The sequence below is a fragment of the Bos indicus genome, chromosome 25 (assembly GCF_029378745.1).
Source record: "Bos indicus isolate NIAB-ARS_2022 breed Sahiwal x Tharparkar chromosome 25, NIAB-ARS_B.indTharparkar_mat_pri_1.0, whole genome shotgun sequence".
Classification (NCBI taxonomy): Eukaryota; Metazoa; Chordata; class Mammalia; order Artiodactyla; family Bovidae; genus Bos; species Bos indicus.
Window position 1 is genome coordinate 21,335,591 of NC_091784.1, and position 144,179 is coordinate 21,479,769.

Here is a 144,179-nt window from a genome sequence, read left to right on the forward strand (position 1 = left end):
CTGCAGTGCAAGTGTATTTCCTGAGAAGAAGGTGAGATTTGGAAAGGCTGAAACTTCACCTGGACTTAGTTCCCTTTGCCTCTGCCCCAAATCATATCTTGGAAGACCCCACAACTTTGTCTCTCACATGCCCAAACAGCAGAGAATCTGCACAATAGGGGATGTCTTGGAGAAGACCCATGCCCTAGCAATAATCAGGCTGTATTATGACTTGGAGAAGAGATGTCAATCCAATGCCTTTATCAAATAACCTCACCTACTCTAAGAGATAAACATTAGTTCCTGATGTTTTATAGCAAGAGGTACAATTATTCCTCTTCCCTTAGGCCTGCAATTGCATTGAAACTGCCTATAATTTTCAGCGTGGAGCTATGACTCTTTGTTATGTGTATTCTGGTGCCATCAGAAGAAAGGCTTTCTTTTAATGGGTTCTTTTGGAAACATTAATGACTACAAGTTTATTTTTTTTAAGGCACGACTTTAACTGGCACAACCATCTGGGCATGGAAGGGAGCATCTGGCATGCTTGACAACCCATGGCTTCCTTGCTTGGGTGGAGATGCTGCACGCTTCATTGCTGTCTACGTTGGCATCAAAGACTCTGCCAAAATCTTGAAAGAAGTCTTGTCTAGTGCCATAAAAGCTGGTCGTTGGAGGAGTTTTTGTCACAAAATGGATGCATAATATTATGTTCTTATTTCAACACAAACATGTGGCCTTTGCAGAAAACAAATCCGCAAGCTCTTGATTGAACACTGGACAGATTTTTTACCTCTATAAGGGAAGGAAAAGCCGCCTTGTGAAATAATTTGGCTGCAGTGTTCACCACTGGTCTTACTTAGGGGACCTTATTAACCATCTGAATGAAGCACATGTTTCCATTTAGGGTGCTTCGGTTACCATGATGGATGTTGCAGAGAAACCCTGAACTCTTTGGCCAGTTACCCTGCGGGAAGACAACTCTCCAAACTGGACAAAGTTAAAAGAAAGAGTTTCTGAAAACTGGAGTTGAGAATGATAGAGCTTTATTGATTTCTTGGTGTGTTAAAATCTAAAGACATTGAAGAATTAGACAGACTCTGGTACCAATTCCAATGAGGAGGGGGGTGTTCCCCACACTAGTTCTCCAGACACCTGTTGGGTGTCCTACAATTAATTTAGTTCCAACACTCTCTACCTATAGACAGCATCCGATTCCAGAGATTAAGTGTTTGACCCTACAGGACTCCTGTCCACCCATTCACTTCACACGCCAGTGGCAAGTCCAGGGTGTTACCTGGCTTCTGACTGACTGGCTATATATCAGAGGTTCCTATGACCCTCTCCTTGGGTTCCATTTATTTGCTAGAGTGGCTCACAGAACTCAGAGAAACATTTGGGAATGTTAATCTTTTCTTTTCCAATGCATTTTTGGGGTCCAGGATTTTTGATCATTCAGGTTCCATTTAAATTCAAATTTAAAATTGATTTGGTATTGATATCAAAGACCATGCCACAATTCCAACTTTTTATTCAAGCCAAGAAATCACAGCAATCTCATTAACATGTGATTTGAAGAAGAATTGAAAATTTTTGTTTTATGTGCAGTTTTAGATCTATTCCCTCTACCACTCAAATAGACCTTGAATCTTAAAATAAGATAAAAAATGAGACCAAGGCTTTTTTTTTTTTTAAGATTACTTTTAACTTCTCTTCATGTGCAGGAAATACATTTCCAATGTAGAAAAATCTAAATGCAAAAGTTTTGGTATATGTATTTCTGTGCATTTTTTCCTGGGAAGATGGGACACAGCTTTCTCCAGCTTTTTGAAGAAGTCTGTGATGCTCATAGAGGAAAGGACTGTAGCACAGGCCAGGTTGGGTGAGCTGGCCTCAGCTCCACCTGCTTCCAATTATTCCTAATCATTGGTCAGGCTGTTGAGTTCTCAGCACTCCTTTGCATCCCAGCCAAGATACCTGTTAAAAACAAACCAGGAAGGTTAATCAGTCCCAGTCCCTGGTCCTTAAATCAATCAGTACATCATTGAAGTTATGCATAAATTTCCCAAAGGTAAACAGATTTCTATTTAAATGTTATTGCTCTCATTAGCATCAGCTGTTTTCATTATAAATGTGCTGAGATGTTCTTTTCTAATCTAGTTTATAAATTATGCTTATTACTTTGAGGTGTGGAAAAGAATTATTTTGGTTCCCAGTGTCCTTTTTCCTTTATGCCTTCATTTCCTCTGTCATCTGAGGAGCCTTCCCTGCCTTTCTCAGTGGTCCCATTGCCTGTGTCCCCTCTGATGCTCTGCTCTTTTAAATCCTGGTTCTCCTTCTGCCCAGAGCATTTCTGCTTTGACTCATTTACTGGTGGATTCTTCTTCCTTCCACACGATGACATGGGTGCCTTACAAGATTCAGTACTGACCCTTCTGCCTTAATCTTTCTATATTTGTCTCTGTAGAGAACTCAGCCACCAAGTTTCCACCATCCGTCAGCTCCATCAAGACCTATTTTTCTGCTTTCTCCACTATAACTTAGTTTCCTGAGGTGTGGTGGATACTTTTAGCTCATATGTGGTTTAATAGTTACTTATTTATGTGATACTGTTCATGATCAGGGTAAAAAGTAGAAGCACTGACAGATTTTATTTTCTTGGTCTCTAAAATCACTGCAAATGGTGACTACAGCCATGAAATTAAAAGACACTTGCTCCTTGAAAGGAAGGCCATGACAAACCTAGACAGCGTATTAAAAACCAGAGACATCACTTTGCCGACAGAGGTCCATATAGTCAAAGCTATGGTTTTTCCAGTAGTCGTGTACAGATGTGAGAGCTGGACCATTAAAGAAGGCTGAGCACTGAAGGACTGATGCTTTCAAACTGTGGTGCTGGAGAAGACTCTCGAGAGCCCCTTGGACTGCAAGGAGATCCAACCAGTTAATCCTAAAGGAAGTCAACCCTGAATATTCATTGAAAGGACTGATGCTGAAGCTAAAGCTCCAATATTTTGGCCACCTATGCGAAGAGCTGACTCTTTGGAAAAGAGCCTGATGTTGGGAAAGATTAAGGGCAAAAGGAGATGAGGGTGGCAGAGGATGAGATGGTTAGATAGCATCACGGACTCAAAGGACATGAATTTGAGCAAACTCTGGGAGATAGTGAAGGACAGGGAAGCCTGGCATACTGCAGTCCATGGGGTCACAAGGAGTCGGGCACTACTTGGCGACTGAACATGTACACAGAATACACACACACTCTATGATTATGGAAATCCATCTATGGCAGGGAATACTATTTTCCAGTTATATTAGTTATATGAGATTTTCTATTTAAAAATGCATTTTAAGTAAAAATGACTTGATTGAAAGCAGAGATCAACACACTTTCTCTGTAAAGGGTTAGATAGTAAATATGTTTCAGTTTTTTGGGCAAATATCTCCATTGCAGTCACTCATTTCTGCTGTTGTAGCTTGAAAGCAGCCACTGACAACGTGTACACAATTGTGTGGCCAGATCTGGCCTGTAGGCTTTGTTTGCTGATCCCTGATCGAAAAAAGTTTTTATGATGACTAGAACTCAGGGAGTAAGTGGATATAGTAGAAACCATAAAGCTGAAATAGAAATGCCTCAGGAGTGAGATGCTTTGGTTTAAGCTGTCACTTTGTTCGCTATGTGAACAACTACTTTGTCCATTCAGAAACCTGGAAACACGCATCCCTTTTTTTGAAGAGCTTAGTCTACACAGACAGACCAAAGGACAGAAAGTTACACTTGGCTGTTGACCTCAGAAGCGCTACTGGAGATGTGTATGTGTGTGACTGTGTATGCGTGTGTAGGAGGAGGAAGAAGAGGGGCTATGTTGATCCTGAAAAAACTGCCCTTTCTCACCCTCCCTAGACTATTCACTTGTACATGATTATATAATTTATGTCAACCTTTGCCCATTTTATAGATGAGGAAACTGAGGTTCAGAGAGGTTAAAGAGTTACTGAAGGTCACAGAGCTGGTAAGTGGAGGGAGCAGGATTTGAACCAGCCAGTCTGACTCCAAGACCCGTGTATGTAACCGCAGCGCTACCCAGGCCCCAATTACTTAAACTAAAGAATTGGTCCCTCCCTTTGGGATGATTTCATACAACGGAAACCAGATCAGTCTTTGGAAAGTCATCAACTTACACAAATGCCCTGGGTGTCCTGCTCACATTGTCACCCTGCTAAGGTGACTCTTGTAACATGGACGGGGAACTGGGTCTCTTCACCTGCACTAGAGGTGGACATAGGATTTGCTGCTGCTGCTAAGTCGCTTCAGTCGTGTCTGACTCTGTGCAACCCCATAGACGGCAGCCCACGAGGCTCCCATCCCTGGGATTCTCCAGGCAAGAACACTGGAGCGCATTGCATTTCCTTCTCCAATGCATGAAAGTGAAAAGTGAAAGTGAAGTCACTCAGTCGTGCCCGACTCTTAGCGACCCCATGGACTGCAGCTCACCAGGCTCCTCTGCCCATGGGATTTTCCAGGCAAGAGTACTGGAGTGGGTCGCCAGTGCCTTCTCTGGACATAGGACTTACCAACCAGAAACTCCAGGTTTCTGTGAGGACGGGAGGCACCTAGTCTGTCTATTTGTCAGCTGTTACTCAATGTGCTGGGGATTCCCAGGTGGTAAAGAATTTGCCTGCCAATTCAGGAGACACAAGAGACGCGGGTTCAATCCCTGTGTTGGGAAGATCCCTTGGAGGAGGAAATGGCAACCCACTCCAGTATTCTTGCCTGAAAAATTCCATGGACAGAGGAGCCTGGCTGGTTACAGTCCATTAGATCGCAGAGTCGGACACTGAGCGACTGAGCGTACATGCATCCAGTCAACGTGCTGAGGGATGCTTGCTTGCTTACAGGACAAAGCAACCACAGTGATAATAATAGTAATAATTAGTAACGAGAATGATGCTACACCTCTGTGTGAGTTGCTAGACTTTAGACACTTTGCATGGCTTGCATGTATAATTAATTAATCCTCATAACAAGGCTTTGAGGGTGTGTGTTAGTTTCCTGGGGCTGCCATAACAAATTGCTGCAAACTGGGGGCTTGCAACGACAGAAATTTACTCTCTCGTGGCTCTGGACTCTACAAGTCTGAGATGAAGGTGTCAGCGGGGCCACGTTCCCTCCAAAGGCTCCAGGGGAGGATCTATCCTTGCCTCTTTCATCTTCGTGTCTTTTAGTTTCATCACTTCAATTTCTGCCTCTGTCCTCACATGGTGCTCTTCCCTGTGAGTCTGTCTCCATGGCTCCAAATCGCTTCCTATCTTCATAAGGACAGAAGCCATTGAGTTCAGGGCCACCCTAATCCAGGAGGACCTCATATTTTTAAACAATTTTTTATTGGAATATAGTTGCTTTTCAATATTGTATTAGGTTCTACTGTACAGTAAAGTGAATCAGCTAGATATACACATATATCCCCCCTTTTTTTTTGGATTTCCTTGGTATTTAGGTCACCACAGAGCATTGAATAGAGCTTCCTGAGCTACACAGTAGGTTCTCATTAATTATCTATTTTCTACATAGTATCAATAGTGTATAAATGTCAATCTCAGTCTCCCAATTCATCTTCCCCCATCCCTCCTTGGTGTTCATATGTTTTTTCTCTACATCTGTGTCTCTATTTCTGCTTGTAAATAAGATTACCCATACTATTTTCTTCAGATTCCACATATATGCATTAATAGGCAATACTCGTTTTTCTCTTTCTGACTTACTGCACTCTGGGTGACAGTCTCTAGGTCCATCCATATCTCTACAAAGGAGGATCTTATCTTAATCACATTTCCAAAAAAAAAAAAAGGTCACATACACAGGCCCTGTGGCAGGGGGGCAGATAGGACTTCAACTCTGGGGGGATAAAATTCAACCCACAACAGGGAGGTACTATTATTATTTCCATTTCACTGCATGAGGATTCAAGGTACTGAGAGGTTAAGAATCTATCTGAGGTCACACAGCTTTATTAGCAGAGCCAGGATTTGAACTCAGATATTATGGGAGGCTGTAACCTGAACTACTGTGTCAACAACTGCTTTGCCCGCAGAGCTGCCGTGCCTGGCACTTCAGACACGCCGCGGCCCTGCTGCAGCTTCTGGTGAGAACAAACACGTACTGAGTTAGCTGAGTGCGTGGAAAGCCTTGTGGCTGTGTCGGGTGACTCCTGAGGAGCCCAAGGACAGGTGAGAGGCTGGGCTGCTGGTGGGGATTCTTGTTTATCTCAACAGGGAATCAGGCTCTCAGTGTGGCAGACTGGGCACATGACCAGCTCCTGCCGTCACCTGGGTAATTGGTTTTCTGTGTTCATTTCAATAATGAACAATATTAAAGGAGGCTAGAGATGCAGTGGAGATACAGCATTGTGGGAGGAACAAAGAGATTTTAGTGTGTTGGGTCTCAGTTGTGGGGAAGATGAGGGATACGATAATAGGGTATGAAGGCAGCAGAGATTATGCAGCAGCCTTCGTGTCATCCATCATGGCTCACGTCCGGGGTTGGTGGCAGAACAGGAGTCTTCTCAGATCCGGGCATTATCTCTGCTGTTTATTTACATCTCAAATCAGGTTGTACTGACAAGGAGTGAAAGGGCTTCCAGGGAAGAAATGTAACTACATGATATATTTCCTACAGAAAGTGCAAACACAATACTGACTATCTGGTTAAATATATCATCTCAGAAAGGATCCAACTGCTGAAAGCTTAAGTCTGCACTTTATATTTCTTGGCGTGAGATCATTACAACAGTTCCCGCTTAGCCATGGGGGATATGCCCCAAACCTCCTGTAGATGCCTGAAGCTGTGGATAGTACTCAACCCTCTATACCATGTTTTCCCCTTTACCTACATCCATAGGTATTATAAACTTTAATTTATAAGTTAGGCACTGGAAGGGGTTAACAATAATAGCTAATAATAAAAAATGATAGTAATGTACCATAATAAGAGTTTCATGAATGTGGTTTCTCTCTGTCAAAGTAGTGTACAAATTTAATGCCTTTTCCATCTTAATTAAACATGTATCCTTCATTGTTGGAGAAGGCAATGGCACCCCACTCTGGTACTCTTGCCTGGAAAATCCCATGGACGGAGGAGCCTGGTAGGCTGCAGTCCATGGGGTTGCTAAGAGTCGGGTATGACTGAGCGACTTCACTTTCACTTTTCACTTTCATGCATTGCAGAACGAAATGGCAACCCACTCCAGTATTCTTGCCTGGAGAATCCCAGGGACAGAGGAGCCTAGTTGGCTGCCGTCTATGGGGTGGCACAGAGTCGGACACGACTGAAGCGACTTAGCAGCAGCAGCAACCTTCATTGTGGCTGTAACTTTTGCAGTTTGAGGTGCGACAGCAAAAGCAGCCCTGGTTTCTTTTTCTTTCTCACAGTCTCATGGATAGAAAATCTGTTCTTACCATAGGCAAACTTAGCATATGGGTTTTTCTTTTTCCCTTATTAAGTCAAGAACTTTAACCTCTTCACTTAAAGGGAGCACTTTAAGGGTTCTCTTAGGCACATCCGTATTGCCAGCATCACCACTGTTGTGTGTTGGGGCCAGTGTTGGGTAAAATCAGGGTTCCTGGAACACAAGGGCTGAGGTACCAAGACAGGCAACCTGATAAAATAAAGGACTACCAACTGACTAACAGGGCAGCGAGTGGCATGTGCTGGGCAAAGGGATGTCACTCAGGATGGAGTTGGAAGGTGTGAGATTTCATCACACTGCTCAGAACAGCCCACTGTTTAAAATACATAGACCCTTGTTTAAAATGCATAGACTCTTTATTTCTAAAATTTCCCTTTTAGTATCTTTGACCACAGGTAACTGAACCTGCAGACAGGGCAGAGAAACTTTGGATAAGCAAGGATGACTGTATATGCCCTCCAAGATGACTGGCCTCCCCTGTTCTCTTTCTGACTGCTCTGCATGACCTCCCCCGGCCCACCGTGTCCTGAGTCTGTTTTCTACACCATTTCCTTCTTTTCTGGAAGGACAGCCTGCCTGGACTACCTCATCTTCTCTGCGGCTTTGACTCACGACTAGCTATGTGCTGATGCTTCCAAACTGTATCTTCCCACTTGTTCTTCCCTTCTCAGCTCTTTACAAACTTTATGAACAGATCCTACATTTTCATAGTTAAAACCAAGACAGTATAAACAATCAGTATAAATTCCTCCTTCCTTCTTGGTCTTGCATCTGCCTAGTTTGGTTTTTCCTAGAAGGTTATTCCTGGTCTCTTATGATTCCTTCTAGAGGGGCTCCTATACCAGAAAATAGAAATGGCAGTTTTTCCTCCTTTTTCCTTCAAATGTGCCATATTATACACATTCTGAATTTTTTTCACTTTTGATCTTTCCATGACAAGATTGAGAGAACTTCATTTTTTCTTTTCTTTTTTTTAACTTACAATTGCAGTGTTCCATTGTCTGGCTGTCCCATTATGATTTAACCAGCCTTCTACCAAAGGACATTTGAGTTGTCACCAGTCATTTGCTATGATGGTTAATTTTATGTGCAATTGGTTTGGCCATAAGGTGCCAAATATTTGGTTAAATATTATTTCTGGGTGTGTTTTTGAGGGTTTTTGTATGAGATTAACATCTGATCCAGTGGACTGAATAGGCATATCACCTTCCCCAATGTGGGTGGGTCTCAGCCAATCCACTGAATGTCTGAAGAGAATAAACGGCTGAGTAAGAAAGAATTCTCTCTCTGCCTGATTGTCTCTGAGCTGGGAATTGGTCTTCTCCTGCATTTGGTCTCAGACTCAGATTGGAACCATGCCATTGGCTCTCCTGGATCAGGACTTCTCAGCCTCCATAATCGTAAGGACCAATTCCTCAAGCCAATCTCTCTCTCAATAAATATGGAAAGATACAGAGATATATAGATTTAAGTTCCAAAGGGGATCTGGATCTCTTGTCATGGTTTTCTCTCAATACATGCATTTCTAGCACCTCTGACAGGTTAAGGAGGAATCCAGTCAGAGAGAGTATGAGGGGAAGAGGGCGGAAAACTTTCTACCCAAGCAGGGCAACAGAACCTCCTTAGGGAGAGAAATGATCCTGTCAGAGAGAAGGAGGAGAGAATGCTAGGGAAGGAAGGTAAAACCTCTGTCTGGGCCTCCTGATCTCAAAAACCATCATGGTTGTGACCTTTCTCCTGGATTTTAGTAAGAGGAACCTATGCATATAATTATTAAAGGGTACATGTCTTGACCCACTGTTACAGACTGACTTGTGTTTCCTTAAGACTCATATGTTGAAGGCCTAACCCCCCAGTGTGACTGTCTGTGGAGGTAGGGTCTTTATGGAAGTAAATAAGGTTAAATGAATCATTGTTGTTCCTGTTCAATCCCTTAGTCATGTCCAACTCTTTGTGACCCCATGGACTGCAGCAAGCCAGGCTTCCTGTCCTCAACCATTTCCTTGAGCTTGCTTAAACTCACGTCCATTGAGTCAGTGATGCCTTCCAACCATCTCATTCTCCATCATCCCTTTCTCCTCCTGCCTTCAATCTTTCCCAGCATCAGGGTCTTTTCCAACGAGTTGGCTCTTCACATCAGGTGGCCAAAGTATTGGAGCTTCAGTATCAGTCCTTCTAATGAATATTCAGGACTGATTTCCTTTAGGATGGACTGGTTTGATCTCCTTGCAGTCCAAGGGACTCTTAAGAGTCTTCTCCAACACCACAGTTCAAAAGCATCAATTCTTTGGGGCTCAGCTGTCTTTATAGTCCAACTCTCATATCCATACATGACTATGGGAAAAACCATAGCTTTGAGAATATGGACCTTTGTCGGCAAAGTGATGTCTCTGCTTTTTAAAATGCTATCTAGGTTTGTCGTAGCGTTTCTTCCAAGGGGCAAGCATCTTTCAATTTTATGGCTGCAGTTGACAGCTGCAGTGATTTTGAAGCCCAAGAAAATAGAGTCTGTCACTGTTTCCATTGTTCCCCCATCTATTTGCCATGAAGAAATGGGACTAGATGCCATGATTGTAGTTTTTTGTATGGTGAGATTTAAACCAGCTTTTTCACTCTCCTATTTCACTTTCATCAAGAGGCTCTTTAGTTTCTCTTTGCATTCTGCCATTAGGGTGGTGTCATCTGTATATCTGAGGTTATTAATATTTCTCCTGGCAATCTTGATTACAGCTTGTGCTTCATCCAGCCCAGCATTTCTCATGATGTGCTCTGCATTGAAGATAAATAAGCAAAGTGACAATATGCAGCCTTGACATACTCCTTTCCCAGTTTGCAACCAGTCCATTGTTCCACGTCTGGCTCTAACTGTGGTTTCTTGACTTGCATACAGGTTTCTCAGGAGGCAGGTTAAGAATTTTCCACAGTTGTGATCCACACAGTCAAAGGCTTTAGCATAGTCAATGAAGCAGAAGTGGATGCTTTTCTAGAATTCTCTTGCTTTTTCTATGATCCAACAGATGTTGGCAAGTTGATCTCTGGTTACTCTGCCTTTTCTAAATACAGCTTGAACATCTGGAAGTTCTCAGTTTTCACATACTGTTGAAGCCTAGCTTGGAGAATTTTGAGCCTTACTTTGCTGGTGTGTGAGATGAGTGCAATTGTGTGGTAGTTTGAACATTCTTTGGCATTTCCCTTCTTTGGGATTGGAATGAAAACTGACCTTTTCTAGTCCTGTGGCCACTGCTGAGTTTTCCAAATTTGCTGGCATATTGAGTGAAGTACTTTCACAGCATCATCTTCTAGGATTTGAAATAGCTCAACCAGAATTCCATCACCTCCTCTAGCTTTGTTCGTTCGTAGTGATGCTTCTTAAGGCCAACTTGATTTCAGTCCTGGATATCTGGCTCTAGATGAGTTATCATGTCATCATAGTTATTTGGGTCATTAAGATCTTTTTTGTATAGCTCTTCTGTGTATTCTTGCCACCTCTTCTTAATATCTTCTGCTTCTATTAGGTCCATACTGTTTCTGTCCTTTATTGTGCCCATCATTGCATGAAATGTTCCCTTGGTATTTGTAATTTTCTTGAGGATATCTCTAGACTTCCCTATTCTATTTTTTTCCTCTATTTCTTTGCATTGATCACTGAGGAAGTCTTTCTTATCTCTCCTTGCTATTATTTGGAACTCTGCATTCAGATGGGGATATTTTTCCTTTCCCCTGTTTGCTTTAGCTTCTCTTCTTTTCCCAGCTATTCATAAGCCTTCCCCAGGCAACAATTTTGCCCTTTTGCATTTCTTTTTCTTGGGAATGGTTTTGATCACCACCTCCTGTACAATGTTATTAACTTCCGTCCATAATTCTTCAGGCACTGTGTCTGTCAGTTCTAATACCTTGAATTTGTTTGTCACTTCTACTGTATAATTGTTAGGGATTTGATTTAGGTCATACCTGAATGGTCTAGTGGTTTTCCCTAGACCATGTTTCTTAAACTGAAGTCTGAATTTGGCAATAAGGAGTTCATGATCTGAGCCACAGTCAGCTCCCAGTCTTGGTTTTGCTGACTGCATAGAGCTTTTCCATCTTTGACTACAAAGGATATAATCAATCTGATTTTGTTTTGAACATCTGGTGATGTCCATGTGTAGAGTCATCTCTTATAATGTTGGAAGAGGATGTTTGCTATGACCAGTGTGTTCCCTTGGCAAAATTCTGTTAGCCTTTGCCCTGCTTCATTTTGTACTCCAAGGCCAAACTTGCCTGTTACTCTAGGTATCTCTTGACTTCCTACTTTTGCATTCCAGTCCACTATGAAGAAAAGGACATCTTTTTTTGGTGTTAGTTCTAGAAAGTCTTGTAGATCTTCATAGCACAATTCAGCTTCAGCTTCTTCGGCATTGATGGTTGGGGCATAGACTTGGATTACTGTGATACTGAATGTTTTGCCTTGGAGATGAACAGAGATCATTCTGTTGTTTCAGATTGCACCCAAGTACTGCATTTCAAAGTCTTTCATTGACTATGAGGGCTACTCCATTTTTTCTAAGGGCATCTTGCCCACAGTAGTAGATATAATGGTCATTTGATTAAATTCACCCATTCTTGTCCATTTTAGTTCACTGATTCCTAAAATGTCAGTGTTCACTCTTGCCATCCCCTGTTTGACCACTTCCAATTTACCTTGATTCATGGACCTAACATTCCAGGTTCCTATGTGATGTTGTTCTTTACAGCATCGGACTTTACTTTCACCACCAGTCACATCCACAACTGGGCATTGTTTCTGCTTTGCCTCAGCCTCATTCCTTCTGAAGCTATTTCTCTGCTCTTCTCCAGTAGCATATTGGGCACCTACTGATGTGGGGAGTTCATCTTTCAGTGTCGTATCTTTCTACTTTTTCATACTGTTCATGGGAGTTCTCAAGGTAAGAATGCTGAAGTGGTTTGCCATTCCCTTCTCTGGTGGACCACATTTTGCCAGAAATCTCCACCATGACCATCTTGGGTGGCCCTGCACGGATTGGTTCATTGTTTCATTGAGTTAGACAAGGCTGTAATCCATGTGATCAGTCTGGTTAGCTTTCTGTGATTGTGGTTTTCATTAAGCCTGCCCTCTGATGGATGAGGATAAGAGGCTTGTGGAAGCATCCCATCTGATGGGAGGGAATATAATCATAAGGATGATCTAATAGACTGATGTCCTTACAAGAAGAGGAAGAGACACCAGTGAGCTCTCTCTCTCCATGCTCACAGAGGAAGGACCACCTGAGAACACAGCAAGTTTGCAAGCCAAGAAGAGAGTTCCAACCCCAAGCCAACCCTGGCAACTTGATCTTGGACTTCTAACTTTCAGAACCATGCAAAAATAAATGTTTGTTAAGCTGCTCGGTCATGGTATTTTATTATGAAACATCAGCAGACTAATGTCCCCATATATTGTTTTTAATCGATTTTAGTTATATGAGTAAGGGATACTTCCATTCTCCTTGCAAACAAAAGTAAACATGAAAGAGTCTTTAACCAACACCTCCCATCTTGATTCTCTAGTGCAGAGGTTGGTAAACTATGGCCCACAGGCCCAATCTGACTCTGTTTTTGAAATAGTTCTATTGGAGCACACCTGTTTCATTTATATATTGTCAGTGACGGCATATCACTCCATTAGAAGAGTGGATTAGTCACAATAGAGAAAGTAAGACCTGATAAGCCTAAAATATTAACTCTGTGGCCCTTTACAAAAGGATATTGCTGACCCCTGCTCTAGACCGTGCCCACAAACAAGCACTGTTACAGTTTGTGTGAATTATTTCTGCTTATATCGTTCTGTATTATATAGCACTGTGTGTGTTAGAGCCATGGTGGGATCTTTTTCTGTATCTCTTTTTCAGACAACAATAAGCCTTGGAGATTTGTCCATGTTGGTAGACATAGGTCTGTCTACTTCATTGTTTTAACTGCTGCATAATATTCCAAAGTTTTAACTGCTGCATAATTTTCCAAAGTTTTAACATACCACAGTTTATTCCATGATTTTACTAATGGAGGCTTCCCCGGTATCTCAGTTGGTAAAGAATCTGCTTGCAATGCAGGAGACCCCGCTTCTAGTCCTGGGTCAGGAAGATCTGCTGGAGATGGGATAGGCTACCCACTCCTGTATTCTCGGGCTTCCCTGGTGGCTCAGCTGGTAAAGAATCCGCCTGCAATGTGGGAGACCTGGGTTTGATCCCTGGGTTGGGAAGATCCCCTGGAGAAGGGAACGGCAACCCACTCCAGTATTCTGGCCTGGAGAATTCCATGGACAATACAGTCCATGGGGTTGCAAGGAATTGGACACAACTGAGTGACTTTCACTTTCACTGGTTATTTCCAGTTTTTTTCACTGCAAAAAACACACCAACAACAAAACAAATACCTTGTATGACATCTCCTTATACCTATGTTTGAGTGACTCTCTGTGACTAAACCAAGACGGAGATTGCTAGGCCCTGAGGCAAACGCATTTTAAAATTTAGTCCTATTTCTCAAGTAGGTGATACATTTATGTGATTCAAAAAAATTTAAAAAATGATAACATAAGGTACACACTGCAAAGCCTCACCTCTCCCTGTTTTCTGCCATCTCCCATACCTGCTGCTGCTGCTGCTAAGTCACTTCAGTCGTGTCCGACTCTGTGTGACCCCACAGACGGCAGCCCACCAGGCTCCCCCGTCCCTGGGACTCTCCAAGCAAGAACACTGGAGTGGGTTGCCATTTCCTTCTCCAATGCATGAAAGTGAAAAGTGAAAGTGAAGTCGCCCATCCCTAATAAGGTATTAGTTTTTTATTCATCCTTTTAGAGTTTCCTGATGAAAACAGAGCAAAGGAGACTATGTACTCCTAGCACACTATATATATATTTCTTTATTTCACTATCTTTTCACTTGACAGTATATTGTGGAGTTTACAGTTATCTTCCCATAACTGTAAATCTTCTTATATAAGTATATAGAATGTGTACTCATGCCTTTTAAACACAGCATTTGGTCTGTGTAGTATTCTTTCCATTGATGTACCCTACTTAATTTTACTAGTTCCTTATAGGGGATCACTCTTTTTCATCTTTCTTTCATGATGACAACAAGAAATGCACGTTTTAAAATGTTAATAGATATAGCCCCATTGCCAGTTTAAGGGGCTGTGTTGTTTGCATGCCCACCTGGGTGCCTTTTTAAGAAGCCAAAACAGAGCAGACACTTGCTTGCAACTTAAGCTCCAGCAGTTCCAGAACACAGCATGTTTTGCCACGTGTCCTTTCTATTCTCTTTGTTGGAGCCTCCCTTTCTACACCTTGTCTGTCTAGCTGACTCTAAAACCTTCCTCTACGTTTTGCCTGGAAAATCTATGAAGCTACTAACCCCCGTGGTAGAGTCGATTATTCCCTCTCTTGGGCACTTGCCTACATCTCTATTTTTGAACATCTTATGGTTCATTTTCTTTCTTTCCCAGTCTTGTCTCCTTTCCTTCTTGATGGACTTCTTGAAGGATGAGACCACTTCTTCATTCAGGCTTCATTCCTAAAACCTAAGACAGTGCCTTTTGTGCAATAGGTGCTCAATAAAAGTTGGCTGAATGAATACATTAGCGAGTAAGTGATCAGTAAAAACACAGATGAACCAACGAAATTGAATTTGGACAATGAATTCATGGGTGTGTTTATCCACTAGTCTGCCAATCATGCAGATGAGCTTATCTGCATCTGCCGATGGAATTTCGATGGAATTTGCATGCTGGAGGGGGAGGCTGCCAGTTCACAGAGGATTCTTCTACGCATTTGTCATTCATTATAAAACATAAGCTTGCATTGGAGTTTATGCAGCACAGTGTCAGCCAATTAGAGGAGATTGTAGCTTTGGAAACAAACATCTGCTTGGTGCTGGGTAAATAATAGTTAGAGTCTGGTGTTTTACGACTATGTGATTAATTTGAATCTCATATAATTTAGTATTTGACCATGTGGGACTCACAGAGATCATGCCCATAATCCAAGTTACAGCTGCAAAAACGATATCTGGGATTTCCTGCTATTGGCTGTAGGTACTTAGAGATGATTTCTGGTTGGTGTGACAACTGGGACTACAGGAAAGAGTATGGGTCAGTGGTAGCCACCTCACATAAAGGATCATAGAGAGGGACACCTGTCTTCATATTCTATCCTGGATGTGTGTATGTGCTTAGTCGCTATAGTCGTGTCAAACTCTTGTGACCCCATGGACTGTAGCCCACCAGACTCCTCTGTCCATGGGATTTTCCAGGCAAGAATACTGGAGTGGGTTGCTATGTCCTCCTCCAGGGGATCTTCCCAACTCAGGGATCAAACCCACATCTCCTGCATTGCAGGTAGATTCTTTACCAGGGAGCCACCTGGGAAACCCTCTACCCTGGATGTTGGAGTGCTCAGTCACCTCAGTCATGTCCAACTCTTTGTGACCCCATGGACTGTAGCCCACCAGGTTACTCTGTCCATGGAATTCTCTAGGCAAGAATACTGGAGTGGGTTGCCATTTCCTTCTCCAGGGGATCTTCCCAACCCAGGGATCAAAGCCGGGTCTCCTGTACTGCAGGCAGATTCTTTACTGACTGAGCTACAAGGGAAGCCCTCTGTAATTCCATCTTGGATAACCCTCCCATAGACAATACATGGAGTACTGGGAAAACATGAATGCATTCTGTTGGCCTTTGATCATTGTTTCTCCTTTTCCCAGGGGGAAGAAAGTTAAAAGAAACATGGTAAGGAAAGTACCATCAATCAAGTTCCTTCTATGGTAGGTCCTTTTCCAGATGCTTTTCTCCTCTTTTCCTCATTTACAACTCGTAACAGCATGAGGCCAGGATTATTAATTGCTATTTTACAAATAAACAAAATGAGTTGGGGGTACTTATTCTGGGCCCTAGCTGGCAGGTGGTCATCCTGGGAGTTAAAGCTGATCTGCTCAAGCCTGTGCTTCTCCCAGGATACCACCCTGCATTCCCAGAGGATGTGGCCAATGGTGTTCGACACAGCAGTGGCTGTGCCATGGTTCTGATTCTCTGCAGGTAGTGCTGGGTGGATTGGCTGTGAACTCTGTCTGCCTTGCTTCCAAATAAGATAGTCAGACACACTGGCATCTTTGCCTGTGGGGTTCTCAAGTACATCATTCAAATGCTTTGTGTGAAAAGATGAGGGGCCTGGTGAAAAACTGGCTGTTGGTGGACTTGAGTGTGTAACAAATGATAGCCAAGTGACCGAGAATGCAGAATATTTGCCAAGCTAATAAGACTGCCTGGCTCTATAACTACCACAGAAATGAGAAAACAACTATGCCATTGGATTTCCACAGAATCATCAATGGAGCTTTGAAAAATAAGCGTGTCTGGTCACCACCCACAGATATTCTGATTCCATGGATATTTTAAACAAGCTTCCCTTGCTATTCTGATGCTTAGCCAGGTTTTGAAATCTGTGATCTAGTCAAATGGATCATTTGAGTCATCAGACCTTGAATAAAGATTGCTTTCTTTGGCTACATCTTTCCTTTATCATATTAAGTCACTCTCTCTCTCTCTGTGTCTCTCATATATTTTTTTTTCCTAGCAGTTAGAAATTCTTCAAAGCTTTTTGCCACTAAACCATCTGCTGGTGAAATCTCCCACTAGGTTTCAAATGCCAAACTGTTCCCAGTAGCAATTTTCTGTATTATTTTGGGGAAAAGAATGAATTACATTTCTTCCCTCAGAACGAAAATACTTTAAAAATAAAAATACTCATTATGAACCAATAGCAGTTGCTTATATTTTTAAAAGGATAGCTTATTAGAGACACGTTTTGTGAGTTTTCTTGAGGCTTCCCTCACAGGCTTGATTCTTGCATTGAGAACAGGAAGCGTGGATGATTCTAGTGCCAGGGTGCTCTGGCGGGTAGCGGTAATATAGAGAGAATGGAGACCAATTTGGCTCAAAGAATTACAGGATGTTTTATTGAGTTCCTGATGCCCACAAGCTTTATGGAAGTAGCCAGACGATGCTATAAGCCTCATTTGAGGGTTTATGTAGATTATACCCTTGTCACATTGTGTAATCCCCTCCCAATTCAAAACCTTTCCCCATTACTATAGAAACCCACATCCTGTGATAAGTAACAGGAGTGTTGTTAAAAGTCTTGGGAAAGATAAACCTGAAATTGTTGTATTTGCTTCCACTTGGAGATGATTTTCTTTAAGAGTCTTGTTGGTTAATCTTCTAAACCTTTGATATTCATTTATAATGGCAGATGGCCAGCTATCCACCCAGACCTCGTGATCCCCTTTCTATAGCATAACATTCTACTGGGAGAGAGCATCCCATCCGGGGACCACGTGACCCATTTCCCTGTGTGGTTGTTTCCCTGTGTGGTTCCCTGACCCATTTCAGCGTGTGGTTGTCCGATGAGTCCTGACCAATGGGATATGAGTAGAAGTGATGTGTGTCACTTTAAAAAAAAAGAAGTGGGTGCATTTTCCATTTCTCTTTATCTGTCAACTGTGCACAGATAATTTCAAAGACTTGGGGGGCAGTGGAATCATCATGTGGAAAGAGGCTGGGTCCCTGAATCACTGTATGTAAGGAAGTTGCCTGCTGACCAGAAATACCATCACTGAGCTTTCATGTGAATGAGAAGTAAGTTCTCACTATGTTGAACTTCTGGAGTTTGAGAGTTGCTCATTAATTGTACTGATCAGCTGAAAACTTGCATCTGGTTTAAGGCACTTTGACCTCCTGACCCAGAAGTGCTGATAAGAGCAGTGACTCCTTCTCATGTCCAGCATGGGACATCTGGGATCAGTAAAGAATTTTCATCTTGTGACAACCATTCTGGGTTTCCCCAGTGGCTCAGAGGTAAAGAATCTGCCTGCAATGCAGGAGCTGTGGGAGAGATGGGTTCGATCCCTGGGTTGGGAAGATCCCCTGAATAAGAAAATGGCAACCCACTCCAATATTCTTGCCTGGAGAACCCCATGGATAGAGGAGCTTGGTGGGCTCCTCTATCTTGGTGGGCTTGGGGTCCATGGGGTCACAAAGAGTTGGACACGACTTAAGAGACTTAGCATGCATGTACGGCAACCACTCTAAGAGAAAAGAGAATATTTGTTACCAGAGAGTGGTATGAATAGTAGAAAGATATCAAGGATGAAAGAAGACTGTGAAAGTGATGCACATTGGGACAGGCAGGTAGGTGAATGATTTCTGCCCTGTAAGATGGGGGAATATTTTCTACTCTTGTCCTGTTTAAGCCTCTGATAACAGACTTTGTATCTTTCCCTGCACTAACCCTACAGAGACAGTTCTGGCAATCACCAGGGAAGAGGATCACTTTGCAAATAACACATTTCAGTACCAGTAGCAATAAATATCCTTGAAAGTCTCCACAAACTAGGCAGTCGTCTAGGTAGAGCGAGGACAAAAAAAAAAAAAAAAAAATGCTGCCAAATTATATGTCTTCAGAGTGCTTACAAAGCAGTCAGGCTGACAGAACATAATAATAAGAAATATTAAGGCACAAAGGCCAAGTGTAAAATTAGTGGTAAGAAGGGAGCTGACACAGGCCTTCAGGAGGAAGCAACCACACTTGGGCTTGTGACATAACAGAGAGTCCTGGGCAAGAATCTCATTTTAGCAGCTTACATCAGGGCAAAATGCAAATAAAAATAAAATCTCTGCAGCACCGCTTGCTTTAAAATTTTTAAAATAAGTTTTAGAATTTGGGTAAGCCTATAAAATGAGTCCTTATTTATTAAATGTCATTTGACATGTAAGTAGTGACCACAATAAAAACTGCAAACCAGCATCCTAAAATTCTTCCTGCAGGATAGTCATTATGCAATTCTGTTGGAGACAAAGCCATGCTTAAAACAAAATGGAATATAAATTTTGGGGCAAAGTAGGTATTTTAAAAATTAAGAATTTGCTCAGCTTACAAGCTGACCAATCAGAATAGACTAGGCCCTTAGAGGGGACCTGGAAGCTCCCAACTGTAGGTGGTATTAACTCTTCACCTGCTGGATCATCATTAACAATCCTCACAGCTGTACCTGGGGATACTGGCCAAACATCAACCCAATACAGAATCATTATAAAAAGTGAAAACACTGCTGACAAGGAATCTCACTCTGTTCCCACCTCTCAGAGATGATTATCACTAAAAATTTAGGATATATCCTTCCAGACTTAAAAAGTTTTCTGTGCAAACATAAATAACATCATATTATGCATTCTGCTCTTTTCATCCCTCTTAAAAAAAAGAGTATATTATGAACAGTATGTTATGTGCACACATAATTACCTATGTTCTTGCTTTTTCTTTTATCTCTTAATGAGAAGTTGTGGACCTAAATCAATACCATTATTGAAGTTTTTAGGCACTCACAAACTGCAGTCTCAAACTCATGCAGCATTTTAAGTGTACATTGTTCTTTGGAGGTTGTTGGGGGAAGGCACAGCAAAGGTCCCCTCCTGCAGCTACTGTCCCCTCATTATCCTCCCTTGTTGTTTTTCTGGTCTCGCTCTCTCCATATCCTGGAGGGCTCACTCTTGTCTTGACCTCCTAAGGGAACTTTAGTATTTGGAAGGATCCACTGTGTGTTGTTAATTCCTCAGTGTCTTTTTAAAAAAATATATTAAAAAAATTTATGTTTATTTAGGTGGCAGCACCAGGTCTTCACTATGGCATGCAAATTCTTAGTTGCAGCATGTGTGGGCTAGTTCCAGAACCAGGGATCAAACTTGGGCCCCTTACATTGGAAGTGTGGAGTCTTAGCCACTAGACCACCAGGGAAGTCCCTCTCAGTCAGTGTCTTTTTTTAAAATTTAATTAATTAATTTATTTTGGCTGTGCTGGGTTTTTGTTGCTGCTCAGGCTTTTCTCTAGTTGCGGCCAGAGGGGGCTACTCTTCATTGCAATGCGCAGGTTTCTCATTGCAGTGGCTTCTCTTGTTGCGGAGCATGGGCTCTAGGGCACACGGGCTTCAGTAGTCGAGTTCCCAGGCTCTAGAGCACAGGCTCAATAGTTGTGGCGAATGGGTTTTGTGGCTCTGTGGCACCTGGGATCTTCCCAGACCAGAGATCAAATCCATGTCTCCTGCACTGGCAGGTGGACTCTTAACTACTGAGCCACAGGAAGCCCTCAGTCAGTTTCTTGTACGTTTCTCTCCCTTCATAATTTCCTGGTCCTAGTGTTCTTTCCTCGGAGAAGGCCATGGCACCCCACTCCAGTACTCTTGCTTGGAAAATCCCACGGACGGAGGAGCCTGGTAGGCTGCAGTCCATGGGGTCTCGAAGAGTCAGACACGACTGAGCGACTTCACTTTCACTTTTCACTTTCACGCATTGGAGAAGGAAATGGCAACCCACTCCAGTGTTCTTGTCTGGAGAATCCCAGGGATGGGGGAGCCTGGTGGGCTGCTGTCTATGGGGTGACACAGAGTCGGACATGACTGAGGCAACTTAGCAGTGTTCTTTCCTAGGTACCCTGTCAGACGCTGGAAAGATCCTCCTGGATCTTCTGTCCCTCTTTCTCCATAAGCTAGTCTTGTGGTTGCTCATCAGGAGCCAGATGGTTGGGAGAAGTCTTGAAATTCAAGATTGGGTTGTTTGGGTTTCTAGCTGTAAGTAATGGGAATAGATCTACCTCTATGTTCCTGAAGTATTCCGTACATCTTCCTAACATCCAGTGAACTTAAAGTTTGTTGCCCTTGAGGATTTTGTTCCACAAGGAAGAAGCTGCATCTTTCTTGTTCTCCATGGTATCATCACCACCCTGCCTGGAACATGGCAGGTGCTTAGTAAACATTTGAATAAACAGCCAGGACGAAAAGGATCCCGACTGGTTGAGAACTGAGCTGAATGCCCTCGGGCTCAGGGTCCCGATTGTCCACAGGTTGCAGTGACCTGAGAGGTGAGAGTGACAAGTCTACAACAGCTGCCTATTTCAAAGGAAAGGCCAGCAGATGTTCTGACTGCTTCTGGCTGTTGCTCGCAGGCTGTGTCAGATGGGGCTGCCAGGCAGGGCTGCCGTGTCAGGAGACCTTGGGGGAAGGAGCAGATCCCAAGCTGTAGCAGATGGTGAATGCTGTCTTTAGTCTTTAACATTTAAGGGAAAAACTGGGAATAGACACTCGGCTCAGTGGCAGTTATGATGCATTTAAATAAGTCTTGCAAATCATTTACAGAAATGCAGATGCCTCCAAAGTTCTTAATTGCTTGTGGATTTTGTAGGAACTTCCTCTAGTTCATCTTTCTATCCTCAGTGTCTAGTAGAGAGTGTGGGTGTGGAGTGAGCCCCCTGCATGCTGGAGTGGAGAGGGGGGCTGCCCACTGAAGGAATGCATATCCTGAGATGTAATGGCATTAAGTGACAGTGAATTATTGATCATCTTCCCAGGGCAGTCTGACCCCTTAAGAGCAAAAACTGCATTTTATGCTTTTTTATATCCTCCTTATATCCACCCCCAATTTATTCAGTTTCTTGTTCTATCCAAGCTAATGTTGGGCAGGTACATAGATGTCAACTACCCTATCATATTTTCCTGAAAAACAAGAATTTCTGAATAAGGGAAGTAGGACTTGGGAAGGTATCTCAGTTTGCTTCCATTCCCAATTGGAAGATGAATACCAACTTCATAAGGTTGTTGTCAACATTAAGTAAAATCACACATGTAAATGGCCCCAGTCCATGCCTGATACCTGGGTGGTAGTTATAAAATTATAGGTCTGAAGAAGCAGTACGTCATGGTGGTTTTGATCATGAATCTTGTGTTCATAGAGCCCTGGGCTTATATTGTCCCTCTGTCACTTACTAGCTTTGCTAACTTGACAACATATTTAACTTTTCTGAACCTCAGTGTCCTCAGAGAAAATGGCACTACTAACAGTGTCTAACTCACAGAGTTGGTGTAGGATTAAATGCAATAATTAAATTAAATGCAATAATTGAATTAAATGCATATAGTCAGTGCTCGAAAAAAGACAGTACTCATTAATGTCATCGTTGGTTGTTTGAAATTATATGGGAAAATTTGGGTTGGGTGAGTATATATAGAGAATTCTCACCCTCCCAGTTGTTCAAGCTAAAAAACTTGGAATTATTCTTAAATCTTCTGTTTTTCTCACTCCCCACAACCAGTCGATTAGACATTCCTGTTGGATCTATCTTTAAAATAGAGGTAGAATCTAGCATCTTCTCACCACCTCCATTTCTACCACTCCTGTCTGAGCCACCATCACCTCACTCCTGGGCACTACCCAGTAGCTGGGCTCCCTGCTTCTATCCTTACCCCCAACAGTCTTTCATCAACACAGTAGCCAGAGGGATCATGCTTAAAAACACAAGTCAGTTCCATTTCGTCTCTACTCAAAACCCTCCACTAGTTCCCCAACTCCCCCAGAACAAGAACCAAACAAGGCCCTGTAGGTCTCTCCCTATGTGATCTGCTCCCTCCTTTGCTCCTCTCTGTCCTCACCTCCCACCACTCCCTTTCTCACTCCGTTCATTCCAGCCACACTAGTTTATCTGCTGTTTCTTGAACACACCAGGCATACTCCTATTTTGAGCACTTTGCATGGGTTGTTCCTCTGTTCCTGGAATGCTCTTCTCTTAGACATTTCCATGGTTCATTCTCTCCCATTCTTCCCGTCTCTGCTCAGATGTTGTCTTCTCCACAAGGTCTTTCATGATCACCTGCCAAAATATCAACAGGCAGCCCCCCTGACAATTTCAAATTCCTCTTGTCCTGCTCTTTGCTTCTATCTTTTCTTAACACGCATCCCACCCAACATACCTTACACTTACTTACATATTATATTTACTGCTTGTTGGCAGACTTCTCCTGCTAGAATTCAAGCTCCATAAGGACAAGGATCTTTTTTTTTTGTTCATCAGTCTATCTCCAAAGCCTAGGACAGCACTGGGCACACAGTTCAGTTCAGTTCAGCCCCTCAGTCATGTCCAATTCTTTGTGACCCCATGGACTGCAGCATGCCAGGCTTCTCTGTCCATCACCAACTCCCAGAGCTTGCTCAAACTCATGTCCATTGAGTCAGTGTTGCCATCCAACCATCTCATCCTCTGTCTTCCCGTTCTCCTCCCGCCTTTAATCTTTCCCAGAATCAGAGTCTTTTCCAAAGAGTCAGTTCTTCGGATCAGGGGGCCAGAGTACTGGAGTTTCAGCTTCAGTATCAGTCCTTCCAATGAATATTCAGGACTGATTTCCTTTAGGATTGACTGGTTTGATCTTGCAGTCCGGCACACAGTAGGCATTTGATAAATGGGTGTTAAAGGAAAGATTGCACCCAAGGGAAGGAACAACTATAAAGATCTAGAGACAACTTATAAATGAGAAATCATAGGACTTCCCTGGTAGTTCAGTGGCTAAGACTCTGAGCTCCCAATGCAGAGGGCTGGGGTTTAATCTCTGGTCAGGGAACTAGATCTTGCATGCCACAGTTAGAAGATCCTGTATGCTGCAATTAAGAAACGTGATTCGTGTGCCATAACTAAGACCTGGCACAGCCAAATAAAGAAATGAAGACATGGAAACTTATATTGCCATATGTAAAATAGATGGCCAATGGGAATTTTCTGTATGTCTCAGGGAACTCAAACAGGGGTTCTGTATCAACCTAGAGGGGTGGGATGGTGTGGGAGATGGAAGGGAGCTTCAAGAGGGAGGGGACATATGTACACCCATGACTGATTCATGTTGATGTGTGACAGAAAACAACAAGATTCTGTGAAGCAATTATCCTTCAATTTAAAAATAATTAAAAAAAGAAATGAATCATAAGGTCCTCAAGGTATTTACACATTGAACTCTAACTTGAAAATCTGTTGTTTTTTTCTGTTTTTTTTTTTCTAATTTTATTTTATTTTTAAACTTTACATAATTGTATTAGTTTTGCCAAATATCAAAATGAATCCACCACAGGTATACATGTGTTCCCCATCCCGAACCCTCCTCCCTCCTCCCTCCCCATACCATCCCTCTGGGCTGTCCCAGTGCACCAGCCCCAAGCATCCAGCATCGTGCATCGAACCTGGACTGGCAACTCGTTTCCTACGTGATATTTTTCATGCTTCATTGCCATTCTCCCAAATCTTCCCACCCTCTCCCTCTCCCACAGAGTCCATAAGACTGTTCTATACATCACTGTCTCTTTTGCTGTCTCGTACACCGGGTTATTGTTACCATCTTTCTAAATTCCATATATATGCGTTAGTATACTGTATTTATGTTTTTCCTTCTGGCTTACTTCACTCTGTATAATAGGCTCCAGTTTCATCCACCTCATTAGAACTGATTCAAATGTATTCTTTTTAATGGCTGAGTAATACTCCATTGTGTATATGTACCACAGCTTTCTTATCCATTCATCTGCTGATGGACATCTAGGTTGCTTCCAAGTCTTGGCTATTATAAACAGTGCTGCGATGAACATTGGGGTACACATGTCTCTTTCCCTTCTGGTTTCCTCAGTGTGTATGCCCAGCAGTGGGGTTGCTGGATCATAAGGCAGTTCTATTTCCAGTTTTTTAAGGAATCTCCACACTGTTCTCCATAGTGGCTGTACTAGTTTGCATTCCCACCAACAGTGTAAGAGGGTTCCCTTTTCTCCACACCCTCTCCAGCATTTATTATTTGTAGACTTTTGGATCGCAGCCATTCTGACTGGTGTGAAATGGTACCTCATAGTGGTTTTGATTTGCATTTCTCTGATAATGAGTGATGTTGAGCATCTTTTCATGTGTTTGTTAGCCATCTGTATGTCTTCTTTGGAGAAATGTCTATTTAGTTCTTTGGCCCATTTTTTGATTGGGTCATTTATTTTTCTGGAGTTGAGCTGTAGGAGTTGCTTGTATATTTTTGAGATTAGTTGTTTGTTGGTTGCTTCATTTGCTATTATTTTCTCCCATTCTGAAGGCTGTCTTTTCACCTTGCTAATAGTTTCCTTTGATGTGCAGAAGCTTTTAAGGTTAATTAGGTCCCATTTGTTTATTTTTGCTTTTATTTCCAATATTCTGGGAGGTGGGTCATAGAGGATCCTGCTGTGATGTATGTCGGAGAGTATTTTGCCTGTGTTCTCCTCTAGGAGTTTTATAGTTTCTGGTCTTACGTTTAGATCTTTAATCCATTTTGAGTTTATTTTTGTGTATGGTGTTAGAGAGAAAAAACAGAGGGGAGGGAAGAGATTAAATGTTGCATCTAGAAAAAGAAAAAAAAGAAAAAAGAAAATCTGGTTTTATTTGGCAAATTATAATCCAAAGTAAAGTTTCTCAGCTGGTGCTAGTGGTAAAGCATCTGCCTGCCAATGTGGGAGACATAAGGGAGTTAGGTTTGATTCCTGGGTGGGGAAGATCCCCTGGAAGAGGAAATAGCATCCCACTCCAGTGTTCTTGTTGGGAGAATCTCATGGACAGAGGAGCACGGCAGGCCACAGCCATAGGGTTGCAAAAAGTTGGATACCACTGAGCGTCTGAACACACACAGCACATTTTGCAGATTACAATCCAGATTAAAAATTTAATGAAGAATTAAGTGATCTGGTAACAATAGACCCACAGTCTCTAAAGGACACTGCGGTCAGAGTGGAGAAATGCTTTGTCATTTGGTTTGACCTGGTATCAACGGCACCCACTTTCTTCACCTAGGTTACCTTCCTGGACCCTGGAGCTGTCTGGATTCGCTATCTTTGACTAGTTGCTCACAGCTGGAATGTCTCTGTTCCCATCTCTACGGCAGGAGTTCCATCCTGTGGGTGGGGTCTCCCCTCTGCCGGGGCTATCTATTCCTGCTTTAAGTAATTAGATAGTGGGGTGATTGACCACGGAAGATCAGTTCTCAATCACTCCTGAACACATAAAATATTTGTGAAGACATGAAATAAAAATGTTACTGTGCTGGGAACATTCATCAGCAGGGTGATGTTTATGGAGCATTGTTAATTGGATTTCTAGAATGAGATGTTCTGTTGGTTGGAGTCTATCTGATGAAACGTGGGCTGTGACAGCAGCTCCTGGCAATGACCTGGGGGTGGCTTCATGGTCAGGGAACTGGGCAGCCATCTGACCAACAGGCTGGGGAGAGGAAGGAGGATTGAAGAGGTTGCTGGGAGCTGTAGTGGTCCAAGCTTCTTATCAGTGAGCTGTAGGGAGTACTCCATCTCTCAGATTTATCAACAACTTTAATGAATGTCGTGTTTGAGATAATGACCTGTATCTGGACTTGCACAAAGCCCTGAAAATACTTCTACGAATTGTGTTTTTATCTCAAGGACTGCAGCGTGCGACGCGCAACATTACCATTGATATCATCTATTGAGAACTCTTTCCCAGGTTCTTTATTAAGGTTTAATTAAATTTTATGTGTTATCAATTAGGATTAATCTACATTTAGTCTGAATTAGAGGAAGCCAATTATAAATAACACCACTTCTCATTTATTCCTGAATACAAAATGAAGGTTTTTAAACTTCCTTTGGAGGAAAAAATACAACCCCACTGAACCAAATATACAGTTTAAAGAGTTTTATGCCCCAAAGCTAAGAATTCTATTAAAATGAAGTGAACGGATGAAAATTCCTGTAGAAAGGTGCTATAGACAGAAAATGGGAGTGGTGAAGGGAAGAAGAGGTGGCCCGAATTACAAATAAAGTTGCTGTCTGGGAGGAGTTTCAAGAAACCTGCATTTTCTATTTTCACAGACTGAAAACTCAGCAGTGGCCACAGGACTGGAAAAGGTCAGTTTTCATTCCAATCCCAAAGAAAGGCAATGCCAAAGAATGCTCAAACTGCCACACAGTTGCACTCATCTCACACGCTAGCAAAGTAATGTTCAAAGTTCTCCAAGCTAGGCCTCAACAGTATGTGAATGGAGAGCTTCCAGAAGTTCAAGCTGGATTTAGAAAAGGCAGAAGAACCAGAGATCAAATTGCCAACATCCATTGGATCACAGAAAAAGCAAGAGAATTCCAGAAAAACATTTACTTCTGCTTCATTGACTACCTAAAGCCTTTGACTGTGTGGATCTCAAGAAACTGTGGAAAATTCTTAAAGAGATGGGAATAGCAGACCATCTTACCTGTCTTTTGAGAAACTGGTATGCAGGTCAAGAAGTAACAGTTAGAATCAGAGATGGAACAACAGACTGGTTCTAAATTGGGAAAGGAGTGTGTCAAGGCTGCATATTGTCACCCTGCTTATTTAACTTATATGCAGAGTGCATAATGTGAAATGCCAGGCTGGGTGAAGCACAAGCTGGAATCAAGAATGCCAGGAGAAATATCAACAACTCCAGATATGCAGATGATACCACCCTAATGGCAGAAAACGAAGAGGAACTAAAGAATATCTTGATGAAGGTGAAAGAGGAGCATGAAAAAGCTGGTTTAAAACTCAACATTCAAAAAACTAAGATCATGGCATCTGGTCCCATCACTTCATGCAAATAGATGGAGAAACAATGGAAGCAGTGACAGATTCTTTTCTTGGGCTCCAAAATCACTGCAGATGGTGATTAGAGCCATGAAATTAAAAGATGCTTGCTCCTTGGGATGAAAGCTATGCCAAACCTAGATAGCATATTAAAAAGTAGAGACATCATTTTGCAAACAAAGGTGTGTATAGTCAAAGCTATAGTTTTTCCAGTAATCACGTATGGTTGTGAAAGTTGGACCATAAAGAAAGTTGAGTGCTGAAGAATTGATGCTTTTGAACTGTGGTGTTGGAGAATACTCTTGAGAGTCCCTTGGACTGCAAGGAGATCAAACCTGTCAATCCTAAAGGAAATCAACCCTGAATATTCATTGGAAGGACTGATGCTGAAGCTTAAGTTCCAATACTTCAGCCACCTGATGAGAAGAGCCAACTCATTGGAAAAGACCCTGATGCTGGGAAATATTGAAGGCAGGAGGAGAAGGGGACCAAAGATGAGATGGTTGGATGGCATCACTGACTCAATGGACATCAGTTTGAGCAAGCTCCAGGAGTTGGTTATGGATGGGGAAGCCTGACGTGCTGTGGTCCATGGAGTCATAAAGACTTGGACACAACTGAGCGACTGACCTGAACTGATCTCTGATGGCCTTTGCCTTCAGCTTCTTGAGACAGGATTTCGGTTCCTGGCCAAAGATTGAAGTCAGGCTGTGGCAATGAAAGCACTGTATCCTAGCCACTAGACCAGTGACCAGTGACAAGGCCTGGCCCTTCAGCTTTGTAGAATGAATTCCCACAAAGACAGAAAGTGGTGAAACAGGTAAAGTGTTTATTAGGAGGAAAAAGTGTACGGTACGTGTGGGTAGACACATGGGCAGACTTGAGAGAGAGTCTCACCCTGGTGGTAGTTTGAATCACTCATATGGATAATTGCTGCTGGGTTTCCTTTGGTGAATCATCTTGCTTTGCCTGGTTCTGAGTCTGTATTTGGTGTATCTCAGAAACCTCCCATGTGTGTGCACACATCTCCCAGCCAAGGTGGATTCTGGTGGGAAGGCCTATGCGTATGCTGACACCACTCTCTTTTTGACCTCCAAGGAGCCTCTTTGCAAGTGTATAGTTGGGAAGGTGTCCTTGATCTTGAGAATGAGAAATATATGGTCTATCTTTTGTCTGGGCAGGGCTCAGCTCCTCTCTTGCGCTTGCTGTTTTGGAGTATCTGTCCATAGGGGATAGACTCCAGCTACTCAGCCTGGAGTTTGTCCCCTGGGATCCATCTCTCTCCTGCATCAAGACAGCAGGCAATCTAAAGGATAAATCCATTTTCCCATCTCTAACCATGAGTTCGATAAAACCCTTCCCCAAGGAGGTGCAAAGGACCTGAATTGGCAGAATGATTATACTTGGTGGGACTACATCAAAAGGTTTTCCTTCTGAAACTCTGGCCAGATATAGATTTGTTAGAAAATTTATAATAAATAAGTGCCATTGGCTATGAGAACAGCAAAAGCAATGGAGAAGCAGTCAGGCTCTGGGTAGTTGAGGCAAAGAGACTTTCAGCTTTGCAGTGTTAGCCTGGAGTGGTTGCAGAAAGAAACAGAATGCACCACAGTTATTGAAACACCACTGCTCCCAGAAGAGGCCAGAACAACCGTGATTGTATTTGGTGAGGCCAGTTCAGAGTGCTTCAAATATTTCAAGTTCTCTGCTTTCTGGGCACAAGGAGGATTACACCCCACCCTTCCTTCCACCTTGAATCAGGGCATGAGACTTGCCTGGTCGATGAGATGCAAGAAGTGATGGGCATCAGTTCTGTGTAAGGGGTAGCACACCATTTGCCATGGTTTCTGCCTCCTGCTGCAGAAATCATGGAAACATGATTTAGCTAGAGCATCCACCAGCCTAAGATGGGCAGAGTCCTCCCTGCCAGCTTGCACAGGTCATGTAGCAGGAGCAAGAAGTAAACTTTTTGGTCAAACCACTGAGATGTTGAAGGTTTGGCTACTTCGGCATAACACAGTTTATTCTGCCCAATAAACTGTCTCTAAGCTTTGATTTCTTCTAAGCTTTGGTACCTACCTCATTGGGTTATTATATGGGGAAAAGAAATAATTTACAAAAAGTGTTTCACTTAATGTCTGGCACACAGTAGGTACTTAATAAATGTTAATGCTTGCTGTTATTGTTGTTGAGGTTGGGGATGCCTATATATTATGCCTAAATGACTTTGCAATACTGTGTGGGTTTCCCAGGAGGCGCTAGTGGTAAAGAACCTGTCTGCCAATACAGGAGACATAAAAGATGTGGGTTCGATCCCTGGGTCAGGAAGATCCCCTGGAGGAGAACATGGCAAGCCACTCCAGTATTCTTGCCCGGAGAATCCCATGGACAGAGGAGCCTGGCAGGCTATAGTCCACAGGGTCACAAAGAATCAGACACGACTGAAGTGATTTAGCACATGTGATACTGTGTTCAGAGTTTATTTAAACTTTTAGAATTTTGGTATCTTGCCCTCTCACCTAATCAGAAATTCCATGTGAGGCACCCTTGATTCCCTCCTATTAGAACAGTTTCCAGAGTAGACAGAGCCTTATAATGCCTGGTCCTATTGACCTTCTCTTCTCTCTGACACCACTACCTAGTAATCCTGTAATATATAGTTTAATAAAGTACAAAAATCAACCTTGTGATGATAGCCCAGGAGGCACTGGCCTTTCAGTGGGCAGCTGGAGACCTAGCCTGCACAGGCCCTCTAGTATGTCTGTGATTTCAAGGACCCCTTTCCCACAAATATCCAGCAGTTGGAAGAGTAACTTGTGATTTGTCTGACTTGGGCCTCTGTACATGTTCTGGCCTGAGTCTCATTTAAGTGTGTCCAGTCTACACACAAGGTGCAAACCAACTGACTTGAAGGGACTTGAATTCCACTGGTGACCAATAAGCAGGTGTGTGTTGTGAACTCTTCCCATGGGCTTGATGTGCTGTTGTCCCAGAAAACCTTTAGAGGTTGCCATGTAGTAGGAATGAAAACTGAGCATTCTTTGGCATTGCCTTTCTTTGGGATTGGAATGAAAACTGACCTTTTCCAGTCCTGTGGCCACTGCTGAGTTTTCCAAATTTGCTGGCATATTGAGTGCTATGCAGGTCAGGAAACTACAACAGACTGGTTCCGAATAGGAAAAGGAATTCGTCAAGGCTGTATATTGTCACCCTATTTATTTAACTTATATGCAGAGTACATCATGAGAAACGCTGGATTGGAAGAAACACAAGCTGGAATCAAGGTTGCCGGAAGAAATATCAATAACCTCAGATATGCAGATGACAGCACCCTTATGGCAGAAAGTGAGGAGGAACTCAAAAGCCTCTTGATGAAATTGAAAGTGGAGAGTGAAAAAGTTGGCTTAAAGCTCAACATTCAGAAAACGAAGATCATGGCATCCGGTCCCATCACTTCGTGGGAAATAGATGGGGAAACAGTGGAAACAGTGTCAGACTTTATTTTTCTGGGCTCCAAAATCACTACAGATGGTGACTGCAACCATGAAATTAAAAGACGCTTACTCCTTGGAAGGAAAGTTATGACCAACCTAGATAGCATATTCAAAAGCAGAGACATTACTTTGCCAACAAAGATTTGTCTAGTCAATCCTGTGGTCATGTATGGATGTGAGAGTTGGACTGTGAAGAAGGCTGAGCGCTGAAGAATTGATGCTTTTGAACTGTGGTGTTGGAGAAGACTCTTGAGAGTTCCTTGGACTGCAAGGAGATCCGACCAGTCCATTCTGAAGGAGATCAGCCCTGGGATTTCTTTGGAAGGAATGATGCAAAAGCTGAAACTCCAGTACTTTGGCCACCTCATGCAAAGAGTTGAGTCATTGGAAAAGACTCTGATGCTGGGAGGGATTGGGGGCAGGAGGAGAAGGGGACGACAGAGGATGAGATGGCTGGATGGCATCACTGACTCGATGGACGTGAGTCTGGGTGAACTCCGGGAGTTGGTGATGGACAGGGAGGCCTGGCGTGCTGCGATTCATGGGTCGCAAAGAGTCAGACATGACTGAGCAACTGATCTGATCTGATCTGATCTGATGTAGTAGGAAACCTGAGGGACATTTGGGAACAACGATAAGACTAGTTCAAGTATTGCCTGCACCCAGAATTTAAAGTGACCAATTCTTTTGTACTGATGCAAAATCCAAATTGGCCCTGTGTGTACAAACTCACTACAGTCAGGAATGTTTTGGTTGCAAGAAACAAAAAACCAGCACAGACTAAAAAGGAAAGTTATTGGCTGTCATCACTGAGATACTGTAATGAGGAAAAGTACCAGCTTCAAGTATGGCTGTATCTGCATATCCAAATGATATCATTGGCTCTCTCTCAAGCCCTACTCTGACTTACTTTCTCTGCATTGATTTGCTTTTCATCAATGTTTCACATGGTGGCAAGGACAGCATCAACACCTCTAGACTTCTGTTTCTCTTACGCCAATGACCCCAGCAAAAAAGCTGTGCCTCTATTTCAATAGTTCCAGGAAAAGTACTGAGGAGAACTCTGGGGTTAATTTTTCTAATCTACAAAGAATTTATGCAAATTGAAAAGATTTAAAAAATTCAATAAAGAAATAGGCAAAGGGTAGGAGTAGGCAATTTTCAGAAGAGGAAGTGCAGATGGCCAATAAGCAAACTAAATTATGCTCATTTTTATGGGGGAAGGAAAATGTAAATAAAACTGACAATAAGATCGTGTTAGAAATTCATCAGTTTGGCTAAAACTGAAATGATTCATAATCCATGATTTGTGATTGTGTGGGATAAACAAAGGCTCTCATATTTTGCTGGAATGAGTAAGATTGCTTTAACCATTCAAAAAAAAATCTAGAAGTAGCTGCTGAAATTTAAAATACATATACTCTTTGACCCAGCCATTTAACTTTGGATAAATAGAAATAAAAATACCATATCAGTAGCAAAATGTTTATTACACAATATCTGATACTTGCAAAAATATGGAAGCAATCTGAAAGTCCAAAATAGGGAATTATTGAATAACTAATGTTATTTGTGTTCTGGAGTTTTATGCAGCTATTAAAAATAGTATTTGGCTATACATCTATAATCTCTTTCTAAGTAAAAATAGCAAATTGATACAGTAAGACCCCATTTTTGAAAAAAACAAAAATTTATTGCAGTGACTTTTTATATATGAAGGTTTGCATGCTGCTGCTGCTGCTGCGTCACTTCAGTCGTGTCCGACTCTGTGCGACCCCATAGACGACAGCCCACCAGGCTCCCCCGTCCCTGGTATTCTCCAGGTAATAACACTGGAGTGGGTGAAGGTTTGCACGAGATGGGGAAAAATATGGAAAGATACATACTAAATAGTTGATATTAGTTACTTTGAAGGGAAGGGGTCTTGTGGGTATATATTGCTATTGTAGTTTGAAAAAAAATCATTATAGTTTATATAAAAAAAGGAAAAAGTGTTCTCATGTCCCTGAAACACATTATAACAAGGGTCAGGTACAGAGTGGCATCCTAAATCTTAGGGTGGGCATAGGGGAATATGCATGTCTCGTCAAGGCTCTTTTCATGGAAAGTTGGTTTAAAGCTCCTTCTGGCCAGTACTGGCTGTGATGTTTGCACTGCCAAGCTCTGCCACAAGGGGATGTATCTGTCATCTGTTGACCCTGATCACACTGGGCCTTCTGTCTGAAGAATGGACACATTGGATTCATGGGGGGCCTCCATCTTATATTTCAGCAAATGTGATATATGCTGTGCCTGCAATTCATAGGTTCTCTTATGAATTGAATCTGTTGAGTCTGGTTGCCAAAAGGTCTTTGTGTTCATGAGATCCAAGCCTTGTGATTTTATTTGGTTGTGTGAAGGCTCCTATTGTTAATGTTGTCCATAGATCATGCATGGAGGCCTGATATTCAAACTGAGTAATGGACTAAAGGGCAGAGGACTTTTGGCTTATTTTCCCTTTCACTTCATTGTTATTATTTATTTGTTTATTTTTGGCTGTGTTGGGTCTTAAGTGCAGCACACGTGATTTTTCTTTACATCATACGGGATCTTAGTTCTCTGACCAGGGATCCAACCTGCGACCCCTGCGTTGAAAGGTGGATTCTTAACCACCAGACAACCAGGGAAGTCCCCATTGTTATTCTTATTTCAATAATAACAACAGCATTGTGAGACATAACCAGGGAGCTGATATTATTCTTGGGGATTTATATCTGTGTCCCCATTAGTCAGCACATCCATCTAGCAAATGCTCCTGGTGTGTTAGGCATGGTGCTAGGCACGCCATTGACCTTCTGCTCTGTGTTTTCCACATTAATACTAAACAGCTATTACTATATGGAAATGAGGAAAAAAGAACAGCCTCCTAAGTAATAATTGAGTCAAAGGAGAAATAAAATATATAATCAAAGACCATTTAGAGAATAATGAGAATGTGAATAATACATATGAAAACTTATAGGATGTAGCCAGAGCTCTTAATTTGCTTTTTATTGTTGAAAATAAAAATGAGTAAAGTTAGCTTTAAAAGAAGTATGAAAATTAGCACAAAATTTTAAAGACGTGAAGAAAGATAAATCCTTTCAAGAACAAAGCAGAAATTCATGGGTTTGAAAACACACACGCTCAAGGATAAATACATCCAAGAGGTGACTCTTGGAAGAAAACCAATAATATGGATAAACCTCTGGCAAATTGACTGAAGAGGGGAAAAAACAAAATAAAATTTTAAATGATGAGGAACTCTTAAAAACCAAGATATTACAATGTACAACTCTTTGTAAAGAAATGAAAAAAACCTCAGTGCTGCAAATTCTTTAGTGAAGTATGAGTTATAAAAATTGACTCATGAAAAAGTAATAAGTCTAAAGAGAAAATAACCATATTAAAAATAAAAAAGTTAAAGTGTTACTAACTGGGAGCTCTGAAATAACCTCCTTGAACAGAAATTTTTCTAATGTGTTTTTTTTCATATTTTCCAGCGACAGATTATTCTTGCACTTGACAAATGGTTCCAGATTATAAAAAAGCATGGAAAATTCTCTAATTCATTTTATGAGGATAAAGCAACCCTGAAATCCAATCTTGAAGAAGTTAGTGGAAAAAAAGGAGAGAACAGAAGACCAAGGAACTAGATGAAAAACTATAAATAAAATAATAGCAAACAGAACTCAATAATACATTAATAGAATCATTTGCCATGACCATGTCAGATTCAGCCCCAGAATGCACAGACTTTCGTCTTTCAGATCATTTTATTTAAAAAGAAATAAAACTTTCAACTAGTTGAGGAGCCCTTTTTGTGCCTCTTCTGGACTCCATCCTCTTCCTCCTTTGCTCCCACCCTCCGTCCATCCCTCACCCCCTTTTAAACAACAGTGATAACAACTATTTTGGAGTTGGTATTTATCCTCCTAATCTGGATTTGGAGTCTCTACAACTTTTATGTGTTCACAAATATTTAGCTACATATTACTCTGCTGCTACTGCTAAGTCACTTCAGTTGTGTCCGACTCTGTGCGACCCCATAGACAGCAGCCCACCAAGCTCCCCCGTCCCTGGGATTCTCCAGGCAAGAACACTGGAGTGGGTTGCCATTTCCTTCTCCAATGCATGAAAGTGAAAAGTGAAAGGGAAGTCGCTCAGTTGTATCCGATTCTTAGCGACCCCATGGACTGCAGCCTACCAGGCTCCTCCATCCATGGGATTTTCCAGGCAAGAGTACTGGAGTGGGGTGCCATTGCCTTCTCTGACATATTACTCTATGTGTCCTCAATATCCCATAGCTGATTTTATTCTAAATGTGTCCCACCAGAACTTGCTTGGCATCACTTTCTTAAGATGGATCCATGCTGATACAAGCAGAACTTGCTCATTCATTGTATAAATGCACCATATTTTATTTTAACTATTATTTTTTGCACCTGCACATTTAGGTTATTTCCTTCTTTCGGTGGCTACTGTCAACAATAATACAGCAAACATTGTGTACCCTTCCCCACTTGCCTGTTGCAGTGGTCTCCTCTCCTGTCATCAGGGTATGAGTTCGCTTTTCCACATCCTTGCTAACCCTTGTATGGGATGAGTTTTTATTTCCGTTTTAATTTGCATCTCCCTGATTACTAGCAAGGTGCAGGTTTTTTCAATGTTCATTGATCACCAGTTATATTCTTCTCTCTGAATTATCTGTTTATATCCTTTGTCTATTTTGGGGTGGGGGGTGGGGCATGCTACAAGGCTTGTGGGATCTTAGTTCCCCCACCAAAGGTTGAACCTGGGCCTTGGCAGTGAAATTGAGTCTTAACCATTGGACTGCCAGGGGATTCCCCTTTGCCTAGAGTTAAAAAATCTTTTTCCTACTGATTTTTAGGATTTCTTTATATATTCTGGATGCTGATCCAGAACTATTTAATAACAGAAAATCCATTAATATATTATATCACAGAAATAGATTTAAAAAAATACCCCATGTGATATGTCAATAGGTACTCAAAAGACATTTTTCTCTAGAACTTGATATGTATTCCTGGTAAAAAACTCTTTGAAAATTTAAGAATAAAAGCACAAGAAAAGTACCTCTTTTAAACAAGGTGTACATCAGACTTGCTGTTGAGACATCAAATGCATTCCCATTAGAGATAAGGATGCTTACTGTTATGGGCTGAATTGTTCCCCCCACCCCCACTCCCACCCCCCACTGCTACTCAAATTCCTATGGTCAAGTTCTAACTCCTAGTACCCAGAATGTGACTGTGTTTGGAGGTACAGTCTTTAAAGAGGTGCATGCATAATTTAAAATTAGGTCACTAGGATGGGCCCTAATCCAATATGACTAATATTGTTATAAGAAGGGGACACAGAGAGATGACCATGTAAAGACAGAGGGAGAAGACAGCCATCTACAAGCCAAGGAGAGAGGCCTCGGAAGAAACCAACTCTGCCAATATCTTAGTCTTAGAATTGTAGCCTCCTGAAATGTGAGAAAATAAATGTCTGTTGTTGTTAAGGCCACCCAGTCTGTGAGACTTTGTGATGTCAGTCAGTTGAGTTCAGTTGCTCAGTTCTGTCTGACTCTTTGTGACCCCATGGACTGCAGCACGCCAGGCTTCCATGTCCAACACCAACTCCCAGAGTTACTCAAACTCATGTCCATTGAGTCAGTGAGGCCATCTAACCATCTCATCCTCTGTCATCCCCTTCTCCTCCCACCTTCAATCTTTCCCAGCATCAGGGTCTTTTCAAATGAGTCAGTTCTTCGCATCAGGTGGCCAAAGTATCAGAGTTTCAGTTTCAACATCAGTCCTTCCAATGAATATTCAAGGCTAATTTCCTTTAGGGTTGACTGGTTGGATCTCCTTGCAATCCAAGAGTCTTCTCCAACACCACAGTTCAAAGGCATCAATTCTTTGGTGCTCAGCTTTCTTTATAGTCCAACTCTCACATCCATACATGACTACTGGAAAAACCAAAGCTTTGACTAGATGGACCTTTGTTGGCAATGTAATGTCTCTGCTTTTTAATATGCTGTCTAGATTGGTCATAGCTTTTCTTCCAAGGAGCAAGCATCTTTTAATTTCATTAATTTGTGATGTCAGCCCTAGTAAACTAATACACTCACCTTTACCAATATTATGTGGGTGTGTTGTGGCATATTTGACCAATGACCAGATGGTGTAACAGAGAAATGAGACACAACTCTGAGAAAGAAAGAGACCAATGCATTATTTATGAATGATATATGATAAGAACTATAGCAGCGTCAATAGGACAGTTTGTCTGATAACAGAAGTAGTTATCAGATAAGCATCTAAAACTCAATAATCAGTAAGCAAACTATTATTAAATGTCTTATTTGCAATAGCAACAGAATATAAAATAACCAGACTGCTTGTGATGGGAGATGTGCATGAAAAAAACTATAAAAATTTACTGAGCAATACAGGTGGTTAAAATAAATAAAAAATGGTATTAATTGCTTGAATGGGAACCTAAAGCATTCAGAGATTTAAATTCCTCTAAAATTAGCTTACAGACTTTACCCCTGGAATTTACATTTTTTAGTAGCTTAATAAAATAATTCTATGGTTCAGTTAGGGCAGTTTGAGAAAGAGTCATAATGGAGGACTTGAAACGCCAGATCTGATTACTTATTATAAAGCCCTAGTAATGAAATAGGATGGCATGGCTCAAGAGTTCAGAACCAGGTAAGTGGGTCAGATATTTGAACAGTCACCCAAAACGGGAAGTGGAAAACAAATGATGCAAAGATAATCTTTTAAAAATTAAAGAGGAGTGGAAGCTGGAGTAGAGGAACAATGTAGAGCAAGTAAGGCCAGAATAGAGCAAGGGGTACAGTTATCAACCAGTCAGAGGCAACTGCAGGGCCTGATTCTGACCACCATCTTCCTCTTACATCTATTTCTGTTTGCTTTAGAGCGGGGCTGCGAGATGGTCAGGATCACCCTAATCATTGTTGCCCTTCCCTATGGCTGTGTGGAGTTTCTATGAGGGCCCCCCAGTGGAAAGATTTCAAGGAATAGAAATCATACTTGGGATGTGTTTCATCCAGCTCGGGCGGGTCAGGTCTTTATGGTTGGCTGGAACAGTAAATCATGCCTGGGCGGGGCGGGGTGTGGGGTGTGTTCCCCCAAGTAAGTCTCTGGCTCACTCTCTCAGGTGTGGCATAGGCTTTGGAGGGGACTCACCTCACCTCTCCTCTCAACCACAGAGCAGCCTGTGGAGGAGGGATGGCAGGGGTCTTACAAGGCTAACTGTGGGAGTGGGAGGAATCTGGGAAGTGGAAGGAAGTTGGTTGTCTCATTCAATGATCTGGAACAGACTCTAAGTTGTGAGTGGGATGGATAGTGTGAAAGTGGCATGAAGGAGTAGGAGGGTGAGTTATGAGGGAACGCTCCCAGTGTAACGCGTGATCTAGCATCAGCTCAGTTCAGTCGCTCAGTCGTGTCCGACTCTTCGAGACCCCATGAATCGCAGCACGCCAGGCCTCCCTGTCCATCACCAACTCCCGGAGTTCACTCAGACTCACATCAATCGAGTCAGTGATGCCATCCAGCCATCTCATCCTCTGTCGTCCCCTTCTCCTCCTGCCCCCAATCCCTCCCAGCATCAGAGTCTTTTCCAATGAGTCAACTCTAGGAATTCGCAAACGTTTACTGGAAGGGGTCAGATAGTAAATATTTTAGGCTCTGAGGATCACGTCGTTGCAATTACTCAGCTCAACTCTGCTCTCAGACTGTGAAAGCAGCCATAGGTGGTAGAGAAGCAAATGTGTGTTCCGATAAAACTTTATTTACAAAAACAAGTGGCAAGTGAGGTTTGGCCCTTGGGCTGTAGTTTGCGGATCCCTCATTTAGAACTTGAGTTTGCAGTTAAACCCATCTCCACAGCTTTGCTGTGTCTTGTACGACACTGACACATTATTTCTTGAGTTTGTTTCCTCATGTCTATTATGGGGGGAAATGATAGGTCTGGAGCAGTGGTCCCCAATCTTTTTTGGCACCAGGGACAGGTTTCACGGAAGACATTTTTTTCCATGGACTAGGGGTTATGGGGTATGGTTACAGGGTAATTCAAACTCATTACATTTCTTGAGTTCCCTGAGCAGGAGGTGGAGCTCAGAGATAGTAAGAGGCTGTAAATACAGATGAAGCTTCACTCACTCACCTACCACTCACCTCCTGCCGTGAAACCTGGTTCCTAACAGGCCATGGACTGCTACTGGTTCCCAGGATTGGGGACCCCTAGTCTATAGGATTGTTGCACATAGTTAGTGCTCAAGAAAGTCAGCTTTCTTGTCACTTTGTTGTCAGAGTCCTCATTATAAATATTGTTTTTTTGTGAGAAGAAGGCACTCAGGAAGGTCATCCCAGGACAGACACTGTCTCTCTCCTGGATTAAAAATAAAATCAGAACACCAATTCTACTTAACACTTTCGTCAGTAGACATGAGTCTTTAACATTTCTAAAACTCTGTAACATCTGTTGGCAGGTCTTTGGCTACTCTTCGCATCAAATCTGAATTCCTGAAGGATCGATGGTCATCTTTGAAACTTCAAATCAGAGGCTGAACTAGTGGTTTTCACAGAACTCACGTCAGGACTTTTTTGTTGTTTAGAAGATACAAGACATTGTCCCCATAAATAACATTCTGACTTTTCAAGTGTCCATAACACAGCCAAACCATCCTTCTGCACGTTGGCTAAATTTCTTTCTCACCAGGCAGTCATTTGTTGCCCTGGACATTTAGGAAGACATATATTTCCCTTCTACCCTCTCTGCTGCATCAGAGCATCCCCAAGTCCCTTCTCTGGGGACTACTTCTGTGGCGACGTTGTTTTGTCATTGTCAGGAGCCAACATGTGGTCTCTGAAAAGCTGGCTTTAATTTGATCAAAGGGCCTCTGGCATTAAGATGTCCAAATTATTTTATTTGATTTTTTTTCAGAGGCAATAAATCAGTGTCTCTTGAAATATGTCTTGCAGCCATCTCCTATGCGCATCCCCACGGCCTTGGTGGGGGGACACCATCATCTCACTCCTGGATTATGAGACCAGCTTCCTGACTGGTATCTATGCTTTTGCTCTTACAGTTCCTCACCACAGAGCCCCACCCATTTCTCTACACAGCAGCCAGAGTGATCTTGGAAAAATGGAGAGTAGATTATAATAAAATATTTTAATGGCTTCCCCTCAGTCTTAGAATAAAATCCAAACTCGTTATGGTGGTCTACAAGGCCCTGCCCACCTCTCTCACCTCATCGTGTTGCCTGGCCTACTTGGTTCAGTCACTTCATATTTCTCAAATACACTAAAATCCCTCCCGCCTCAGGACCAACTTCCCTCTGTGACAACACCTGTGTGAGTTTCTTCTTGCTGCTGTAACAAATGACCACAAACTTCCTGGCTTAAAACAACACACATTTCTTATCCAATAGTTCTGGAGGCCATGAGTCCAAAATAGGTCTCACAGGGTCAAGATGTGTTCCTTCTAGAGGCCCTAAGGAGAGAATCCATTTCCTTGCCTTTTCCAGAAGTAGGGGCTGCGTGCTTTCCTTGGCTCATGGGCACATCATGCTGACCTTGGCTTTCAATGTCACATCTCTTTGGGTTCTCCTGCCTCCCACTTTCCTTTATAAGGACTGTTGTTACAGTAAGCCCAGGCGAATATACAGGATAATTTGTTCACCTCACTGTCCTGGACTTAATCACATCTGCTAAGTGCCTTCTCCCATGTAAGGTAACAGATTCACAGGGTCTGGGGATTAGGACATATTGTTATATTCTGATGACCATGCTCCTTTTCCTTGTGGAGCTGATTCCTTTCCATCTCTGGCCTTAAATTTAATGCACCTCCTCAGAGAGGGCTTTCTGCCCACCCCATCTATATTGGATTCTTCAAATTTTCTCTCTCACGACACCCTGTTACTTTTCTTTGTAGCAAATTCCTCATTAACTATGTCCCTATTATTTAAGCCTCTTTTAATAGGATATTTTTTTCCTTAAAACTGAAGGCATTCTTAGCATAGGCCTTAATAACCTGCACCTGTGTCCTCCAAAGATTCTCTGGCCAGAGGGGCCCCTTACTCCCCACATATAAGCCCGATCTTGCCCTGCCCTGGCCTCAGCTGAAATCCTGGAGAAGGAGCAGGTGGATTAGATCTTGGCTTCCACCCAAATCAGTCTTGCCAACAGGCTCTCATGTCCAGAATGTTTTGGATGCCAGGAGCCCAGGCTGCTGATCCCTTTCCAGTGGGGCACTAGGTCGTGGGCAGGGGGTGAAGATTCAAATGTGGAAGGGGTTAACTCTCCCTCCTCCCCCTCACCAGTTAGAGAGCTACTGGCAGGACCTATCCTCATGTGAACCAGCAAATGGTCTGTCTGGTTGGTGTGCTTTCATGCACTAAAATTTATGATATTAATCACAGCTCAGTGAGAACAGTTTCCAGCTAAAGGCTCTCTGTTTTAGAGTGGGTTTCCCAGAACTAGACCCTGAGTTGAGGCTGTGTGTAAAAGTGATTTATTAGGAGGGGTTCTCAGGGAACACTGGTAGGAGTGGGTAAGTAGGGTGGGGACTGGCAGAGGCCAGGGAAGTGTGATGTTGTCAAACCAGGACAAATGGATGATCAGCTTGGCTCAGTCCCACAGGAGAGCCCTAAGGGAAGCAAGGGTATCCCTCACAGTAGTCCCATCAAGACAAGAGAGCAGGCAGGTTTATAAGCCTGGTAAAGAATCCGCCGGCAATGCAGCAGACCCCGGTTCTATTCCTGGGTCAGGAAGATCTGTTGGAGAAGGGATAGGCTACCCACTCCAGTATTCTTGGGTTTGCCTTGTGGCTCAGCTGGTATAGAGTCCGCCTGCAATGTGGAAGACCTGCAATGTGGGTTCGATCCCTGGGTTGGGAAGATCCCCTGGAGAAAGGAAAGGTTACTCACGCCAGTATTCTGGCCTGGAGAAGCCCATGGACTGTAGAGTCCATGGGATCTCAAAGAGTCGGACATGACTGAATGACTTTCACTTTCACCCATCACTAATTGGTTAAGTGCTTTCCTCTCAAGGGAACCTAGGCACTGCAAGCTCTTGGCACAAACAGACAAAGTGACAGCAGTCCTTGACAATGCAATGCAGGTCCTGGCTGCGGAAAAGCACACCCATACCTATGTGCAGACAGCGGTGAAGGGATCTGGGTCTGCACACCTGTGCTTATGTGCAGAAATGGCCAAGGGATCTGAGGGCACATGGGCAGGGCATTGAGAGCCCTGCTATGTTCTCCAGCTCCAAGTGGACCCTTTAGTTCTTTCAATACGTATTCATCCATCTTCCACTCTGTGCCAGACTCTGGAGATGCAGGTCGTGAAGACATGGTCCCAGCCCTCATGAAGTTTATGGTCGAGTAGGAGAGACAGACATTAAATCTGGTGAATGGCTGGGCATGGAAGGTTTCTCTGAATAAATGATGCTGAGCTTGGAGTTGAAGGAGGATGAGACTGAACCAGGCAAACAAGGGAGGAAAAAACATTATAAGCCAAGGGAGCATGTTCAAGGGTCCTGAGGCAGGAATCAGCAGGAGGAACAGAAAGAAGGCTAGTATGTTGGGAGTACCAAGAGTAAGGGGGAATGATAAGAGACGAGCCTGTGGCCTATGGATGATTCTTTCCTGCCTGATTTCCTTTCATTTCTGTCCGATATCTTCCAGACTCAGATCTGTGGCCCATTCTACAATATGCTCCCTGGAAGCTGAGGGGAAATGGGGACATAAAGAGGATGTTAGGTGGGAGAGTCTATTTTCAACTGTTCATCTTTTCCCCACTGAAGCTTATAGCTGAAATTAATACATAAATTTACAGCCGCAAGTCAGTTGTGATAAATAATCCCAGAAGTGTTCCGATTATTTACATTTTTATGGAATCTTGCCTGAGCAAACCCAGAGAGCTCACCAGGCACTTGAAGAATTATGTCTTGTTCAAAACCAATTTAATAGCAATGGAAAATAAAGCCATCTGTGGGAACTTGTAGAGCAGAGCAGTAATTTTGTGCCAGATGAGCAATATACAAAAAGCACCAAATCACACCGAGCTCGTGGGAAAGTAACAATGGCAACCTAAATGAACTGTCGGAGAACATCGGCCTCGGAGTGTCTCTTGCTTACATGCTATTTGGATGAGCGTTCTGGTCACATGGTGAGGTGAGTGCGTGCTGACTGAAGACAGGTAATATGATAAGGGAAGAAAGTTGGCTTTATGGAGGGATCAGGAGCATGGCACTGGGGCCAAAGAGTTGAGGTTTGCATGTGGGTCCTGCCGCTTACTAGTTGAGCAACATCAGGCAAGTCATTGTTCCTAACTTTCCTAATGGGATAATACATGTGTATTTCTCTCTCCTAGCCAAGCACCCTTTCCCCCACAACATTAGTTTTATCTTCTTTCCTTTTTCATGGTCTATCATTAATTTTTAAAGGCTTTATTAAGGTATGATTTACATATATTAAAATTCACCCATTTAAATGTACAGTTCGATGAGTTTTTAGCAAATTTATATAATGGTGCAATCATTAATATCTCCACAATCCAGTTTTAGGATCCTTCCATCACTCCCCACAGTTTCCTCACTCTCATTTATTTACTTATTTTAATTTATTTTTTATTGAAGGATAATTGCTTTTAGAATTTTGTTGTTTTCTGTCAAACCTCAACATGAATCAGCCATAGGTATACATATATCCACTCCCTTTTGAACCTCCCTCCCATCTCCCACCCCATCCCACCCCTTTAGATTGATACAGAGTCCCTGTTTGAGTTTCCTGAGCCATACAGCAAATTCCCATTGGCTATCTATTTTACATATGGTAATGTAAGTTTCCATGTTACCTTTTCCATACATCTCACCCTTTCCTCCCCTCTCCCCATGTCCATAAGTCTATTTTCTATGTCTGTTTCTCCATTCAGTTCAGTTCAGTTCAATCACTCAGTCGTGTCCAACTCTTCACAACCCCGTGGACCACAGCACAGCAGGCCTCCCTGTCCATCACCAACTCCCGGAGTTTACTCAAACTCATGTCCATTGAGTTGGTGATGCCATCCAACCATCTCATCCTCTGTCGTCCCCTTTCCCTCCTGCCCCCAATCCCTCCCAGCATCAGGGTCTTTTCAAATGAGTCAGTTCTTCGCATGAGGTGGCCAAAGTTTTGGAGTTTCACCTTCAACATCAGTCCTTCCAATGAACACCCAGGACTGATCTCCTTTAGGATGGACTGATTGGATCTCCTTGCAGTCCAAGGGACTCTCAAGAGTCTTCTCCAACACCACAGTTCAAAAGCATCAATTCTTCGGCGCTCAGCTTTCTTTATAGTCTAACCCTCACATCCACACAATATTACTGGAAAAACCATAGCCTTGACGAGATGGACATTTGTTGGCAAAGTAATATCTCTGTTTTTTAATATGCTGTCTAGGTTGGTTGTAACTTTCCTTCCAAGGAGTAAGCATCTTTTAATTTCATGGTTGCAGTCACCATTTGCAGTGATTTTGGAGCCCCAAAAATAAAGTCAGTCACTGTTTCCACTGTTTCCCCATCTATTTGCCATGAAGTGGATGCCATGATCTTAGTTTTCTGAATGAGTTTTAAGCCAACTTTTTCACTCTCCTCTTTCATTTTCATCAAGAGGCTCTTTAGTTCATCTTCACTATCTGCCATAAGGGTGGTGTCATCTGCTTATCTGAGGTTATTGATATTTCTCCTGGCAATCTTGATTCCAGCTTGTGCTTCATTCAGCCCAGTGTTTCTCATGATGTACTCTGCATGTAAGTTAAATAAGCCAGGTGACAATATACAGCCTTGACATACTCCTTTTCCTATTTGGAACCAGTCTGTTGTTCCATGTCCAGTTCTAACTGTTGCTTCCTGACCTGCATACAGATTTCTCAAGAGGCAGGTCAGGTGGTCTGGTATTCCCACCTCTTTTAGAATTTTCCAGTTTATTGTGATCCACACAGTCAAAGGCTTTGGTATAGTCAATAAAGCAGAAATAGATGTTTTTCTGGAACTCTCTTGCTTTTTCCATGATCCAGTGCATGTTGGCAATTTGATCTCTGGTTCCTCCATGGCCCTCCTGTAAATAAATTCTTCAGTACCATTTTTCTAGATTCTGTATATATGCGTTAGAATATGATATTTATCTTTGTCATTCTGATTCACTTCACTCTGTATAATAGGTTCTAGGTTCATCCACCTCATCAGAGCTGAATCAAATGTATTCCTTTTTATGGCCGAGTAATATTCCTTTGCATATATGTACCACAACTTCTTTTATGATTGGGTTGTTTGTTTTTCTGGCATTGAGTTGTATGAGCTGCTTGTATATTTTGGAAATTAATCCTTTGTCAGTTGTTTCATTTGCTGTTCTTTTCTCCCATTCTGAGGGTTGTCTTTTCACCTGGCTTATAGTTTCCTTTGCTGTGAAAAAGCTTTTCAGTTTAATGAGGTCCCACTTGTTTACTTTTATTCCCGTTATTCTAGGAGGTGTGTCATAGAGGATCTTGCTTTGATTTATGTCATTGAGTGTTCTGCCTATGTTTTCCTCTAAGAGTTTTATAGTTTCTGTTCTTACATTTAGGTCTTTAATCCATTTTGAGTTTATCTTTGTGTATGCTGTTAGGAAGTGTTCTAATTTCATTCTTTTACATGTAGCTGTCCAGTTTTCCCAGCACCGTTTATTGAAGAGACTGTCTTTGCCCCATTGTATATTCTTGCCTTCTTTGTTGAGAATAAGGTACCCATAGGTGCATGGGTTTATTTCTGGGCTTTCTATCTTGTTTCATTGGTCTGTGTTTATGTTTTTGTGTCTGTACCATACTGTCTTGATGACTGTAGTTTTATAGTATAATCTGAAGTCAGGAAGGTTGATTCCTTCAGCTCCATTCTTCTTTCTCAGGACTGCTTTGCCTATTTGGGGTCTTTTGTGTTTCCATATGAATTGTGAAAAGTTTTGTTCTAGTTCTGTGAAAAATGCCATTGGTAATTTGATAGGGATTGCACTGAATCTGTAGATTGCATTTGGTAGTATAGTCATTTCCACAACATTGATTCTTCCTACCCAGGAACATGGAATATCTCTCCATCTCTTTAAGTCATCTTTGATTTCTTTCATTAGTGTCTTATAATTTTTTATGTACAGTTCTTTTGTCTTCTTAGGTAAGTTTATTCCTAGATGTTTAATTCTTTTCATTGCAATGGTGAATCAGATTGATTCCTTAATTTCTCTTTCTGATTTTTCTTTGTTAGTATATACAAACACAAATGATTTCTGTGTATTGATTTTATATACTGCAACTTTGCTAAATTAACTGATTAGCTCTAGTAATTCTGATACTATCTTTAGGGTTTTCTCTGTACAGTATCCGGAGAAGGCAATGGCACCCCAGTCCAGTACTCTTGCCTGGAAAATCCCATGGATGGAGGAGCCTGGTAGGCTGTAGTCCATGGGGTTGCTAGAGTCGGACATGACTGAGCGACTTCACTTTGACTTTTCACTTTCATGCATTGGAGAAGGAAATGGCAACCCACTCCAGTGTTCTTGCCTGGAGAATCCCAAGGACGGGGGAGCCTGGTGGGCTGCCGTCTGTGGGGTCACACAGAGTTGGACATGACTGAAGCGACTTAGCAGCAGCAGCAGCATGTACAGTATCATGTCATCTGCAAACAGTGAGAGCTTTACTTCTTTCCTGATCTGGACTCCTTTTATTTCTTTTTCTTCTCTGATTGCTGTAGCTAGGACTTCCAGAACTATGTTGAATAATAGTGGTGAAAGTGGACATCCTTGTCTTGTTCCTGATTTTAGAGGGAATGCTTTCAGTTTTTCACCATTGAGAATAATGTTTGCTATATGGCCTTTACTATGTTGAGGTAGGTTCCTTCTATGCCCATTTTTGGAAGAGTTTCAATCATAAATCAGTGCTGAATTTTGTCAAAGGCTTTTTCTTCATCTATTGAGATTATCATATGGTTTTTATATTTCAATTTGTTAATATGGTGTATCACATTGATTGATTTGCATATATTGAAGAGTCCTTGCATTCCTGGAATAAACCCAACTTGATCATGGTGTATGAGCTTTTTGATGTGTTGCTGAATTGTTTGCTAAAATTCTGTTAGGATTTTTGCATCTATGTTCACCAGTGATATTGGTCTGTGGTTTTCTTTGTTTGTGTTGTCTTTGTCTGGTTTTGGTATCAGGGTGATGGTGGCCTTGTAGAATGAGTTTGAAAGTGTTCCTTCCTCTGAAATTTTTTGGAAGAGTTTTAGAAGGATAGGCATTAGCTCTTCTCTAAATATTTGATAGAATTCTCCTGTGAAGCCATCTGGTCCTGGGCTTTGTTTTTTGGGGAGATTTTTGATCACAGGTTCAATTTCAGTGCTTATAATTGGGTTGTTCATAATTTCTAATTCTTCCTGGTTCTGTCTTGGAAGATTGAGCTTTTCTAAGAATCTGTCCAGTTCTTTCAGGTTATCCATTTTATTGCCATATAGTTGTTCATAATAGTCTGTTATAATCCTTTGTATTTCTGCCTTGTCTGTTGTAACCTCTCCTTTTTCATTACTAATTTTGTTGATTTGATTCTTCTCTCTTTTTTTCTTGATGAGTCTGGCTAAAGGCTTGTCAATTTTATTTGTCTTCTCAAGGAACCAGCATTTAGTTTTATTAATCTTTACTATTGTTTCTTTCATTTCTTTTTCATTTATTTATGCTCAGATCTTTATGATTTATTTATTTCTATTAATTTTTGTTTTTTTGTTCTTCTTTTTTCAACTATTTTAGGTGTAAAGTTAGGTTGTCTATTCAATGTTTTTCTTGTTTCTTGAGGTAGGATTGTATTGCTATAAACTTCCCCTTTAGAACTGCTTTTGCTGCATCTCATAGATTTTGAGTTGTTGTATTTTCATTGTTGTTTGTTTCTAGAAATTTTTTTATTTCCCTTTTGATTTCTTCAGTAACCTGTTGGTTATTTAGAAACATGTTGTTTAATCTCCATGTGTTTGTGTCTCTTGGTTTTTTCCCTTGTAATTGATATCTAGTCTTATAGCATTGTCATCAGAGAAGATGCTTGATACAATTTCAATTTTCATAAATTTACTGAGGTTTGATTTGTGACCTAAGATGTGGTCTATCCTGGACAATGTTCCGTGTGCACTTGAGAAGCAGGTGTATTCTTCTGCATTTGGATGGAATGTCCTGAAGATATCAATGAGATCCATCTCATCCAATGTATCATTTAAGACTTTGTTTCCTCATTAACTTTCTGTTTTGATGATCTGTCCAGTGGTGTGAATGGGGTGTTAAAGTCTCCTACTATTATTGTGTTACTGTCAATTTCTCCTTTTATGTCTGTTAGTGTTTGTCTTATGTATTGAGGTGCTCCTCTGTTGGGTGCATCATCGGTTCATCAGTTCAGTCGTTCAGTCGTGTCCAACTCTTCATGACCCCATGAATTGCAGCATGCCAGGCCTCCCTGTCCATCACCAACTCCCGGAGTTCACTCAGACTCACGTCCATCGAGTCAGTGATGCCATCCAGCCATCTCATCCTCTGTCTTCCCCTTCTCCTCTTGCCCCCAATCCCTCCCAGCATCAGAGTCTTTTCCAATGAGTCAACTCTTCGCATGAGGTGGCCAAAGTACTGGAGTTTCAGCTTTAGCATCATTCCCTCCAAAGAAATCCCAGGGCTGATCTCTTTCAGAATGGACTGGTTGGATCTCCTTGCAGCCTAAGGGACTCTCAAGAGTCTTCTCCAACACCACAGTTCAAAAGCATCAATTCTTTGGTGCTCAGCCTTCTTCACAGTCCAACTCTCACATCCATACATGACTACAGGAAAAACCATAGCCTTGACTAGACGGACCTTTGTTGGCAAAGTGATGTCTCTGCTTTTGAATATGCTATCTAGGTTGGACATAACTTTCCTTCCAAGGAGTAAGCATCTTTTAATTTCATGGCTGCAGTCACCATCTGTAGTGATTTTGGAGCCCAGAAAAATAAAGTCTGACACTGTTTCCACTGTTTCCGCATCTATTTCCCATGAAGTGATGGGACCAGATGCCATGATCTTCGTTTTCTGAATGTTGAGCTTTAAGCCAACTTTTTCACTCTTTACTTTCACTTTCATCAAGAGGCTTTTTAGTTCCTCTTCACTTTCTGCCATAAGGGTGGTGTCGTCTGCATATCTGAGGTTATTGATATTTCTCCCAGCAATCTTGATTCCAGCTTGTGCTTCTTCCAGTCCAGTGCTTCTCATGATGTAGTCTGCATATAAGTTAAATAAGCAGGGTGATAATATAAAGCCTTGATGTACTCCTTTTCCTATTTGGAACCAGTCTGTTTTTCCATGTCCAGTTCTAACTGTTGCTTCCTGACCTGCATACAGATTTCTCAAGAGGCAGGTCAGGTGGTCTGGTATTCCCATCTCTTTCAGAATCTTGGGTGCATAGATATTTACAATTGTTATGTCTTCCTCTTGGATTGATCCCTTGATCATTATGTAGTGTCCTTCCTTATCTCTTGTAATATTCTTTATTTTAAGGTATATTTTGTCTGATATGAGGATTGCTACTCCAGCTTTCTTTTGCTTCCCATTTGCATGGAATATATTTTTCCATCCTTTCACTTTCAGTCTATATGTGTCTTGAGATCTGAAGTGGGTTTCTTGTAGACAGCATATATATGGGTCTTGTTTTTGTATCCATTCAGCCAGTCTGTGTCTTCTGGTTGGAGCATTTAGTCCATTCACATTTAAAGTAATTATTGATATATATGTTCCTATTGCCATTTTCTTAATTGTTTGGGGTTGATTTTGTAGGTCTTTTTTCTTCTTTTCTATTTCTTCACTATATAAGTCCCTTTCACATTTGCTGTAAAGCTGGTTTGGTGGTACTGAATTCTCTTAACTTTTGGTTGTCTGAAAAGCTTTTTATTTCTTCATCAATTTTGAATGAGATTCTTGTTGGGTACAGTAACCTTGGTTGTAGATTTTTCCTTTTCAGTACTTTAAATATATCCTGCCATTCCCTTCTGCCCTGCAGAGTTTCTGCTGGAAGATCAGTTGTTAAGCATATGGGGTTTCCCTTGTATGTTACTTGTTGCTTCTCCCTTGCTGCTTTTAATATTCTTTCTTTGTATTTAGTCTTTGTTAGTTTGATCAGTGTGTGTCTTGGTGTGTTTCTCCTTGGGTTTACTCTGTATGGGATTCTTTGTGCCTCTTGGACTTGATTGACTATTTCCTTTTCCATGTTGGGGAAATTTTCAACTATAACCTCTTCAAAAAATTTCTCATAACCTTTCTTTTTCTCTTCTTCTTCTGGGACGCCTATAATTTGAATGTTGGTGGGTTTGATATTGTCCCAGAGGTCTCTGAGACTATCTTCCATGCTTTTCATTCTTTTTACTTTATTATGCTCTTCAGAAATTATTTCCACCACTTTATCTTCCAGCTCACTGATTCATTCTTCTGCTTCAGATATTCTGCTATTGATTCCTCATGGAGTATTTTTTAATTTCAGTGATTGTGTTGTTTGTCTCTGCATGTTTATTCTTTAATTCTTCTAGGTCTTTAATTGATTCTTGCATTTTCTCCATTTTGTTTTCAAGGTTTTTGATCATCTTTACCATCATTATTCTGAATTCTTTTTCATGTAGTTTGCCTATTTCCTCTTCATTTCTTTGGACTTCTGTGTTTCTAGTTTGTTCCTTCATTTGTATAGTATTTCTCTGCATTTTAATTTTTTTTTTTAACTTACTGTGTTTGAAGTCTCCTTTTCCCAGTCTTCACGGTTGAATTCTTTCTACCTTTTGGTTTCTGCCCTCTGAAGGTTGGTCCAGTGGTTTGTGTAAGCTTCATATAGGGTGATATTTGTGCTGAGTTTTTGTTTGTTTGTTTTTCCTCTGATGGGCAAGGCTGAGTGAGGTGGTAATCCTGTCTGCTGATGATTTGGTTTGTATTTTTGTTTTGTTTGTTGTTTAGATGAGGCATCCTGCACAGGGTGCTACTGGTGGTTGGGTGATGTCAGGTCTTATATTCAAGTGATTTCCTTTGTGTGAGTTCTCACTATTTGATACTCCCTAGGGTTAATTCTCTGGTAGTCTAGGGTCTTGGAGTCAGTGCTCTCACTCCAAAGGCTCAGGGCTTGATCTCATTACATTATCCTTCTAAAAAGATGCCTTTAAAAATGCCTCCATGGAAATCCACTTAATTGCTTTTCCATCTCAGCACATTCTTTCCTCTGGCAGAATATTCGATGTAGAAGCTAAGAATGGTCTAATCCACTCTATGACAATGATTCAAGGAAGCTTCTCCAAATAATTTCTTCTTTACAACTGAAGACCTGGGGTTTCATAGAGATGTTCACTGCCATTCCAAATGGCCCTGGCATCAGGTCAAGCAGACACCTCAGCCATGGAGAAGCCATGTTGGTTATGAGTGTTGCTCTTAGGCATCCAGATTTTTCCAAAGAACCCTGACCGATGGTTATGATTCAGGAGGATGTATAAGTCCAGCTGCCTGGGTTTTCTTGAATCCCAACCAGATTTGCAGCCCCCCCACCCCAACCCCCAAAGGAATGTGAGGACCACCGACATTGGCTGCTTGCAGGAAATTTGTTGTTTCTGGCGTAAATAGTCTGATGGGGAGGAAGAAACGGGGATGCAGTCAGAGCATGAAGGGCAACATGAGGTCTGAATAGGAGCTCTGTATGGAGAGACAGAGACCAGTCTGCAAGCAAGAGCCTCATGCCCATTTACAGTCGATTCCAGCTCCCACCTCCAGTTCAAGGTAACTATGGATGTATTTTCCATTGTTCTAGAAGTTTCATGTAAATAGAATCATACGGTATGTGGTCTATGAGTTTGACTTCTTTCACTTAGCATACTCTTTTTGAGATCTGTGTCACTGCTTAGCAATGGTTTGTTTTCTTTTATTGCTAGTATGGAAACATCACATTTTGTTTAATAAGTAACTTGGATTGTGTAGTTTTTGGCTGTTATGAATTGCTGTGGACAATTGTATGGGTGTCTTTGTGTGGACACGTATTTTCATCTCTCTTGAATAGACATCTAAGAGTAGAATTGCGGGGTTGTATGGTAAGTAACTTTTTAGGAAGCTATCAAATTGTTTTCTGAAGTGGTTATACCATTTAACATTTCCACCATCAACATGAAGATTGCAGTTGCTTTGTACATTCTCACTAGCACTTGATTTGTCAGTCTTTTTTACTTGACTATTCTAAAGGGTGTGTTGTGGTTTAAATTTCCATCTCTGTCATGGCTAATGGTGTTGAGCACATTTTCATACACTGATTATCCATTGGTATATCTTTTTTGGTGAAGCGTTCATGTAAATCTTTTGCCCATTAAAAAAAATTGGATTGTCTTCTTCCTACTGAATCATAAGCATTCGTTTTTCTGGATACAAGTCCTTTTTTAGATATGTGTTTTGCAAACATTGTCTTTCAGCCTGTGGCTCACTTTTTAATTTTTCTTAGTGTTATCCTTTAAAGAGCAAAAGTTTAAAATTTTGATGAAGTATAACTTTTCAATTTTTTCTTTTATGGATTGTACTTTTAATGTCATAGCTAAGAAATGTTTGTCTAGCCCAAGGTCACAAAACTCTCTCTTATATTTTCTGCTAGAAATTTTGGCTCTTATATTTAGATTATGATCCAGTTTGAGTTAATGTTTGTGTGTAGTGTGAGGTACATTAGTACCTCACATTGCTATGCCCTCCTCCAGGGGACCTTCCTGATCCAGAGATTGAACCTGTGTCTTTTACATCTCTTGCACTGGCAGGTGGGTTCTTTTTCACAACCACCATCTGGGAAGCCCTACTAAGTGCCCAGCATTATCCTAAACACGAATTCTATAAACTCATAAATGCTTACACCAAAGCTGTAAGACACAGACTACCTCACACTAGTATGTTACATTCTAACATAAGAATATTCAATTGTTCTTGCACCACTTGTTGCAAAATTATTCTTTCCTCACTGAATTACTTTGGTCCTTTGTTGAAAATCATTTGACCATTTATGTGCAGGTTTAAACTCCAGTACTTTGCCACCTGATGCGAAGAACTGACTCATTTGAAGAGACCCTGCTTCTGGGAAAGATTGAGGGCAGGAGGAGGAGGGGATGACAGAGGATGAGGTGTTTGGATGGCGTCATTGACTCAATGGTCATGGGTTTGGGTGGACTCTGGGAGTTGGTGATGGACAGGGAGGCCTGGCATGCTGCAGTTCATGGGCTCGTGAAGAGTCAGACATGACTGAGCAACTGAACTGAACTGAACTGATTTCTTCTTTTGAGGAATAATCATTCTCCCATTTGATAAGTGTTTGTGGGACAGTAATAGAGTGGGCACAGGAACCAAGCTGGGATCCTCTAATGCTTTCTATCAAGGATTTGAACCCTGAGAAGCAAGGGTTCAACTGAACGGTGTGCAGTTACATTCAGCTTTAATGATAGTTTCCTACCCAGACTCATTCCATAAGACTCTCAATAATAAGAATGAGCAATCCATGTAGTATTTAATTTAGCCCATGTGTACGTGCTAAGTCACTTCAGTCATATCTGACTCTTTGCGACCCTATGGATTGTACCCCACCAGGCTCCTCTGTCCACGGGGATTCTCCAGGTGGGAATACTGGACTGGGTTGCTATGCTCTCCTCCAGGGGATCTTCCTGATCCGGGGATTGAACCTGTGTCTTTTACATCTCTTGCACTGGCAGGAGGGTTCTTTTTCACTACCACCATCTGGGAAGCCCTACTAAGTGCCCAGCATTATCCTAAACACTAATTCTATAAACTCATAAATGCTTACACCAAAGCTGTAAGACACAGACTACTATTGTCCTCATGTTATAGTTGGGAAAACCAAAGCAGGCAGAGTCTAAGTAACTTTGTTGTGGTTGTTTAGTCACTAAGTCACCTCTAACTCCTTGTGACTCCATGAACTGCAGCACGCCAGGCTTCCCTGTCCTTCATTATCTCCCTGAGTTTGCTCAAACTCATGTCCATTGAGTCAGTGATTCCATCCAACCATCTCATTCTCTGTTGCCCCCTTCTCCTCTTGCCCTCAATCTTTCCCAGCATCAGAGTCTTGTCCAACAAATCAGCTCTTCATATCAGGTGAAGGATTGGAGATTCAACTTCAGCATAGTCCTTCCAATGAATATTCAGGGTTGATTTCCTTTAGGATTAACAGGTTGGATCTCCTTGCTGTCCAAAAGGTACTCTCAAAAGTCTTCTCCAGCACCACAATTTGAAAGCATCAATTCCTCAGTGCTCAGCCTTCCTTATGGTTCCAACTCGCACATCCATACATGACTACTGGTAAAACCATAGCTTGGACTATATGGACCTTTGTTGGCAAAGTAATGTCTCTGCTTTTTAATATGCTGTCTAGGTTTGTCATAGCTTTTTTCCCAAGGAGCAAGAATCTTTTAATTTCATGGCCGCAGTCACCGTCTGCAGCGATTTTGGAGCCCAAGAAAATAAAATCTATCACTGTTTCCACTTTTCCCCCAATCTATTTGCCATGAAGTGATGGGACCAGATATCATGATCTTTGTTTTTAGAATGTTGAGTTTTAAGCCAGCTTTTTCACTCTCTCTTTCATCTTTATCAAGAGGCTGTTTAGTTCTTCTTCACTTTCTGCCATTAGGGTGGTATCATCTGCACATCTGAGGTTGATATTTCTCCTGGCATTCTTGATTCCAGCTTGTGCTTCATCCAACCCAGCACTTGGCATGATGTCCTCTGCATATAAGTTAAACAACAGGGTGACAGCTCTTGATGTACTCCTTTCCCAATTTTGAACCAGTCTGTTGTTCCATGTTCAGTTCTAACTGTTGCTTCTTGTCCTGCATATAGGTCTTAGGAGACAGGTAAGGTGGTCTGGTATTCACATCTCTTTAAGAATTTTCCACAGTTTGTTGTGATCCACACTGTGAAAGGCTTTGGCATAGTTGGTGAAGCAGAAGTAGATTTTTTTTTTTGTAATTCTTTTTATTTTTCTGTGGTCCAGCAGATACTGGCAATTTGATCTCTGGTTCCTCTGCCTTTTCTAAATCCAGCTTGTACATCTAGAAATGATTGGTTCTAAGTAAATTGCCCAACCTCAAAACCAGTATGTAGCAAGGCTATGATTTGAACCAGGAAATCTGATTCCAGAGACCATGCCTTTAAACATCAGGCTATCCTATCTTGGTTGAGCTTTCTCTTTCCTAACCTGTGGAGGTGTTTTTGTTCCTGCCTACTCCAAGGCCTGGGTATACTCTGGAGGCGACCTTAGAGGGTCCAATCCCCATTTCCTCCCAGTAAATCACCTGTGTCTGAATTACCTACAGTCAGTTTTTGTTTCCTCAACCAAAGCCCCTTAATAAGTCCAATTCACAAAGTCACAGCAGGGATTTAAGAAAGATGATGCAGGTCACCCACTAAGTGCAGTACTAGGACATAGCACATCAGTAGATCTCAGAGATGATGATGATGAAGATAGTGATGATGGTGGGGAAAATGATGCTAATATAAAAATATATGTCTTATCAAGCCCTAAACCTAGGGATCCAAATCCAGGAATGAAAAGCAAGAGAAAGGATATCTTACTTGCACATGGCCTTATGGCAGGGTCCATTTGGTGGCTGTATTCATTATCTATTGGTGTACAACAAATCATCCCAAAGTGTATCAGCTTAACACAACACTGACCCCACAGCATCTGTGGATCAGGAATAAGTCTCTCATGAGCCTGCAAACAGGCTACTGGCTTGGGCTTTATTATTATCTGAAGGCTAGACTGGTAGGGAATGTGTATCTGCTACCAACCTCACTTATGTGGTTGCTGGCAAGCCTCAGTTCCTTGGCATGTGGGCTTTGACATAGAATTTCATGTGACATGGCAGCTGGCTTTCCCCAGGGCAAGTGATCCAAGAGAGAGCAAGATGGAGTGCCCAAGATGGAAGCCTCAGTACTTTTATAACTTAAAAAATTTTTTTAAATTAATTTACTTTGTAATTGATGGATAATTGCTTTATAGAATTGTGCTGGTTTCTGCCAAACATCAACAGGAATCAGCCATAGGTATACAGAAATCCCCTCCCTCTTGAGTCTCCCTCCCATCTCCCTCCCCATCCCACCCCTCTAGGTTGTTCAGATTAGATCAGATCAGTCGCTCAGATGTGTCCGACTCTTTGCGACCCCATGAATCGCAGCACGCCAGGCCTCCCTGTCCATCACCAACTCCCGGAGTTCACTCAGACTCACATCCATCGAGTCAGTGATGCCATCCAGCCATCTCATCCTCTGTCGTCCCCTTCTCCTCTTGCCCCCAATCCCTCCCAGCATCAGAGTCTTTTCCAATGAGTCAACTCTTCACATGAGGTGGTCAAAGTACTGGAGTTTCAGCTTTAGCATCATTCCTTCCAAAGAAATCCCAGGGTTGATCTCCTTCAGGATGGACTGGTTGGATCTCCTTGCAGTCCAAGGGACTCTCAAGAGTCTTCTCCAACACCACAGTTCAAAAGCATCAATTCTTCAGCCCTCAGCCTTCTTCACAGTCCAACTCTCACATCCATACATGACCACAGGAAAAACCATAGCCCTGACTAGACTAACCTCTGTTGGCAGAGTAATGTCTCTGCTTTTGAATATGCTATCTAGGTTGGACATAACTTTCCTTCCAAGGAGTAAGCGTCTTTTAATTTCATGGCTGCAGTCACCATCTGTAGTGATTTTGGAGCCCAGAAAAATAAAGTCTGACACTGTTTCCACAGAGCCCCAGTTTGAGTTCTCAGAGTCATACAGCAAATTCCCATTGGCTATCTATTTTTCATATGGTAATATAAGTTTCCTTGTTATTCTCTCCATACATCCCCCCCTCTCCTTCTCCCCCTACACCCTGTCCATAAGTCTGTTCTCTGTGTCTACGTCTCCACTAAGAGTTAGTCACTCAGTTGTGCCCGACTCTGCCCATGGATTGCAGCCCACCAGGCTCCCCTGTCCATGAGATTTTTCGGGCAAGGATACTGGAGTGGGTCTCCATTTCCTTCTCCAGGGGATCTTCCCAACCCAGAGATCGAACCCGGGTCTTCCGCACTGCAGGCAGATTCTTTACCAACTGAGCTACAAGGGAAGCAGTGTCTCCACTGCTGCCCTGCAAATAATTTCATCAGTATCATCTTTCTAGATTCCATATATATATACATTAGTATAAGGTATTTGTTTTTCTCTTTCTGACTTACTTCAGTCTATATAATATGCTCTATGTTCATCCACCTCATTAGAACTAACTTGAATGCATTCCTTTCTATGGCTGACTAATACTCCATTGTATACATGTAACACAGCTTCTTTATTCATTAATCTGTCGATGGACATCTAGGTTGCTTCTGTGTTCTCTCTATTGTAAATAGTGCCGCAGTGAAGATTGGGGTACATGTGTCTTTTTCAATTTTGGTTTTCTCGGGGTGTATGCCTAGTAGAGTCTTTTTATAACTGTATCTCAGATGTGACATGGCATCACTTCTGCATTTCTGTTTGTAAGAAGTCAATTAGTAAATCCAACCCACACTCAAAGGGAAGGGATAAAAAGAGGGCATGAATATTTGGAGGGGGAACACTGGGGATTCTCTTAGAGGCTGTATATACCACCATGACAGTCTTGTGGGAACCAAAGTTAGGTGAGGATGTACCACCCAAGGAAGCCAAAAGAAAGAGCTTGAGAATGAGTTTGAGTAAAATTCCTTAGAGAGATGTCTACTCTCTTTAATCCTGAAGAATTTCTTAGAAACTTCCCATCAGTAGTCTTATTTGAGATGGATCAAGATTGGCTTTATAGCTTTTCATGGGAAGGAGAATAAACTAACCTGGATTCAGGTGCTCTTTCATTTATTGCATCATTAGACATCTACTGAACATCTACCCTGTGTCAGGCACTATGCCAGAGATACCTAAGACCTCAAGGGGTTCAAAATTCTAATGATAGAGACATGAGATAAAACAATTGTAATAGAACTATGTACAAGGTAGGGCTTCCCTGGAAGCTCAGCTGGTAAAGAATCCGCCTGCAATGAAGGAGACCATGGTTCGATTCCTGGGTCAAGAAGATCCCCTGGAGAAGGAAAAGGCTACCCACTCCAGTATTCTTGCCTGGAGAAGCCCCATGGACAGAGGAGCCTGGCAGGCTACAGTTCATGGGGTCACAAAGAGCTGGACATGACTGAGCGACTAAGCACAGCACAGCACATGTACAAGGCATGGTAGTAGCACAGGAAGGGAGATATCCAACTCTGCCTGAGAAGTTCAGTGAAAGATTCAGAAGGAATACTGAGGCTAGGCCTTGCAGCATGCATAGGCATTTGCCAGCAAAGGGGACGTGTGAAGGCGTGAGAGGAGGAGGACACACGAGGCGGTAATAGTATATACAAGGGTCTGCCACGTTCAGGGAAGTGTGAAGTTTGTTGTGGTTGAATGGAGGGTAAGAGTGGATGGGTGACAGATGAATCTGGATATTTTCAAGGGCCGTATATACCATGTGGGCTTCCAGGTGGCGCTAGCGGTAAAGAACCCGCCTGCCGATGCAGGAGATGTAAGAGAGGCAGGTTTGATTCCTGGGTCAGGAAGATCCCCTGGAGGAGGGCATGGCAACCCATGGAGAATCCCATGGACAGAGGAGCCTGGGGGGCTATTGTCCACAGGATCGCAAAGAGCTGGACCTGACTGAAGCGACTTAACGCTCATGCATGTATCTTGCAGAGGATGTTTTACTCTATCCTGGGTGGGACAGAGACACTCTGAAGGAGATTACACCCTGAGGTAGTGTTGGATTAAGATTGAAAATGCAGCTGTGATTTCCACCACAAGGTGGGTTCTTCTTCAGTAGTGTGTCTTCCCACTAACACAGCAGACTAGGTGGCTTAAACAAGAGAAATTTACCTCTCACAGTTCAGGAGACTGGAGGTCCAAGATGGAGCTGTTGACAAGTCTGGTTTCTCCAGAGGCCTGTCTCCTTGGGTTGCAGATGGCTGTCTCACTATGTCCTCACATGACCTTTTTTCTGAGATGCCCACCACGGTGTCTCTCTTTCTTGTTCAAAGGACACCAGTCATATTGAATTAGGAACCCTCACTTATGACCCCATCTATCTTAGTTACTTCTTAAATGCCCTAGCTCCAAATATAGTCACAGTGGGGGTTAAGATTTCAACATATGAATTCAGAGAGGGGGATACACAATTCAGTCCATAACAAATAGCTATCATTTTATGAACCATGTATTATCTCCTGGGCCCTGTGCTAAGTAACTCCCATGCAATCTTCCATTTCATCCCCATGCCATTGCAACCTTGGATGAGTTACTTAACCTCTCTATGCCTCAGTTTCCTCATCTGCAAAATACTTGTCTTATTGTGTTGTTATGAGTATTAAATGAATTAATATATTTAAAGCATTCAGAACACTGTCTGGTGCAGACTGTTCGTTAAACATATGAATAAACTCTCTCTAAGATATAGATAGAATTAATTTCCTCATGTTACAGACAAGAAAATCAAGACCTTGAAGGAATAGAGGTTGGCTGGCAGAACCGCTTGAATTCAGTGCTGTCCTAATCACAATGCTATCATTTTGGATCTCTAAAATGGGCTTGGGGGGGGGGTCTCAGAGCTTGATAGATTCTGATGTGTTTATCAAGGGAAGGCAGCCTGGCTAATCTCACATTTGGAGACCAAGGCTTATCAAAAAGCAACTGCTGGCCAACAGTCCTGTCTACACCAGGACTGACACCCTGATCTGCCACCATCTGCTGCCTCAAATGATGAGTAGGGACTTTTTTTTCCCCCAGGTGACAAAGTGGGAATACAGCACTGATTTATATATGGATGCATTTGGAGAAGGCAGAAATTCTAGTGGTGCTGAAGCAGAGGGTGTCTGATATGGGGGTGACATGCCACACTAGTGGTCATTGGGATTTGTATGTCTTGCCTGCCCTTTGTGTTGCAGGCCACAGGGAGATATAGGAGATTTTTAAATAGGATATCCTCATCAGTACTAGGAGAAGGCAACGGCACCCCACTCCAGTACTCTCGCCTGGAAAATCCCATGGACAGAGGAGCCTGGTGGGCTGCACTCCATGGGGTCGCTAAGAGTCGGACACACGACTGAGCGACTTCACTTTCACTTTTCACTTTCATGCATTGGAGAAGGAAATGGCAACCCCCTCCAGTGTTCTTGCCTGGAGAATCCCAGGAATGGGGGAGCCTGGTGGGCTGCCGTCTATGGGGTCGCACAGAGTCGGACACGACTGAAGCGACTTATCAGCAGCAGCAGCATCAGTATTAAGCCACAAGAATGGATTTTGGCCAACCTAGGCTAAAAAATTCAATTAAAATTGAAACAGAAGTCAAACAATCATATCTTTGAAAGATTTGCCCCAAAGATCTAGGCAACAAGAAGTAACAGAAAACCCCTCAAAGAAACTTCACTATTTTTCTTTCTCTGCAAGAACCACCTCCAGCTGTAGTCCAGGGAGAAATAATCTGATTGGCTTAGCCTGGGTCACATGACCAACACTAGCCGGGCAGCAACCTCTCTATTGACAGTCTTGGCCAACAATCTTCAATGCACTGGGGTAAGTTCCCTGAGTAAAAGTGGGTGCTCTTACCTGAAGACAGGAAGTTGTTGAAAACACAAGGGGAGAAGTTGGAAGCAGACTTCTACTAACTGAGACAGCAGACCTGAGAACCAAACTGGAAAACAGTGCTTTTGTTAACCTTTCACCAGATAATCTGCAGTCCTGTGTACATTGGAGCTGTGCTTAAAATCTGCCTTATGCCTAATTTTATTTTATTTTTATCTATTTATTTTGTGGTCCCACATCAGCCTTTAGAAAAACAACAGGTCATGACCTGGAAGCAGATCCCAGGGTGGTTGGGGGAAGTCTAGGTTCCTTTTGCAGATAGTCCTGTGTGTAGCTGGGGAGGTCTGGGGAGGGGAGGGTTGGGTGGGGAGTGCAGTGGGAGAGGTTGGGGCCACGCTGCTCTGTGCTTTGCCCCCCAGTGAGTCTGTAGCCAGTGCAACAGGGCTTTAGAGCAGACCCCCAAGGGTGGCCAGGAGTATGAGGGCCAGGGCCAGGGTCCAGGGAGCCAAGAGGCCAGAGCCATTACAGAATAGCAGCAGGATGTGGTGCATACGAGCTTGGAGCGGCCATTGTATATGGTCTCAAAGCAGCTGGGCACATAAGACTTGCTCACCTTCATCCTGATTGGGGTGTAGTAAGTCTGTAGTTGTGCTGTAGGTGACCACGGCCAGGCAGCACATGGGCTTGAAGCAGTTCTCCGCACTGTAGGTGCATACGTGGCAGTCCAGAGCCTGGGCTACAAGTCAGCACACCAGAGCCACCAGGAACAGGGCGGGTAGAGGAGCCATGGCTGGAGGTGAGAGGGCAGAGTGGGAGCAGGGAAGTGGAGAGCAGCTGGTCCTCGATTCAACTCAATCCAGGGCTGGGGGAAGGCACAGGGGGCGTGGGACAACACCTCATCCTCCAGGAGTTCCTGGTTGCCTGAGGCTCTGAAGCCCCTTGTGTTACACAGTCAGCTCTGTACCCCAGCAGCTGGCTGTGCCCCTCATTCTTACAGCCCAGCTTTACAGGGATGTTCGCGAAGCTGTGGCCCAGGCCTAATTTTAGGTTGTGATTTTTCAGATAAATATGAGTATTTTTCAATAGTTAAAAAATTCTGATGGTAGGCAACTAGGCAACTCTATCTAGAAACAGAGGGTGTTTTATGAACAAACATACTTATGAATTTTTTCAAGTAGTCAATGCTTGAGTTCAAAACCTAAAATGATATACAAATGTATACATGTGAAAGTCTCTTTCCACTCCCAGGCATATAGATAAGCACTTACTAGTTTCTTATGTATGTACCCTTCTGGTGCTTAAAAAAAAAAAAAAAAATTCTGTTATAAATACAGATGGATATATATGGGAAAGACTTGTCCTGGGTTTCTCTCTGGAAGTTGTTGCCCGCCCCCCCCCCCCCCCCGCCGCCCCCCGAGGAGGCCTGAAGAAGCTGAAGTTCTATTTTAATAGCCCAGCTCCAGCTCTGTGAGTCTTCCCCTGACCTGAAGTCTTTCGTGGGGACCTGGGCCCTCAGAGTTCTCAATGTTCCGCTTCATTTTCCTGGGCAGGTCCAAAGTTTCCAGGCCTGGGAATGAACGCCCTGTTTCAGTGGAATACTCCAGTTTACTGAGACTGGGAAATTCTGGGGTCAGCTGAGTTTTCACATGCATCCCATTCATCCAGGTTCTCTTGGGCAGAGGTCAACCCTGTTGGCCTTTTGTTTTTGTAAATAAAGTTTTATTGGAACACAGCCACACTCATTTGTTACATATTGCCTGTGGCTGCTTTTGCTTTACAACAGCAGAGCTGAATAACAGAGAAAGGATGGCTTTCAGAGCTACACATATTTTCTACCTGGCTGTTCACGGAAGACTTTCGCCAACCCTGCTGTAGGAGGTGAAAAGCTCATGAGCACATTGCTCTGCAGTGCTTTCCAGTGGTTAGGGAACCTCATGGGGGCCCCTAGTGAGAGACCATCATTTCAGAGAAGCAATGGCTCAGTCAAGAACTGTGGGAATTATCCTTGTTCCTCCTTCCCCTCAGCCTATCCCTGTCCCACATTCAATTCAGCATCAGGCCTGTAGATTTTTCCTCCCAAGTCTCCTTCATTCTGTCCATTCTCTCCATCTCCATCTTCATCATTGCTTTGTCTCTTGCCTAGATCACCTTTCTAAGCCTTCCTCTTCTTCTTGTTTTTGCTTCATCTGTTCTTCACAGAGCAGCCAAAGTGATCTTTGTAAAGTAAAGATCAGGTCAGGTCACCCTCCTGCTTAAAATCCTTCAATGGCTTATTATTGTTCTTAGGAAAATGACCCCAAAGGCGTTATGCAGACACCATTTCTCTGCCAAAGTGCTCCCCAGCCTCCCTTCTTTTCCTAAACACTCCCCATTCTTCTGGTGTTACCTTGACCATCACTTCCTTGGAGAATCTCTCTTGACCTCTCTCACAAGGTAGGGCCTCTCAGGCTCTTGCAGCCCTGTCCTCATCCCCACATGGGACCTTGTCTCATCACAGCTGCCATTTTACATTTATTTATGTAGGTTTTTTTTGGTGGGGGGGGCCTTTTCCACGAGAGGAGGAACCCATATCTGACTCTGCTGACCACTGTGTTCCCAATGCCTTGCACAGTGCCTGGCACATAGTAGACCCTCCATAAATATTTATCAAATAGATAAAGGATGAATCACGTCATCCCAGCCACCTCTGGGTGATGGGAGAGATTCTGAGGTTTTAGGTGCCAGAGTCTCAACTTCATCCCTTGAGAGTCATGTTTATCAGAGTGAGTTGGCAGAGCCAACTTAGGCTGATGCTGGCTGAATGCCATTTGGAGACAGCAGCTGCTGAATTCCTTCCAGTTAGTGTCTCCAGCCCCAGACAGGGTGTACCAGCCTCCAGACTGTGTCCCAGAGATCAGTCATACCAAGAGGGCTGCTTGTCACATTTGCTCCCAGCTCCTCTGTGCCTGGTCTCCCCAGAACCCAACCAGTGAAGATGCTTAATGAGGAAAGAGAGACAGGTGTGTTGGTGCCAGGCCCTGCCACTCCCTTCGCTATCTGTTAAGTATTCCATGGGATCCAGACACAGAATTTTATTTGTTTTTCTGGACCTACACTGCCCCCTGACATAGCCAGTGATTGCTTTTTTAAAACCACGAAGGGGAGCTAGGTCCTTTCATCTCCTGATAAGGTGCCAGGTGACAGAGAGATCAGCATCCCAACACATAAATCTGCAACTAATCCTTGGGAATCAATATTTTTCATTAAGAACCTGTGAGAGTTGGGCCATTATGGGGAAAATCTGTTTAGGTTGACACCTTGATGAAGTTATTCAGTTCAGGGGCTTAAGTCATTGAAAGGTAATAAAGAGCACAGAGCAATCTCGGGGCTGGTTAGGGGAGAAAACGATGGGAGTATTGAGCTTCAGTTCAGTGAAAAATGACCTGCTGATTTATTGGGGAATGATGGGGTGCTGGCCTCCTGAGCAGGCTGGGCCAGACACAATCAACATGGCAGCACCTCACTCTCATTGCTTCTCACCATCTGCAGTCACTGCTATTTATAATCTATCTGGCAGTTTTAAAAAAAAGTAGTGGGGAAATATTTAGGGCTCTTGGGATATTTCCATTTCCTACCTTCATACCACTCTTTCCCATTTTGGACTTTCTCCTATAGGTCATGGGAGATAGGGGCATTGAAGTATTATAAACAATCGCTAGCCTGCTTGACCCACCATCCAGCTCGTCTGTCTTTGGGTTTTCCATCCCTGGTTTTATGTGCTGGAAGGTCTCCTCATTTGGGCAACTCCTTTGGACCTTGAAGTTGATCTCCCATGGTTATGCAAACCCTTCCCTTGGTACCACAGTCTCCCCTTTCTGTTCCACTCTCAACTCTGGACACCATCTCGGTTTCTGTTCAGGGGCAGCTCCATGGCCTAGGGCCCATCAGGAACCTCACACCAACTGGACCATCTCTGTTGTGCGGTCCCCAGGTGGAGAGGATGGAGACAAGACACAAAGGTTGGGAGACACAGATGTAGAGAAGTTTTCTGGTGAAGTGGTAGAAGCTTTAAGCTCTTCTTACTGCTGGCCACAATTTTCTAGAAGGAAGACATGAGGTTTTAGAAACTGGCCAGGGACTCTTAAAAGGATAGCCAGACACAGTGAGAGCCCTGCAGAGCATGCAGTCTCACCAGACCACACCATGGTGTGATTTCCTCCACCTGTGCTCAGCCTGCCTTGCGGAGGGAAGGAGAAGGCATGGTTGTGGGGAGACTTGTTTATATCCAGCCCTGTGTTATTCTGCCACATGTTACAGTTATCTACTTGTCTATTTAATCTACCTGATTAGTCTGTTGAGGACATTAGAATCCACATCTTATTGATTCTTGTATCCCCGGAGCCAGACACAAAGCCTGGTACCTGGGCAGGTGTTTAATGGACCTGGGTGTTTGATGACTATTTTCCTTCCAGCTCTAAAACTCGAATGGTTTTTTATTTGTCCAGTGGATCTCAGTCTTCTAAATTCTGGGTACTCAATTCATCCTCCATATCCCCTCCCCCGAGACTCACTTAAAGGATCTAGTCTTTTACAGCCATTTATTTATTAATAGCCATTAATTTATTTAGCCATTTAAAAATCAGGCATTCAATAAGACAATAAATCACACCATGAAAGAGTAGGCACACGAAACACACATATACCCAGCATTTACCTCCACACTCAACCAGTCTGTTGGTTTTGGTTAGCCTTATTCTAGTGCTATTGTAGCTAAATGTCCCAGTTTCACTAGGGATTTGTGACCCACAGGAAATCACTTGTGGGTTCCCTTCCCTCTTCCTCCAGGTGGCAGCATGGAGTAATAGTTAAACCCCTAGATTTTGGAATCAGTTTTCCTGGGCTCAGATCTTAGCATTGCGGCTTACTAGGGGGGTGACCTTGGGTGAGTTATTTAAACTCAGTTTCCCCGCTATAAAAAAGAGGAGTGGGTGGGATAATAAGTAAACCATCTCAAAGAATTGTTACAAGGCCTTTTACAAAGAACTTAGAATATAATGGGCATTTCATAAAGTCTAGGTGATGGAAAAATCACGCAGATATCTGTGCTCTGGGACCTCCATATTCAGGGACCTCCTCATAGACGTCAAGAAGCCCCCAGTCATCCAGACCCTCCGCCGGGAGAAACTGAGTATTGCTTTAGCGTTGCTCCCGGTGATGGAAATCACGGGGAAAACGAACGCTTGCTTACTGCTCTCTGGTTCTGTGTGTATTGATCAGCGTCGCGGGGGTGGGAATGGGGTACTGTTCTAGAAACACTCACTTTGATTCCTCAAATAAATTCCCCCCAGGGTCCTGCTAGGAAACTAATTGGGAGTTGATACTGATGAATAAATGTGCTGCCGCCGCCTGAGGAATTGACCACGCCGGCAGATGGCTGGAGCATGAGAAACACTCTGTCGCGGCCTTCCAAGGGGCCCATCAATAATAGATGGGCTCCGGCCCTCCGAGAGGGAGGCATTGCTGCTGCAGGTATGAATTATGGATGCCGTTTAGGGTAATGCGGATCCATCTCAAAGGTTCCGCTCAGTTTATGTGCTAGTAAAAGCCGGCAATTTGCTTGTGTTCCAGCTATAATTTGCGCTACATTAAGGGACCCTCCTTTCCATAATGGATGTACGGTTGGACGCAGGCGCAGTCAAGCCTCGAGGGCAGCGCCCCGCCTGGCGGGATGCAGCGCGCGGCCAGGTGTGGTCCTGCGCAGCTCATCGCCGCGCTGGAGACCCTTGGGTGTGCAGGCAGATGGAGGCCTTTAGCTTCTCCGAGATCCTGGGAAGAAGTCTCACGCCCTTCTGTGAGTCACCGGTCAAATGCAGTGGATGTTTGTCCGGAGACAAGCAGGGGAAAGAAAGGCCTATGGGTTGCTGGTCTAGACAGAAAGACACCCAGGTTTTGCGAGAGAAGCAGTTGGTGAGATGATGATGGAACCAGACTGCCCAGGCTGAATTCTGGCTTTGCGGTTTCCAAGTTGTGTGCAAATTGGCCTTTTTTTGTGTGCCTCTTCGCCCCAAATAACAGTAACCGTGCTGACTACAGAGAGGCTGAAGCCAGCGCAAGCGCATGAAGGCCAGCTGTTGAATTATCAGGACTGTTGTTATCTGGTTGTTAAAAAAGCCACTATTAAAAATTAAATTCTATAAACTTGGAGTTAAATTATATTAAAACCAAAGCAATAAGACCTCAAAACTCATCAATTCCTAATCATTTGACTTCATTTTACTATTATATATGCCCTTGAGGCGATTTCTGTGTGTTGCATCTGGTTGGGGGCAGCGATCAGACATGCTAGTGGGCATCTCTTCCCAACTCTGAGGTCCAGGGCTCCGTACTGGCATTGTGAAACTGGTGGTGGAGGGAATGTTTATATCAGACACATAGGCAAATGTTTCCCCTGGGAACTGGTTGTTAAAATTTTCAGAGCACACCACTAGTATTGACCTAATAAAATTGCTTAGAGGATTAGCTAGTTAATATGTTTATAACTGCTTTGAACAAGGACTGGCACATCGTAAGCACCACATAAAAACTGGCTATTATTTTTTCATAGGTTTTTCACAAAATTTGCTAGCACAGATCAAAGGGTGTATGAGTGGAGCCCTCTGAGGAACCACAAGCCTTTCTTCTTTTCCAGATCCCATGACACAACAGCCTAGAGCAGACTTACTAACTCTCCCCTTGGGGCAAGGATAAACACAAATTTTGGAGAAAAGGGAAGTTTAGGTTTGCACATTTTCCTTAGCTTTTCAAGTACTTTCCTTTACAGTGGGCAGAGATTCTAGCAAGCTGACCTTGATGAAGGGTGGGCTTCTGGCTCTGTTACCTACTAATTTGAGGATATTATTTCACCTCTTCAACTCTTTGCTTGCTCAGCTGTCAAAAGAGGGTAATAACAGTGCTTCGTGGATTTAATTCTAAAGATTCTGCGAGAGCCAGTACAACCTCTGGAATCTGATTGCCTGGGTTCATATCTTACCTCTAGCACTTGCTGGCTCCAATCTTTTAGGGGAAAAAAATCTTTATTTCTGTTAGCTTTAGTTTTCTCGTCTGCAAAAGTAGGATAACGACACTTCTCTTGGTTGTTGTGAGAAGAAGTGGACTAGTATGTTTAAGCATGTTTACCTGGATATTATAAGTGCTTGGGTTTCCCAGGTGGTGCTAATGGTAAAGAATCCATTTGCCAGCACAGGAGACTTGAGTTTGATCCCTGGGTTGGGAAGATCCCCTGGAGGAGAGCATGGCAACCCACTTCAGTATTCTTGCCTGGAAAATTCTATGGACAGAGGAGCCTGGTAGGCTACAGTCCATAGGGTTGCAAAAGGTCGGATTCTACTGAGCAGCAAGCACACACGCGTGATAACTGCTTAATAAATATTAACAGTGACCATAGTTCCTACCTGGAAATTATGTCTCTCACCGCCCCTCGGGTGTGGAGGGGTGGTTAGGCAGATCTGAATGTTGCTGGGGAAGACTCCCCTTCCCTCTCGCTTGTGTGTTACCTTCCTCTGAAAACTGTATCTGACCTTAGCTGATGACCCTCCTGCTCTGATTCCACCCTGAGGAGGAGCCCTCTTGGATAGAGTGCAGCAAAGTGGTGCGCCCCTACTCAAACCTCTGAAGAAAAACCTCCCTGGAGCTAGTGTGAGGATTAAATGAGATAATGTAGCTGCAGTGGTGCAATTCATTAGGAATTTAATATGGCAAAATAGCCTGTCCAAGAATGAACTGCGTCTTGTTTCTTAGCTGGGGGCTCATCAGAAAAGGATGGGATGTTCTTTTTCTTCTCTTGCCCTGGAGGATAAGTGGGTCTTTGTGTCCTTTAAGTTTATACAGGCAGATCTCATTTTATTGTGCTTTGCCTTATTGCCCTTTGCAGATAGTGCTTTTTTTCATTTTTTAACAAATTCAAGATTTGTGACAACTCTGTGTTAAGCACATCTATCGACGCCATTTTCCCAACAGCATTTGCTCACTTCATGTCTCTGTGTCACATTTAGATGATTCTCCCAACATTTCAAACTTTTTCATTGATATTATGTTTGTCATGGTGATCTGTGATCAGTGACCATGATTCACTGAAGGCTCAGATAATGGTTAGCATTTTTAGCAATAAAACATTTTTTAGCTCATTCAGAAGCCTAGTGTGCTGCAATCCATGAGTCTGCAAAGAGCTGGATGTGACTTAGTGACTGAACAACAAAACTGATAAAATAGCTTTATTTAATTTTAAAATGGCTTTCCATGTGAAAATTTCCCAAAGCTGGGAGTAACAGTCTAGAGCCAGTAAAGCATTTTTAAATTAGGTATATACATTGTTTTCTTTAGACATAATGCTATTGCACACTTAATAGACTTCAGTATGGTGTAAATATAACTTTTTGTATGTACTGGGAAACCAAAAATATTGTGTAACTAACTTTATTGAGATATCTGTTTTATTGCAGAGGTCTGGACTGAACCCCTAATACCTCCGAAGTATATCTGTACTTGAGATCCTAGGCTGTTGGATCCAATTATCTGGGAAGGGTCTTCAGAGGGATTTGCTTAAAAGCAGTGTCTGGAGGTTGTCTCTAAAGAGATGCCACCCTGGTAGGGCCATAATATTACTTTCACCTTTCAACTTGAGAGCAATTCATATTGTGATATCTGTCAAGATGTTATGAGGTTCATAAGAGAGGCTCAGTAAAATTTCCCTTCATTTACCTGTGTATACTTTATTACATTTAATCTGAACCCCACATCAGTTCAGAGGTTGAGACCTAGGGCTCTTGAGCCAGGTAGACCCAAGTTCAAATCCTTGATCTACCACTTACCTGGCAGTATGAATCTTGGGTTCATGCACCTCAGTTACATCATCTGTAGAATGAGCATTAGAACAGCGCTGTTTGTAAAAAGGAAAGAACTCTTAGTCCGCTGCTTCAGATATAATAAATACTAAGTAAGCAATGGCTGTTGTTATTGTGTGCTTTATGAGTCAAGTAGGGCAAAATAAATTTCACTAAAGAAAGCAAGAAACAGGGGTTCAGAAAGGCCAAATGTCATCTTTGAGGTCAGGAAGGACTCAGAAACCAAACGCTCAGCTCTGTGGAATCTAAGCCAGGAGGGAACACTTTGTTCCCCCTACAATTTAAAGCCAGGGTTCCACCTGCCTGAGTGTTCCATGTTCCTCAAAGCTTTCCAAAGCTATAAATATTTCTGAGAAATTTGCTAGATCACAGTTTTTGTCTAAGCAGACCACTTTGATTGGCCTTTGCTCCTTTCTTGATTGTTCTGTTCCATGAATCCATTGTTTCAATTTGTTGTGTGGTTTCTGCTGGACTCTTACAGAACCACTTTAAGCTTAAAGAGGAGAGGAGGGTGGGATGTCAGTCTCCAGCATAACACAGACAGTGGAAGGACCAGTCTAATTTGGCTAGAGTTGCCACTGAATCTGCTGGGCTGTTGTTTTTAAAATTTAAGTGGTATGGGTACTCATTTAGTTATTTTTGGAGCCAGTTTTCTGATTATCAAAGCATTATGTGGCAATTATGAGGAAGTTGGAAGTCAAAGGTCCCATAATTTTTTTGAAGGTAAAACAGTCTAGTAAAAACCCAATTCCCCAAATCTCATTGGATTGTGAAAACAATTAACACCTTGTAGAATTTATAGCTTTTCCAATTAATTAATCAATAAATCAATTACCAGAAAATCTTTATTGAGTACTTGTTTTTGTGTGCTAGGGCCAGTCCTGCGATTGTGGTGAAAAAAGGAAATAAAAGCTCTGAACTAATAAAGTTTATACAGTCCTGGAGGGGAGACTAATCTAATGACAATGTGATTAGTGATCAAGGGTTTGGTCCTTAAGGTGGCAGGAGTTGGGACAGGCAATGTAGTATGAACAGGGAGACAGATGAGCCCCCAACAGGGTAAGAAAGGTTTGTTGAAAAAATTTGGTGGGGAAATGTCCTGTTTTTTAGGCTACAAGTGAAGTAAAGATGACTCCATTCATTCATCCACCCACTCATTTATCTATCCATCTATACATCCAGTTAAAATTTTTTTTATACTTAATCTTTTGAGGTATAATTGACATAGAACAAACTGCACATACTTAAAGTGTGTAATTTGGAGATGGAAATTGCAACCCACTCCAGTGTTCTTGCCTGGAGAATCCCAGGGATGGGGGAGCCTGGTGGGCTGCTGTCTATGGGGTCACACAGAGTCGGACACGACTGAAGTGACGCAGCAGCAGCAGACCTGGAATTATACCAGTGAAATCCTCACAATTGAGATAATCGTCGTGTTCATCATCCTCAAAAGTTTCCTGTGCTTCCTTGTAGGTCTTCGCGTGCACCTCCCAGACAACCCACTGATTCTCCTTCTGTCAGTGCACATTAGTCTACACTTCCTACAGTTTTATAAAAATGGAGTAATGTAGTATGCACTTTTGTGGGGCCTGGTTTCTTTCACTCAGCATCATTGAGATTTATCATCTTGTAGCATGTATCAATATTTTATTCTTTCTTACTGTTGAGTAGTATTCCATTGCATGGACATATCACAGTTGGTTTAATTCACCTGTTGATGAATATTTGGGTTGCTTATAGTTTTTGACTATTAAAAATAAAGCTGCTATGAATATTCATGTACATATTTTTGTATGAATATATACTTTTATTTGTTTCTGGGTAAATTCCTAGGAGTAGAATGGTAGGTTCATATGGTAGGTACATTTTAAACTTTTAAAGAAACTGACAAGCTATTTTCTAAAGTAACTGTGCAATTTTACATTCTCAGCAGCAGTATATTTTCACCACATCCTCACCAACGCTTGGTGTGGTCAATCTGAAGTTCTAACCATTCTAATAGGTATCATAGTGATAGGTGATTTTAACTTACATTTCTGTAAAGGCTAATTAATGACTGAATTTTTTTCTGTGCTTATTTACCAATTGTATGTCTCTGGTGAAGTTCTGTTCTATCAAATATTTTGACCACTTTTATTGGCTTGTTTTCTTATGACTGAGTTTTGTCAGTTCTGAATACAACCAGGATATAGGTCCCTTATCAACTATTTGATCTATCAATTATATGATTCTCTCAGTCTACAGCTTGTTTTTTATTCTCTTAAAAAAGTCTTTTTGAAAAGCAAAAATTTTTAGTTTGATAAAGTCCAGCTTATCAGTTCATTCTTTTTTGGATCATGCTTTTGATGAGAAATCTAAAAAATCTTTGTCTAGATCAAGGGTCATCAACCTTCTTGGCTGAAGGACCGGTTTCATGGAAGACAATGTTTCCATGGACCTGGGGGTTGAAATGGTCGCAGGATGATTCAAGCCCATTTCAGTTATTATGTGCTTTATTTCCATTAATATTACATCAGCCCCACCTAAGATCATCAGGCATTAGATCCCAGAGGTTGGGAACCCCTGACTCAGATCATGCTTACAAAGGTTTTCTCCTATGTTCTAAATGTTTTACAGTTTAAAGTTTTATATTTAGATCTATGATATATTTTGAGTTAATATTTATATATGAGGTGAGGTATGGATGGAGGTTCATTTTGTTTTTTGCAGATGGCTATCTCATTGTTCTAGTACCATTTATTGAAGGGATTATCCTTTCTCTACTGAATTGACTTTGGGATTTTCTTAAAAAACCAGTTATTTGTACATTGTGTATCTATTTGTGGACTCTATTCTGTTTCATTGATCTATTTCTCTATCTTTATGCCAGTTCACACTGTCCTGTTTACTATCGCCACTGGATTGCAAAAGTAGGAAGTCAAGAAACACCTGGAGTAACAGGCAAATTTGGCCTTGGAATACGGAATGAAGCAGGGCAAAGACTAATGCAGTTTTGCCAAGAAAATGCACTGGTCATAGCAAACACCCTCTTCCAACAACACAAGAGAAGACTCTATACATGGACATCACCAGATGGTCAACACTGAAATCAGATTGATTATATTGTTTGCAGCCAAAGATGGAGAAGCTCTATACAGTCAGCAAAAACAAGACTGGGAGCTGACTGTGGCTCAGACCATGAACTCCTTATTGCCAAATTCAGACTTAAATTGAAGAAAGTAGGGAAAACCACTAGACCATTCAGGTATGACCTAAATCAAATCCCTTATGATTATACAGTGGAAGTGAGAAATAGATTTAAGGGACTAGATCTGATAGATAGAGTGCCTGATGAACTATGGAATGAGGTTCGTGACATTGTACAGGAGATAGGGATCAAGACCATCCCCATGGAAAAGAAATGCAAAAAAGCAATATGGCTATCTGGGGAGGTCTTACAAATAGCTGTGAAAAGAAGAGAAGTGAAAAGCAAAGGAGAAAAGGAAAGATATAAGCATCTGAATGCAGAGTTCCAAAGAACAGCAAGAAGAGATAAGAAAGCCTTCTTCAGCGATCAATGCAAAAAATAGAGGAAAACAACAGAATGGGAAAGACTAGAGATCTCTTCAAGAAAATCAGAGATACCAAAGGAACATTTCTTGCAAAGATGAGCTCGATAAAGGACAGAAATGGTATAGACCTAACAGAAGCAGAAGATATTAAGAAGAGATGGCAAGAATACACAGAAGAACTGTACAAAAAAGATCTTCACGACCCATATAATCACGAAGGTGTGATCACTCATGCTCACCTAGAGCTGGACAGCCTAGAATGTGAAGTCAGGTGGGCCTTAGGAAGGATCACTATGAACAAAGCTAGTGGAGGTGATGGAATTCCAGTTGAGCTATTTCAAATCCTAAAAGATGATGCTGTGAAAGTGCTACACTCAATATGCCAGCAAATTTGGAAAACTCAGCAGTGGCCACAGGAGTGGAAAAGGTCAGTTTTCATTCCAATCCCAAAGAAAGGCAATGCCAAAGAATGCTCAAAGTACCGCACAATTGCACTCATCTCACACGCTAGTAAAGTAATGCTCAAAATTCTCCAAGCCAGGCTTCAGCAATATGTGAACCATGAATTCCTGATGTTCAAGCTGGTTTTAGAAAAGGCAGAGTAACCAGAGATCAAATTGCCAACATCTGCTGGATCATGGAAAAAGCAAGAGAATTCCAGAAAAACATCTATTTCTGCTTTATTGACTATGCCAAAGCCTTTGACTGTGTGGATCACAATAAACTGTGGAAAATTCTTAAAGAGATGGGAATACCAGACCACCTGATCTGCCTCTTGAGAAATTTGTATGCAGGTCAGGAAGCAACAGTTAGAACTGGACATGGAACAACAGACTGGTTCCAAATAGGAAAAGGAGTTCGTCAAGGCTGTATATTGTCACCCTGTTTATTTAACTTATATGCAGAGTACATCATGAGAAACGCTGGACTGGAAGAAGCACAAGCTGGAATCAAGATTGCCGGGAGAAATATCAATAACCTCAGATATGCAGATGACACCACCCTTATGGCAGAAAGTGAAGAGGAATTACAAAGCCTCTTGATGAAAGTGAAAGTGGAGAGTAAAAAAGTTGGCTTAAAGCTCAACATTCAGAAAACGAAGATCATGGCATCCGGTCCCATCACTTCATGGGAAGTAGATGGGGAAACAGTGGAAACAGTGTTAGACTTTATTTTTCTGGGCTCCAAAATCACTACAGATGGTGACTGCAGCCATGAAATTAAAAGACGCTTACTCCTTGGAAGGAAGGTTATGACCAACCTAGATAGCATATTCAAAAGCAGAGACATTACTTTGCCAACAAAGGTTCGTCTAGTCAAGGCTATGGTTTTTCCAGTGGTCATGTATGGATGTGAGAGTTGGACTGTGAAGAAGGCTGAGTGCCAAAGAATTGATGCTTTTGAACTGTGGTGTTGGAGAAGACTCTTGAGAATCCCTTGGACTGCAAGGAGATCCAACCAGTCCATTCTGAAGGAGATCCAACCAGTCCATTCTGAAGGAGATCAACCCTGGGATTTCTTTGGAAGGAATGATGCTAAAGCTGAAACTCCAGTACTTTGGCCACCTGATGCAAAGAGTTGACTCATTGGAAAAGACTCTGATGCTGGGAGGGATTGGAGGCAGGAGGAGAATGGGACGACAGAGGATGAGATGGCTGGATGGCATCACTGACTCGATGGACATGAGTCTGAGTGAACTCCGGGAGTTGGTGATGGACAGGGAGGCCTGGCGTGCTGCGATTCATGGGGTCGCAAGGAGTCGGACACGACTGAGCGACTGATCTGATCTGATAATAAGTCTTGAAATCAGATAGAATTAGTACTTTGTCTTTTTTTCCCTCACAGTATTTTGGCTATTTTAGGTCCTTTGTATTTCCAAAAACATTTTAGAATGAGTTTGTCAATTTCCACTAAAAAACCCTGCTTGTTTGATTTCATGGGATCTATGTTTTAAGTTGGGAGAATTTTCATCATCTTAACAATATTGAATCTTCATGAGTCCGTGAATCAAGTATATCTCTTCCTTTATTTAGATCTTTTAAAGACTTCTTTTAGCAATGTTTTATTTTCAATGCATAAGTCTTTCACATCTTTTGTCAGATTTATCTCTAAGTATTTCACATTTTTGATGCTATTATGAATCAGTTCAGTCACTCAGTTGTGTCTGACTCTTTGTGACCCCAGGGACTGCAGCACACCAGGCTACCCTGTGCATCATCAACTCTTGGAACTTGCTCACACTCATGCCTGTCGAGTTGGGGATGCCATCCAACCATCTCATCCTCTGTTGCCCCCTTCTCCTCCTGCAATCTTGCCCAGCATCAGGGTCTTTTCCAATGAGTCAGTTCTTCACATCAGGTGGCCAAAGTATCAGAGCTTCAGCTTCAGCACCAGTCCTTCCAATGAATATTCAGGACTGATTTCCTTTAGTATTGACTGATTCAATCTCCTTGCAGTCCAAGGGACTCTCAAGAGTCTTCTCCAACACCACAGTTCAAAAGCGTCAATTCTTCGGCGCTCAGCTTTCTTCACAGTCCAACTCTCACATCCATACATGACTACTGGAAAAACCATAGCTTTGACTAGATGCATCTTTGTTGGCGAAGTAATGTCTCTGCTTTTGAATGTGCTGTCTAGGTTGGTCATAGCTTTTCTTCCAAGGAGCAAGTGTCTTTTAATTTCATGGCTGCAGTCCCCATCTGCAGTGATTTTGGAGCCCAAGAAAAGAGAGTCTTTTTCCCATTGTTTTGCCATCTATTTGCCATGAAGTGATGGGATTGAATGCCGTGCTCTTAGTTTTTGAATGTTGAGTTTTAAGCCAGCTTTTTTACTCTTCTCTTTCACTTTCATCAAGAGGCTCTTCAGTTCCTCTTCACTTTCTGGCATAAGGGTGGTGTCATGTGCATATCTGAAGTCATTGGTGTTTCTCCCAGCAATCTTGATTTCAGCTTGCATTTCATCCAGCCTGGCATTTTGCATGATGTACTCTGCATATAAGTTAAATAAAAAAGGTGACAATATACAGCCTTGACATACTTCTTTACCAATTTGGAATCATGTCTGGTTCTAACTGTTGCTTCTTGACCCGCATACAGATTTCTCAGGAGGCAGGTAAGGTGGTCTGGTATTCCTATCTCTTTAAGAATTTTCCAGTTTGTTGTGATCCACACAGTGTTTTATTACTTTAAATTTCTGAGTGTTTGCCACTATTATATAGACATCTAGTTGTTTTTTGTATATTAAAATTGTATCCTGCAACTTTGCTAAACTAACTTATTGGTTCTAGTAGGTCTGTTGATTCCATCAGATCTTCTGAGTAGAAGATAATGTCATCTACATATAAAGATTGTTTTAATTTTTTTGTTTCTGTCTGGATAGGACATTCTTGTCTTGTTTTTTATCCTTCAGAAAAAGCACTCATTCTTTCATCATGAAGTATGCTATAGTTTAGCTGTATATGTTCTTTATCAGGTTAAAGAAGCTCCCTTCTGTTCCTACATTGCTGAGAATTTTTATTAGAAGTGAAAGTTGCTGAATTTTTATATATGTTCTTGCCTCTATTGAGATAATCATATTTTTTCTTTTTAGTTTGTTAATATGATGAATTACCTGATTTATTTTGATTAGTAAACCAACCTTAGATTCCTGGAATAAACCTTAGATGTCATAATGTATTATCCTTTTTCTATATTGTTAGATTCAATATGTGAATATTTATTTAGCAATTTTGCATGTATAACCATGAGGTTTTGGTCTGTAGTTTTCTTGTAATATCTTTATCTGATTTTGATAGTAGGGTAATGTTGGTCTTATAAAATCAATTGGAAAGTACTTCTCACTTTGCTGCTTTCCAAAAGAGTTTATACAAAACTGGTATTATGTCTTCCTAAGATGTTTTTTGAATTCATCATGAAGCCATTTATATATACAATTTTTATTCAGGCAGTATAGTTCTCCAAATTTTAAACACAGACTGCCTTGGTTTGAATCCTGGTTACTAAAACTTACTATATATGCGAGCTTGGGGATCTCCAAACACCCATTTGCAAAGTGGAGGAATAACAATGCAAAGGTACCTACATCATACATTTGTTTGTGAGAATTAAATGAGATGATGTACATATTCAGTACACTTATTATTATTACCATATGTCTATATGGGAACAGCTCCCCACTCCAGTATTCTGGCCTGGAGAATTCCATGGATAGTATTCTGGCCTGGAGAATTCCATAGACTATATGGTCACAAAGTATCGGACACAACTGAGTGACTTTCACACGCACACACACACACACACACATCTCCTGAACAAGACTGAACTGTGGATTAGGACAGAAAAGGACCAGTGGGGAGGCCATGTACCGTTTTCCTCTTCAGACACGGCCTCACTCACCTGGGCCTTTTTCTCCTCCCTTACTCTCTAAGGTCTTTGAAAAGAAAGCTGGGCCTATCATTTGATCTGTGACCAAATGAACTTTGCATGGCCTTCACTTCCTCATTCATAAGGAAGAGATAATAATAGCAAATAATTTTACAGACACTGCCAGACACTGTCTTGAAAACAATCCATGTATTCACTCATTTAATCCTCACAACATCTTGTAAAGTGTGTACTATTATAATCCCCAATTTTACTGATGGGAAACCGAAGCAGAGAGAGGTTAGTAACTTGCCCAAAGCTGCATGTCTAATAAGTGGCAGGATTTGGCTATGAACTTAGGCAGATTGGCTTCAGAGCCCACTTTTTTACCCATTATCCTACACATATGCCTTATAATTTGTTGTTGTTGTGTGCGTTTTGGGTGAGGATTAAATGAGATAACCTGGGGCACACAGAAGAATGTCCAAAAGTGCTCCCTTAGCTTCCACAAGTCTTATAAAACTCTGGAAGGAATAATCTTTTCAACACACTGATTATTTTGTTTTCTCAGCTTCCATCCCCAGTCCAGCTGAGATCCAGGGCTGACTCCAATTAGAAGAGCCTCTTTCAGCAGAGAGGGCAAACTACAATCCCAGAAAACTCTGACTCTCAAGGCTAGAAGCACAATGCTGTGGTCCTCTTTATCCTCTTGCCACTCCAAGTGTGGTGCTTGGACCAGCAGCATCACTGTCTCCTGGGAGCTTATGAGAAACGCACAATCTCAGGCTCCCCAACAGACCTACTGAATCAGAATTCATATTTTAACAAAAGCCCAGGTTATTAGTCTGCACATTAAAGTGTAAGAAACACTGTTTTAAATCAATACTTTCTCTGCTTGATCTTTCCAAGCGGTTGCTTGGTTGATAAGCTGATGGGAACTCACCACCACGTCTCCTGACGGTGTGATGCTTATACTGAGTACACATTTATCTTTCCAGAGCAGAAGATGCAGAGTTAAAGGTCTTCATTGGGTCAGGTGGGAACTGTGATAAACTGGAGTGTGTGTTCTATCTAAAGGGGCAGCCAATTGCTGTTAAATGGAAATGCAAGTTTTTCTGATGTCTTTACCAAAGCTGGGCATCTGGCTATTTATCTTAAACCTCTTATTTGTTCAATATTAACAACTAATTCAAACCAATAAAATAACATTGAGAACCAAATAGGTCTGTGTGTAGGCCATATTCCTAATGGGGTGCTATTTGTGACTTAGACTAACCTAGATAGCATATTGAAAAGCAGAGATATTACTTTGCCAACAAAGGTCCGTCTAGTCAAGGCTGTGGTTTTTCCAGTGGTCATGTATGGCTGTGAGAGTTGGACTGTGAAGAAAGCTGAGCACTGAAGAATTGATGCTTTTGAACTGTGGTGTTGGAGAAGACTCTTGAGAGTCCCTTGGACTGCAAGGAGATCCAACCAGTCCATTCTGAAGGAGATCAGCCCTGGGATTTCTTTGAAAGGAATGATGCTAAAGCTGAAACTCTAGTACTTTGGCCACCTGATGCAAAGAGTTGACTCATTGGAAAAGACCCTGATGCTGGGGGGGATTGGGGGCAGGAGGAGAAGGGGACAACACAAGATGAGATGGCTGGATGGCATCACCGACTCGATGGACATGAGTCTGAGTGAACTCTGGGAGTTGGTGATGGACAAGGAGGCCTGGAGTGCTGTGATTCATGGGGTCACAAAGAGTCAGACATGACTAAGCAACTGAACTGAACTGAACCTAAAAAAGACTTCAAAATAGTCCAGGTTCATGAATAAATCAAATATGTATTATATATGATGGTCTTTTGACTGTTTGGAAGTTCTTGCAAAGCATACAAGACTTTCTATTATTTAGTTGTCTGTAATATCAGCCACACTCGACCACAAATATTTAATTGCTGTTTCATCTTCCATTCTTGGCACATATCTGTTCTCTCTGTATGAAACTATTCATTCCCTAACTGCCCATCTGACTAACTCTGAATCATCCTTCAAGACCCAAATCATCCCAGTGCACCAGCCCTGAGCACCCTGTCTCAGGCATCAAACCTGGACTGGCGATCTGTTTCACATATGATAACATACATGTTTCGGGATGGGATGGGGAGGGAGGTGGGAGGGGGGTTCAGGATGGGGAACACATGCACACCCATGGCTGATTCATGTCCATGTATGACAAAACCACTACAATATTGTAAAGTAATTAGCCTCCAATTAAAATTAAAAAAAGACCCAAATCAAGCTTCACCTCCTTTGTGAAGGTGTTCTGGCTCCCCTCAACTAGAGCTGAGCACTACTAGTCCAGGTGCCCCGTGCCTGGACCATGTTCTGTTGGAATCGCTTGTTCATATCCTTGTTTCTCCTAGAAGTGCTCAGACATCAGAGACCGAGTCGTACATAATTCTGTATTCCAAACATCCATAAAGGGTCAGGTACAGAGTAGATGCTTACACTAGTTACCTATGGTTGTTGTTTAATTGCTGAGTCACATCCGACTCTTTGTGACTCCATGAACTACAGCATGCCAGGCTTCCGTGTCCTTCACTCTCTCCCAGAATTTCCTCAAACTCATGTCCATTGAGTAAGTGATGCCATCTAACCATCTCATCCTCTGTCTCCCTCTTCTACTCTTCTTCTACTCAGTCTTTCCCAGGAGCAGAGTCTTTTCCAATGAGTCAGCTCTTTGCATCAGGTGGCCAAAGTATTGGAGCTTCAGAATCATTCCTTCCAATGAATATTCAGGGCTGATTTCCTCTAGGATTGACTAGTTTAATCTTCTTACTGACCAAGAGACTCTAGAGAGTGTTCTCTAGCACCACAGTTCAAAAGCATCAATTTTTTGGTGCTCAACCTTCTTTATGGTCCAGCTCTTACATCTGTACATGATTACTGGAAAAACCATAGCTTTGATCTATTGTAGCATAACTTAATTCAAAACTTAGCGGTTTTTGATAATGCACACTTATTATCTCTTAATTTCTGTTGTCTAATCTGGGCATGGCTTAGCTGAGTGCTTCTGGCTCAGGGTCTCTCATAAATAAGGTTGTGGTCAGAGTGTAGGCTGGGGCTGTGGTATCATGTGAAGTCTTGACAAGGGAGAATCTGCTTCTAAACTCACTTACATGGTTGTTGGCAGGATTCAGTTATTTGTAGCCTTCTGGAACTGGGAGGCTCAGTTCCTTGCTGACTCTTGGCCAGCGGACTTCTTAAGTTCTTTTCCACATAGATCTCTCATGGACAGCTCAAACATGGTAGAGTGAGTGAGAGTGCTTCAGACAGAAGACAACCTCTTTGTAACCTGATCCCAGAAGTAACTTCCTCTCTTCTGCTGCATTCTATTTGCTAGAAGCCAGCACTAAATACAACTCACATGCAAGGGAAGGGAATTATACAAGGGTGAAACTGCCAGGGAGCAGGGCTTATTGGACCATCACTGAGACTGCCTACGTGATGCTCAAATTGCAGTATGTGCTGTGCATAATTGCTCAGCCTTGAGATTCAGATTGCTGCTGCTTCTGCTAAGTCACTTCAGTCGTGTCTGACTCTTTGCGACCCCATAGACAGCAGCCCACCAGGCTCCTCTGTCCCTGGGATTCTCCAGGCAGGAATACTGGAGTGGGTTGCCATTTCCTTCTCCAATGCATGAAAGTGAAAAGTGAAAGTAAAGTCACTCAGTCATGCGAGATTCAGATTATCCATGTTCAAATCCCAGTTCTGCCACTTACTCTGCAAGTTTAGTCAACAGGGACGGGCATCAGAGTATTTCTGATCCTTTATTTGCAAAACAGAAATAGAGACACAGGCATAGAGAACAAACATATGGACACTAAGGAGGAAAGTGGGATTGGGATGAATTGGGAGATTGAGATTGTCATATATACACTATTGATACTATATATCAAATAGATAACTCATGAGAACCTACTATATAGCTCAGGGAACTCAGCGTTCTGTGGTGACCTAAATGGGATGACCAAAATGAGAGAGGATATATGTATATGTGGAGAAGGCAATGGCAACCCACTCCAGTGTTCTTGCCTGGAGAATCCCAGGGACGGGGGAGCCTGGTGGGCTGCCGTCTATGGGGTCACACAGAGTCGGACACAACTGAAGTCACTTAGCATAGCATAGCATATGTATATGTATGGCTGATTCACTTAGCTGTGCAATAGGAACTAACACAGCATTGTAAAGCATTATACTCTAGTAAAAATTAGTTTTAAAAAAAGCTTTCTGATCCATAGTAATATTTTGGGGACTGCTTAACATGGCATCTGCCTAACTCTAAAAATGTTAGTTATAATTAGCATTGTTATTTAGAAATGATTATTGAATGTACTAGAGGTACACAGGTAAGGGAGGGAAAATAGAAGAAATAGAATAAATGAAATAGAAATAGAAGAATATGGCTGGTGAGATGCCCAGGTCTCTCCCTCTGATTGAAGTTGCTCATTTCTAAACCTTTTTCTTTCCTCCTACCAGTTAACTTGATCTTTGTCCTAATCTGATCCTCCACTCCCATAACTCTGCCCCATCCTCCAAGTCTAGCAGGGTCTCCTTACTTTGTTCAGAGCCTGTCCCTTTCCCACACCAGATTTTTTTAACCCTTGCCATTCCTTAAACACCGCAGATGGTAACTGCAGCCATGAAATAAAAAGACACTTGCTCCTTGGAAGAAAAGCTATGACAAACCTAGATAGCACATTAAAAAGCAGAGACATTACTTTGCCAACAAAGGTCCATCTAGTCAAAGCTATGGTTTTTCCAGTAGTCATGTATGGATGTGAGAGTTGGACTGTAAAGAAAGCTGAGCACTGAAGAATTGATGCTTTTGAACTGTGATGTTGGAGAAGACTCTTGAGAATCCCTTGGACTGCAAGGAGATCAAACCAGTCAATGCTAAAGGAAATCAGTCCTGAATATTCATTGGAAGGACTGATGCTGAAGCTGAAGCTCTAATACTTTGGCCACCTGCTGTGAGGAACTGACTCATTGGAAAAGACCTTGATGCTCAAGATTGAAGGCAGGAGGAGAAGGGGATGACAGAGGATGAGATGGTTGAATGGCATCCCTGACTCGATGGATATGAGTTTGAGCAAGCTCCGGGAGTTGGTGATGGATAGGGAAGCCTGGCGTGCTGCAGGCCATGGGGTCACAAAGAGTTGGACATGACTGAGCGACTGAACTGAACTGAATTCTTAAAACCAGAATGCTCCCAACAAATCATTTGTTCCACTCCTCCCCCTGCCCCCCGTTGTTCAATATGGAGTGTTGCAGGAAAGACTGGCCTGACTGTGCGTTGGTTGAATTTATTACAAGTTCATCAGAGCATGATTCAACTGACCACTTCCTGCCTCCTGGTCATCTTTTTTTTGGAAGTATGGACAGTGATCATTTAAATACACATAATACTTGTTTCTGCTTTTATTCCTGTGTCCTTCCTTTCCTCAACAGATAGTCTTATCTATTTGATTTAAATAACAACAATAAGCAAAAGTTACTGACTGCTTACTAGATGCCATCTAAACCTCTGAAATCAATTGTCTCAATTATCACAATAACTTCTATGAAACTGTATCTATGAAATAACTTCTATGAAACTATGCACTAATATCACCCCAAGTTTAAGCTCTTACTTACATTTATTGAAAAGTGGTTTAGATTCTTGGAGTCCATCTATTCCTCAGCTCTGCATACTCAGTAGACTGCAAGATGCTTCTTCAACCCAGACTACTTCACTGAACTTGTTTTCCCCAAAGACCTGGAGGCCGTGTTGCAGAATGCTCCTCCCACGTGACCTTCTGGCATTCCAGGCTGCTGGCGAGTAATCCTTTTTGGAACTCTTCCCTGGCTTATGTGACTCTGCACATTCCTTTCTCTCCAACAATCACTCAAGCATCTTACTGACTTCTTGCCTCATTCCATCCCTTAAATGTCAGCATTTTCTAACGTTCTGTCTTGGCCGTCTTTGCAGGCTACACATTCTCCCTAGGTGATCTCACTGACTCTTGTAGCTCCAAATATCATCGCTCCATGAATGACTTCTCTATTAATGTTTTTAACTCTACTTTTTACTTGAAGCTTCAGATTCGTATTTCCTACCACTTGGGGATTCTGGAGGGACTTCAGAATCAGCTTGGCTAAACTCAATGTCATTGTTCCTGAAATATTTCCATCATTCTTCACTACATAGCCTAACAGAAGAACCACCTACCCAGTCTGGACTTTAGTTACCAAAATTAATTAAGTAACCAAATTCTGTTGATTTCTCCCAAATATAAGTAAGTCTTCTGGAAAAACTCCGGTTCCAGCTCAGTCTCTCATTCTTGTTGACTAGTAAGATCTCTCTGCTACTCATCTCCACAAAATAGACCCACTTATGTTATTTTCCAACTTGAGTTTTCCCCATTGTATATTTCACAAATGGGGCTTCACTGGTGGATCAGCAGTAAAGAATCCACCTGTCAATGTAGGAGACACAGGGTCCATCCCTGGGTTGCGAAGATCCCCTGGAGAAAGAAATGGCAACCCACTTCATTACTCTTGCCTGAGAGATCCCATGGACAGAGGAACCTGGGGGGGCTACAGTCTGTGGGGTCACAAAGAGTTGGACATGACTCAGCCAACAACAACATACTGCATAAATACCAGATTTTTTGGACTGGCATTCCATGATTTTATATTCCCCATGTTCATGATCTTCTCATATTCACTTTTCTAAGTTTTAAAAATTTTTAAAAATAATACTTAGTAATTACCGGTATAGAAAAAAACTCTTGACTTTTGTAGATTTATCTTGTAACCACACAACATGCAGTTTCCTCTTTAATTGATGTTATGGATTATAGTAACAGATACTGTGGTGTTAAGCCATCCTTCTGATTCAAACAAAAATGTATTATTCTTTTGATAAACCAATGGACTTAATTTTCTAATAATTCATTTAAAATTGTGCATCTGTATTTATAAATGTATTTGTGCATTGCTTTACTTTTTTATGTTTTCTTCATTAGATTTAACTGATAAGGTGATTCTAATTTCATAAAAGTAATAATGTCAAACATACACATATGGGCCTGTTATCTACCAACCATTGTTCTAAATACTTTATCTGTATAAATTCCTTGAACCTTCACAACAACTTCTAGAGGCTGCTCACATTCCACGGCTCACGATCCTCTTTCTTTGTCCTCAAAGACAACAATGTGAGCCTTTTTCCCATTGCATCACTCCAATTTCTTCTTTGGTCAAATCTCCTTCTGCCTCTTTAAAAGGATGCTTGTGATTATACTGGATCCACTTGGCTAATCCAGGGTGAGCTTTTTATTTTAAGATCAGTTGATTAGCAGACTTCATTCCATCTGCAAACATAATTCCCCTTTGCCAAATTCATCGGTTGTGAGGATAAGGATGTGGACATCTTTGTAAGGGGCAGGCGGACATTATTCTGTCCATCACATCCCCCCAGCCTTTGTGCTTTTCCTAGTTATTCTTGGTATTCAGATCTTCTGAAAATTCACTTGACAATTTATGCTGCTTATCATTCAGTGCATCCTTTCAACCTGAAGACTCTGAATTCTGTCTGTGAACTTTTTTCTATGATGTTGATTAGCCCCTCCATTCATTTCTCTCTCTTCTCTTCCCTGGAACTCCCACTAGATGGATTTTGTTCCTTCTGGGTGTGTCTTTCATTTCATGTAAATTTTCTTTTTGTTTGGTTGATTGAGAGCAGGGCTCTGGGGCCAGACTCCCTGGGATTCAGTACCTCAGATCCCCTTTTTATTGGCTGTGTGTTGTGGGGGAACTTGTAGCGCCTCAGTTTCCTCATCTAAGTGAAATGGGGGTTATAATGAACACTTGGCCACATGTGGTTGAGAAAATGATAACACTTAGGCTGGTGTAGGTCCTTGAAAAATACTCAGTAATTGTTAGCTATTATGCTATTTATATTAGCATCATGTTTGTATTTATGATCATTCTCCTTCCTGTAGATGAGTACTGACTACAGTAGCTTAACTCTGAAGGGGGAGGGTTGGGTAAGATGTGGCCAAGGGGCTTGTCTGGTAACTGGTGTGGAGGTTCCCTTGTTCCTCCTAGGCAGGGGGAGGATCCACCGGCAACCTGGGCTTCAGCCATGCAACTGCAGCCCAGAAATAGAGTCTTCGTATACTGCGAGTCCCACTTGATCCCCATCATTTTCTGGGGCCCCAAGCTATACAAACTTGGCCCAGCCTTTTGTCTCCCACCCCTTCCCTCTGGAGATACATTGGGCCCCTTTGAGTTCCTCCAAGCACCTAGGTGCTTTATCCCAAGGCCTTTGCGTGGAGAGGTTCTCATTCTTAGAAAGCCCTTGCATTAATGCAACCTTCCTTGAGTTATTGGAGTTCTTTCTTTTTTAAACATTTATTTTATCAATCTATTTATTCATTTATTTTTGGCTGTGCTGGGTCTCCACTGCTGTGTGTGGGCTTTCTCTAGTTGCAAAGACTGGGGGCTATTCTCTAGCTGTGGTGTGGGGGCTTCCCACTGAGGTGGCTTCTCTAGTTGTGGAGCATGGGCTCTAGGTGCACGGGCATCAGAGTCATGGCACGTGTGCTCAGTGGGTGTGGTGCGTGAACTTTGTTGCCCCGTGGCACATGGGATCTTCCTGGGCCAGGAATCAAACCTGTGTTCCCTGCATTGGCCAGTGGATTTCTAACCACTAGACCATGCGGGAAGCCCCATGCAGTTATTTCTTTAAACAACTGTCTCACAAATCACATGACCTATTTTGAATTCTAGACAACTAAAAACAAAAGATTCCCCCCCCCCCGCCCCAGCAACAATAGACTCCTGCATGCAATGAACATCAATCTCTTGGGCTTACGTTCAGTAAAAAGTAAGAATAATAATACACACACACAAAAAACCAACAACGTAGCTATAGATTCATGTTAGCTCTTCCTACGATTTTAATAACCACTGTCCAAACACCAGAAGTGGAAGTATAAACCCTTCCCAGTGCAAAGAGACTGGCCTCTTTTGTTTCAAATCCAATTTCTCCCTGGTGGGATTTTTCTTCTCCAAGTCAAATGCTAACTGTCTTTTTCTCCTTTAGATATTTCTGACTTGGAAAAGTGGTGGGCAGAACATCTGCTGGCAGCCAGAACATACAGAACCACTTCTTCATTCTTTCAATCATTTATTTGTTCATTTATAAAAAGGAACAAATTTGAGTCAGTTGTAGTGAGGTGGATGAACACAGAGTGAAGTAAGTCAGAAAGAAAAGAACAAATATCATATATTAACTCATATATATGGAATCTAGAAAAATGGTCGGGGGGCCAGCTGGAAAAATGGTACTGATGAACCTATATGCAGGGCAGGAATAGAGAGGCAATGTAGCGAACAGACTCTGGACACAGCTGGGGCAGAAGAGGGTGGGATGAACTGAGAGAGTAGCATTGATATATATATATATACACACTACCATGTGTAAAATAGCTATCTACCACGAAGCAGCTGTAAAGGACAGGGAATTAAGCTCAGCGCTCTGTGATGACCTAGAGGGGTGGGCTGGAGGCCCAAGAGGGAGGGGACATATGTATACTTATGGCTGATTCACATTGTTGTACAGCAGAAGCCAACACAACATTGTAAAACAATTACCCTCAAGTAACAAGAACACAAACCATTGTGGGGTGCCCACCGTGTTCCATGGGCTGAGTTTACAGAGATGACTGAGCCCAGAGCTCGATAGGCCTGTAATCCCATATGACTGTTTTGTCCAGCTTTCTCTCTCCTACCCCTTCCCTCTGGAGATACAGCGGCTTCCTTTGAGTTGTTCCAAGCACCTAGGGACTTTTTCCAAAGGCCTTTGCATGGAGAAGTTCTCAGTCTTAGAAAACCCTTTCCTTTCTCTTGCCCCATCCAGGCTCTTTCTCAGTCAAGCTTTCCTGGGTTTCTAGAACTTATGCACTTCACACGCTTGGCGCCCTGTACCTCTCCTTCCCAGCACATAGCTCAATTGTAATTAAATAATGTGGATAACTATGGCTCACTGTCTATTCCCTCTCCTAATATCTAGTTCCATGTGAGTGGAGGCCATTCTGTCTTTTTTGACACTGTGCTTAGCACAGAGCACATTATTGGTGCTCAATAAATACTTGGCAGGCAAGGAATGAGATCATGTTCCCTCACCCTGGGGATATTCACAATTCTGTAGTTTTGCTAATCACCAGCTGAGTGACCGTGGATGTATCATCTGCCTCTCTGTGCCTCAGTTTTTTCCTTCTGTGAAATGGGGAAAATAATAGTAGAGTTGTTGTGTGAATTTAATGAAATAATGTATGTAAAGCTCTTAGAAAATGCCTCATGCATAGTAAGCGCAATGCTCAATAATCTTAGCAATGGTGATGAGGAGGAGGATAATAATGACTGTGATGAAAAATACATAGTGTTCTGTGAAAACTTTGAGGAAGAAACTGCTGAGTGGATGTTGGACTAGATCTAGAGGGATTCTTTAACAAAAAAGTGATGTTGGAGTGGCGACCTAGAACTGAGTAGTCAGGGGGAGGCTGCTTTGAGGAGGGGACCTTCAGGCTGAGACCCAAATGGCAAGGAGGGAGGAGCCATGGGAGGATCTTGGAGAAAAACCTCCCAAGCAGACAGAACAGGAGGTGCCGTGGCCTTAGGAGGAATCCCATTTTGTTTGTTCCAGGAACAGCAAAGAGGCCAGTGTGGCCAGAGCAGAGTGAGCAATAAGGGAGGTGGTAGGAGAGGAGGTCAGATCATACAGGGTCCTTTAAGTGATGGCAAGGGTTTGGATCTTATTTGTAGGTGTTGGAAGGTTTTGAGACGGGGCTGATCTTGTTTTGAAAGGGTCACTCTATGGAAAACTATGGAGGTTCTTCAAAAATTTAAACATAGAACCATCACTGTTGTTATTCAGTCACCAACTTGTATCTAACTCTTTGTGACCTCATGGACTGCAGCACTCCAGACTTCCATGTCCCTCAGCATTTCCAAGAGTTTGCCCAAGTTCATGTCCATTGAATTAATGATGACATCCAACCATCTCATCCTCTGTCACCCTCTTCTCCTTCTGCCTTCAATCTTTCCTAGCATCAGAGTCTTTTCCAATGAGTCAGCAGTTCACATCAGGTGGCCAAAGTATTGGAGCTTCTGCTTCAGCATCGGTTCTTCCAAAGAGTAATCAGGATTGATTTCCTTTAAGATTGACTGATTTGATCTCCTTCCTTTCCAAGGGACTCTCAAGAGTCTTCTGCAGCACCACAGTTTGAAAGCATCAATTCCTCAGTGCTCAGCCTTCTTTATGGTTCTAACGCTCACATCCATGCATGACTAATGGAAAGACCATGGCCTTGACTATATGGACTTTGTAAGCAAAGTCATGTCTTTGCTGTCTAACACAGTTTAGGTTTTATAGCTTTTCTGCCTGGAAGCAATTATCTTCTGATTTCATGGCTGCAGTCATCATCCACAGTAATTTTAGAGCCCAAGAAGAGGAAATCTGTCACTGCTTCCACCTTTTCCCCTTCTATTTGCCATGAAATGATGGAACCAGATACCATAATCTTAGTCTTATTTTTAATATTGAGTTTTAAGCCAACTTTTTCACTCTCCTCCTTCACCCTCATCAAGAGGCTCTTTAATTCCTCTTTGCTTTCTACCATTAGAGTGGTATCATCCACATATCTGAGGTTGTTGATATTTCTCCCAGAAATCTTGATTCCAGCTTGTAACTCAACCAGTCTGGCATTTTGCTTGATGTGCTCTGTGTATAAGTTAAATAAATGAGGTGATAATAAACAGCCTTGTTGTAATCCTTTTTCAATCCTGAACCAGTCAGTTGTTTCATACAGAGTTCTAATTGTTGCTTCTTGACCTGTGTACAGGTTTCTCAGGAGACAGGTAAGATGGTCTGGTATTCCCATCTCTTTAAGAGTTTTCCACAGTTTGTTATGATCCACACAGTCAAAGATTTTCGTGTAGTCAATTAAACAGAGGTAGATGTTTTTCTGTAATTCCCTTGCTTTCTCTATGATACAGGGGATGTTGGCAATTTGATCTCTGATTCCTCTTCCTTTTCTAAACCCAGCTTAAAGATCTGGAAGTTCTTGGTTCATGTAATGCTGAAGCCTAGCTTGGAGGATTTTGAACGTAACTTTATAACACGGGAGTTGAGTGCAATTGTCTGGTGGTTTGAACATTCTTTAGTACTGCCGTTCTTGGGAATTGGTATGAGGATTGACCTTTTCTAGTCCTGTGGCCACCATTGGGTTTTCCAAATTTGTTGATGTATTGAGTGCAGCTCTTTAATAGCATCATTATTTAGAATCTTAAATTGTTCTTCTGGAATTCCATCACATCCACTAGCTTTATTGGCAGCAGTGCTTCCTAAGACCCACTTGACTTCACACTCCAGGATGTCTGGCTCTAGGTGAGCAATCATGGTTATCTGAGTCACCTGCTAAGAGAGTAGATTGTACAAATTCTCATCACAAGAAAACAAATTTGTTACTATATGTGGTGATGGATGGGAACTAGACTTATTGTGGTGGTCATTTCTCAGCATGTACATATTTCAAATTACTCTGTTGAACACCTTAAATTAATACAATGCTATATAGCAGTTACATCTCAATAAAAAAATCAATAAATCAATAAATAAGAGAGTCACTTTAACCACTATATGAAGAATGAGCTGTAGGTACAAAGTTGGACATGTGAACAGAACATGCCAGGAAAAGAGGGCATTTCAGGGGGAGTAAGTGGCAGCCAAGGACACTGAGTTGGGAATGAATGTAGTTTGTTTTGGGGAACAGAAAAAATTCAGAGTGACAGGTTCCTAGTGTGCTTGGAGGAAGATGTGTGTACAAATGGGACTGGGGCCCAGATTTTGAAGGTCTGAAGGACATTCCAGGGTATTCAGATTTTATCATGGAGCAAGTTTCTGGAAAGATGCTTAAGCAGGGAAAAGATAGAAAGTTTCAGTAATATCCAATCAGTAAAACATGAACCTTTCTAGGTATCTCAAACAGAAGTAATTTAATACAGGGAAGTGCTGAGAAATGAACCAAGGGATGATAAACCAGCTCACAGTTATCAACACCATAAGCCAGTACCACTCTCTGGGCTGGGGAACATGGCAAAGAGGAGGTACCGGAATCCAGAAGCTGGAGTTGTTCAATAGGAAGTAGATCCACAGCAGGGGCTGTCTTGCCAAGTTCAAGCCATGGGAGAGATGCAGAAGCTGCCAAAGCCAACTGCATGAGACAGGCTGGGAGAAAAGTGCCCTGACTTCTTGTTTTTCCACCCTAGATCCCCCACCAATGCTTCCAATTGGCTAAACCTGATCAGAAGTCAGATAGCAGGAAGGCTGAGAAACAGCTTGTAGAAGTGCAAGAATGGATCTGTGGGCTAATAGGACATGATTGGCCACACGACCAATTCTGTTTCCTAGAGAGACTGCAGTAGCATCTGTGTTAAGGAAGGGCAGGCACCAGCATCTGTGTTAAGCTAGGGAGGCCAGATAGGAAACGACCACAGGATCCTAAAGAGTCCGTGATGAGAATCTGAACTCAGGCAAAGGTAGTAGAGGTGGAGAGAAGGGGTGGGTTCAAAGGATGTGCCAAGATCTGGGTGACCACCGGAATGCAGAGAGCAAGGAGGAAGAGAGGATATCGGAGATTTTAAGTTTGGGCAACTGTGCCAAATCCGGTCAGGGAGGGGAAGGAGTGAGAGTGAGGAGCTCCATTTCTTTCTTAAAAAAAAAAAATTTTTTTTTTGATGTGCACTATTTTAAAAGTCTTTCTTGAATTTGTTACAGTATTGCTTCTGTTTTATTTATTTATTTGATGCAAGGCATGTGAGACCTTAGCTCCCACACCAGGGATCGAACCCACACCCCCTGCATTGAAAGTGAAGTCTTAACCACTGGCCTGCCAGGGAAGTACCCAAGGAGCTCCAATGCAATGTCCCGAGTTTGAGGTACCCCCAGGTCACCCACATGGAGACCGTGTATGCCCCCTCAATCCTTGGTTTCATTCTCTGTTTATGAATGATGAGTAATAATAGATAATGTTTATTGGTCCTTACTGTGTGCCAGGTGCAGCTCTAAGTATTTTATGTGTGATAATTAATTTATAGTTATGATGCCCTCATGTGGAAGATATTGTTACTCCTATTTTACTGATAAGGAAACTGAGGGACAGAAAGAGAGTGCCTGACTAAATTCACTGAGTTTGTAGGTGTTCTGATCTAACTCCAGCCTGCCTCAACCTCCTGTTCAGAGAATCAATTGAGGTAATATACAATTCAGGCTCTGACATAAAATAATTATATTTTGTTTTAATATTATTGTCAAAGATATATTTGCTTTTGTGAACAATGTTGACTCACACAGTGTTTAAGGTAATGTTAACGTATCACTGAGAGAGGAAAGAGTTATGAGAGCTGAAATCACACAGTATTTGAAGGCTGATAGACTTGAATTCAAAATATGGTCTCCTACCTTGGCATCTTGGTGACCTGGGACAAATGAACTTACACTCTCTGAGCCTCAGTGTATTTATTTGTAATATGGGCACAATGATGCCTCACTTGGGTATTGAGAGGATTAAGCAAGGTGAAGTATGTGGTGCCTAGCACATAGTAGGTGGTTCATTGCTACTGGGTCTTCTTACCTGGGGAGTCTCTTGGACCAGTAGAATAAGAGGAACATGGACTCTAATTATGATTCACTAGGATCTATCTTTTTGTGAGTCCTTTCTACTCACAACTTTGGTTTCTTACCACCAAGGGAGTTGGAATAGACCTCCAAGGCTCCAGCCCCGAAAACCTGGCAACCCACGATCTCACATCTCCAACTTACTTTATAGTTGATTTGCAATATTATATTAGTTTCAGGTGTATAGCATAGCGATTCAGTATTTTTTATAGATTGTTTGTGTGTATGTGCTCAGGCATTTCAGTTGTGTCTGACTCTCTGTTACCCCATGAACTGTAGCCCACTAAGCTCCTCTGTCCATGGGATTCTCCAGGTAAGAATAGTAGAGTGGGTTGCCATGCTCTCCTCCAGGGGATCTTCCCTACCCAGGGATAGAACCTGCGTCTTCTGCATCTCCTGCAATGCAGGTAGAATCTTTACCACTGAGCCACCAGGGAAGCCCCTTTTACAGATTATACTCCATTGAAAATTATTACAGGATAATGGCTATAATTCCCTGTTCTGTACAATATATCCTTGTTGCTTATCTGATTTATACATAGTTGCTTGTATCTCTTAATCTCTTACTCCTAATTTGCCCCTGACCTCTTCTCTCTTCCCTTTGATAACCACTAGTAAGGCAATGGCACCCCACTCCAGTACTCTTGCCTGGAAAATCCCATGGACAGAGGAGCCTGGTAGGCTGCAGTCCATGGGGTCTCGAAGAGTCGGACACGACTGAGCGACTTCACTTTCACTTTTCACTTTCCTGCTTGGAGAAGGAAATGGCAACCCACTCCAGTGTTCTTGTCCGGAGAATCCCAGGGGCGGGGGAGCCTGGTGGGCTGCTGTCTATGAGGTCGCACAGAGTTGGACACGACTGAAGCGACTTGGCAGCAGCAGCAGCAGTTTCTTTTCTTTATCTTTGAATCTGTTTTGCAGAAACATTTACTTGCACTATTTTTTGGATTCCACACGTAAGTGACGCCATACAGTATTTGTCCTTGTCTGGCCGATACCACTAAGCATAATATCTCACGGTCCATCCATGTTGTTGCGAATGGCAGAACTTCATTTTCTTATGGCTAAGTGAAACTCATGGGCTTATGAATATATCCCAAATCTTCTTCATCCATCCCTCTGTTGATCAGCATTTGAGTTGCTTCCATATCTTGGTTACTGTAAATAGTGCTGCTATGAGCATTGGTCACACCCCCAACTTTTCATGCTGTCAAATGGAGACATAACATCAATCTCCAAAGCAGGCTGAGTACTGGGGGCCAGGCTGAGAACATGTTGTCCTTGGGGACAGCCGTTTGTCCTTAGAGGACAGGGATTTGACATCTGGAGGACATTCTTGGTTTTTTTTGGTCAAACCAAACAAAGAAGGCTTTGGAGGCAGGATCAGCACTGGGGTAATGTCTTTAAGAGTTTGAAGCATCTTACAGATGGGCCTTCTATTCATAAAATGTCATCTTATTACTCTAAATTTAAGCATGGGTAAATGAGTCAGATTGCTCTTATCTTCATTTATTTGTTTGCCAATAAACTTTCTGAGTGCCTATTATGTGCCAGGCATGGTGAAAGCTGCTGGTGATATAGCAGGGAACAGAAGTCCTCTTGGGGCTTACATTCTAGCTGGGATAAACAGATAAACAAGTAGGCCAATAAACAAGTAAACACATAAGGGAATTTAATGGAAAATAGGATAGAGAGGGGGCTAGTGTGCTCAAGTGAGTGGTCAGGGAGGCCTCTCTGAGAACACAGCATCTGAGATGAAATCTGCAGGGTAAGGAGAAAGAAAGTGAAAGTGAAGTCGCTCAGTTGTGTCCAACTCTTTGCGACCCCATGGACTGTAGCCTACCACGTTCCTCCATCCATGGGATTTTACCATGCAGGGTAAGGAAAGGCAGGTGCAAAAGTAGAAGAGAGTTCCAGGCAGAGGGAATTGCAGGTGCAAAGGCCTTAAGGTGAGGAGAGCTGGAGCCAATCAGATGAGAGAGTGAGGAGCAGCCAGAGCCCACTGACAGCTCTTCCTCCCTGTGCGCGGATGCAGTTGGACCACTCTCTCAGTGTGGGAGGGACAGTCTGGGTTGAGACTTAATTTACATTTCAAGAGGGCTAGAAACCTTTGAAAGCAATTTTCTCGGCTGACTTCGGAGAATTAATTAGTTAATATCTGCATGACACTCAAAAATCTTGGAGGAACAGGAATATATTATTGTTATTTCCCCATTGAGGCTTTCTAAATGGAGGTCTGAGTACCTGGGATTTTTGCCCAGAGGAGGCTGAATGAGAAATGGCCCGCGGTTCCCTGCAAAAGAAACATTTCTTTCTCCTGCCCTGCTGGGAAATCTGACTTCCATTTTTATAAGGCCAAAGAGGGACTTGGAAACAGGGCCAGTTCTGACTCTGTAATTAATTTCAAAGAAAGTCTTTTACCTTCACTGCCTATAAAAAGATTAAAAAATAACTTTTGTTTAGGCAATACCTTTCTCTAGAGAACTCACTCAACTCCACAGTGAAGAGTTTGATCTTCTTGCCTTGCTGTGAAGTAGGCAAGAATCCCACTCCTGTTCATTTTTATTTTTTCAAACATGCAAGAAATTATACCAAAGGTTTCCTGGCAACCTTGGGGAATCCAGTTGTCAGAAGCTGCACCCTTCACTCTATCCCAGATCCTTAACCTTGACTCCACTTTCTGTCTTTTGATAATTTGGATGTTTGCTGAGGATTTTCATCCAGGTAATTTCTCTTTCTCTCTCTGTTTTTTCCTAATATCAGCTAGACACTCTACACGCATCATGTCATTTACTTGAAAATGTACAAAGGTGCCTGTTTTTTCATGAATGTCATAGATGAGGAAACTGAGGCTTGAAGAAGCCAACTCTGTTCCTGAGATCACGTTGCTTATAAGAGGAAGGGCTGGGATCTGGACCCAGGCAATTTGACACCACATGGACATGGTGAAACATTACCATCTACCGCCTCCTTTGGAAGAAAAGCTACGACAACCCTAGACAGTGCATTAAAAAGCAGAGACATTACTTTGCCAACAAAGGTCCATTCAATCAAGGCTATGGTTTTTCCAGTAGTCATGTATGGATGTGAGAGTTGGACCATGAAGAAAGCTTAGCGCTGAAGAATTGATGTTTTTGAACTGTGGTGTTGGAGAAGACCCTTGAGTCCTTTGGACTGCAAGGAGATCCAACCAGTCAGTCCTAAAGGAAATCAGTCCTGAATATTCATTGGAAGGACTGATGCTAAAGCTGAAGCTCTGATACTTTGGCCACCTGATGCAAAGAACTGACTCACTGGTAAAGACCCTGAGGCTGGGCAAGATTGAAGGCAGGAGGAGAAGGGGACAACAGAGGATGAGATGGATGGTATCACCAACTTGATGGACATGTGTTTGAGCAAGCTCCGGGAGTTGATGATGGACAGGGAAGCCTAGTGTGCTGCAGTCCATTGGGTTGCAAAGAGTCGGACAAGACTGAGTAACTGAACCTTTGAACCTTTGAATTAAAACCCTAAGAATGACTGGGATGTCTTTGAAGATTCTTTGTGCAGTATCACATTAAGGGTATCGAAGGTATACTTTTTAGTTTTTGGGAGGCAATACTGTGTTTTTCTTTTTTTGTGTGTGAAGAGATGGGGGTGGGAGGTGGGTGGGTGCAAAGTGGAGAGAAATGCCTTTTATGGATTGTCTGCTAAACCTTGTGAAGCTGTAGCTGAGTCTCAGTGCCAGACAACTGCGCCTGCTGACTTAATGGCTCTGAAGGATGACAAGGCTTAAAAAATCGACTGTCACCGCAGAACTTGGAACAGATTGAAATAGAGCGCTTGAGTCATCTGTTAAAGATGCCACCCTGGGCCCCTGTCATGCAATGCCCGGTTAGAGCCAAGAACACATTAAAAACTAACTACTTTGATTGTGATGCCTAAGGGTCCTTGTCCCTTGCGAGGGGACTGCAGGACGGACATTGCTGCTTGGCAGACACCCTGATTTTGGTGGCCGCTGGTCAGAGACGAGTGCAGCTAGGTTACAGATAAGGCCTCCAGTTCAGCAACTAGTAAACAGTGAGGTTCCCAGAAGACCTCAGAGCAAGAAGGTGAGTCCTGTCTGGCCTGCAGAGGCCCTGTCAACTCTGCTTCAGTGACCCTACATGTCACGGCATGCCATGCAGCCAAGTGCCACCCATGAGCATTCCCTGTGTGTGTACAATGCACCCACAGCCCCACTCGTCCTCAGTGTCCTGCCAGACAATCTCCAACCCAGGAGATTCTTGTTTGGAACTCATCTCTAAATATTATGGAAATGATTAAGAGCATTGGGTTTAGTACTGGAGAAACCCTAAATAGAAAGTCTTCATCATTCCAAATGTGTGTAAAACAAGCCCACATACTCTGAGCAATGCCTGTGGCCAATTAGGATGTCAGAGGAAGCCGGTAGCACTTAGACACTGTAGTCGGGTGCTGTAAGTGCTATTGTGTCATGGGTACGACGTGTATCTTGTTTCTCAAGGTGGAGGAGGGCCTTTTGAAAAGTCAGGTGGGTTTACAGGTCAGATGGCAGGGAGGGTGAAAGCCGAATATACTGATATTGACGATGGAGCAGGACAACTGGCTTGTTATCCTGGCTTCACTGCATACCACTGTGCAACCTCGGACAAGTTACTTGATCCCTCTGTGCCTTAGTTTTACCAGCTTGAAAATGGAGATTAATAATAGCATCTAATTTTGAGGTTTCATGAAGATTAGGCCATTAGAAGTGCAATTCTCTGGCACTGTGTTCTTGCTCAAAGAATTTTAGCTAAAAAAGAAAACCGATAAAAAAGTATCCAGATTCTCATTTTTTGCCCTGAAAGAGAAGTGGAAAGAGGGGAGGTGCTGGGTGGGGCTTGAGTGGGAAGTCCCATGAAGTCCTACAGCCTGGGTCATGGTGACTGTCTTGCAGGAAGTATCATGACTGCCCCATGGGTAGTATTGATCAGAAGGAAAATCTATAATATTGGAAGAGGGAAATCTATTAGGGCAAATAATACATACATAAAAAGCATTTAGTTTTACAGGTGTGATATAATAAATCCCCAGCTCCTCGGGTAGCTCAGATGCTAAAGAGTCTGCCGGCAATGCAGGAGATCCAGGTTCAATCCCTGGGTCGAGAAGCTCCCCTGGAGAAGGGAATGGCAACCAGTCCATGGACAGAGGAGCCTGGAGGACTGCAGTCCATGAGGTCACAAAGAATTGGACGTGACTGAGTGACTAACACAATTTCCTAGCACAGAACTCCTAAAAACCCTTGGAATTTCCTGACTGCTAAGAGTGTCTTTTGTTATTCATAAGGGCCCCCTTTAGATGACCCCTGAGTTTTCCTAATGGGGTGATGTAGAGTGGAGCTGGTCACCAACAAAACCAAGTGATCTGGAAGCTAACACTTTGAGCTGCACCCACTGACCTCGGGGAAGAGGAGTGTGTGTGTCTGTTGGGGAGGGGCTGGAACGAGACTCAACTGGCTTTCTCTGCATGCTGCAAGGGTGGTGCACCCAATCTCCATGGGGACAGAAAGTCCTGTGCTTGAACCCTTCTGGACCTCATCTTATGTACCTCTTCATCTAGGTGCTCATTGGAATCCTTTACTATATCTTTATATTAATAATAAACTGGAAATAATAAGTGAAGTGTTTCCCTGGGTTCTATGAACCATGATAGCAATTTATTGAACCCAAGGAGGGAGGCTTGGGAACCCCTGGTTTGTAGCCAGCGTGAACAAAAATATAGGCAACCTGGGGACCCCACTACTTGTGACTGGAATCTGAAGTGGTGGCAGCCTTGGGTGACTTAGACCTTGCCCTGTGGGGTCTGCACTAATCTGGGTGGTTAGTGTCAGAACTGAACTCCAGTGAGGGAAGTTCATTGTCCCCCCGGATTTCACTGAGAAGTATCTCACCCAACTCAAATCTGTGAACATTGCACCTGTGTAGCAAAAGAGCGGAGAAGGCATTGGCACCCCACTCCAGTACTCTTGCCTGGAAAATCCCATGGATGGAGGAGCCTGGTAGGCTGCAGTCCATGGGGTCGCTAAGAGTCGGACACGACTGAGCAACTTCACTTTCACTTTTCACTTTCATGCATTGGAGAAGGAAATGGCAACCCACTCCAGTGTTCTTGCCTGGAGAATCCCAGGGATGGGGGAGCCTGGTGGGCTGCCATCTATGGGGACACACAGAGTCAGACACGACTGAAGCGACTTAGCAGCAGCAGCAGCAGCAAAAGAATCAACAAGAATACTTAGCCTACCGGCTAGGGAGTGGTTTCTGGAAACTCTAACCTGGTGGAGTCATTTGCAGACTAAAGGATAAAGCAGGCAGTAGCATTCAATAGAACATCTTGGAGGGTATCCTTACTGGGGTCAGATTTTGAACCCCAAAGTCTAGTAACTGGGGAGAAATAAATAGAAAACACTATACACATACACACATATAAATATGTGATTAGATATTTTGATCAATGCATCTGTAAACCAAGTATGTCTAGTATTTTGTTGAAACTTTCTGGGACCCTTTGGGAGGGAGGTAACACTTTCTACCACCACCAGACCTTTAAGCAAGTGCATAGACAAGAAACAAAAATTGTTGCAAATATCTATAAAGCCTAAAAGTTTAAGCTTTAATGAAGTCTTATACATGACACCCACCTTAAGCAGCAAGTTGAGGATGATGAAAACTTGGCCTATGCAACAAACAGACTCTAGACTGAACCTCAGTTATAACAACAACAGGTAATATTGAGAGCCAGGCACCATATACGCCTTTAACATATGAGCCCTATGAGCCTCATAACAACCCGATGACACAGGTATAATGTTTTCCCCATTGTATTAGTGAGGAAACCGAAGCACCAGAGCTGATAGGTGGTCGAGTCAGACTGAATAAGCCTGAAAACTGAGGATGGATGCCATTGCAGCCCTTACTACTTCCTTTATAGAAACTAGAACCAGAACTGCAGGTGTATATCATTCATGCTTTGTTGATTCAAGTTATTCCTCCATTTGGAGTGAAGTGTATATAGTTCCCATTCCTTGGTGGGGGCTATATAATTCTAAATAAATCTTTTTGTGGTCTTCAGAGAGTCTTGAGCTGAAAAAATCCATCTAGGTGCAGTAATTGGAGAAAACCTTGGCAGGGTGGATTCTGTCCTGCTACTGCAGTGAAAATTCTGTTGCCCAGGCTGTATATATAAATAGCCTACTTCATAGGCCCGCTGAGGTGTCTCAGGCCCATGAGATGAGCATGCCCAAAGCCAGCTTGATACTTATTCTGAGTCTCCTTCTTCAGTTTGTGGTACCAGCATCCTTCCGGTCACCCAGACCATGAACCTAGGGTCCTCCATTTCCTCCCTTTTAGTCCCTGCCCTCAAGTCTAACTGGCCATCAAAAGCATCAGGTGTCATTTCTTAAAGAGTCCCCAGACCTGGCGCTGGCTGTGTCCCTGCTGCTACCACCCTAGTGAGGTGCTCAGATGATTCTGTGATTACCGTAGCAGCCGCTTTCCAACTAGTGATCTGGCTCGGTTTTTGTCATCTTGCTTTTGTTTCCTTTCTTTTAAAAAAAATTTATGTATTTATGACTGCTGGGTTTTTATTGCTGTGCAGGCTTTTCTCTATTTGCAGAGATCAGGGGCCACTCTTGTGCACGGGCTTCTCATTGCGGTGCCTTCTCTTGTTGCAGAGCACGGGCTGTAGGTGGGTGGATTTCCGTGGCTGTGGCACATGGGCTTGGTAGTTGTGACTCCTGGGCTCTGGAGCACAGGCTCAGTAGTTGTGGTGCATGGGCTTAGTTGCTCTGTGGCATGTGGGATCTTCCCAGAATAGGGATCAAATGCACGTTTCCTGCATTGGCAGGCAGATTCTTTACCACTGAGCCGCCAAGGAAGCTCCTGTTTCCTTTCATTTTAATTGTACTTTTCCCCTTTACAAATAGTCTCATCTTTTGTGAAAACCTGAAAGGCAGGCACCTTGATTTAAATTCTATTAGTAGCAACCTTAGAGATTTTAAAGAAAATTCTTTTTTTTTTAATTGCAGTATAGTCAATTTACAATGTTGTATTAGTTTCTGGTGTACAGCCTAGTGATTCATATATGTGTGTGTGTGTGTATACATATAGCACACATATATACTCTAAAAGAAATTCTTAAATCTATATTTGTTAATAAATGATCAAAATCCATTACAGAAATGCAATTCTGGGGGGGCTCCTTTTTGTGGAAGATGAGAAATTTTGAGGATTTTTTTCCTTGTGAATTTAGCCTGTTACTGTTGTAATTATAATAAAACCTATTGGAGTATGATCAACCTGGTAGCCATACTACAACAATGCTTTAGAGTTATTATTTCTATTCTATTTAACTGGCTTCAACAGAAAAGCACACGTTTACTAGCCACATTTCCTTATTTTTGAGTATTTACCTCTGACTGCTAATTAATTTTTTGGCATGAGTCTTCAAATGGTTTATTCAAGATGGGTCTTTGCATGTTCAAGAAAATCTTTTTGGTAATTTCCTCCAGATGACAACTTGGTTGGATGTAGGCTATTAGTGCTTTGTAAATGATGTTCCATTGTTTGCTTCCATTTAGTATTGTAAAGTGCAGGTCTGAAGCCAACATATTTCCTTCAGATACTTATAGGAATTAAAAAAAAGTCTGCCCCAGTATTTCTACCTGTGGATCTTATTTGTCTAAATAAAAGTCCAATCTCTATTCTTAAATTATCTTTCTTTAGATCCAGAATTTTCCTTCTATTATTTGATAGTGTGTCTGCTCCTTGGATTCTACTTTTGTGTCCTCTTATGATTTTTTATCATGTTACCATTTCCTCTGAGTTTAGTGGGTGAGGGAGGCAAGTTTTTCTTCCACTTTGTGAGTCTTTCTTCCACATGGCCTTATCTCCTATGTACAGCTTCTAATTAAGTTATTTTGCTTTCCATCTTTAGATAATCCTTAATCCAAAATTGGAGAAGGCAATAGCACCCCACTCCAGTACTCTTGCCTGGAAAATCCCACGGACCGAGGAGCCTGGTGGGCTGCAGTCCATGGGGTCCCTAAGAGTTGGACACGACTGAGTGACTTCACTTTCACTTTTCACTTTCCTGCATTGGAGAAGGAAATGGCAACCCACTCCAGTGTTATTGCCTGGAGAATCCCAGGGACGGGGGAGCCTGGTGGGCTGCCATCTATGGGGTTGCACAGAGTCGGACACGACTGAAGCGACTTAGCAGCAGCAATCCAAAATTAATTCCTCATTGTGACCACTTGTTCCCATTTTATAGACTAAAAAGACTTTTGGGATCTTGTTGAGATCACACATCAGGTATGTAAGAAACATTTTCTCCCTGTCTTCCTTCCTCTCATCTTCCTCCTTTTCCTCTTCTTTCTTTTTCTTCTTTTTTTTTTGGTCTGGTTATAAATGAATTATCTCTGACTCTGGAGCAAGGCTCCTTCCTTTGAACTGCAGACGATTTGCATACACCTCATGTTGCTTGTCATATTCGCCTGAATTTTTATAAAGAAGGACCTACAGGTCCACACTTTAGAAGAAAAAGTAAAAAAAGCTAAAAGATTATCAGTCATGGCCAAGTTTAGGGACCAGAAGCACATGTGTATGTGTGTGGCTCAAGATAATGGAAGCAGCAAAGTTTCTGGTAGCCTCCTCAGGAGGCTTTATCACAGACCCTAGAAACAAAACCTAGGGACTCTGGCACACCCAGGACTCAGCTATACAATGTGTACGGGAAAGTAGAGGTTTATTTGTACCAATGTATGATCTCACCAAACATCTATCTACAAATGGATGGTTTTACTCTATCCATCACCAGTTGAGAGTTGGTTTGGCTAAGAAGTTTTGAGTTTTTAAATACACCCTTCCGTTCCTACCTTAACTAGGAAGATTGGTTCTAAGCTTGGTCTTCCCTTAATTTATAGTTTGAAAATAGGTTCAGTTACACTGCTCTGGGTACTGGGTTGCAATGCTGAGGGAAACAGACATAGTCTTTGCTCTCATGGGATTTGTAACCTATAGGGCTATAGCATAGTTATCGGATGTTAATCCAACAATCATACTAATAGGGGACGAGGGACAGGTAGCCACAAACTGAGAGTGTGTAACTGGGAATGGGGAGGGAGGTCAAGGGTGGCTTCCTGGAGGAAGTGGCATTTGAGCTGTGATGCAGAAGATGGATGGGGATGAAGAAAACCAAGGTGGGAGCAATTGGAAGAGCAGGCCAGGCAGAGGGAGCCTGTGCAAAGTTTTGTGTGGAAGGAATATGAATAAAAACTGCTTCTGTGGTTGGAGTGTGAGCAGGAGGGATGGGGGCTGGGGAATGGTACCAGAAGGGATCAGAGGAGTTGTTAGGGCCAGAGTTAAGGGCAAGGAGAGCCCTGGGAGAATTTCTTTGATGAATAGAGCTAGAAGGGGTAATGACAAGATCAGATTTGCCTATTGGAAAAGGAACTCTGAAAGTAGAGAATCTCCAGGCTGGGGGAGGGCTAGTAGGAGAGGGTAGATTAAAGATCCACTGGGACCTGAGGGATAATCTCACTGTTTGCCCGTAGGTGTGCCCATAGAGAACATGCCTACTGTTGAAGGGTTTTTGTTTTTCCTGTGTGAAAACCAGCTACCAGTGTCAGAAGGTTTGTCCCTGGGGGGACAGGTGGGGGAAATCAGTTACTTTTCTGGGGCTTACTGATCCAATCCTCCTTCATAAGGTGTGGAAGATGACCTCCCCTGATAGAACCAATGGAGGTGAGTCCACCGGGTTGGTCTTGTTGGAAGCCCATCTCGCAGGCTGTTCAGGGCTTCCCCAGCCCTCCAGGAAGGGGACAGGAGTCCACGCCTCTCAGCCTACGGTGCCTGGAGCCCACACCCCTCTGGCTTAGGGGACACGGGGTCAGGGAGGTTCGACCAGGTTCTCCCCTTCACTGCTTTAACAGAACACCTCTCCAAGGAGGGTAATCCCATGTCAGGCCTCAAAGAATTCTTTTCATCTGGTCCTATCCATGCTCTACTAGGCAGGCATTTTTGAAGCTCCTGGCATGTCAATTGCACCCTGCCTGTATCCTCTCTTAGGCACTGGTGAGTGGAGATGCTGGAAAGCTGTACTCAACATTGAGAATTTTGAGCACAAAAAATATTTCTCTTGAAACACTTGTCTAAATAACATTTCCTAAAGAGTAAATCAGTTTGCACGCGTGCATTCTCAGTCATGTCCAGCTCTTTGCGACCCCATAAGCCATCAGGCTCCTCTGTCCATGGGATTCTCCAGGCAAGAATGCTGGAGTGGATTGCCATTTGCTTCTCCAGGTGATCTTCCCAACTCACGGATAGAACCCTTGTGTCCTGCACTGGTAGGCAGGTTCCTCCACTGAGCCACCTGGGGAGTCATTTTATACAGCTGAAAACAGAAACGAGCATGCCAGCTCTGCTCCTTCACTGGGTGTTTGTTTGTTTGTTTGTTTGTTTAATGTCTGCTACGTTTTTGGAGGAAAATGTATGGATTTGCTATTCTTTGTGAGCTCACTTATGAATTGCATTTCCTCTTTCTCTGATGTCTGTTCAGGTCACAAAGGGTTAATTTAAAGTGGCCTGATCTCCCCCTCCCCGCCCCCCGCCCCCGCAGGGGAGCCCTGCCTTGGAGGTACAACTAATTATACTGGCTCTGGGAGATCTCTGAGCTCATTTCAAGGTAGATCAGAGATGATTTCTGAAAACATATTCATCGCTGCCTGGCTGTCGTGGGAGAAGTGAGGGAGGGGACGGATTTCCTCAGGACTAATTGGTTGTTTGTGTGCAATGAGAAAAATAGCTCTTGAAATCAGTTCTAGATTTTCATTATTTATTCTATAGCCAAGATTTGTTATCATTAGAGAATTCAATAAGTGAATGAACGCTCCAAATCAGTGAAATGATTAGTAATTCATTTCTGGATGAAAATATTTTCAAAATTGAAGTTAATATGACTGACTAAGGGGTCAGGGAGCTGACAGAGGGAGGCCAGGCAGGGCCGGGAAGTGGGAGACAGGATTGGGGCCAAAGAGAATAAGAAAACCAGGTCCCTGTGGCAGGGGATGGCTGCTGCTCACCTCTGGCTGACTTCTACCACGTGGGAATATGGGTTCAGCGTTGCCCTGTCTTCCATCTTTTCCAAAAGAGGCGGAACATCTGGATTTTTACATGGAATTAGTTGGCAGCTAAATTTGCAATATCTCTGCAGGTGACACGGGACATAAATGCTGCAGCCCACCTGCTTGCCACCTTGGGTCTAGACTGGAAGGTGAAGAAATCCTTTTATCTCCGTGTTTTACGTCTACTGGAGACCCTCACAAAAATAGAGAAGACTAAATGTCAGGTCCCAAAACCCTGGAGCTTTGTTTCTCCTTTCTTATTAAGAGGAGACTGGTATTTTCAGAACTCAACTCCTAAAAGAAATATAATGCATGTCCAACCCACTGATCCAAGCAGAGAATGACCACCAGGTAGAAAGCACCAAAGGGGGCCATCAGGACTGACAGTCAGTTCCAGCCTATCACTTTCTTAGCCCTGCATGGAGTCCAGTGGACTGCCATGTACGGATGTGTAGGTGGGGTACTGTTCAACTGTTGAGGGTCTCATTCTCATTTCAGACTATGCGAATGGTACCCACCACTCTGGGGCTGTGCAGTGTTATCACTCAAGCCCTGTCCAAGGCCATATGGACAGAATGGACAGTATGTTACATTGTCTGCACTTCTCTGTATCCTCCTTGAGTCTGTAGAGTGTTGAGACTATAACTTGATTATCTCTACAGCAGCCTGCACAGTGGTCTAAGTAGTGTGGCTAGAAGGGGGTTAATTAAAAATTTTTAATAGTGATAACTAAGGAAAGAGATAAAACTAACTTCTACACAGTATAGTAAGTGTAGACTGGAGAAATATGTAAACCTAAATGCGGAGTGAAGGGAGAAATAAGTTATTCCCAGGAGAGACATTATGAAGGTTTCACAGGGAGACTGAGAGAGAGCCTTAAAATTAGGCGGAGCCAAGGAAACAAGGTAACCATTTTGGAGTTCTTAAGATGCTACTTAAAACAAAGGGGCATTTTCTCCTTATTACAGGCTCAAGACCTAGACAGAGTACTTTTCTTTCTTTCTTTTTTTTTTTTTTTTTAGAGTACTTTTCTTAAAAGTAAGAGCTCTTGAGTTAAGGAAGAACAATGAGAGAGGTTTGGTAAATCCCATCCTCAATAAAATGAAAAATTCTTCATTTTATTGAAATAAATAAGGTCAGATGTCCAAAAGGGCTTCTGGTTCCACATAAAAATATTTATCAAATGTGGAAAATGTTCACAACATGTTGCTAAATGAAAATCGGACTAGAAAATGATACATACAGTGTATCTTTATAAGAAAAACGTGTTTTTCTTTCCCTTTCTAAAAAATGAGTTTTTCTTAGAAATAAACAGATGTATAGAAAATGAAAGATTGCAAGGGTTTTCACTAAAATGTTTACCTGGTTACAATTGACCTTTTGTGTTTTTCTTTCTTTCTGAAGTGTCTGCATGAAAAATTATTACTTGAGGAATAAAAAAGCTCACAATAAATATAATTCAGTATGAACGTTCCCAATGTGAAGTTTTGAATAACATGCTCAATAGCACAGAAAATGATGATGATATTTGTTAAGTGAGAAAAGTAGATGGTAAAATTTGTGGCATGTGAAATGCTACCATGTTTATAGCAATTTATGGGTCTGTGCATCTGTGCACAGGAAAAAAACAGTGGTTATCCCTAGTCGGTGAGCCTAGGAAAGATTTTGATATTCTTTTTCTATATTTTTGGTTATAATAACTAAAATTAATGTTGTAATGCATTTTTAAAATTAGTAACATCTTCTGTTACAATATCTACATTGTGTGTATTATATTTGTTACACTACATGTTTATTATATCTATATTCTGTTATTGTATCTACATTGTATTATTATATGCACATGATGTTAAATCTACATGTTACTTTGTAATTAAAATTATTTAAATAGGAGTACCTATAGAGAAGTATAGGGGTCAGGAAACATTTCTGAAAATACTTTGTAAAGATTTTACAACCTCAGACTTTTCATGTTTGTAATCTTTTTTGTGTCCTGACTATTTTCCTGTGGTAATTATAGCAAAGGCCTAAGAACAGTAATATTGAGAAAGCACAACTTTGATCACGTCACTCCCAGGCTTAGAATCCTTCCATCACTCCCTGTTGCTGTAGAATCGAGTCCAAACTCCCCAAGCAGATTCACAAGGCCTTCAGTGAGCTGGCTCTGCCTCCCCTCTGTCCTCTGCTGTCCCCTGCCCTTCATCCCTGTGCCATTCCAGTCATGCACTCACCCACCCCCGGGCCATCCTGCACGCCTGCACACGCCGTTCTCTCGGCCGGGACACGCTTTCTTCGTGCCTCACAAACTCCTACACAGCGTTGAAGTACCAGTAAAATGCCGCTTTCTTTTAACTCTCTCTGCGGCCCTGTTTAGTCATCTTATTCACAGACTCTCTCAGCACATTGTGAATCCTCTATTCAGGTACCCATGGCACTGTTGACTGTTCTTGTTTCGTGACCCACTTACCCACGAGACCGTGTCTCAGAAACCCTGCTCGCTGGGTATTCCTAACACCAAGCACAGTGCCTGCTGCCTGCCTGTGAAGACACCCGTGAAGATTTGCAAAGTGGATGAATGAATGAGTGAGTGAATGCTTACCTTCCGGGCAGTGCAGAAAGGGAGAGTTCTGAGTTTCTCATTCATCGGGCAGCCTTCAGGGAGGAGGTGACTGGGTGACAGTTGCGATGTTTTCCAAGAGTCTAAAGCTTTACAGAGGAAAAGGTCAGGGAAACAGCCTGGGCTGGGGATGGTGGCACTTGGCTGAACAGTAGACCAGGTGAGGTTTTACTTAGTCCTCGAAAGAAGAGGTCACCAGGCAGAGAAGACTGCACAGACAAAGGCTTGGAGGGGGATGTGCTTGCTGTCCAGAATGGCCAGGATCTCAAGGGTATCAGCAGGACTGGAGGCAGAGGGCGTGATGGGGTGTGTGTGAGTCGTAGGAAGAAACACAGGAAAGATTTTATGTCCATGGCAAAAGCCATTTAGTTTGCACCTTGAACTCTGGGCAACGTGGAGCCAACCAAGATCAGTTTTGTTTTGCATGAATATTTAACAAGTGGATTAACATAGGAAATAATGCCAAGCAGCTCTCTGCCATAGCCTCCCTATAACAGCTATACATTCCACAGAAGTGCCATGCTCCATGTCAGAGAAAGCCTGAACATGCAAACAGCTCATTCAGTCTGAAGCACTCAGCGATTTCATTCAAAATGCGTTACGGGAAACAAGTTTATAAACGGTGTTTGCAGGCAGTGTCATTTGGGAGCTAAAGCATTTCTGTTTTGCTGAAGCCCTTTAAAAAATTTATAGCAAGATCAACATTATAATGCCAATAAAGGGAATTTTTAAAAACCCAAACAAGTAAAGAAATGTAACCACCAGTTGAACATAGGAGGCTGTGACAAGTTCTATGCTACAGATTTACTGGTACAGAAGAAGAGCCTCTTAAAATATTTTTGATGAAAATATTACATGTTCATTGTTTTGAAATGAAACAAGAAAGGAAGAAACAAGGAAAATAAAGGATGCAGAATAGCTTTTAATGATAAACAATATTCGTATCCTTCCCCTTCTCACTCTCAATCTTGTTTCTCAGAGGCAACCAATTTTAACTCTTCGTAACTGTTTCTTCTGGGCTTCCCTGGTGGCTCAGACAGTGAAGAATCTGCCTGCAAAGCAGGAAACCTGGGTCAGGAAGATCCCCTGGAGAAGGGCATGGCTACCCACTCCAGTATTCCTGCCTGGAGAGTTCCGTGGACAGAGGAGCCTCAGGCTACAGTCCCTGGAATCACAAAGAGTCGGACACGACCGAGTGATTAACACATACACACAGACAACTATGTCTTCTAATGGCTACCTCCACGTCTCTAAATAATAAGCAAAAATGGCCATTTCTTGGTTTATCAACTGTAGACCCTTTGACTAACTGTCAGCGCTGAAGGACAGGAATTTAACTCATGTTTCACTGCATCCTTTCTTCTCTCTCCATCTACTTGTTATAATTATCTTCTTATATATATGTGTTTCCCTTCGCAATTTTAGGAATAAATCAAGGCCACAATTTAAAATGTGAAGCCCTCATAGAAGTGAGGCCTCTGACAACCCTGGAAGGAGGTCAAGTGGCCACAGGAGGAGTGCATGGAGAAAGCTTTGGGGATTACCTTTTAACAAAAATTTTCATGTGCTTCATTTTGGCTGTGCTGGGTCTTTGTTGCTGTGTGGGCTTTCTTTATTTTCAGAGAGCGGGGGCTACTCCCTAGTGGTGCTTGGGCTTCTCACTGCGGTGGCTTCTCTTGTTGCAGGACACAGGCTCCAGGGTGCGTGGGTTTCGGCAGTTGTGGCTCCCGGGCTCTAGAGCGCAGGCTCGGTAACTGTGGCGCACGGGCTTAGTTGCTCTGCGGCAGTGGGGGATCTTCCGGGATCAGGGATCGAACCTGTGTCTCCTGCACTGGCAGGCAGATTCTTTATCACTGAGCCACCAGAGAAGTCTGCTTCTTTTTCTCTTACAGTTCACATCTGAAGCGCCGGCAGATTCTCTTGGCTCTGCCTTCAAGATATAGCCAGAGGGTTGTGCTTGGTTGTTTTGTTCATATGTATGTGCATATGTGTGTATATATACATATTTCAGTTAACACTGCTTTATAACAATGGGTGTTTCATATGTACAACATTATATTTCTGCTTCTGTGTACACTACAGCTGGAAAAATGAAGGAAAGAAGTACCCTATGATCTAGCGGTTGCACTTTTGGATGTTTATCCAAAGAACACGAAGCACGTCCAGAGCGTGACAGTGTCTCCCACTGCCCCGGGGCTTCTGTTCTGGTGGGGCCTCGTCTTCTCTTCCTGGATGATGGTCATCGCCTTCCAGTGGGGCTCCCTCTTTCTGCTCGTGCTTCTCTGCAAAAGGAGGGTTCTCAAGTGGAAGTCAGAGTACATCACTTCTCTGCTGAAAAGGCCCTGATGGCTCCCCACCCTACTCAGAGCCAAAGCCAAGTCCCCACCGTGCTTGGACCACAGCTTCTGCTCTGATTTCACATTTGACCACTCTCCCCCTTGCTCATTCTCTTCTTCAGTGACCTTGTTGCTTCTCAACCTGTCCCAGCACATCACCCCAGGCCCACCAGAGCCGGTACCCTCTCATCCTCTGTCTGGACATCCTTCCCCCAGCAATCTGCACGGCTCATCCCCTTTCTAGTGCAGCTCTGGAGGGAGTGGTAATAGGTACATGAACGCTAGCAGCAGACACGTCTGGAGGAAGCCTGGCAGGGGAGGAGAGAGGACCACGGGGTTCTAGGAAGAGACAGGATGGAGGGAAGCTTTTAACAATAAAATGGCCCCAGGCATGATTTTTTTGGTTAAAGTAGAAAGAGCTGTGGGAAACGGAGAGTCTATGAACCCAAGAAAGAGAGAAAAGTTAATGCAGAGAGAATATCCCCAAGGAGGGAGAGGGCACAGATCAAAAGCATGAGTGGATGAAACAAAATTATTTTAATATTAATAATTAATTATTGCTTTAACAAGTTCATGCCTGAAAGCCATAATTTTCTCTCTGAAATAGAAGGCAGGGTCTAATCCAAGGGGACTGGGCTAATTTAGGGGCCATGAGGAGGTGGTCATGTGGGTTTGAAGCACTTGGGCTGCTGAGGGGAGCAGGAAGAGGGGATGATCAGAGATGTGTAAAAGGGCGGTGCTGTGAGCTGAGGGCTGAGCAAGGCTGGAAACTGAATCTGAAGTGTCCTCCTGCACATGCCTGATAGTGTTCTGCAGTCCTTGTGTTGTAATGTTAAAACAATAATAATACTAACATTTAGTAGAGGATTATCACTTCTCCCATTTTAGAGATGAGGAAACTGAGGCACAGAGAAGTTACACAGCCAGTTTGTAGTTGTATTAATCTGAGTTCTCCTGAAAAACAGAACCAATAGGACCTCTCTCTCTCTCTCTTTCTCAGTCTCTCTTATTTTCTCTCTTGGCTAGAGGGAAAGCATTGAAGAAGAAAAATAATGAAGAGACATGCTGTCTTCCAGATGAGGCAGGAGAGATTGGAATCCTCTCTCAGAGAGAAAGGGAGAGACAGAGAGAGGTTGACTGATTGATTTTAAATAATAATTGACTTAAATGATTATAGAGGCAGACAAGTCCCAAGATCTACAGTTGGTAAGCTGGGATCCAGGAGAGCCGATGTTTCCCAGAGGCAGGAAATAAACAATGTCCCCACACAGCAGTCAGGCAGAAGTTCTTCCTTCATTAGGGAAGGTCAGCCTTTCTGTTCCATTCAGGACTTCATAGACAGGGCTCACCCACTTTAGGGAGGACAATCTGCTTTACTTAGCCTGCTGATTCAAATGACAATCTCATCCAGAAACATCCTTGCAGACACACCCAGAATAATGCTTGACCAAATGTCTGGCCCAAGGCTGTGTTAGGCTGATACATAAGCTTTCTCAACCATCACAGTGGTGGAGCCCAAGTCCAAACCCAGGCAATCTCTACCCACTGGAGTCCAAAGTTGAAAACGTGCTGACATGGTGAGTAAAACAGGCTGAGTACTGGTTGATGTAAAGCCCCAGGGAAATTGTAAGCTGAGGTATACTAGTATTAACGGTGTTAGTAATAATAATAAACGTTTTGGAAAGGGACGCCAGGACTGGGAGGTGATAGAAGCCTGTGGTTGATGTACTGGTCAGGATATAGGCTGGGCCAGGAGGTGTACTAGTTAGTCCATGGGCTGAGCTGGGAGGTATATTAGTTAGGGTATGGGCTGAGCCAGGAGGTGTAGAAGTTAGGATATGGGCTGAGCCAGAGGCTATACTGGCTAGGGTACAGGATGAGCTGGAAGGTATATTAGTTAAGGCTAAGCCTGCTGCTGCTGCTGCTGCTAAGTCGCTTCAGTCGTGTCCGACTCTGTGAGACCCCATGGACTGCAGCCTACTAGGCTTCTCCGTCCATGGGATTCTCCAGGCAAGAGTACTGGAGTGGGGTGCCATTGCCTTCTCCCAAGGCTAAGCCTATATATAGGCTAAACTGCTACAACAAAGAGACCTGAGAATACAAAAGCTTTAATAGGATGAAAGTATATCTCTTTCTCATATTGCCAACAAAGGTCTGTTATACTCAAAGCTATGGTTTTTCCAGTAGTCATATATGGTTGTAGAGCTAGATCATAAAGGAGGCTGAGTGCCAAAGAATTGATGCTTTGAACTGTGGTGTTGGAAAAGACTCTTGAGAGTCCCTTGGACAGCAAGGAGATCCAACCAGTCAATCCTACAGGAAATCAACCCTGAATATTCATTGGAAGCACTGAAGCTGAAGCTGAAGCTCCAATACTTTGGCCACCTGATGTAAAGAACTGATTCATTGGAAAAAGCCCCTGATGCTGGGAAAGATGGAGGGCAGGAGAAGAAGGGGGCAACAGAAGATGAGATGGTTGGATGGCATCACCGACTCAATGGACATGAGTTTGAGCAAATTCTAGGAGACAGTATAAGACAGAGAAGTCTGGAATACTGCAGTCCACTTGGTCACAAAGAATCGGACACGACTTAGCGACTGAACAACAAAAATAACACAGGGCTCCATCTCTGGCTTCAGTTCTTCCAGCTGTTACCACTCTCCCCGGAAAAGTGGAGGCATGAGGGGTGCATACCTATCCTTTTTAGAATCTACATGTAAGCTATCCAATATGGTATCCAAATGTGGCTATTGAGACTGAGGGAATTTTGTATTTAATTTTAATTAGTTTAAATTTAAATTAAAAAGAAAAAACCTGATACTCTGTTCAGTTATTGGAAGACTTTTAAGTATATTTGGAACAACTTGAATAAATGAATATACTTTTTCAACTGTGAATTTTATGAAATCTAAATACAGATCAACTATTTCCAGTGAAAAGTTAGAGATGTACTATAAATATAAAATATCCACTAGATTTTGAAGACAGAATGGAAGAAAGAATGTAAAATATCTCATTAATAACTTAAAAACATTGATTACACATTGGAATGATAACATGTTGGATATATTGGGTTAAATAAAATACATTATTTGTTGATATAACCTTTTAATTTCTATTTTTAAAAATATGCTTATTAGCAAATTCAAAATTATGTATGTGTCTCACATTATTATATTTTTTTTATCTTTTTTGGCTGCTTGCCAAATCTTGATTCCCTGACCAGAGATTGAACCTGGGCCCTCAGCAGTGAGAGTTTGGAGTTCTAACCACTGGACCACCAGGAAATTCCCTCACATATTTCTACTGGACTATGCTGGTCTAGACTACTGGAAAATGTACACATCACTTAAGCACTCATCCCATTTGCCAAAAATCAGCCTTGAGGTAATTGTCTTCACATTTAGAAGGGAAATAGACATTCGATTCTTTTCAATAATTGTATAGTCAGTACTGGTGAGTTGCACCTTAGATTTTGACAGTGCTTTAGAATTTCATACACATCATCATACGATCCTTGTAAGAATCAGGTCTCAGCACAAGGCCTGGCTTATTGTAGGTGTTCAACAAACATTTGTTCAGTAAATAGGGGAATAAATTAGGCCATTTGGATGAAGATAAGAGAAGAGGTAGAATACATAATTCGTTTATTCAACAAATACTTTAGTACTTTCGGGCACTGGAAATAAAGTAGTGAACAAAACAGACAAAAATTCCTGTTCTTTGGAGGAGTGAGACTTAAAATGAACATATAAGCCTGTGATGAGTAATAGGATATCAGTTCATAATACATACTGTGATTAAAAATACAAGAGAATAGAGGCATTGAAAGTGGTGGGAGGGGTGCATTTCAGACTGAGTGACCAGAGAAGCCCCTTTGAAGAGATGAGATCAGTCCAGAGACCTGAGTGGAGCAGAGAGGCTAGACTTAGAGATGTCTGGTGTAAGAGCATTACAGGCAGGAGGAGCAGCCAGTGCAAAGGCCTTGAGGCTCAAATGTGCTGGTGTTAGTGGAGTAATAGCAAGTGGGCAATGCGACTGGAGAGGCAAGGGTAAGAGTGAGGGAGACACAGGACAGGGTCAGGGGCCAAATGACGTAGATTTCATTAGGTTTGATCCTCAGCGGGAAGGTGATTGAACAAAGCTGTTAAAACTGTTACTGCAACTTTTGTAAGCTCTTCCTGCGGCAAGCGGTATGGAGGCGTGTATAGCATCACGTATATGGGCCTAGGCAGTGCTAGAGTTAGGCTTCCTCTGACTTCCAGTAAAGGGCTTTCGAAAATTGGTTTACTTGGTTGTGTTTAGCATCCCCACACTTTCCCTTTAGCTCACCGAAGAGGGAGCAGAGAGCTGTTTTAGGCTTCCTTCCAGACTTGGAATTAGTTTGTTTTCTATCTTTTATCACAAATATCCTGCTGCCCTTTGCCAGGATTCCTGGTAATGGAACCTTTTTGTTTTGTTATATTTTAATCTGCTTAGTGTATGTGGCTTGTCTATCTGGCCCCACAAATCACTGGTTATCATCACAGTCAATGGTCTGTGTCCAGCCAATTTCACAGACAAACACCTCTCTTCTGGTCACAGTCCCTGACGTGGGGAAGTCTGATTTACAAAGTCAATAAAAATGCATTCAGGGAATTACCGGGCCTGCTGGCTTAATAGATGAGATTAAAATCTCCAAGTTTAGGACAATAAGAAGTCATTTAACATGCGTAAGGTGGCAAGTGGGTTATGGAAATGTCAACTGGTCAGGGACAGACACCACTGGAAGGGGATTTATTGGAAGACAAAAGGACTAATTGATTAATTGCCTTCAGTGTCTTTCCCAGCATGACTTGGGGACAGATACCATAGTATATTTCATTGGTCACTTTGGAGAGCAGGCAGTTTTTCACAGTTGGAAAACCATCTAGAATAAAAAAAGGTATGGCATTTTATGAGGAATTTTTAAAAATTAAAGTTTTTTAATTTTAGAATTTTAATTCACCAGATGAAAATGTTCATTGCGGATGCTGCAGGATGGCTTCCCTGGAAGGCAGAAGCGAGGAAAGCAGTGTTGGGCAGAGGGAGAAATTGGGCGTGATACAGTCCCAACAAAGGCCTCAGCCGATCCCATGGGAGCTCAAGAGCTGGGATGAAGGCAAGGGACCAGACCTCTGTGTGTCAGCAGAGACCAGTCACTGGATGCACGTGGCCCCAGGAAGTGTGTGTGTGACCCGAGTGAGGGAAATCCCTGTAAAGTGTCTTGGAAGCTGGAGGCAGGGACATGTGTGCTGTCACAGTATCCACTACAGTAGACATTTTATAAAATAGAAGCAAAAAAGATGATAACAAAGATTACTCCAGATCCCACCATCCTGAGAAAAGGGTTACTTTTTTGGTGTATATCTTCTCCACCTTTTTATCATACAGATATATGTGTGTATATCAAATGTATTGTGTGTGTGTAAGCACATACAGATACAAGTGCATCCCCTTATATGTGTGCAAAAATGAATCATTCCATATCTTGCTTTTTTCTGACTATATCATAAATATTTTCTCTGTGTTAATACAGATTAAAGTATACACATCTAGTCTTTTGCCTCACAATATTCTTATCAAAGAATATTCATCAAGGAAATATCTGAAATGTATACACAAGGTGTATATTGCAGCATTATTTATACTAATTAGAAAAATCCAGAACAACCTAATGTCCAATAATAAGGGTCTGATTACGTATGTGTGGTACAGCTCTATCACAGCTATTTTTTTCAGAAGCCTATTTTAATGATTGTGAGAAACTGTGCCCAGTATATGGTTAAATATTAGAAAAAACCTCAGGATACAAACCACTAGAATTTGGTTGGAAGAAAGTATATGTACATTGGAAAAAATAGTAGAACATCCTCCAAATGTAACCAATAGTTATTTCTGATTGATGGAATCACAGGTGTCTTCTTCCTTTTTTAAAATTGCTTTTTCATTTTTTTCAGAATATATTATTTTATAATGAGAAAAAAACACTAAAAATACTTTTGGTTAGTCTCCAAATATTTTTTAACACTACTCTAAGTATTGGCAACCCACTCCAGTATTCTTGCCTGGGAAATCCTATGGACAGAGGAGCTTGGCAGGCTACAGTCCATCGGGTCACAAAGAGTCGGACACGACTGAGTGACTAAACCACCACCACCACCAAGAATTAAAACAGTAATTCATATATATGGCAAAATAGTTGATAAAGCGAAATGGTATACAATGAAAATTTACCTCTCTCCCACTCCAGAAACCTCCCTTTTCCCCAGTTCTCTCCCTAAGAGGCAACCAGTGTGAGCAGTTTCTTGACATCCTTGCAGGGATGTCCTATATAATATAAACACATACACACACACACACACACACACATGTGTAAGACAGAGAGCATACTCTACACACCACACAACATCCCCCCAACTTAATATATCTTGGAGAACATTCTAAGGTACCAGATGTATATCAGCTTCATTCCTTAGTCGTATTTACATCTCCCCTCACTCCCTCCCGTCAGAGGGAGGTGGGTGAGAGCGAATGATAACTCTTGATGTCACAGTGAACAGGAAGTGTTACTTGGATGAATGAACTGACTTAAGAGGCGAGAGAGGATTCCATCCCTTCCACAACATCTGGAGGACGACGATAGTGCCGCCTATCCCACTGCTTCCTGGGCCCTTTCTTTCCAGCCTCTATACACACACATCTTACCTTCAAGGAAGCAAAGAAGGAAAGGAGGATAAGAAGCGGGTAGAGAGCAAAGGAAGGACAATTAAAATACAGAATCTCTCAAGCTGATGTCTTCATTGCCCTACCGACTCACACGCTCACTCTGTGCCAGGTGTTCTTCCAGGATATTCCGGAAAACAAGAACTTAAAAGCATCTGCCCTCACTGAGTTAAACTCTAGTGACATTCGAGACAGACACTAAACAAGTGTGTCAGATGCTGGTGAGTGCCACGGGCCATCTCTGCACACCAAGCTCAGCATCCAGGCCTCTTCGAGCAAATCTTTGCTGCCCTTTGAAGATACAGGCGGGCCATCTGCTCTGCCTGCGGGTTATGGGCAAGAGGCTGCTGTGTCTTCTTCATCTTCCACCAACCTTCCTCTTACCATGCGCCCTGCGGTCCTGTTAATGCCTCCCTGGTGACACAGGGCAAGGACTGGCATAAATAATATCTACCATTAACCAAGCACCTAGTTCTGTGTGCCTGGTGCGGAAATAAGCATTTTATGAACTTGTAGGAACTGTTTGAAGTAGGTACTATTATTTTCTCCATTTTAGAGATGAGAAAACTGAGAACAACAGAGTAGAGGAAGAATCAGAAAATTTGAACCACGCATCATTTTGCAATGTATGTATGTCAAGTCATTATGCTGTAAAACTGAAACCTACAGTATTATACGTCAATTATATCTCAATGAGACTAGGAAAATACCCTATAGATGTGGATGCCTTTGTCAAGTCTAGTGTTAGCAGAGAGGGAATAAACAAACCAAGGGCGGGAAATTTTTGAACATGGCAGACTCTCAGGTGCCCTTAATATCCTAACTGTGACACAAGAAATATGTGCCCACAGATAGGTAATTTTGAGCTTTCTTTTTGAAAGTTGGGACCTTGCTTTTGGGATAAATATTCCCAGGATTTTTAATTTTGATTTTTGCAACCATTAAACTGACAATCAGTTAAATCATTTAGCATATATTACTAGCACCTATTCCGTCCCAGAAAATTTCTTAGCATTCGAGATAGAAAGATTAGGATGAACTGGTCCTCCCATGAATCTAGAAGTGATGATGTAAACAAATGACCATAAAAGAATGCAGACTGGATGATATAAATTGTAAATGTAACATTTATTGCACATTAATAGATTACTAGACAATGTATTAAGCACATTATGGGCATTGCCTGACATACATCTCATAAGAATTGTGAGATTTTACAGGTGAGGAAATGAAGGCTCAGAGGTCAGTCTCCTGCCCCAAGGAGTCTTGCCAGATCCAATGTAGGACGCCTTGTTAAATTTAAATTTCAGAGAAGCTAGTTCCATACTTAGACCAAAAAATTATTCATTGTTTATCTGAAATTCAAATTTAACTGTGTGTTCTGTATTTTTATTTCCTGAATCTGACAACCCAAGCTCAAGGTCGTCCAACTGGCATCTGGACCCAAATCTGTCTCACTTCGGAGATGGAGTTGGTGACCAGCACCTGCTGTAACTGATCACAAGATCAACAGCCACCCACCCTTGGCCCCCGTCCCCTGACCCCAGTCAGAGATTCTTCAGACTGTACCGGCCTTCTATGCAGTGCCCTAGAATGGTACAGGCCCTTAGATGAGTTAGAGGAATGTGTTTGGGCGAGCGAGCATGTGTTCAGAGATGGAGACGGGAGGGAAGGGGGGAGTCTCGCCACCTTTGCCCTCCAGGTGCGAGAAGACAGCAGCTAAGCAGCCAAGTGAGTGGCTCATATCTGTGCTGCTCCTTCCAGAGGGAAATCAATGACTTAGTTAAAACCTCACATGCCCCGTGCTGCGGATTGGGGCCATCCCAGCGGAGCTGCTCTGCAGAGCCTTTTTATAAACCAGCAACAATTTACACTCCAAATGAAGTCCTAATAAACTACCGCGCAGCCCTGCCAGGAGGAGGCCGGGTAAATACTTCCTTTTAATAAAACACACGCGGACTGATCTCAGCAAGGCTGAAATCCTTGTGCATCCAGCATCCTGGCCTTGCAGCCCGGACTCCGGGGACAGGGGGAGGAGGCCCCACACACGGCCCAGCTGTGTAGGGTTTATCTGCTCTTACTCACCCAGGTCTGTGCTCCTGGTCTTTTGATTCCCAGACTGGGAGGAGCCTTAGATTTCAATCAGGTCAGACCAACCTAGGGTGCTGGAATTCTAGTGTTTCCCAGCCATGAGTCCATAATTCTTACCTGCTGTTCCAGAGGGACAGGGTTGTGTAATTATTGAAACTCTAGCCTGGAGCCAGCTGCTGGATCGTGTCCCTCTTCCTGGATGTGTGACCTTGGTTAGCTTTAATCCCTCTGTGCCTCACTTTATCACTTACAAAATGGGGATAAAAAAATCACCTATTATTTAAAGTTGTGGCACAGCGCCTGGCATAAGTGTTCAATAACAACCATTATTACAATTTTGTTATTAAAACGACATTATATATAATGACTGTGAAGTTCTTAGCACATAATAAATGCTTGGTAAATGGTCTGATCTTTATACTATTATATTTAGTATGACTGTAAGTATTAATAAGCTATATCAGGAGGACCTTTATAACTTTGAGAAAAAGCTGCATTGCTGTACATTCTAACCATTGTGCTCACTCCATCCTCAACAGGAGTAAAACAGAATAAATTTAAATAAATTTAAGGGATCGAACCCGGATCTCCCGCATTGTAGGCAGACTCTTTACCGTCTGAGCCACCAGAGAAGCCCAATTTAATCCTGACAACCCACAAATATTTGCCCCACTCCCAAATCTACCCAATGTTATGTTTATTTCTGGTAAAAGTATACCAGACATCCTAGTTCTTTTCCTGTTAAGCCCCAGGTTTAAAATGTAATCTAGAATACTTGTCTTCTAGGAGGGAATAAACTAGTGTATAATAAAGCTCCTAGCATGTTTGTGGAGAAGACAATGGCAACCCACTCTAGTACTCTTGCCTTGAAAATCCCATGGACAGAGGAGCCTGGTAGGCTGCAGTCCAGAGGGTCGAAAAGAGTCAGCCACAACTGAGCGATTTCACTTTCACTTTTCAGTTTCATACATTGGAGAAGGAAATGGCAACCCACTCCAGTGTTCTTGCCTGGAGAATCCCAGGGATGTGGGAGACTGGGCTGCCGTCTATGGGGTCGCACAGAGTCGGACACAACTGAAGAGACTTAGCAGTAGCAGTAGCAGCATGTTTGCAGCACTCAGTGGGTGCTCTTTCGTCCTGTCCCCCAAATGAGAGCAGAGTGTCACTGTCCCATTCCCATTCAGCCTAGCTAGTGGCTCTGAGCTCAGACTCTGGAGTCAGAGTGTCTAGGTCCCAAACTGGCTCCATCAAAGCTATGTGACCTTGGAAAAGTTCACTTAACCTCTCCTTGCCTCAGTCACCTCACCTGTATAGTGGTAACAATAACACTGTGTGCTTATGTTGATTAACTGAAATGAACCAGGCAGTGCACAGTTCGTGATGTGTAGCAAGCACTGAATCAATAGTCTTAGGCTATTATTATTCCAGATGAGCCACACAGAACTGGAGGTTGTACTTAGGAAAAGGGCATTATTTCCAAACCCTCTCTTTAGCCCAGCATCAGACCACTATCCCCGGCCATCTCCTTCCATTACTGGCTCATTCTAAGCTTGTGGTCTTTTCCAGCTACTATTATGCATCAGGCCTCTTACCTTGTCTTCCACCAGCTGTTATTTCCTCTGGACTCAAGTATAGGCCTTCACATCAATCCCTATTTAATTTCATCCTGCTAGCTTTGTGCTGCAATTCCAATTGTTCAAGAATCTTTTGGATGCTCGGCCTGTCATCCAGCACTGGCCAGTGCTCCAGCTGTCCTGGCTTGTGGACAAAGTGGATGCTAAAACACCAGGAGAGAGAGCCAGAACCTGTAGTGGGCTTATGTTACTCCTGCCTGCCCAGAATTCATGCCTCATTTTTTGGCAACTGCACTTCAGGATTTCTTTAGGGATATAGGGATATTTAGGGACTCACCCCTCTCTCATGGCATGTAGTTTTGGTGAGATTGTCAATCAAGGTGCCAGAGGAGGGAACAGATCCCAAATTGCAGCAATTAGATTCTTTCTCTGGAACCTAACTGCTGATAAGAATGATAAAATGCTTCCTACCAAAGAAAAGATAAAGTCAGAGCAGGTTTATCCTGAAAGAAGCTACTTGAAGAGTTTGTTCACTAGATCCTATTCAGTGGACCCTTGGTGTTGCCTTTTTCCTGTCCTGTCAAGGTTCTTCAGCTTCACCTTTGATGGCATGTGTGTGGGCTCAGTTGTTCAATCTTGTCCAACTCTTGGCAACCTCATGGATGGTAGCCTGCCAGGCTCCTCTGTCCATGGAATTCTCCAGGCAAGAATACTGGAGTGGGTAGCCATTCCTTTCTCCAGGAGATCTTCCCAAACTAAGGATCAAACCTGGGTCTCCTGCACTGCAGGCAGATCTTTTATGGTCTGAGCCACCAAGGAAGCCCATTGTAGCTCTAACAAACCAACAAAAACCATCTCTAGATTTAGTGACTTAAAACACTAAGCATTCAGTCAGCTCATGAATCTGTGGCTCATGCAGGTGGGTCTTCTGGTCTCTGTTAAGTTCACTCTTGAACCTGAGGTTAGCTGAAGGTCAACAGAATGACTCTACTGGACCCTCTCACATGTCCAGGGGGTCAGCTGGGAACTGGGTGAATTCTAGGGTTATTTCAGCTGGGGCAAATGGGATGACTCAGTTGTGTTCGACAAGCCTCATCCTTTGGCAAGTTAACAGGGCGTTCTCAGGAGGAGGGCAGAGGAGCAAGAGAACAGGGAAAGGGCCAATGCTTTTTCAAGCCTCTGCCCATGTCACAACTGCTAAATTCCTATTGACCAAAGCAAGTTGCTGGGAGTGGGAGGGGCTATAAAACCACATTTTATAAAGAGTGTGGCTACAGGGAGGGGTGAAGAGCTGGAGATGTTATTAAATCAACTATATACCATGAGCTAGCTCAAAACCTCTTGGCAAATTATTTTTTTAATTTTCTAATTCTAAACACCACTAACCCCCCTCCCTCTGGCCCCCATCTCACCTCTACGTTGGTTTTTGTTGCCTTTTAAGAACTCTCACTGATAAAGAACTGGAAGGTAGAACAGACTTGTATCTACATCTGAGTCTTGGAAGCCAATGGAAGAGAGGATTTCAAGATGGAAGTCATGGTAACAGAGCCAAATGGTGTATAGACATCAAGTGACATAAGGACTGAGAAAGGCCCATTGATTTAATGAGCAAGTGGGCCACCTTTCACTTTAGTAAGAATGGTTTCTATGAAGTGGGAGCAGAGGCCGGATCAGAGTGGGTGACAGGTGAGGAGGGGAGGCTGTGAGTGTAGACAGCTCTTTGAAGAATCTTGTGTGATATAATCTCTGGAGAAGGATGTGGGGTTAGGGAAGCATTTTGAAATTTGTGTTTATAAAGGGGAGAGATGTGCAAAAGAAGCCTATAGGGTGCAAAGTCTAATTCTAAACAACTGAACTAAGATGAAGCAGCCAAGCCTCCATCAGGCTGAGGCTGGGAATGCTTGTTACTCCAGTTGGCTTTCACTTCCCTGCATCAGCATCAAGCAGCTTGCCAGATGCCCCAATAGGAATGTTGCCTATCTTTACCAGAAATTCTGTCTCTGTCTTATGTACCATGTGAACATCGTCCTTCCCATCCCTTCACAGTACTCCAGGTCGAGCTCCTCAGGGGGCTGGGGCCAGGGATACTAACAGGGTAAGGATGGGCTGAGGATGGGGTTATTTGACTTTCCCAGGTGGAGACCACCTCCCTCATCCATCCAGTTGGGATAGCAGTCAATGACAACCCAGTTACATGGAAATCCTGGTAAACTCAGAAAATCAGAAAAGAAAAACTTGCAATTCATATAACTGAATTACATTTGGGTCACATGCAGGCCCTCTGGAGGATGAGGAAGAATGGAAGCCAGCTCCAGAAAAAATAATTAGAGAAGAATACCATCCTAATCTGAGTCTGTGAGGGCTGGAGCCAACTCATGGAATAAATACGCACTTTATGCAGCTCCACCACTTGCTGTGTGACCTTCACAAGTGACCTAACCTTTCTGGGCTTCATCCTCATAGGACTGTGAAGATTAAATAAAATTCCATTTATAAAGTAGCATGATACGGGCTTCCCAGGTGGTGCTAGTGGTAAAGAACCTTCCTGCCAATGCAGGACACATAAGATCCCTGGGTCGGGAAGATACCCCGGAGGAGGGCATGGAAACCCACTCCAGTATTTTTGCCTAGAACCCCCTGGACAGAGGAGCCTGGCGGGCTACAGTCCACAGTCTCAAAGAGTCAGACACATCTGAGGCGACTTAGCACGCACAGCAAAGTAGCATGATGCTTGTTTAGTAAGTTCCTCTTTAAAAAAAAAATCATCATGCAGTTCTCAGCTCCAAGCCCAATGTTCTCTTTTCTTCTTTATGATATGGACTGAGACAGACTATGCACCGTATTTCTGCTGTGCCGGCTGTTCCCTGTTAAGCTCTGTCCACACAGGGAGCTCGAGGGAAGCTGTGAGGTTGGAGGAGAAAGGTGAGATTACCTTCTTCTGGTTCATGTGGCTCAGACAGTAAAGAATCCACCTGCAATGCAGGAGATGCGGGTTTGATCCCTGGCTTGGGAAGATCCCCTGGAGAAGGGCATGGCAACGCACTTCAGTATTCTTGCCTGGAGAATCCCGTGAACAGAGGAGCCTGGCAGTCTACAGTCCACGGGGTGGCAAAGAGTCAGACACAACTGAGTGACAGAGCACGCACCATCCAGTCTGTGGCTTTCCCCAGACTCACAGAGCCAGTTCCTTTGGAGACACCAGCACCAGCTAGCTGGCACCCTCTCCTCAGGGATTTGGGTTCCAGACCCACAGTTCCCCTCCTCTGAGCTGTTGAGTTTTGATATTCTAACTGCTTCCTTTTTTGCCCTAGCTGGAGTGATGGTAGTTGCTTCCACTGAGGGCTGTCTCTGTGATACCTTGGAGTTACCTTTTTCCTTTTTCAGTTAATTACTATCAGCACTAGATCTTATTAAAAATTCCTCACACTAAATACCATCATTCCAATAACTGGTATGGCTCCTGTTTCTAGACTGGCCCTGAGTGATACACCCACTCTTGCAGAATCTCACACAAAGTACTGCCAAGGGATCAGTCCCATTGTTCTGAATTGTTTCTTTCCCTGTGTGCCTTTTAATATGGGTTTTCCCCTTGTTCAGTTCAGTTCAGTTGCTCAGTCATGTCCGACTCTTTGCGACCCCATGAATCATAGCACACCAGGCCTCCCTGTCCATCACCAACTCCCGGAGTTCACTCAGACTCATGTCCATCGAGTTGGTGATGCCATCCAGCCATCTCATCCTCTGTTGTCCCCTTCTCCTTCTGCTCCACAATCCCTCCCAGCATCAGAGTCTTTTCCAATGAGTCAACTCTTTGCATGAGGTGGCCAAAGTACTGGAGTTTCAGCTTCAGCATCAGTCCTTCCAATGAACACTCAGGACTGATTTCCTTCAGAATGGACTGGTTGGATCTCCTTGCAGTCCAAGGGACTCTCAAGAGTCTTCTCCAACACCACAGTTCAAAAGCATCAATTCTTCGGCGCTCAACTTCCTTCACAGTCCAACTCTCACATCCATACATGACCACTGGAAAAACCATAGCCTTGACTAGATGGACCTATGTTGGCAAAGTAATGTCTCTGCTTTTGAATATGCTATCTAGGTTGGACATAACTTTCCTTCCAAGGAGTAAGCGTCTTTTAATTTCATGGCTGCAGTCACCATCTTCAGTGATTTTGGAGCCCCAAAAAATAAAGTCTGACACTGTTTCCACTGTTTCCCCATCTATTTCCCATGAAGTGATGGGACCAGATGCCATGATCTTAGTTTTCTGAATGTTGAGCTTTAAGCCAACTTTTTCACTCTCCTCTTTCACTTTCATCAAGAGGCTTTTTAGTTCCTCCCCACTTTCTGCCATAAGGGTGGTGTCATCTGCATATCTGAGGTTATTGATATTTCTCCCGGCAATCTTGATTCCAGCTTGTGCTTCTTCCAGCCCAGCGTTTCTCATGATGTACTCTGCATATAAGTTAAATAAGCAGGGTGACAATATACAGCCTTGATGTACTCCTTTTCCTATTTGGAACCAGTCTGTTGTTCCATGTCCAGTTCTAACTGTTGCTTCCTGACCTGCATACAGGTTTCTCAAGAGGCAGGTCAGGTGGTCTAGTATTCCCATCTCTTTCAGAATTTTCCACAGTTTATTGTGATCCACACAGTCAAAGGCTTTGGCGTAGTCAATAAAGCAGAAGTAGATGCTTTTCTGGAACTCTCTCACTTTTTCGATGATCCAGTGGATGTTGGCAATTTGATCTCTGGTTCCTCTGCCTTTTCTAAAACCAGCTTGAACATCTGGAAGTTCATAGTTCGCGTATTGCTGAAGCCTGGCTTGGAGAATTTTGAGCATTACCTTATTAGCGTGTGAGATGAGTGCAATTGTGCAGTAGTTTGAGCATTCTTTGGCATTGCCTTTCTTTGGGACTTGAATGAAAACTGACCTTTCCCAGTCCTGTGGCCACTACTGCATTTTCCAAATTTGCTGGCATACTAAGTGCAGCACTTTCACAGCATCATCTTTCAGGATTTGAATTAGCTCGACTGAAATTCCATCACCTCCACTAGCTTTGTTCGTAGTGATGCTTTCTAAGGCCCACTTGACTTCACATTCCAGGATGTCTGGCTCTAGGTCATGATCACACCACTGTGGTTACCTGGGTCGTGAAGATCTTTTTTGTACAGTTCTTCTGTGTATTCTTGCCACCTCTTCTTAATATCTTCTGCTTCTGTTAGGTCCATACCATTTCTGTCTTTTATCGAGCCCATCTTTGCATGAAATGTTCCCTTGGTATCTCTAATTTTCTTGAAGAGATCCCTAGTCTTTCCCATTCTGTTGTTTTCCTCTATTTCTTTGCATTGATCACTGAGGAAGGCTTTCTTATCTCTTCTTGCTATTCTTTGGAACTCTGCATTCAGATGTTTATATCTTTCCTTTTCTCCTTTGCTTTTCACTTCTCTTCTTTTCACAGCTATTTGTAAGGCCTCCCCAGACAGCCATTTTGCTTTTTTGCATTTCTTTCAAGACAGGATCTTGATCCCTGTCTCCTGTACAATGTCACGAACCTCCGTCCATAGTTCATCAGGTACTCTATCTATCAGATCTGGTCTCTTAAATCTATTTCTCACTTCCACTGTATAATCATAAGGGATTTGATTTAGGTCATACATGAATGGTCTAGTGGTTTTCCCTACTTTCTTCAATTTAAGTCTGAATTTGGCAATAAGGAGTTCATGGTCTGAGCCACAGTCAGCTCCCAGTCTTGTTTTTGCTGACTGTATAGAGCTTCTCCATCTTTGGTTGCAAAGAATATAATCAGTCTGATTTAGGTGTTGACCATCTGGTGATGTCCATGTGTAGAGTCTTCTCTTGCGTTGTTGGAAGAGGGTGTTTGCTATGACCAGTGCATTCTCTTGGCAAAACTCCATTAGCCTTTGCCCTGCTTCATTCCGTATTCCAAGGCCAAATTTGCCTGTTACCCCAGGTGTTTCTTGACTTCCTACTTTTGCATTCCAGTCCCCTATAATGAAAAGGACATCTTTTTTGGGTGTTAGTTCTAAAAGGTCTTGTAGGTCTTCATAGAACCATTCAGCTTCAGCTTCTTCAGTGTTACTGGTTGGGGCATAGGCTTGGATTACTGTGATATTGAATAGTTTGCCTTGGAAATGAACAGAGATCATTCTGTCGTTTTTGAGATTGCATCCAAGTACTACATTTCGGGCTCTTTTGTTGACCATGATGGCTACTCCATTTCTTCTAAAGGATTCCTGCCCACAGTAGTAGAGATAATGGTCATCTGAGTTAAATTCACCCATTCTAGTCCATTTCAGTTCGCTGATTCCTAGAATGTCGACGTTCACTCTTGCCATCTCTTGTTTGACCACTTCAATTTGCCTTGATTCATGGACCTGACATTCCAGGTTCCTATGCAATATTGCTCTTTACAGCATCAGACCTTGCTTCTATCACCAGTCACATCCACAACTGGGTATTGTTTTTGCTTTGGCTCCATCCCTTCGTTCTTTCTGGAGTTATTTCTCCACTGATCTCCAGTAGCATATTGGGCACCTACTGACCTGGGGAATTCCTCTTTCAGTGTCATATCACTTTGTCTTTTCATACTGTTCATGGGGTTCTCAAGGCAAGAATACTCAAGTGGTTTGCCATTCCCTTCTCCAGTGAACCACATTCTGTCAGACCTCTCCACCATGACCCACCCATCTGGGTGGCCCCACACGGCATGGCTTAGTTTCATTGAGTTAGCAAGGCTGTGGTCTGTGTGATCAGATTGACTAGTTTTCTGTGACTATGGTTTCAGTGTGTCTGCCCTCTGATGCCCTCTCGCAACACCTACAGCTCCCCTTGTTCAGTTCAGTTCAGCTCAGTCGCTCAGTAGTGTCAGACTCTTCACGACCCCATGAATCACAGCACGCCAGGCCTCCCTGTCCATCACCAACTCCTGGAGTTCACTCAGACTCAGGTCCATCGAGTCAGTGATGCCATCCAGCCATCTCATCCTCTGTCATCCCCTTCTCCTCCTGCCCCCAATCCCTCCCAGCATCAGAGTCTTTTCCAATGAGTCAACTCTTTGCATGAATGGCCAAAGGACTGGAGTTTCAGCTTCAGCATCATTCCCTCCAAAGAAATCCCAGGGCTGATCTCCTTCAGAATGGACTGATTGGATCTCCTTGCAGTCCAAGGGACTCTCAAGAGTCTTCTCCAACACCACAGTTCAAAAGCATCAATTCTTTGGCACTCAGCCTTCTTTACAGTCCAACTCTCACATCCATACATGGCCACAGGAAAAACCATAGCCTTGACTAGACGGACCTTTGTTGGCAAAGTAATGTCTCTGCTTTTGAATATGCTATCTAGGTTGGCAGTAAACCTGTGTAAGAATCTGCTAGGACCTTTATTAAAAAATCTTTTGGGGGTCCCATCGCTATTGATTCTGACTCACTTAGGAAACAGATTTATATTTTTAGAAAGTGCTTCTGGTTTAGGAAGTCACTTTTTTTTTTTTTTTTTTGCACTCAGGGACCAGCTTTTTCCACATGTGCTCCCAGGTCCTGAAAGCTTGTTGAAAGAGTAGGCTGACATTATATCTGCATATTCTGCAGCCACCTCCTCTCCATGGAACCAAGGAGCAAGGAGAGCAGCAAATGGTTTTATGTTTTTCCATTAAGCAAAATAGGGTACAATGGTGCTCAGTAGAAGAGAAAGTCTGATCAGTTTTGCTCACTTCTAAGGTAAGATATGGGACAGAAGAGCCGAGCCTGGTGAGGACCTACTGTAGAGCAAGAAGGTGTAATCTGTTTGTTGTTGTTGTTCTTCAGTGGCTTAGTCATGTGTGACTCTTGGCAACCTCGTGGACTGTAGCACCCAGGTTTCCCTGTCTTTCACTATTTCCCTGAGTTTGCTCAGACTCGTGTCCATTGAGTCAGTGATGCCATGTGCTCAAACTCACGTCCATCGAGTCAGTGATGCCATCCAGCCATCTCATTCTCTGTGGTCCCCTTCTCCTCCTGCCCCCAACCCCTCCTAGCATCGGAGTCTTTTTCAATGAGTCAACTGTTTGCATGAGGTGGCCAAAGTATTGGAGTTTCAGTTTTAGCATCAGTCCTTCCAAAGAATACCCAGGACTGATCTCCTTTAGGATGGACTGGTTGGATCTCCTTGAAGTCCAAGGGATTCTCAAGAGTCTTCTCCAATACCACAGTTCAAAAGCATAAATTGTTTGGTGCTCAGTGTTCCTTATGGTCCAACTCACATCCATACATGACTATTGAAAAAACCATAGCTTGAACTATATGGATATTTGTCAGCAAAGTGATGCTTCTGCTTTTAAATACACTCTCTAGGTTTGTCATAACTTTTCTTCCAAGGAGCAAGCGTCTTAATTTCATGGCTGCAGTCACCATCTGCAGTGATTTTGGAGCCCAAGAAAATAAAGTCTGTCACTGTTTCCACTTTTTCCCCTTCTATTTGCCACAAAGTGATGGGGCCAGATACCATAATCTTAGTTTTTTTTTTAATGTTGAGTCTTAAGCCAGCTTTTTCACTCTCCTTTTTCACCTTCATCAAGAGGCTCTTTAGTTCCTCTTCATTTTCTGCCATTAAGGTGGTATCATCTCCATATCTGAGGCTATTGGTATTTGTCCTGGCAATCTTGATTCCAGTTTGTGATTCATTTGGCCTGGCATTTCGCATAATGTACTCTGCATAGAAGTTAAATAAGCAGGGTGACAGCATACAGCCTTGACATATTCCTTTTCCAATTTTGAACCAGGCTGTTGTTCTGTTTGTAGGACATATATTAAGTTAACCTTAAAATGCATTCCAACACACATTAGATGCAGACAAATATTGTTTGATTCTACTTGTAGGAGGTACAGTTAAATTCATAGAGTTAGAAAGAACATTGGTAGATGCTAGGGGTTGGAGGGTGGGTGGGGGGTGGAGAGGGAAGATGAGGAGTTAGTGTTTAATGGGTACACATTTTCAGCTTAGAAAGTGAAAAATTTGGGAAATGGATGATGGTGGGAGTTGCATAACAATGTGAATGTACTTAGCGCCACTGAACTGTGCAGATAAATATGGTTAAAACAGTATGTTTTATATTATGTGACTTTTACCACAGTAAAAAAAGAATTTAGAAAGAATAAAGTTAACATATGGTGGTGGATGTTAACTAGATTTATTGTGGTGATTATTTACAATATACAGAAGTATAAAGCCAATATATTGTACACAGGAAACTAATATGATGTATATCAACTATACTTCAATTTTTTTAAGTTAAAAAAAATTTAAGTAAAATAGTAAAGCTAGCAAATGTTTTGAGAAAGTGTCCTGTAAAATAATGAAACATTGCTTTCAGGAAGTACTGAGACCGTCCCTTTAGAGAGTGGGCAAAGCTAAACTTCTGTTCAGTAAACTGATGTGAGAAATTTGGGAAGTTTCAAGTATTTCTGAAGGGAAAAGTTTTGTTTTTCCAGAGTTTCACTTCACTTGAGGTAGTAAAATTAAATGAAAGTAGACTAGTTGTCCCTTCTTTGGTAAAAACTGGTTTGGAGAGAGCTGTAGGGAAGCTCATTATGGCGTAGGGGCTGGGAAGGGCAGGATAGATTTTTATTATTAATAGTTTACCTTTCATAGGATGGAGAGAAGTCATGAGGGGCTAAGTTTTAACCAAAATATGAAAATTGACCTTAAGTTGAAAAGACAATACTCACCCAAGATTTGTTCTAATTATATAAAAGGATATAAGTATGTATATATAAGATATAACAATGGCTATTAGTTGGTGGATCAGTGTTCCCATCCCCTAGAGGAGTGGATCTTAAAGATATAATCTTTCACTTTACAACTTTTTTCACTGAAGTATAGTTGATCTACAATGTTATGTTAGCTTCTAATGTATGGCAAAGAGACTCAGATATATATAGATATATTCTTTTTTATTATAGGTTAATACAATATATTAAATATAGTTCCCTTGTGCTTTACAGTAGGACCTTGTAGTTTATCAGTTTTACACATAGTAGTTTGTATATGTTAATCCCACACTTCTGATTTTTCCACTCCCTCCCCTCCTTCTGTCTTTGGTAACCATAAGTTTGTTTTCTATGTCTTTGAGTCTGTTTCCATTCTGTAAATAAGTTCACGTGCATCATACTTGAGATTCCACATCTAAATGATATCATATGGTAATTGCCTTTCTCTGTCTGACTTACCTCACTTAGTATGATAACCTCTAGGTCCTTCCACGTTGCTGCAAATGGCATTATTGCATTCTTTTTGTTGGCTGAGTAGTGTTGCATTGCATATATGTACCACTTCTTTACCCATTCCTCCACTGAGGAACATTTAGGTTGCTTCCATACCTTGACTATTGTAAACAGTGCTGCTACGAACATTGGGGTGCCTGTATCTTTTTGAATTAAAGTTTTGTATAGACATGTGCATAGGAGTGGGATTGTTGGGTCATATGGTAGCTCATTTTTAGCTGTTTAAGGAGCCTTCAAAGCTAGTGGAGGTGATGGAATTCCAGCTGAGCTATTTCAAATCCTGAAAGATGATGCTGTGAAAGTGCTGCACTCAATATGCCAGCAAATTTGGAAAACTCAGCAGTGGCCACAGGACTGGAAAAGGTCAGTTTTCATTCCAATCCCAAAGAAAGGCAATGCCAAAGAATGCTCAAACTACTGCACAATTGCACTCATCTCACACGCTAGTAAAGTAATGCTCAAAATTCTCCAAGCCAGGCTTCAGCAATACGTGAATCGTGAACTTCCTGATGTTCAAGCTGGTTTTAGAAAAGGCAGAGGAACCAGAGATCAAATTGCCAACATCTGCTGGATCATGGAAAAAGCAAGAGAGTTCCAGAAAAACATCTATTTCTGCTTTATTGACTATGCCAAAGCCTTTGACTGTGTGGATCACAATAACTGTGGAAAATTCTGAAAGAGATGGGAATACCAGACCACCTGACCTGCCTCTTGAGAAACCTGTTCCTTCTTTACCCATTCCTTAGATGCAACAGTTAGAACTGGACATGGAACAACAGACTGGTTTCAAATAGGAAAAGGAGTACATCAAGGCTGTATAGTGTCACCCTGCTTATTTAACTTATATGCAGAGTACATCATGAGAAACTCTGGACTGGAAGAAACACAAGCCGGAATCAAGATTGCTGGGAGAAATATCAATAACCTCAGATATGCAGATGACACCACCCTTATGGCAGAAAGTGGGGAGGAACTAAAAAGCCTCTTGATGAAAGTGAAAGTGGAGAGTGAAAAAGTTGGCTTAAAGCTCAACATTCAGAAAACTAAGATCATGGCATCTAGTCCCATCACTTCATGGGAAATAGATGGGGAAACAGTGGAAACAGTGTCAGACTTTATTTTGAGGGGGCTCCAAAATCACTGCAGATGGTGACTGCAGCCATGAAATTAAAAGACACTTACTCCTTGGAAGGAAAGTTATGACCAACCTAGATAGCATATTCAAAAGCAGAGACATTACTTTGCCAACATAGGTCCGTCTAGTCAAGGCTATGGTTTTTCCTGTGGTCATGTATGGATATGAGAGTTGGACTGTGAAGAAAGCTGAGCGCCGAAGAATTGATGCTTTTGAACTGTGGTGCTGGAGAAGACTCTTGAGAGTCCCTTGGACTGCAAGGAGATCCAACCAGTCTATTCTGAAGGAGATCAGCCCTGGGATTTCTTTGGAAGGACTGATGCTGAAGCTGAAACTCCAGTCCTTTGGCCATTCATGCGAAGAGTTGACTCATTGGAAAAGACTCCGATGCTGGGAGGGATTGGGGGCAGGAGGAGAAGGGGACGACAGAGGATGAGATGGCTGGATGGCATCACTGACTCAATGGGCATGAGTCTGAGTGAACTCTGGGAGTTGGTGATAGACAGGGAGGCCTGGTGTGCTGTGATTCATGGGGTCGCAAAGAGTCGGACACAACTGAGTGACTGAACTGAACTGAACTGAAGAAGCCTGCATACTGTTTTTCACAATGACTCCATCAATTTACATTCCCAACACAGTGTAGGAACCCTTCACTCTCAAATGTCTCTAGGTGAAGCTTGGTCAGACTTGGAATGAAAGGCTGCAGAAATATCTACGCTTGTTATATTTGTTACACAGAGAAAGTGAGGGCAGAATTTCTTAGTTGACATTAGCTAGAAAGTCTCTACTTAGCAACTTCAATGGGAGGAGAGATACATGTTCAAGTATATCCATTAACCCAACTCCTGGGGCATTAATCCAACTGGAGTGACTTAGGTTTCTACTGCAGTGTGGAAATCTAGGTGTTCAGAAATAGACACTACACTAATTGTGATCCCTTCAGTCAGACCTTTCTTGCATACCTTTTTTTTTCTTCACTATTAATGAAAGAAACTTGACAGGGAATTCATTTTCTAAAGTTATAGCCCTTTGCAGATAAACTTGACGGATCAAAGCCTGCTTATAAAAACCTTGTCCACTTTCTGCATTAGGAGAGAGGCCTATTGGCTGTTGGGAGGTAACATCTTGGAAGCTATGGTGTCTGGGAGGAGGTTTAGGGTTCTGGAACTGTGGCTGGTGCCTGAGGGATGCCCCAGGAGTTGGGGGAGGCTCACTCTTCTGAACCAAGTTAATTCCACACAGCCAGCTTAGTCTTTGGGTGGGAGAATCTTAGGCCTTTTGGACCTGGCTACCTGCCTAAAGAGAAAGCTCAATTTGAAGTCAAAGAAAAGGAATGTATAGTTTGCCTGAGGCAGAAGAAATGAAAGATAAGAAACCAGCCTCAGGGTCCAAGCCTTTGGCACAGAGGAAATCTGAAAGGCCTCATAAACATGGAAGGAAGGCAGCAGAGAATACGGTCAGGTAGGGGGAGATAGTTGGGTAGATCCCACAGGTAGTTGAAGGATGGCTTAATAAGCCAGCACATCGTTAAGTTGTGCAACTGACACAAAGGCCTTAATCCTCTTAGATGTTATTTAGCCTATGATGTAGGGCTTCCCAGGGGGTGCAGTGGTAAAGAATATGCCTGCCAATGCAAGAGACATAAGAGATGTGGGTTGGATCCCTGCGCTGGGAAGATCCCTGGAGAAGGAAATGGCAACCCATCGCAGTATTCTTGCCTGGAAAATTCCACGCCAGAGGAGCCTGGTGGGCTACAGTCCAGGGGATGGTGAAGAGTTGGACACAGCTGAGCACACAGCACAGTAAAGACTCATGTTTGCCTCAAATATGTTGTCCCCTCCCTTTCAGGGAGGAAAGCAAAGGAGGGTGGACAGAGCCAGCTCTTCTTCAAGGTAATCACAAGGACCTAATATCCTGCTTCCTGCCCCACGGAAGATGAAACTGTTGCTCTAGACTGACCTCAGTCCTGCAGTTTGTCTAAACTTGATAAAAATGTGCCCGTGTTTCAGTCTTTCTGGGAGACACATGTTGTGGGGTGGTGAAGAATATTTCAACCACAGAAGCTATTGAACTGGGCATGGCTGGGTGTTTACTTAGAACAAACAAAGCGATTATGTATGATGCAAATAAACCAAAACAACAGATTGAGCAGTGTGATGATAAGGCAGCAGTGGTTCCTAAAGCCATGCTGTGTAAACGTCCCTGACTGGCGTTGGAGCCACTGACCATGAACTTCTTCCACTGGAACTGTGCAATGTCTTGACTCTGCTCTGATCATCCATACATATCATGTTCATTTCTACCAGCTCGAAGAATCTGGGTATCAAACTGTAGGAGTAGTTGCTGTGGCACTTTATAAGGGACATAGATCAATTGAAGAAAAGAGAACTACCTGGGGGTAGTGAGCGACACAAAAATAACAAGGTTATACTTGTAATAGGGTATTTTTTACTAGCTGATGCTAGTAAAGAAAACACTCCATCTCTTCTTAACCACCCCTTTCTTCAGCTGTGCCCTGACGATGTCCATTCACATCTATAGAAGCTTGTTTTTAAACTGGAGGAGGCCAAAGGCATTTAGTAGAGGAAAGATGACAGAGAAAGAAGGATGAAGGGAATAGAAGTTCCCTGTTCTAAAACTTAGGGTTGGATTTAGGACATAACAGAGCTGGGGGCTCTATTACATTTTTCAAGACTGATATTTTATGAAATTCTAGACTCAAGCATATTATCTTTGTCTGTGGGTCAGAGTGTTGCCCAGAATTGGGAAGAATGCTCTTCTCCTTGTTTTTGCAAAGAACCGGATGCCATCCTGGAACCCTGAGTTTTGGAGACTTTCGGGACGTCCAAGGACAGGACAGCATGCTTGGCATGAGCATTTTTACAGAGGGCTGGGGTGGGGAGAGACTCTTCGGGCATCTCTGCAGACAACAGGTGGGGACTGAAAGAGGGCAGATCCTCATGCTAGCTATAGTAGATGGCTGGATGTATGAGTACTCGTGGGCCCCCCTGGAGAGAAATGGCAAAGGAATAAAGTGCTGCTGTGGGGTGGGGTTCTTAAGCCAATGGACACTTGAGCTTCACACTCACTGTCAAAATGTTTATGAACTGGGGAGAGCAGGGCAGGGCTTGTTAATTAGATTACAAACAAAGGACACAACAGAGACTTTGGAAAAATTCTAATTGGTTCACTTGTGATGCACTAGCTCTAGCCAGACCTTGGCTGATTCAACTGTGTTTTTAAAGGGAAACTGAGGCTCAAGATGAGGTAACAAAGCTGAAGCCTATTCCCACAGAGCCAGGCTGAGATGCTTATTAAGAGCTTGGGGTTTGGTTCACGTGGGGAACCAGTCATCTGAATCCTGTATATACTCAGCCAGACAGAGTGCCTCCCTCTCTCTCAGGGGAGAATGACACAGGCCACATGTTCACAAAATGTGTTGTGGGTAGGTCCTGGTATGTCTTTTCTGGATGTATCTATATCACTTCTTCTGTTCACAGAAGTGGTTCTCGGCTGCTGCTTTTCTGCCCAGTGAACCTGGCCCCTTTGTAGCAATGGTTGATGGGGTGGACTTTTCACCCAAGCCAGACCAACCTTCTTCCTCTAGCGGTTTGGAATTTTGCAAGGACAGAGGTTCATGGTCAACTATATCAATGGCAGTGCTCTAAAGCAGTGCTTCTCACTCTCGAACCAACAGTCAATGGGGGTCTTGTTAAAATGCAGATTCTGGTTCAGTTAGTCTGGGGTGAGGCCTGAGATTCTGCATTTTCAATGAATGCCCAGGTTCTTGGACCACATTTTGAGTAGCAAGGACCTATGCATGTGTGCTAAGTCACTTCAGTCGTGTTCAACTCTTTGCAACCCCATGGACTGTAGCCTGCCAGGCTCTACTGTCCATGGCATTCTCCAGGCAAGAATATTGGAGTGGGTTGCCATTCCCTCCTCCAGGGGATCATTCTGATCCAGGGATCGAAACTGCATCTCCTGTGTCTCCTGCATTGTAGGGAGATTCTTTACCACTAAGCCATCAGGAAAGCCCAGCAAGGACCTATAGCAAGCTCCTTTTGCTAAGAGAAAATTTTCTATTATTTACCCCAAGAGGTGTACATTTATTATTTTCTAAATTATACCAATATAATACTATTATGTATATTATAAGCATATAAAGATAAGAAATTAAAATCAGATAAAACTAAGTAGAAATAGAAATTTGAGTATTTCCTTCCTGTACCTCACTCAGAGGATTGTCCAGTAACTCCCAAGGGTGTGTGCACACTGCTCTGGGGGCCACTGCTCCAGGGGGAAGGTGCTAAGCCCATTGGTCAGGGCCCCTCGTTTTCCTGGTTCTGTTTGTGCTGAGGATTGGAAGTCGGAAGCCTCCACCAGTTCTGTGATATCTTAGCAATGATCTCTTCGTGTGCACTGTTACTTGCAGGCAAAGGCAGGGCAAGGGACTGAAGATTTGTGTCCTCCAAATTCATGTTGAAACTCTAATTCCAATATGATGGTATTTGGAGTTGGGGTTGAGTCTAAGAAGAGAGGTGAGTCTATACTTGGGGAAAATGGGCTAAGGAGCATGAAATTGGTCAAGGGAAGTGGTCTAGTGCAATGACTCTAGACAATGCAAGGATATCACAGGCCTCTTTTCATATTTCATGCTGCTTGGCAGAAGTGGCTGGCTGCCAGCAAAGAGCTCTGTCTCTGTCTTACAGGAAACTGATTAGAGAGAACCCCAGTGCCAGCCCACCTCTCCTTAGGCTCACGGTCAGGGAGGAGATGTGGGAAGAGCCATGCTCTCCTAGATTCCTCTGAAATGATGCCCAGTAGGAAGGTACATCAATTTATTAATAGTACTAATTCCACAGGAGGTACATTGGTATAAAAGAAAATTTGAAATCTAAAAGGCGAACACATATGGGGAGAGATGTTCAAATCATTTAGTAATAAGAGAAATGCCAATTAAACAAGAACAAGAGATCACTTCCCACCTACTGCTACTGCTAAGTCGCTTCAGTCGTGTCCGACTCTGTGCGACCCCATAGATGGCAGCCCACCAGGCTCCCCCGTCCCTGAGATTCTCCAGGCAAGAATACTGGAGTGGGTTGCCATTTCCTTCTCCACCTAGACAGGCAAAATTGGAAAGCTAGATGTACAAGGCTCAGGCAGGGAAGGGAGGTTCCGCGAAGCTCCATCCTGTGGTGTGTGCAGCCGGCTGCAGGGCACCCTGGCAGGGCTACAGCAGATCCTCCATCCAAGAATATCCTTTAAGCCAGCAAGCCTACTCCCAGAGGAGGGGACACGGGCGGGAATGTTCCCCCCAGGACACTCACTGTGGGGCTCCTCAGTGTCCATCACTAGGACAGGCAGAGCCTGGAGGAGCCGGCAGTAGACACACTCCTTGCACAGAAAAAAACAGGAAACGGATCCTGAAACCATGGCGTTGGGTGGTCAGTGGCGTGGGAAAGGGGGTGGGGCTAAAAGGGGACTGGGAGGGGCCTTGCACATATCAGTAGTGATGCTACCGGTTGGAAAGGAAAAAAAAAAAGCATGAAAAAAAAAGAAATTCTGTCGACTAGCCAAGGCCACTTTGTGGTGTTTCTTCCACAGAGTAATGTCTGGGGACTCAACAACTTACCTGTTGGTTCAAGGTGAATCCAGGGAGTAACACAGAGGCAGAGGGCTTTCCCTGCCCCCACCTTCACCACATACACACACATACATAACACACACACAACATGCATACAGATGTATAGACACATGCACACACAGAGATACATGCTGCACACAGTTACACACATGTTTACACATACCCATGTAGACACACAGAGACACATGTATACACACACATACATGTGTGTATACACACACGCATATAGACACACGTATATGCACACATGTATATACACACAGGTACACCCACAGTCTTATGCACATGGGTGCCATTTTCCCACTATTTCTGGGGTGCTACTGTTTCCTTGATCCTATCTCTCTGTCTTAAAACATGATGTGGACTTGTCTTCTTGGGAGATCATTCTACCTTGTGAGTTAACTAAATCAGCTATCCCACTGGATCTTGTAACTATACCTTTTCCCAGGACCTCCTCCAGGCCTGTCCCATCAGCATCTTTCAGAGCTGGGGCCTGTGAGTCTGCATTTTGGTCAGGCTGTTTGGTAAGACTGATATGATTCCAATCATCTGACCATTTTGGAAACCAAGCAGTTTTCAACATAGCTGCCCAGTAGGATCACCAGAAGAGCTGAAAACAAACAGCAAAACCTGTGGCCTAGGCTCTATCTCGGACCAATAAACTAGACGCTTTCTGGGTGGGGCGTGGGGGTTTTGTTTTGAACCTTCCTGGGGTTCTACTCTGCAGCCAACTTTGAGAACCAGGGTCCCTGGGCAAATTTTCCTCCAGTTTCCTGCATTACCTGAAGTGCTTGCTAAGCACACAGCTCTTGGGCCCTTCCTCTGGAGATTCTGATACCCATGCATCTCGGTTGAAGCCTAGGAATTTGCATTTTGAACAAGTACAAGGCTTGATCTTGCCTCCAAGAGTGGGATAAAAATAATCAGTTTTGTTCTCAGTGTGGAAGAGAGCTCTCTTCATCATTCTCTTCCCCTTGCCCCCACTTCCAACTCTGGACAACACTCCTTACCAGGAAGAAAGGGGCACATGGTTGGACATGTATTTTGTAGTCTGTTTTCCAGTGTTCATCACTGAGTTCTAAGATACCACAGTTTTCGGAGAGATTCTTCTTTTCACAGCTATAGCTCTGTGCATTTTCCTTAGGGGCTGTCCCCTGAATTTTTCTCCCACACCAGGGGTGCATTCCCTGGAGCTGCTGGGGCAGGTGCAGAGGTGAGGGAGGCAACATGACATGGATTAACAATTGCCAAGTCTCAGGATGCTCTTTGCTTAGCCCTCCTTTGCTTAGCATGTATTCTGCTTGTCAGCTCTTCCTTGAGACCATCAATTAGGTGAATGCTCCAGATTGAATCCATTCTCACAACCAAAGCAACCATATGTGAGAGGTCATTGTTTTCTCTTTGGATCAGAGACTCTATTTGAGGTTTCTTTTGTCATCATTCTCAATAATTCTTGACCTTATCTGAATTGACCTTTTCAATATACATGATAGATAAACAGCTATTTCCCTCTCCCAAATGAGGAAAAGACACCAGTAGTCCAATTATAGGAGAAAAATACAAGTGGCCAATAAATAAGTAATAATAATAGCAATAATAAAAAATAAATGCAAAAAATTTTCAATGAGATATCAATTTTTCATGTGGTATGGCAAAGATTAAAGATTAATAATAGTGTGCATTATCAGTGGGGTTATTGTCAACAGCATTCCCATTGGTGGGAACTATGAATTGGTCCAAAAACTGTAGAGGAAAATCTGGCAAAATTTAAAATAATGCATATCACTGAGAAAGCAATTCCAGTTCTAGTAATTTGCTTTACAGAGCTATTGACAAAAATATGCAAAAATATCTATATTTATGAGTCTATATCTATCTACATAGATATAGATATTTATTGCAGAATTTTTTATACAAGTGAAACATTGGGAAATAACCTAAATCTCCACCGATAGGGGGACAATAAAATCATCTCTGGTTCATCTAGATACTTTGCAGCTGTTAACTAGAATGAGGTGGACCTGGTGTAAAGATCATTGGGTCATTAACCAAAGAAAACAGTGGTTGTTGGTGGTTCAGTTGCTAAGTCGTGTCCGACTCTTGCAACCCTGTGAACTGTAGCCCGCCAGGCTCCTCTGTCATGGGATTCTCCAGGCAAGAATACCGGAGTGGGTAGCCATTTCCTTCTCCAACTAAATAATGAGGCATACCTTCCAGGTCTTGGCCTTTGGCCCTAGGCGCAGAGGTTTCTGGGAGCTGAAAGTCATAATGACGTCTGCATGATCTGTCTGTATGATCTCCGGCCACAGGCTGTATCCGAGCTTGGGCAAAGTGAGCTGCAGGAGAAAACCAGACTACGGGTGGGGCCCGGAAAGGGCCTTTGGAAGTTGAGGCAGAGAACCCAATGTGGGCAGAGGCGGCCCCAGAGCTGCAGACGAGTTTCTCCAGTCTCCGGTGGCCATGGAGAGTACAGTGAGCAGGTGACTCGGCAGAGGGCCACCCCTCACCGAGTGGGGCAGGGGTGAAGAGTCTGCAGGTTCCCTGTGACAACCCGAAGCATAAAGGATGACAACAGCAGCTCAGCCAGCTTTTGAACCTGCAAGAAGAGGTGGGAGAGGAAAAGGTGAAGGTGATTTGAACAAACGCTCAAAGCAGTATTCAAGCAGAGAACTACCCTCTCATACAAAGATAAAATACAGACAGACCACTCAGGATGCCCCTGAAGACGTGTGAATCTGTGATTTCAGGAGAGAGCTGGAACACAGAGAGAGCTGCTGCTGCAAAATAAAAATAGAGATCCGCCAGCCAGAGAACACACAGCCTCTTCTTCAGTGTCAAAGAAGCTCCACTGGACCAGATTCCCACGGCCAAGCTTGATGTAGACCACCCTCTAACAGACGAGGAAGATGAAGATTTTGAAGAGGAGAGTGACGGTGATGACACTGCAGCTCTTCCTGCAGAGCTGGAAAAAATTAAAACAGAAAAAACTGAAGAGCAGGCCAGGAAGGAGCAAGAGCAAAAGCTGAAGAAGAAAGGAGTCCTATAGAAAACACTCTGAGTGGAAACCCTGTCCTTAATCCCACTGGCCCATCCCAGCTTCAAAGTTAAGAGAAGGTGGGATGATGATGTTGTCTTCAAGAACTGTGCAAAAGGTGTAGATGATCAGAAGAAAGACAAAGATACGTAAATGACATGCTGTGATCTGAATTTCATAAAAGTTCATGGAGAAATAAATACTAAAGTTTTATGTGCTTAATTGAAGCCTGTAAAATGTAAACAATCTGACTTTATTTTGTTTTTTTCTTCTCCCCCATTTAAATTGTGTATAGGCTTCCCTAATTTTTAGTTTCAAAATATCTTTTCCTTTATTGACTCCTTACTGGATAAGGACTTAGGAATTGGTTTAACCCAGTTTCCATCTCAATATTTCTAGTCATGTGTTTTCTCTTAAATATGGGAAAAGAAATCTGCTTATTTTAATAATTTAAATAGCCAAATCTGTGTCCCCAACTTTTTTGTTGAAAAGTATACGGCTAATAAAACATTGCCTATTTTTTAAAAATGAGGAATACCCAGCTTGCTTAGAACTTGAAAAATTTTTGTTCTGAGATAATAAAGAAACAAAGGTGTAAAAACAAAGACTGGACTCTCATTCCCATCACTTACAAGCTATACAATTTTTTCAAGTTGCATAACTTCATTAAACCTTGATCTTTATATTGAAAATGAAAGGAGACACAATCACTACTTCATAGAATTACTAAAAAGTTTTGAAGAGATTACATATTAAAACTAAATAAATGCTAGTTCCCATTTGCACAAAGGTAAAAATTTTGCTCAGTTGCTCAGTCATGTCCGACTGTTTGCAACCCATGGACCATAGCCCTCCAAGCTCCTCTGTCTATGGGATTACCCAGGCAAGAATACTGGAATAGGTTGCCATTTCCTCCTCCAGGGGATCTTCTTGACCCAGGGATCAAACCCACATCTCCTGCATTGGCAGGTAGATTCCTTACCACTGAGCCACTGGGAAGGCCCTTATAAGGGCACTAATCCCATTAAACGTCACTCACCTTAATGACCTCATTTAAACCAAATTCCCCCAAAAAGGCCTTTCCTCCAAATACCTTCACTCTGAGAGTTAGGGCTGCAACAGGAGAACTTGAGGGAAGGGAACAATTCGGTCATTAGCATACTCCCAAACTTAACAGAAATCTATTCTAAAACTCCATGGCAGAATAATCCAAGCTGGTAGAACAAGAGCTGGAAGGCAAAAAACTCTGGGTTCTGTGAGAAAGCAGTAATAAATAGTATCAACAGCTAACACTTACTATCACTAGCCACATATCAGGAACTACTTAACATATTTTACATGCATCGTCTTAAAATAGAGCAGTGAGGTTGCTGCTGTTACATGCCTGGTAGCTCAGTCGGTAAAGAATCTGCCTGCAATGCAGGAGACCTGAGTTCGATCCCTGGGTCAGGAAAATCCCCTGGAGGAGGAAATGGCAACCCTCTCCAGTAATCTTGCCTGGAAAATCCTCCAAGGAGCCTGGTGGTCTACAGTCCATGGGGACACAAGAGTCAGGCATGACTTAGTGACTAGACCACAACAAGCCTCATCTTAAAATAGCTGTGAGGTTGCTACTATTTGTCCATTTTACAGAAGAGGACAGTGGAGTCACAGAGAGATGTGATGAACTTGCCTAACGGTTGGTTTAGATTTGACACAGGCAGTCTGGCTCCAGAGTCCTTGACCTTCACTTCATTATTCTGCCTTCCTAGTAGCTACCCTGGGAGAAGGCAATGGCACCCCACTCCAGTAATCTTGCCTGGAAACTCCCATGGATGGAGGAGCCTGGTAGGCTGCAGTCCATGGGGTCGCTGAGGGTGGGACACGACTGAGCCGACTTCACTTTCACTTTTCACTGTCATGCATTGGAGAAGGAAATGGCAACCCACTCCAGTGTTCTTGCCTGGAGAATCCCAGGGATGGGGGAGCCTGCTGGGCTGCCTTCTCTGGGGTTGCACAGAGTCGGACACGACTGAAGCGACTTAGCAGCAGCAGCAGCAGTAGCTACCCTTAGGGGAAGATTTCAATTTCATCTCCTTTCTCAGAACACTGACACATGGAGAGGCTCAACAAAGAATAGCCCTGGGGGCAGATTTCTCAACATATCTGGGCCTCAGTTGTCCTACCTCTTAAACAACCAGTAGAATTTACTTAATAGGGTCAGTGTCAGTGGTGGTTGTGGTTTAGTCGTTAAGTCATGTCCAACTCTTGTGACCCCATGGACTGTAGCCTGCCAGGCTCCTCTGTCCATGGGATTCTCCAGGCAAGAATATTGCAGTGGGTTGCCATTTCCTTCTCCAGGGGATCTTCCCAACCCAGGAATCAAACTCAGGTTTTCTGCATTGCAGGCAGATTCTTTATCAACTGAGCTATAAGGGAAGCCCGTCAGTGTCAATACTTAATGAAATAAAAGATGTAAACACTTACTAATGCATGTAGCATATAATAAACACTCAAAACAAGTATCTAGGAATATTACTATCATTATGTCTTCAAAGAGGCTCTCTACAAACATCTGGTCACATGCCTGCCCACTCCCCATTCAATAGGAAGCTACATCAGCAAAACCACTGGAGTCCCTGGTCTCTGCGCTCGGCCACCATGTAGGTGCTCAGTAAACATTAGTTAAATGAATGAATGAATGGCCCAAACAACCACCAGCTCCAATGACTGGCCTTCTCTCTCCCTCCTGGAATGCACATTGATTTGTTCTGGATTTCTTGATAATTAATCTCTTGACAAAATTTAAGACCTGTTAATTACCCCTGATTAATTAGGGTGAACTTTTTAATTGCTTCCCTAAGCTGAAATACACTGTCAATAGGCCCCATAATTAGTGACCCAGTAATCAGTTTTAAACCAATTATCCCAGGATAACAAGTAAAACTAGGCAAGAAGTGCCCCAGGGGCTTGGGCCAATTTCAGTGGAACTCAGAGTAACACAAATTGGCACTCATGTGGGTGAAGAATGCATGTTCAATGTAATTGGAAATATGGATACTCAGAGTCTCTTGGGTGTTTCATTTGTCTCAGTTTTCACTGCTGTATTATTTGAAAGCAACAAAATAAGTACACTCCTTACCCACCCAATCAAAGGCCTGGAACTCAATCATGGAGTTGCCTGCCTGCTTGTGGGTACAATTAGGGCCATCACATCAGGCTGTGCAGGCTGTGTACTGCGCAACTCCAGGGTGTCATTTATACCGTAGTCCGTGTGGATAGCACCGCTGAATGCAGAGCACCATGCAACCTGAGTGCAATAACCTGTAGACCACGTGCTGTAAGTGTTGGGACCTAATCATGAAGAATTCCCTCAAAGGAAGTCATGGGCTTGGATGCCCTCTCAGCTTTCCCAAAATGGGAAAATGTAAGTGGCAGATGCTTTTCATGGTCTGTCGAGAACTATGGACTTCTATTAAATGCCCATTTAATTTCTGCCAATCTAACTACTTGGATTTGAAAAGAAAATTAAGAAAAAGAAATAATAACTTAAATAGCACAAGCAGTTCTTCCTGCCACTTCATTCAATAAGTGCATGCCCCAGAGTGAGGCAGAAATGGGGCCTTGAATCTGCTATTCCTTGCGTGCCTCTTGTAAAGACAGTATCATGCAGTGTGGAGTATTTAAGGATTGGTGCTTTTTAAACAGCAGGACTGCCAAGCGAGCCATCAAAGAAATGAAGATTTCTCCCTATAGTGGAGGAAAACTGGCTGGGATGGTCTTTTTAAAAGACGATATAAAAAACCTCAAACATGGTACCTTCTTAAGCAATTCAAAAGTAATTTTGACAATGTGAGATTTTTCTCTTTTT

At 42.7% G+C, this 144,179-nt stretch overlaps 1 long non-coding RNA gene and 2 pseudogenes across 1 annotated transcript; 1 reads left to right on the forward strand and 2 right to left on the reverse strand.

Moving 5' to 3' along the window:
* Positions 1–1,029: 1,029 nt before the first annotated feature.
* On the reverse strand, positions 1,030–83,705 carry LOC139179621 (uncharacterized). Its single transcript, XR_011563944.1, has 4 exons — positions 83,622–83,705; positions 69,992–70,059; positions 61,170–61,254; positions 1,030–1,956 (listed from the first exon to the last, which is right to left on the reverse strand). It is a non-coding gene; the product is annotated as an uncharacterized lncRNA (long non-coding RNA).
* LOC109578348 (ly-6/neurotoxin-like protein 1 pseudogene) lies at positions 61,592–61,933 on the reverse strand (annotated as a pseudogene).
* A 56,024-nt stretch (positions 83,706–139,729) lies between the features above and the next one.
* On the forward strand, positions 139,730–140,535 carry LOC109578129 (spliceosome-associated protein CWC15 homolog pseudogene; annotated as a pseudogene).
* Positions 140,536–144,179: the final 3,644 nt, after the last annotated feature.